Source organism: Stomoxys calcitrans, chromosome 5 (assembly GCF_963082655.1).
Source record: "Stomoxys calcitrans chromosome 5, idStoCalc2.1, whole genome shotgun sequence".
Taxonomy (NCBI): Eukaryota; Metazoa; Arthropoda; class Insecta; order Diptera; family Muscidae; genus Stomoxys; species Stomoxys calcitrans.
Window position 1 is genome coordinate 128,963,364 of NC_081556.1, and position 144,179 is coordinate 129,107,542.

Sequence of the window (144,179 nt, forward strand, 5' to 3'; positions counted from 1 at the left end):
AAACATGTCTTACGACATTTTTTCTATATAGAAAAACATGTCTCACGACATTTTTTCTATATAGAAAAACATGTCTCACGACATTTTTTCTATATAGAAAAACATGTCTCACGACATTTTTTCTATATAGAAAAACATGTCTCACGACATTTTTTCTATATAGAAAAACATGTCTCACGACATTTTTTCTATATAGAAAAACATGTCTCACGACATTTTTTCTATATAGAAAAACATGTCTCACGACATTTTTTCTATATAGAAAAACATGTCTCACGACATTTTTTCTATATAGAAAAACATGTCTCACGACATTTTTTCTATATAGAAAAACATGTCTCACGACATTTTTTCTATATAGAAAAACATGTCTCACGACATTTTTTCTATATAGAAAAACATGTCTCACGACATTTTTTCTATATAGAAAAACATGTCTCACGACATTTTTTCTATATAGAAAAACATGTCTCACGACATTTTTTCTATATAAAAAAACATGCCTCACGACATTGAAGTTTCGTTTTCCGCCTGAGTCTTCCTTTTAAATGTAGTTCCTTTAGGAGTAGGAGTTTCTTTTAAATGTACATCTACAAAAGTCAAACTGCACAAAAGCATTGCTCTCACACAGAAACACAAGCACTTTTTTCGAACTTTCCATTTCCATAGCATTTTGTTTGTGCACTTTTTTCAGAGTCAATTTTTGGATTCATTCAGTCATAATCAAATTGCTGCCATGCTGTGTGCTGACAATTATTAGTTTTGTGCTGGTAAAGGTGCTGTGTGAGGCTTCCAAAAGGAAGCAGAAGCTGAAGGACTACAACAATCCCAACAAAGCATCACAGGAGCAACAGTTGCAGAAACATTCAACAAGGTGCGTAAGACAAAAAAAAAAATACAAATCTAAGATGATTGGAGCACAAATTAGGCCAGTCAAAGTGAAAGCCAAGTCAAATTAATTACTAAACATTTACTCGTTGCCAATTTCATTTCAGAATTCCCAAATGCGATAGACGCACAGACCGCACCACAATGCTGCTGGTGGCTGTGCTTATTCTCTTTCTGCTTACCGAATTTCCTCAAGGTATTTTGGGCTTAATGTCCGGCATCATGGAGAAGTGCTTCTTTGATGTGTGCTATCAGGTATTCGGTGAAATGATGGATTTATTGGCCCTCATCAATGCCTCCATTGATTTTGTGCTCTACGGCTTAATGTCTAAGCAGTTCCGGACCACATTTAAGTCATTGTTCTTTAAGAGACGCCTGGGCAGCATTGAATTGACCAGGGTGACGCGCTTGACTACAACGTGTGTCTGATTCCATGAGCAGGAGGAGGATAATTATGAAACATCACTACCAGAGGCAGCGATCTCATATGTGACTACGAACAAACCAACAAGGACAACAACGACGTTGATGGTAACAAGGACAAGTGCAGAGGAGGGTGTGCTGGTCCTTGATAAACTGAATCAAGAGGAAGGTATCCCAATGCAAGTTGTTTCCCTGAATGGCGTGTGATATTTAGCAGAAAACCGCTAGCATCATACATTAGTGTTAATTAAAAAAAAAGAGAAATATTGAAAGCAAATGACAGAAAGCATTCACAAAGGACCACTATAATTGAGTTTAAATTATCATACATTTTATGGTAGCATGTAAATTTTCAGCAGCATTTTTGTTCTGGGTTATTTCTGCTACATATGAAACACCATTTCGGAAAAGAGATGTCCATGAAAATGTATGTACTAATCAACCAATAACCAAGTTTTTTAATAGCCCGAGAAATTTTTTGATTGCACAATTTATGGCTAATTGATTGAGAATTGATTGATAAAAGCCGGATTGAATTACAAAAAGAAAAAAAATTGTAAAATGAATTTTTTTACTTCCAACGCCAAATAAGAAACTTCGAAGGTGGGGTACGAGGTTTGCAGGCATGTCTCGAACTGCCGAATGAGAGCTGTAAAATGTACAAATGCAGCCGGTTGGCATCACATGCATGGTCTGGCAATGTCTACTGGTAACACCCTGAAAGCCATGGTCTTGGCAACTCTCCGAATTATTAGTGATCGCAGCAGCTTGCCCCTGTTCCTGAATGGAAAGTTCAGGGGTTAATTTGAATTTTTTACAGCATCTTGCCGAACATGAAATTTTGCACGTAGTATTTTGGTATCACTTCCAACAACTGTGTTAAATATGATTCAAATCGGTTCATAATCTGGTATAGCTGTCATATAAACCGATCGGGGATCTTGATTTCTTGAGCCAATAGAGCGCGCAATTCTCATCCGATTTGACTAAAATTTTGCATGAGGTGTTTTGTTATGTCATCCAATAACCGTGCTAAGTATAACGCAAATCGGTACATAACCAGATATAGCTGCCATATAAATCGATCTGGGATTTTGACTTCTTGAGCCTCTAGAGGGCGTAATTCTCATCCGATTTGGCAGAAATTTTGTACAACGGTTTCTCTCATGACCTTCAACATACGTGTCTAATATGGTCTGAATCGATCAATAGTTTGATACAGCTCCCATATAAACCGATCTCCTGATTTTGCTTCTTGAGCCCCTACAAGGCGCAATTCTTATCCAAATAAACTGAAATATTACACAATGACTTCTGCAATGTTCAGCAGAATCGGACTATAACTTGTTGTCATTCTGAGTAGGCGGTATACACTCCATACCATCATTAGGGATGGGTGCTGTGATATTCTCGTGGCCGCTTCTATCGGATACTAGGAAAAATGTTCTTTCCATATTCTACGTATACTATATGTTACCGTTACCAGATTTTGCATATGGAGGAGGAAGTTCCAGTATCAAAGCCATCGTTTCTACTCTCTCCTAATGTCTCGATACCTCTCCTTTGTCGGGCGCATTGCTAATGATTGCAATGATTGCTCTGTGTGATGCACACTTGGGTACAGTAGCATCGCCGTACTCCTTGGGGCAGGTTTCGTTATGCAAGTTAGGATTTTGGATTTTCCCTGGAGTGGGCAATGAGTTGCTATTGCGCCGTTATATCATCGATATTGTGTATTAATTCGCCCCATATGGTTTATATTGGTCTATATTCGGTAATAGCTGTCATATATACCGATCTCCTGAAATTTTGGGCCCATAGAAGGCACGTTTATTATCCGATTTAACTGAAATTTGACACAGTGAGCTATGTTAGGATTTTCGACATCCATGCCTTATATGATTCAGATTGGTCTATATTTAGATATAGCTGCACAAACGTATAGACCCATCTCCCCCTCATGTAAATATTTCGAGTACCCTCCTGTATAAATTTCTTTGTCACTGCCCAACAACATAAAATCCATCACCCCATACATACCTGATAATTATCAAAGTAATCGGCTGTGTATTGGTTGATACCCATATTGTTCCAATCGGTAATCAAGCCCGTTTGGTTGGGTTTTTGGGCTAGGGCGTCCCCCACTGTTATTTGAACCCAAAGTTTTATACCAATTTTGTGTTTTTTGGGTTACCATAAGAGGGAATACAAAATTTCGCTCAAATCGAGGCACACATCTACGGAGGCCACCATAGGACTATGACGCCGAAAGCCTGGGTTCATATCCTGGCAACAACATAGAAAAAAATATTCAGCGGTGGTTATCCCCTCCAAGTTCAGGCGACATTTGTGAAGAAGCCATGCAAAAATGTTCCTAAATAGGGGTGGCACTGCGACACGCCTTTCAGACTCGTCTTTAAAAAGGAAGCCCCTTTTCACTAGCTTAAAACTTGAATCCGATAGCATTCATTGATATATGAGAAGTTTACTTGCCCTGTTCCTTAACGGAATGTTAATGGGAAAATTGTATTTGTATTTCCGAAATCAAGCGTTTTTGAAAATTTAGGGTAGGGGGAGGGTCCGCCTTCTTCGCGGAAAACAAAAATTATGTACCCTTTTTTTTACTGGGGAGCCAAACTCTACCATCTGTAAACATTTCATGAAAATAAGATCAGCTATACCTGACGGGGCTGTTGGAACCCATAGAAAATCTTTACGTGCAAAATTTCAGACAAATTGGATAATAATTACGCCTTCTAGAGGCTCAAGAAGTACATCGGAAGGTCAGTTTATATGGCAGCTATATCAAGGATACTAAGCGATTTAGATCATACCACACACAGTTGTTGGATATCCAAACAAAAAAGCTTGTGGAAAATTTAAGCCAAATCCAAAAGAAGTGCCCTCTAAAGAAGTCAAGATCCGAGATCAGTTTTTCAGGCAGCTATATTAGGTTATGAACCGATTTAGACTATTCTTGGCACAGTTATTGAGAGTTAAAACAATAACTACTCATGCAAAATTTCAGCCTAGACGGAGATAAATTGCGCCCTCTGGAGGCTCAAGAAGTCAAGATCTGAGATCGATTTATATGGCAGCTATTGTATATGAGGTTATGAAACGATTTTGACCATTCTCGACACAGTCAGAGCAGAACACCTCATGCAAATTTTCGGCCAAATTAGCGCCCTCTAGAGGCCCAATAAGTCAAGATCCGAGATCGGTTTATGTGGCAGCTGTATCAAAACATGGATTGATATCAACTACTTACAATCCCAACCGACCTACACTGATAGCAAGTATTTGTGCAAAATTTTGAGCGCCTACCTTTACTACTGCGAAAGTTAGGGTGCTTTCGTCAGACGGACAGACGGATATGGATAAATCGACTCAAAATCTCAAGAGGATAAAGAAGAGGAAAACTTTGTTTGGTCTCAGATATTAATAACAAATACAAATAAAAAGTATTTATTTGACATTTTAAACAACAATAACAATAATACGCGCCTCAGCCTCTTCACCTGTTTAAAAATGCAGCCGAAACTACGACAATAACAACAATAAACCATCCGTCGCTACCTGCGCCGGGCAGCACTCGCGAATCGTTGTTTTTTTTTCCACCACACAAAGGGCTTTCATGTCTTTCTGTTTGTGGTGTATTCGTTGCCTCTTTCCTTTCCCGCTTCGTGTGCAGTGGTTGACGCTCTTGTTCACTTGTCGCTGTCACCCCGCTGTTTAAGGCATAACACTAAACAGTAGGGGTATTCACGGCGATAAAAGATCAGGTTTGAATACACTGTACACACTGATAACGTTTAATATTTCTGATTGGCATAATGTTTGGTGAGTTTAGAATACTTTTGGCCAACATAAGAGGGATACGTTCGAACTTTTTCGCGGTATACTCCCATGTTCATTATCATCGACCTGATGTCCTCGCTTTATCTAGGTTTCAGGTGGGTGAGGATTCTGATCCACAGGATTTTCACATTCCAGGGTATCACACTCTATCTCTTTTTATCCCCCAAAGAGGCCTTGTGCTATATGTACGCAATGATATAGTGTTCCATAGGCAGCAACACTTGGGCTCACAAGATCCGGAATTTAATTCCATTCGGGTTAAATTTAGGATTGAAACACACGTACTTTACTTAGGGTTTATATATAGAAGTCCAAACTAAGAAAGGGGGGTTTCCTTAAGCGGCTTTGACTCCCTTTCCGACTCAATTACTACAATCTTAGAGGATTCTCCGGACAGTGAAATCCTTATTGCTGGCGATTTCAATGTCCATAACTCCTCTTGGCTTTCCCATTCGGGACATACGACTGCGGAGGGTCAATACGTCGAGCTATTCGCCGCCCAGAATGGTTTGATGCAACTAGTGAATGAACCGACACACATTTCATGTGTCGAAGGGCACCAACATAACTCTCTTGACCTATTCTGAACTTCGTACTCTGAAAAGTATGAAGTTAATATCCTTGCGCCTCTTGGTAATTCCGATCACTGCACCATTTCAGCGTCCTTTTCGTATTCTGCTTTTCACGCCGCCTCTTTCCCAGCCTCGAAGCGATCAGTTTTTGTATACAACAGACAGACAGTATGGGTTCCGCAGAAATCGCTCTACGCGAGACCTAATGGCATTTTTGTCGCAACAATGGAGTCGCTCTATCTACCAGTTTGGTGAGTGTAAGGTCGTGGCTCTGGATATCTCCAAGGCATTTGGTAGGGTCTGGCACGCTGCACTTTTATCAAAGCTTGTCGGTAATAACTTCGTTCGAGCTTTCTCAGAGATCGCACTATACTAGTTGTTGTAGATGGGTTCTCATCAGATGAGTATACATTGACCGCAGGTGTGCCACAAGGCTCTGTCCGATCTATTGGGTCAGACTTCGAATCCAGTCTACTCATTTGCCGATGACAGTAGGCTGTGTCATTCATATTCATTCGACCATAGGCCCAGTCCTCAAGAAATTGTGGACAGGAGGCGCATTATGGATGAGATGCTCTCCCAGGATTTGTTGGTCATTTCCGAGTGCGGTAGAATGAACAGAGTAGACTTTAACGCACAGAAGACGCAGTGCTGTTTTTTGTCTCACAGCGATTCACTGACCCACTTCAATCGCCGATATCTATCGACGGTATAGATATTGAGCAGTCAAATGCTCTTGATGTTCTGGGCATGAAGATACAATTTGATGTCCGTTGGTTAAAACACGTATTCAAAGTGTCGAAAGAAGCATTCAAGTGTTTGGGGTATTTTAAGCGGTGCAAGAAATATTTCACCTCTTCTGATCTTCTCAATATCTATACTACCTACATCAGGTCGAGAATGGAATATAACTCTCATATATGGGCAGGAGCTCCGAAATCATCCTTGGAGCTACTTGACTGGGTTCAACGGAGAGCGATGGTGTTGATTGGGGATAGTAGGTTATCCAACTCTATTGCTTCCCTGGAACATCGTCGGAATGTGGGTAGCGTTGTTTTGCTCTATCGTTATTTTCATGGCGTGTGTTCCAGGGATATTCGTCTTCTTATCCCTGACGTTAGGATGTTCACCAGGAAGACAAGACATGCTAGGAACTCACACCCGTTTGCAATCGATTGGCCAGTCGACCGGACCATGCATTAACGAGAAAACTAATTTTTCGCCCGAACCATTCGTATGTAGAATCGACTACAAGCTAATGTCTTTCCCACTGACATCGACTTTCAGAAATTTAAAACTAATACCAATAAACACGACTCCCTCTTTCCCCCCTCCAACCCTTAAGTTTCCTAATTGCCAACGCAATGCACTGCATATATAGGGGACAATCCCTGAGTGTTGGTTACGTGAAAAGAAAAAAAAAGAAAAAAAAAAAACAAGTAAGAGCGTGCTAAGTCGGGTCGGGCGGAATCTTATATACCCTCCACCATGGATCGCATCTGTCGAGTTCTTTGCGCAGTATCTCTTTTTAGGCAAACAAAGAATAATGAATATGGACGAAGGAGGAGGTGAAGCTATATCAAGTTATAGTCCAATTCGGGGCTCAAGAAGCAAAATCGGGAGATCGGTTTATATGGGAGCTGTGTCATATTTCACATGTATGTTGAAGGCCATGGGAGAAGACGTTGTACAAAATCTGTGCCAAATTGGATGAGAATTGCGCTCTCTAGAGGCTCAAGAAGTCAAGACACAAGATCGGTTTATATAGCAGCTATATCAGGTTATGGACCGATTTGAACCATACTTCGCACAATTGTTGGAAGTGATATCAAAACACTATGTGCAAAATTTCAGTAAAATTGGATGAGAATTGCGCCCTCTAGAGGCTCAAGAAGTCAAGATCCAAGATCGGTTTATATGGTAGCTAAATCAGAGTATGGACCGATTTGGACCATACTTCGCACAGTTGTTGGAAGTGATATCAAAACACTATGTGCAAAATTTCAGTCAAATCGGATAAGAATTCCGCTTTCAAAAAATTCAAGAAGTCAAGACCCAAGATCGGTTTATATGGCAGCTATATCAGGTTATGAACCAATTTGAACCATACTTCGCACAGTTGTTGGAAGTGCGTCAGAACACTATGTGCAACTATAAAAAACACTATGTGTTTATTTCAGTCAAATCGGATGAGAATTGCGCCCTCAGAGGCTAAAGAAGTCAAGACCCAAGATCGGTTTATGTGGCAGCTATATCAGGTTATGGACCGATTTGGCCCATTTACAATCCCAACCGACCTACACTAATAAGAAGTATTTGTGCAAAATTTCAAGCGGCTAGCTCTACTCCTTCAAAAGTTTGCGTGCTTTCGACAGACAGACGGACGGACATGGCTAGTTCGACTTAAAATGTCACGACGATTAAGAATATATATACTTTATGGGGTCTTAGACGCATATTTCGAGGTGTTACAAATAGAATGACGAAATTAGTATACCCCCATCCTATGGTGGAGGGTATAAAAAAGGTTACAATAAACAATTTGCCGTCTAAAAACTGCAGAATATGTTAGCTGTGTTTGTAAAATATTACTGCTGCTCCATTTTTTGCCGACTTTTTCCTGTCATTTGAAAATGAGGCAGTCATCCAAAACGTGTTTTGCTGATTTTAATAATAAATTTCTCTGAGTGTATACGTTATAGGAATGAAAAGGAATATTTCGATGTGTTGCAAACGGCGTGTATGGATATAAAAAAATAATTCAACATATTTAAAACTTGACTTTTGACAATTTTGATAGTGTTTTCTCTTCATTGCAATGTTTTCTATAAATTTGTTTTCATGACACCTCATGCAACCAACGAATAACTAAGAAACAAAAACCCCAACTTTTTTTGATAACAAGACTTGTGCTATAGTATAAGTACAATAACAAAAAATTTGTAAAAATTTTAAATTATAAGATTTTGTAATCACACATTTATAATAAAAAATATCAAAGTTAGTTAAGAAGAAAAAACAAAAAAAAAATCTACATATTAAATTGTTAAGTTTTGCCATAATCAATAATAGCTTGTGTACATGTTTGGAATAAATTATGATCGGTAATCTAATGAACAAAGTGCCATTTTAATTATAAAAACATTATTTAAGTTAGTCTTAATTTAAGTAAAACCTGTATTCAGCAAAAGAAAAATAAACTAAAGAAAAAGAAATGTTTGTTTACCAAGTCTGTTTTAATAAAATTATTTATTAAGGGTATTAATACTATAGATATAAATATATATATGTACGTATGTATATTAAAAAAAAAATATTTGTAAGCCTTTTCTTAAACAATTACTTGTTATGTAACAGATAGATATCTACCTTCCAACCAATAGCCACAAAACAACTGAAGGTTCCTTTTTATGAGCCCCCAGAAAGGAACTTTTAAGTCCATAGCACTTTAACAACGCTCCACATCCAATGCTAAGTGTTTAAAAACAAACCCCCAAAATGTTCTAATTGGACACACCAGAACGAGCTCCGATTTTGTGTTACATAGCTTTAAGATAGAATACCCCATAAGATTTGGTTGCTTTGATATTTTTAATAGATTTATTTGTAAATATTCTATTACATGTACCTTTAAAAAACAAAATGCTTCAATTAAAAAAAAAAATTCAATAAATGTTTCTGTTTAATTGTAAAAGAATTGTATTTGATACTTTAATTTCTGTGTGATCGACAAAAGTTATAGGTGAGTAAGCTTGAGACACGTTCTAAGGGTGTTTAATGCAGGCACCTGCCGTGTTGGCTCAATCCTACAGGGCTCTTAATCCCGGGTGAATATAATGCGTCCAACAAGGCCCCCATACATAGCTTAGGCTATTATGCATGGGTACCAATTCGAATTCACGTTGTTAGTACGTGTTCTCTCCCTTGGTTAGCAGCGGAGCACTATCTAAAACTCCTTCCGACCTATAGGTCACGGCACCCGGTTGCAATGCAAATCCACATCGAGCTTACGCTCTATCCACGATACGGGTTCAAACCATAGCCACCACATTATTCCCCACTGGGGCCTCACCATAGTCGGGCTGGGATCGAAATCCCAGGGTCACCCGACTCCCGTAGTACCAGATGGTCAGACCTCGTAGCCGAAGCTACTACCAGTTGAACCCCAAACTGTTCACAGCCAAAGCCATTTCCCGGACCCTCCCCAAACCCCCCATCATCATCAAGATCAAAAACATGGTCGCCAACAAAGCGGACTAAAACCCAATACGGATCTAAACGACTCCGGTTCAGACCTCGGACTCCGGTCAGACCTCGTAGCCGAAGCTACTACCAGTTGAACCCCAAACTGATCATCTGAAGGGATAACAGCCAAAGCCATTTCCCCGACCCACATCAACACCCCACATCAACACCCCCCATCATTCCCAAGATCAAAAACATGGTCGCCAACAAAGCGGACTAAAACCCAATACGGATCTAAAACGGACGAAATATCCAACACGGATAAACAGAGATGAGAACCCCATACGTACAATTGCCTATACGGATATACTACTTACTTTAATTGGCTATGACAGAATATTTGTTCCACTAGCCGAACGTAGGATAGCGTTCCAAGCGCCTCGATCTTCTGCGCTCATTCTAAAATCTCTGACACCAAGTTTTGAGATGTCTCCCACAACTTGATCTTTCCATTGGGCTTTTGGTCTTCCAGGTTTGCGTATACCACCGTGTTTGCCTTCAAAAGACTTCTTTGCTGGAGCTTCTTTAGCTTCTATTTCGATTCTTTCAAAGGCTGCAGTTACTACTTCCGGTGACCGACCTATGATATCGATGTCGTCGGCATAGGCGTGTAGCATGTGTTCTCTTGTGATTAGTGTGCCATATCTATTCACATCTGCATCACGTATAATCTTCTCCAGCAGGATATTAAAGAGATCACACGATAGGCTGTCTCCTTGTCTGAAACCTCGTTTGGTATTAAATGGTTCGGAGAGATTCTTTGCTAATCTTACTGAGGAACGCGTATCAGCAATTGTCATTCCGCAGAGTCTTATTAATTTTGTAGGGATACCAAACTCAGGCATGGCTTGAAATACCTTTGAACGTAAAGGAGTATCGAAGGCGGCTTTGTAGTCAACAAAGAGATGGTAGGTGGTGATTCGTCCATCTCGGGTCTTTTCCAGGATTTGGCGCAGTGTGAATATCTGGTCTAGGGTGGATTTACCTGGTCTAAAGCCGCATAGGGTCCAATTATCTCATTGACTTTAGGTTTTAATCTTTCACACAGTATGCCCGAGAGTATCTTGTATGCGATGGGGAGGAGACTTATTCTTCTGTAGTTGGCACATTCCGTCTTGTCTCCTTTCTTGTGAACGGGACATAGTATGCTGAGGTTCCAATCATCGGGTATGCGTTCTTCTAGCAAGATTGCGCAGATAAGCTGATGCGTCGCCTGCGGTCTAAAATAGTTCAGCGGGTAACCCGTCGGCTCCTGCTGCCTTGTTGTTCTTTAGTCGGGTAACTGCTATTAGGACCCCATTCTGACTAGGAGGTAAACATTCTATACCATCATCAGGGATTGGTTCTGAGGTATCCTCTTCGCCGCCAACGTCGGACACTAGCAGTTTGGTTAAATGTTCTTTCCATATCCTCAGCATGTTATCTGTGTCAGTTGCCAGATTTCCTTCTTTGTCTCTGAAGGAGGATGTGCATGCACCAAAGCCATCGGTTTGATGTTTAATTCTTCGGGACGGACGGACAGACAAACGGACATGGCTAAATCGACTTAAAATGACATAACGATCAAGAATATATATACTCTATGGGGTCTCAGACGCATATTTCGAGGTGTTTCAAGCAGAATAACGGTGGAGGGTATAAAAACGGACCCTCCTAACGTTGACGACCCATGAAAACGAAAAAAAGGACCATGAATTGCTGATCTGCACTTGGAATGTCCGCACTCTTTATAGAGAAGGTGCAGTATACGCACTGGAGGATGTATTAGAGAAGTACCAGGCAGATATAACGACCTTACAGGAAGTGCGATGTACCGGAAATGGCGTCACAACAACATCAAATGGTGACGAACTATACTATAGCTGCCACAATACGAGGCATGAATTTGGCTGTGGATTGGTGGTTAGTCGGCGACTGAAACACCTTGTCTCCAGCTTTAATTCGGTGGATGAGAGGCTAGCCACAACCCGCATAAATGCCAAATTCTTCAACATCAGACTTATTTGTGCCCATGCCCCGACGAACAGACAAATGATATTTTCTATGAGCGCCGCTGCCCTGCCATTACATTAAAATCGTTCTGGGAGATTTTAATGCAATGATAGGGAAGGAAAATATCTTTGGTCCAACAATCGGCTAATTGTAGCCTACACGAAGAAACTCCCCATAATGGATTGAGGCTTACAGATGTCGCCGCGGAAAAGAACATGATAGTTAGCAGCATCGGATTTCAATATCGAAGGATTCACATGGTTGTCACCTGATCAAAACATAAGAAACCAAATCAATCCCATGGCAGACGGTTGTACGTACCGGATTGACCCGATGAAACCCTTCATCGGCAAGGGCTGCCGCCTCAGTGTACAGCACAGTGCTACAACAACAAGAAACTAAATTGATCATGTTGTAATACAATAGATGGAAGGCCTTCATCCAGCGTGTTAGAAGTACGATCGATCCGAGGAGCAACCATAGATTCGGATCATTACCTTGTTGCAGCAGTCACCGTAGCGCAGAGGTTAGAAGGTCCGCCTATGATGCTGAACGCCTGGGTTCGAATCTTGGCGAGACCATCATACAAAATTTTTCAGCGGTGGTTTTCCCCCCCTATTGCTGGCAACATTTGTGAGGTACTTAGCCATGTAAAACTTCTCTCCAAAGAGGTGGCGCACTGCGGCACGCCGTTCAATGATTGTGAGAAGTTTAACCCTGTTCCTTAGTGTAATGTTCATGGGCACAATCTGCAATTTTACCTTGTTGCAGCAAAGGTTCGCATCCGTCTGAGCATGGCGAGAAAAGTACTTGAGATGTATAGGAGGCAGAATGAAGTCAGGAAAGTCTACAAAAGAATCAAACATCTTCCTGCAGAGACAAAGAAGGAAATCTGGTAACTGATACAGATAATGTGCCAAGGATATGAAAAGAACATTTTATCAAGCTGCTCGTATCCGACGATGGTGGCGAAGAGGATACAGCAGAACCAATCCCTGACGATGGTATAGAATGGTTACCTCCTAGTAAGAATGAGGTCCAAGTAGCTCTGACCCGTCTGAAGAACAACAAGACAGCAGGAGCCGACGGGTTGTCGGCCGAACTATTTAAACCGGAAGCGACACGCAGAGAAGCTGAATGCATCAGCTTGTCTGCGCAATCTGGCTAGAAGAACGCATACCCGATGATTGGAACCTCAGCATACTATGTTCCGTACACATAGTAAGCTGAGGTTTATATGAAGTACCAATTACAGAGGAATTAGTCTCCTCCAAAATTTCAAGCTATATTCCATCGAAAGTTAGCATTCTTTTGACAGGCGGACGAACAGGGCCGAATCGACTTAGAATGTCAAGACGATCAAGAAAATACTTTGTTGGGTCTCAGATCATATTTCGAAGTGTTATGAAATTAGTATACCCCCATTTTATGGTGGAGGGTATAAAAAACTTTTACAAAAAGAAGTTTTTATTTAAAAGGTTAAAAAATTAAATATAATTAAATGTAGTTGTACAATTCTCCAGACTTAGGACGCATTTTTTCTGTCTATAAGAACGAAACCAACGCAATTCACAAACATTGTGAAATTCACAAATTCAAAAACATTGTTGCAAAATTGACTACATAAATAAAAAAAAAACAATTAATACCTTGGGGTCTCAATTATGAGAGCAATAAGCAATAAAATAATCTAAAATGGCAGTTAACCAAATTCTTCAAATACCAATTGAGAGGTCATCCATTTATGCGACAAAAATTCGTTCAAATGTTTTGATCGTCTTAGGCCAATTGCAATTTTAATGATCGTATTAAAGCGAATTTAGGTTTCTATTCTGATTTACTTTTAAATAAATTATCTGCTTAAGGAAATCCAACCAAATTTCATCAATACCAAGAAGGGGGCAGTCAGACATAAAGACTGCCGTATAAGTTGGAATTTTGTATTTTTTGCGTTGAGCAAAAAATTTAAACGTTTTGGTGACGGAAATTTTTCCAGTCTTTTTATGATGCAGTTTCGATGTAAACAAAGTCTTCTCTTGGAAAATCAATGCCAACCATTATTGGCGGCAAGGTAAACACATGTATGGGATATTCCATGCAATACTGTGGTGAGGGAACACTTATTGCCCCGATAGACTGAGGACCTGCATATTGCCATATTGATTGGTTTGATGGTGCCAAGCAATGCTTTTTGCACTAACTTATGCTTAGTAAAAGTTTAACAAGTAAAAACGTGGCCAAGCCGAAACTTGGGAACCCACCACCAGGAATTTTGCTAAAAATGTACACAAATTTAATTTTATTGAAGGAAATAATTTTACTTTGCAAATGCAAATTTTGCCCATGAACATTTCACTAAGGAACAGGGGCAAACTTCTTACATATCAATGAGAGCAGTCCTATACAAGTTTAAGCTCAATGATAAGGGGCCTCCTTTTTATAGCCGAGTCCGAACGGCGTGACGCAGTGCGACACCTCTTTGGAAAGAAGTTTTAGATGGCAAAGCACCTCACAAATGTTGCCAGCATTAGGAGGGGAAAACCACCGCTGAACATTTTTTCTGATGGTCTCGGCAGGATTTGAACCCAGGCGTTCAGCGTCATAGGCGGACATGCTAACTTCTGCGCTACTTTAGGAAGATAGGTTTATATGGAGCTATATCGATTGGAACCGAACTTGTCACGGTTGTTAGAAGTCGTAACAAACATGGCTGTACGTGCAAACTTCAGTCAAATCGCATAACAATTGCGACTTCCCGGGGCTCAAGACGTAAAATCTGGATATAGTTTTATGATATAGATTTAATATAGACCGATTTGGGCCATATAATCAACTATCAGTTTAGTTTACTAAGGACAGGACGGTTGAAGTGACATGTGGTCGGCTACATAAGAGAAAATGTCGGTATTGGCAACTTTACTTAATTGCATGAGTTTGGAGTTTATACATGATTTTTTGTCGGCCATGGATCCTACCTCCACTGGTGTATTGTGTAGATACAACCCAGCAGGCCGTCTTAAAAGAAGGGTGCATGACCATGGTAAATTATTGAAGACATACAGTCGACAGTCCATACAAATCTTTGATGACATTTTCATATAGCTGTCACGAAAGTCATCCATGACATTTTAAACGACGAACATGACATCTTGTCTTGTGACAATAAGACATCTTGACGATGCGGCCTGCTGGGATTTATGACGAAGGAAATGGTGAAGGCTGTTGCCTACGAGGAAAATGTCATCATTATGGGGGGTGACCGTTTTCTCCCCTTTGTTTTATTTTAAAAGGACCTGCCCCGTTCCCTTCTTTTCCATAGGCCATAAACTTAGAGAGAACGTCGAGAGGAGAGGTAAAAAGGGGACGAAATGCGTTAGACTCCTGTCGCAACTCGATATGTATGTCTAAGAGCTTAGGCCAGGGATGATGAAGTTAAAGTTTGCGGATCTAACATATGAATGTCAGATCTGGCATCAAGCTCCAAGCAGCTGTGTTGCAGAATGGTTGAAAATGTACAGGGTACCGTGGCGGTGCTGATTTTAAGGGCAGAGAGGAGGGAGTGCCCCGTTAAATATACAGAATGTCATGCTCGATATTTTGCTCTTCCATCTATATGTTGTGGGAGGGAGTCGGGAACTTGGTTGAAAGTCGGGAACTAGGCTTTCTTTGAACTAAGGACACTCTTCTGTTTGGAGGCTGGTGATGCACTGTGGGGATAGTGTTAATGCGTCGCGACGGGCCATGTACCATCGGGGTCCTACAGGCTACTGCAAGGGTGTTATGTCTTTTCGGCAGACATCATTGCGATTCTAAAGGCATGCGATACGATTTTGATTTAAGAGCAGCAGACGCTGAGGGCGCTAGCCTCAAGCCATTTGAGGTCCAAACTAGTTAAGAGATGAAAAGAGTTTCTTCGAAGCATGGGAAAACCTATTGGGCTTTAATTGGTACAGCTTCATCAAGTTGTGGCGAAATGGATCGCAGTTGTCTACTGATTATGCTACTGAATCAGTGAACCTTGCCTTGTGTGAACTCCCTAGTTATACCCTCCACCATAGAATGGGGGTATACTAATATCGTCATTCTGTTTGTAACACCTCGAAATATGCGTCTGAGACCCCATAAAATATATATATTCTCGATCGTCATGATAGCCATGTCCGTTCATCTGTCCGGTCGTCCGTCTATCTGTAGAAAGAACGCTAACTTTTGAAGGAGTCAAGCTAGCCGCTTGAAATTTTGAACAAATATTTTCTATAAGTGTACTCGGCTACCGGGGTGCAGCTTCATCAAGTTGTGGCGAAATGGATCGCAGTTGTCTACTGATTATGCTACTGAATCAGTGAACCTTGCCTTGTGTGAACTCCCTAGTTATACCCTCCACCATAGAATGGGGGTATACTAATATCGTCATTCTGTTTGTAACACCTCGAAATATGCGTCTGAGACCCCATAAAATATATATATTCTCGATCGTCATGATAGCCATGTCCGTTCATCTGTCCGGTCGTCCGTCTATCTGTAGAAAGAACGCTAACTTTTGAAGGAGTCAAGCTAGCCGCTTGAAATTTTGAACAAATATTTTCTATAAGTGTACTCGGCTACCGGGGTGCCCTAAGGTAAGATAAGTACCGGGGTATTTAAGGTAAGAGGGACTGAATTTTTTTTTATAAATATAATCCACTGTGAAATGGGGCCTGAATCCAAGGAAGGAGACCAATACTTACTAACGCCTCAGTAGTTTGGTGGACTGCGATGGAAAAACTGTGCGACATAAGAATAACACAACAGATTCAGAAAACTTGTAGTCTTGGCCTAGGCGGTGCGATGAGGACCACTTCCACTATGGAACTGGAGACTATTCTTGATATACGACCCATAGACATAGAGATTAATTGTAAGGCAGCCACTGCGGCTATGAGGCTTAAGGCGATAGAAGAATGTAATCGAGGCGACGATAAGAAACCTGGAAGAAGGAGGTCAGTATAGCTTTTGGTATCATAACGTAGTCCTATGTATCTACGAGCTCACTTATGCATTATCGGTGCGCCAAGTGATAGCTTGTTAAGGGCATTTGGGGAAGATGATGAGACGTTGGAGCATTTCCTATGCCATTGCCCAGCTTTCGCGGCTAAAAGATACCGGTACTTAGGAGGGGACACAAAACTAGACATGAACCAACTTAGGAAAACAATTAAGGATGTTGTAAGTAGCACCGAACTCCTAGCTGAGATTTTATTTTTCGAGGTTACTTTTGTAGTATTTAGAGCACACAACAAGCCGATTACTGGCTTAGGTGTATGTCCATAGTGGCATGGGGCCGATTATAATCCTCACCCTCTTTTCAACCTAACCTTACTTGGATCAAACATGTAGCCACGATTATTCGCACTAGGTGTACCCTGCATTGTTTGATTCAAATTTATATCTTGGATGTATATCATTCTTAATATACGTGCCTTCTAGAAGCTTTTCGTCGAACAGGTCGATAGCGTTAATGACGCCGCCAAGATGAAAAAGTACCTCTCAAAAACCCATGTTCACACTGAAACGTTAGTAGACGATTTGGGCCTAAGAGCAGAGACAACGGAGGACCTGCTGAGGCTTTTAATAAAAACACATTTCCACATGATACGACGGGACTCACGGAGATACCAAAATCTGGGAATAATGAAGTTGATCGAAGGCTTATCATTACAGAATTTATGGTAAAGGAAGCCTTGAGGAGCTTCAAACCATTTACATCACCTGGACCTGATAGAATATTTCCGGCGTTCCATCTGGCCACTATTTTCAAGACTGGCAGGAGGCAAGGATGGTATTTATACCCAAGCCCGGCATGGCAAGTAATGCCACACCAAAGTCCTACAGACCTATAAGCCTTTCGTCCCTTCAACTCAATGCCAATGTCATTCTCGAAACTATTGGCTCGATTTTGGCACAGGAATAATCTTTGTTGTTTTCCAGCTTGATGGGAAGGCAGACGTCATTATAATGTAATTGAATATATGTGTTACATATGGCAAAATTATATGCAATATCGGACTCACTCTGAGGTTTTTGAGGAGGATTTGATTTTCAGAATGACACCCAGTACATCATCTTGAAGGACACAAATAAAGCCAACGGAGTTATCATTGTGGCTGATGTCTACGACATCATATACATTGGACGTAACAACGGGCACATCTATGTTAGAGAATTTATTATTCAGAAATTCTATTTTAGGAATCTGTCTCCTTGTATTTTCTCCAACTTCAGTCTTTCTTAACTCTTGCCACTTTCTCTTACTATCAAGGGCCAAGTCGAAACTGTTTCTGTGGTATTTTAGTCTTTGCTAGGACTATTTCACATCTAAATTCATTTCTTAAACTGGGAATACTGCAGCGCTTCTCCTTGTTGTAGGCAATATCTCGAGTTTTTATGAAATCCTCAATTTCAGAGTTAAACCACGGTCTATTATTGGGGCAAATTGTTTTCGATCTACAATAATTGGCACATGTCTATCGTATAGATCGTTTATAAACATCTCCAATAGATATACCTTCTCATCCACGCTATTAAGACCAAAACCAGTAAGGAAGGGCAAAAGTCGAGCGGTGCCGGCTATATAATACCCTACACCTACCCCATAGGTTCAATGTGGGAGCTATATCTAATTCTGAACCAATTTTGATGGACCTCGGCGAGCAAATGTGTTCGAACTCTAATAACTACGGTTGACAAATGACAACATTACAGCAAATTACCCGAAGTCTGACGAAAATATATATGCGAGCTATATCTAATTCTGAACCGATTTCGAGCAAACTTCTCAGAAATGTGGTAGTCGTCGAGGAAAGCGTTGTGCAAAATTTTGGCAAGATTGGTCAAACAATGCGCTTGCATTGTCTCTTGGGGTGAAAATCTATATACATATATGACAGTTATATCTAAATCTGGGCCGATTTCTATGAAATTCACCAGTAATATCGAGAGTCATAAGAAATTCCTGCAAAAAAAGTAGCACTTTCTTGCAATATTTTTCAAAATCGGACGAACATATATATGGGAGCTATACCAAAATCTGAACATATTTCAGCAAACTTCTCAGATACTATGGCAGTCGTCGAGGAAAGCGTTTGGTAAAATTTTTGGCAAGATGGGTCAATAAATGCGCTTGCTGTGACTCTAGGAGTGAAAATCGGACTATATATATATATGGAGCTATATCTAAATCTGAACCGATATCCATGAAAATCACCAGGAATGTCGAGAGTCATTGGAAATTTCGAGAGAATCGGGTAACAAATGTCCATTTTATTGCATTATTACTGCAAATCGGACGAACATGTATATGGGAGCTATATCCAAATCTAAACCGATTTTAATGAAATTCACCTGTACTGTTGGGAGTCATAAGAATATCCTTCGTGCCAAATTTCGAGAAAATCGGTTAACAAATGACCATTTTATTGCAGTATTACTGCAAATCGGACAGACATATATATGAGAGCTATATCCAAATCTGGACCGATTTTTTCCAATTTCAATAGGCTTCGTCTCTAGGACGAAAAACACGCCCATACCAAAATTGAAGACGATCGGATAAAAATTTTGACATGTATTGGGTTGCCCAAAAAGTAATTGCGGATTTTTCATATAGTCGGCGTTGACAAATTTTTCACAGCTTGTGACTCTGTAATTGCATTCTTTCTTCTGTCTTGCTTGCTTTAGAAAAAAAGTGTGTAAAAAAAGTATATTTGATTAAAGTTCATTCTAAGATTTGTTAAAAATGCATTTACTTTCTTTTAAAAAATCCGCAATTACTTTTTGGGCAACCCAATAGTTTGTACACAAATTAACATGGACAGACAGACAGACAGACGGACATAGCTAAATCGAATCAGAAAGTAATTCTGGGTCGATCGGTATACTTCTCAATGGGTCTACACCTCTTACTTTTGGGTGTTACAAACTAATTCATTAAGTTATAATACCCTGTATCACAGAAGTGGTGTAGGGTATAAACATGGTGCCAAGGGATATCCAAGGCATCTGCTTCGAGTGCTTACTGACTAACATTTGTATATATAAATTGAATGTGACTCACCCACTACAATATTTTGTAGAATGTAAAATCTATTTTAAAATTATCTTCCATTGTTTCACTAAGCTTTAATTTATGATCACATTTAGTAAACACAGAAAAAAAACTTGCGACTATCTTATTTGGTCTTTAAATAATTCATCCACTTAAAAAACTATTTACTTAAAATGGCTTTATTTGAGTATGTTTGGTCGTCCAACTGGTGGCCACCAAATCGTTCAGCCAACCACATTCAGCCTATGACCAAAAACAACATCTTTAACCAATGTATCATTGTTTACATGCCGCCATTAGCCATCTCATTGTGGTCAATAAATGTGGGTAACTTAAACAAGACCCCCCCCCCCCCTTTTTTTCAAACTCCACACCCTTCCATAGACCCAAATCTCCATCGAATGTTCATACAATACAAATATACACTTTATTCAATAACAAAGCGTTAATTTATGTCATCTCTTTAGGGACTCCATGACCATTTCCGCATAATTGAGTACTTTGTTGTAACTCCTAAACCATATTGGAGGCGATTGAATTTGTTGATATGAAAAATAAAGGGAAACCCACTTAGTCAAACCAGGGCTGTGGAGTCGAGCAATTTTTACTCCACTCCGACTACGACTCTGGGAAGATTGCTCGACTTCGACCTAGTTTTTTGTGATCCAAGGATTGGATCAGTGTGACGGTCCGCACATGGCTAAAAGCCCCCTCAAAGCATTCCACCAATGTGCTCATCTTGGCATTGAAGGATTCTTATGCACAACCTTGATGGCCACCTTAGCGCAGAGGTTGGCATGTCCGCCAATGACGCTGAACGCCTGCGTTTCAAATAGTTATGTCTATCCGTTCTCAAATGGCATATTTTTTACTAGTTCGCATTTGGTGTAATCCCACTGTGCAACGTGCTCTGTTATAAAATCTGCGGAACTCTCCCAATGCTGCGAATCTCCCCGGGCATCCAGGGTTTTTCTTGGAATGATTTCATTTCTCAAAAAGCACAACTATCTTCGAAAGACCCCATTATTGCAGTCGCAATCCTGTTGACATAGTCGTCAACGTTTTCTATGCTAGGACATTTAGTAAAAACAAAATTTGCGACTTATTTGGCCTTTGAATTATTCATCCACTAAAAAATTTATTTGCTCAAAATGGCTTCATTTATGGCTGATCGTCCAACTGGTGGCCACCAAGGCGTTCAGCCATTCACATCTAGCCAATAAGCTAATGACCAAAAAACCCACATATTAACCAATGTATCATTGTTTACATGCCGCCATTAGCCATCTCATTATGGCCAATAAATGTCTGTATCTTAAACAAGACCGCCTCTACTCTACCCATAGTCCATATCTACAAACTTCCACCGAATGTATATATTGGGTTACCCAAAAAGTAATTGCGGATTTTTATATAGTCGGCGTTGACAAATTTTTTCACAGCTTGTGACTCTGTAATTGCATTCTTTCCTCCGTCAGTTATCAGCTGTTACTTTTAGCTTGCTTTAGGAAAAAAGTGTAACAAAAAGTATATTTGATTAAAGTTCATTCTAAGTTTTATTAAAAATGCATTTACTTTCTTTTAAAAAATCCGCAATTACTTTTTGGGCAACCCAATACAATGCAAATAAACACTTTATGCCACAATAAAGCGTTAATTTATATCGGCTCTTTGGGGACTTCGAGAGCATTTCTGTATAATGACAGCAATATTTTGACCGCATAATAGAGTACTTCATTGCAATTGCTAACCCATATTTGAGGCTATCGAATTCTTTGATGTGAATTTGAAAGAGAAAACCACAACCAAGCACAACTTCAGCCATAAATGAGAATAGATGACAATGAGAATAGAATTAATTAACAAAGGCACTTTTATGTTTAACTACCTCATTAGGATAAATAGAATACCTGAAACGATATTACATTCCGCAGCAACGAAAATTTCTTCGAAGTTGTATGTTGAGCTCCCCTAAAATATATTTTCAACGTTAAGCTTCTAGTTGCAAAAGAAAAAACAACTGGAAACTTAAAGGATTGCTCTTCTTATACCACAAAGGTTATTCAAATCTTAAATCATTTGGCAATGAAGTAAAAAGAAAAGTTTATGACAAAGATGCCACAAAAGAATGTGTCTTCTCCAAATTCTAGGAAGACAAACTTTTCAAGGATTTTATGATAAATCCTAGGATCCTTAACAATGGAAACGAAATCACTGCAATAATGTGGTTTCCAGAGTAAAACTAAGTACCAACTTTAAGAAAAAGGGAAAACTTGTTGTCCTTTTCCCCGTTTCTAGTGGACAATACACTTCCATGGCGATGCCATGGGCAGACTATGACTGGCATCGAACTACTTTACTAGAAATGGTGGTGACTTAAGACCACCTTTGGCATAATGGTGGTCTAGATTCCTTATAAAAGTCCTACTGTGAGTTGATGGTGGACATCTATTACCTTGCCACAAGACAAAAACAAAAAAGCAGAACATGGAAATTTCCTTTAGTTGTCATGGTCAGACAATCAACTGTTATAGGTTCACAATGACATTGGAGATATGAAGAAAATCGCAACGCTAATATAACAAGTCAAAATTTTAGTCTTAAGAAAGAGAAAAAAATAATAAATATTAAATTTAGATGTTTTAAAACCAAGTTGTAAATTTTAGAGAAAAATTCATTGAAAATTTTTCTTTTAGACCAAAATTCCATAAAAATTTAGTATTAAACAAAAATGTCATTGAAATTTTGTCTTTAGAACGAACACTACTGAAATTTTGGCTAAGTTATTGGAACTTCAGACTTTAGAGAACTTAGAGAACTTTTAGAACTTCAGACAGAAGAGAATATTTCATTTAATTTTTTTTTTCAACGAATGTTTGTCCTTAGGGATATTTTCGTTGTATTTAAAAAAGACGGTATAGAAATTTAGGAATTTAAAAAAAAAATTGGGCCGTAGGGAATTTTTTGTTTATATTTGGACCGTAGAGAAAATTTTCCTTAAGAAAAAATTTAATTGAAAATTTGTAAACAGAAACTACCATTTCCTCAAGAAAAGAATATATATAAGCTTCCCTTCCTTAAAAACGGTTACATAAACTACCCTTTCCCTTAGGAAATGGTACATAAACTGAACTCTCCTCACGAAAGGGTATTTAAATTGACCTTTCCCTTAGGAAAAGGTATATAAACTCCCCTTTCCCCCAAACACCATTTATTAAATGAAAGAGTTCTAATACTACCCTTTCCCGAAACAAATTGTACTATAACTACCCTTTCCTTAAGAAAAGGGTACTAAAACTAATCTTTCCATAAGGAAAAAGTATTAAAACTACCCTTTCCCTTAGGCAAGAGTACTAACTACTACCCCTTTCCCAAAGGAAATGCTAGATTTAGGGTAACCTCTCCCTGAGGAAAGAGTACTAAAACTACCCTTTCCCTGGGGAAAGAGTACTAAAACTACCCTTTCCCTGAAGAAAGAGTACAAAAACTACCCTTTCCTTGAGGAAAGAGTACTAACACAACCCTTTCCCTTAAGAAAGAGACCACTCTTTCCCTAAGAAAAGAGTACTAAAACTACCCTTTCGCATGGGGAAGGTTATTAAAAATACAATTTCCTTAAAGAAAGGGTACTAAAGTTACCTTTTCCCTATGGAAAGGGTACTAAAACTACCCTTTCTCCAAGGAAAGGGTATCAAAACTACCCTTTCCCAATGGAAGGTGTATTAAAGCTACCCTTTCCCTTAGGACTATACTTTCCCTCAGGAAAGGGTACGAAAAAAATTCTGTCCCTTGGTAAAGGGTAAGAAAACTATTCTCTTCCTTGGTAAAGAGTACTAAAACTACCTTTTCCCTTAGCAAAGGGTAGTAAAACTACCCTTTCCCTCAGGACAGGGTACTGCCCCATCCCTCAAGAAACGGTACTAAAACTAGCCTTACGGGAAGAAATTGTACTAGGAAAGGGTACTACTACTAAAACTACCCTTTCCCCTAGGAAAGGGTACTAAAACTACCTTTCCCCTAGGAAAGGGTACTAAAACTACCATTTTCTTTAGGAAAGAGTACCCTTTCCTTTAGGAAAGGGTACTAAAATTACCCTTTCCTTTAGGAAAGGGTACTAAAACTACCCTTTTCTTTTAGGAAAGGGTACTTAAACTACCCTTTCTCTTAGGGAAAGGTGCTAAAACTAACCTTTCCCTTAGGAAAGGGTACTAAAACTACCCTTTCCCTTAGGACAGGGTACAAAAACTATCCTTTCCCTTAGGAAAAGTTACTGAAACTATCTTCTCTCTAAGCAAATGTTACTAAAACTAATCTCTCCCTAAGAAAAGGGTACTAAAACTACACTTTCCCTTAGGAAAGGGTACTAAAACTACCCTTCCCTCAGGAAAGGGTACTAAAACTACCCTTTCCCTTGGGATAAGGTACTAAAACTACCCTTTCCCTTAAGAAAGGACACTAAAACTACCCTTTTCCCTTGGGATAGGGTACTAAAACTACCCTTTCCCTTAAGAAAGGACACTAAAACTATCCTTTCCCTTAGGAAAGGGTACTAAAACTACCCATTGCCTTAGGAAAGGGTACTAAAACTACCCTTTCCCTTAGGAAAGGGCACTAAAACTACCCGTTCCTGTAGGTAAATGTACTAGAACTACATTTTCCTGTAGGAAAGGGTACTAAAACTACCCGTTCCTTTGGAAAAGTGTACAAAACTAGCCTTTGCCTTGGGAAAGAATACAAAACTACCCTTCCCTTAGGAAAGGGTACTAAAACTACCCTTTCCCTTAGGAAAGGGTACTAAAACTACCCTTTCTCTTAGGAAAGGGTACTAAAACTAACCTTTCCCAAACAAAAATTTAGGAAAGGGCACTAAAACTATCCTTTCCCTTAGGAAACGGTACAAAAACTACCTTTTCTTTTAGGAAAGGGTACTAAAACCAAGCTTTCCCTTAGGAAAGGGTACTAAACTACCCTTTCCATTGGAAAAGTGAAAAAAAAATTCATTGAAATTTTGTCTTTAAAAATATTTCTTTGAAATTTTGTATTTAAATAAAATTTCTTTGAAATCTTATCTTGAATGAAACTTTTTTTTGAAATTTCATCTTGAATCTAAATTTTTTTTTTTGAAATGTTATCTCTAATGAAAATTTTTTGGAATTTTGTTTTAAGATATTGATATTTTGTCTTAAAAGGAAATTTTATTAAAATTTTTTGTTTTATAATTTAATTTTGGAAAGTACACTCCACCATAAGATGGTGGTATACTAACATCATCATTCCGTTTGTAACTCATGGAAATGATGATCTAAGACCTAACAAAGTATATATATTTTAGATCGGTTTGACATGCTAAGTCTAATTGGTCATGTCCGTCCGTCTGTCTATATGTCGAAAATGCGCTAACCATGAGCTTGCTGGTCGGTTGGAATTTTAAATGGGTCAAATCGGTCCATATTTTGATAAAGCTGTCATATAAATCGATCTCCCGATTTGATTTTAAGCCTCTAGAGGGTGCAATCTTCACTCGATATTGCTGAAATTTTGCACGAGGTGTTTTGTCTAAAAATTGTGCAAAATATGACCCAAATCGGGTTGTAACACACTTTCCATATAAACTTAAGGGGCGCAATTTTTATTCTGTTTGGCTAAAATGTTGCATGGTTTGTTTTTTTTAAGACTTCAAAAAACCCTTTTAAGTATGGTTGAATTCGGTTGATAACCTGATATAGCTCCAATATAAACCGATCTAACTATTTGACTTCTTAAGCCTCTAGAAGGCGCAATTGTTATTCGATTTGGCTGACATTTTGCACGAGGTGTTTTTTTATGACTACCAAATATCGTGCTAAGTATGATCCAAATCGGGATATACCTGATATAGCTCGCATATAAACAGACCTTCGCATTTGACTTTTTAAACCTCTAAAGGGCGGAATTTCTATACGATTTGGCTGAAATTTGTTGAATGTTTTGCTTATTTACGACTTTCAACAACTATAGATAGTATGGTGGAATTCGGTTGATAACCTGATGCAACTCCCATATAAATCGATCTCCCGATTTTACTTCTTGTGTCCCTATAGGGCGGAATTTTTTTTCGATTTATCTCAAATTTTGCAAAATGACTTCTAAGTATGGCCCCATTCGGTCCGTAACCTGTTATAGCTCCAACAGCATAGCAGTTCCTCTTCATTATCGTTTGTTAGAGGTCATAGAAATAGTCATTGTGCAAAATTTCAGCACAAACGGATAAGAATTGCACCCTCTAGAGGCTCAGGAGGTAAAATCGGGAGATGGGTTTATATGGGAGCTATATCAGGTATGATAAAAGTCATAAAAAAGTCACTGTACAAGATTTCAGCCAAATTCGATAAGAATTTTGTCCTCAAGAGGCTTAAGAATTATTATCGGACGATCGGTTTATATGGGAGCTATATCAAGCTTTGAACAAAATACTTCATGCAAACTTTCAAATTAATCGGATAAGTACTGCACCCTCTAGAAGCTCAAGAAGTCAAAATCCAAGATCGGTTTATATGACAATCAGGTTATGAACCTATACAGAACATACGTGGCACAGCATTTCATGCAAACTTTCAGCTAAATCGGATAAGAACTGCGCCCTCTAGATCAAGATCCAGGATCGGTTTATAAGGCAGCAATATCAAACCATGGCCCGATATAGTCAATTTACAATCCCAACTGAACTGCACTTATAAGAAATATTTGTCCAAGGTTCCAAGTGCCTAGCTTTACTCCTGCTAAAGTTAGCGTGCTTTCGACAAACAGACAGACGGACGGACATGTCTAAATCTAAGTTGATTTAGACATGTCCGTCCGTCTGTCAAGTCAAGTCGAACAAGAATATATATACTTTGTTGGGTCTCTGATCAATATTTCGATGTGTTACAAACGGAATGACTAAATTAGTATGCCCCCCATTCTATGGTGTAGGGCAAAAAAAATATAAAATTGTTTTTAAACATTTTCTTTGAAATTTGCAGTGTAGAAAAATGATTTACCATAATTTGAACTGTAAAAAAATATTTAACGAAATTTTAAATAGTTCTATGAAAATTGTACTGTAGAAAAATATTGAATTTCGGACTGTAGAGAAATTTTTATTATATTTTTCCCTTAGGAGAAAATTTCATTGACATTTTGTCATCAGAGAAAATTGTATTCAAATATGTACTGTATATAAAAAATTACATTTGTACTGTAGAGAACTATTTATTCAAATTTAAACTATAGAAAAAATGCTGTTTTTGCACTGAATTCAAATTTACTGTTAAAGGAAATATTTTGAAAATTTAATTAAAATTTTGTGTTTAGAGAAAACTTTGTTAAAATTTTGTGTTTAGATAAAATTTTGTGTTTAGACAAAATTTTATTGATATTTTGTGTTTAGAGAAAATTTTGTTGAAATTTTGTGCTAAGAGAAAATTTTGTTGAAATTTTGTGTTTAGAGAAAATTTAGAGAAATTTATATTAGAATTTTGTCTTCAAAAAAATTCAAACTTTGGACTGTTTAGTAAAAAGTTAATAGAATTTTGGACTGTAGAGTTTTTTCTTTCATCAAAATATTATTTTGAATTGAAATTTTACCTTTAGAGGAGTTTTATAGAAATTTTGTCTTAAAAAATGTCAATAAAATTTTATTTGTAGCGAAAATTTCATTGAACAATTTGGACTGTAGAAAAATATTATTGTAAACTGTTATTGTAAAATAAATTGCCTTAAATGGGTTTTCTTTGGGAATAATTTCTTTTAAATATTGTCTTTGGAGAAAATTTTATTGATATTTGGACTGTAGAGAAAATCTCTTAAAAAATTCGTTTGAAAAAATTATGTATTAAGAAAAAAATGCCTTTACATCCATAAAGGACACGTTGAAAGTGTTATAACCATGGCAACCACCATGCTAATGGCAACAGTAAAATAAAAGACACCCTCTCCCAATGTTCTCAACCGTGAATTGTTTCCGTTTTTAGTCAGTACTCCCAGTGAAAGGTTGCTTAGGTAACTCCAGGCATTGTAGAGTAAAACATTTTGGATTAGAGAAACATAGAAAAACTTCCTTCAACCCAAAAAAATAAAACACATAAAACAAAAGGAGAAAAAGTCAAAGAGGAGAGAGAAGCCTAAATTGCGAATTTAGCAAACAAACGTCAATGGCATATGAAAACGCGAACGAACAGCATGTTGTGTGTAATGGACGTTTATTATCTTTGCCCACCCTAGAAGTTGTAAGGGACAGTAAGTGTGACTTTGGAATGCTTTGAGTGCTCTTTCACATCTAAAAACGTTGTTTATTCATAAATTCTTATCCTTTATTTTTTTGTGCTCCATCACTACAACAAATCCTCCTTAAAACTCAGTACCCACAATGTCGGCTGGCACCAATGTCGATTGGCTGTTGCACATCTACTTTGCCCGCAGAGATTTTGCCCGCTGCAAAAGACTAATTGAACGAGAGCTCTATCGACACTTGAATCCCGAGTACCTGTACTTCGTTAAGGTAAGCCAAATTCAACACTTCACCACCTTTGGTGTGGCCTTTGGCATTTGATACTCTAGTCATAAGGAAAGGTGTCTTGTTAAGCATTTCATCTCTGCAGGGGTTAATGGAGCGCGAGGAAGGCAACAACATCGAAGCTTTGCGCAATCTGCAAAAAGCCATGGATTTGAATGGAAAAAATATTGAAATTTACAAAGAAATCGGAAAGACGCTGTAAGTGCTATGTCTGAGAATTTCCAGAAATTCATTGCTCTCCTCATTTTATGACTCCTCCTCTACCGCATACAGCTTCATAATGGGCCGCTATAATCAATCCCTTGCTATATTCCGTGACGCCGAAGAGCTATCAACACGTTTGGATCATGAAATTTTCCATTTCATCGGTGAATTGCTGTTGCGTTCAGCCGCATCGCGCAATCAACCGGAAATGGCACACAAAGAAGAACAGGAGGCCAAGGCATATTTCCAAAAAGCCGTACAAACTGGCAAAAAAATTGAAAGTTTTCAACGTTTGGCTGAAATTTTACGCAAAGAGAAGCAATACCACAAAGCCATCGAAGTCTTGGATTCCTGTCTGCTGTAAGTAAATTTTGTAAATAGAAGAAGGTGGCAATTATGAGTAAGGGAGAATTCACAGAAATCACACATGCCTACATACATACATACATATGTTAAACTGCTAATGAGGCATGCGACGTTAGTTGTGATAGTTACCACAAGATGCAAGATGACATTGGCATTGGATACGACTGAAAGTTCAATGAAAATTTATTTTCCAGACAGAATTTCTGCTGAAATCTTAAAAATAATTTGTGGTTGACATTTTGTTTAAGAAAACATGTATGAAATTTTTACGCAGACAAAGTAACGACACTTCAAAGAACTATCTATTTCCCCTTCCCTCCCCCCCTAAACAAAGAGCTCGACAAAACACAATGGGATAGGAAACAAAGTGGAATTAAGTCTGACATTTTGCCAGGTATGGATATGCAATGCAAATTTGCCCATGAACATTCATTCCGGCTATAAAAGGGAGGTCCCTTATCGTTGGGCTTAAACTTTAATCGGACAATAAAGTTTAAGCTCAATGATAAGGGACCACCTTTTTATAGCCGAGTTCGAACGGCATGGCGAGAAGTTTTTTTAGGAAAAATTTTACCCAATTGAGACTACACGGGAAGAAATTGCGAAATTGCAAATGCAAATTTGCCCATGAACATTCCAATAAGGAATAGGGGCAAACTTCTCACATATCAATGAGTGCAGTGCGATTCAAGTTTTAAGCTCAATGCTAAGGGGCCACCTTCTTATAGCCGAAACCGAATGGCGTGCCGCAGTGCGACACCTCTTTGGCATAGTACCTTACAAATGTCACCAGCATTGGGAGAGGATAAACACCGCTGAAAATTTTTCCTGATGATCTCGCCAGGATTCGAACCCAAGTGTCAGCGTCATAGATGAAAAAGTTATTGAAAACATGTTAATTAAAAATAAAAAAAAACTAGCATCGCGTTGGTCCGCTTCGCTGCCCCGGTTTTGTTAGCCCCTTTTTAGTGTAGGATTTCCAATCGACATTCCTCTTCAATTTGGCCAAGGTCAAGAATTGGATATAGCTGCCACATAAACCGATATCGCCGAAATTTGGAACAGTTAGTTGTGTTAGGCCTCCCGATCTTTCTGCAATTTTGCCCAGATCGGTCAAAATTTGGATATAGCTGCCATACAGTATACCGATCTCTCGATTTAAGGTCTTGGGCCCATAAAAGGCGCATTTATTGTCCGATATCGCCGAAATTTGGAACAGTGAGTTGTGTTAGCGCCTTCAATATCCCTTTTCAATTTGGTTCAGATCAGTCCAGATTTGGATATAGCTGCCATACAGACCGATCTCTCGATTTAGGGTCTTGGGCCCATAAAAGGCGCATTTGTTATCCGATTTCCATGAAATTTTACACAGTGACTTATGATAGGCTTTTCGACATCCGCGCCCTATATGGTTCAGATTGGTCTATATATAGCTACCAAAAGACCAATATTGAACCAAAATTGAAGAGTGATTTGTAATTATTAGACCACTCAATGTCAGTGTCGAGTTTGATCCAAATCGGGTCATATTTCAATATAGCTGCTATGGGTGCATAAATAATGCATTTCTCACCGGATTGAGGAAGAATGGTGGTTTACATACATGCTCGAGGTGGTGGGTATCCAAAGTTCGGCCCAGCCGAACTTAACGCCATTTTTCTTCTTTCTTAGGTATTGTCCAGATGATCTTCCATCTATCTGTCCGTCCGTCCATGTCGATTTGATTTTTTGAGCCTCTAGAGATGGCAAATGTTACACCATTTGGCTGAATATTTGCAAGTGGTGTTTTAATTTGACTTCCAACAATGCCAAGTACGATTCAAATGGGTCTATAACCTAATATGCTCCCATATAAACCGATATCCAGATTTGGGTGCAAGGGTGCAATTACTTCCCAATTTGGCTGAAATTTTCACGAAGTGTTTTGCTCAGACCTTCAACACCTATGACAAGTATGGTCTAAGTCAGTCTATTACCTGATATAGCTGTCATACAAACGATCTCCCGATTTAACTAATTGAGCCTCTTGAATTACTGCCCGATTTGGTTGAAATTTTAGACAAATTGTTTAGTTACGACTTTCAACGTTGAAACTAAGTACGATTCAAATCGGTCTATAACCTGATATAGCTCCCATGTAAACCGATCTTCCGTTTTGACTTCTTGATCCCCTAGAGGGCGCTTTTACCAAGCAATTTGGCTTATATTATCGACAAGGTGTTTCATTATTATTTCCAACATCCATGCCCAATATGATCCAAAATATGTGAATAAACTCATATAGCTCCCATATAATCCTATTTCGTGGTTGGGCTTCTTAAGCCTCTAAAGGGCGCAATAATTCGACGACTTGGCTGAACATTTGCACGTCGTGTTTTGTTACAACTTCCAACATCTATCGAAAATCAGTTTATATCCAGATATTACTGCCATATAAACCGATCTCTCGATTTGACTTCTTAAGCCTCACGCAGGAGAAATCAATACGCTAGCATTTTAAAGGTAGGAATTTTGCAGGGGGCTCGGGCATTAAAGCCCCCTCCCCATGGCTACGTCCCTGCTGTGTTGTCTTCTTTCTTGTAATGCTACGTCCCATTTGCTAAAGTTCCAATCTTTAGATAAGCGTCTTTATAGCCAGACTGCGCCGACGTGCTGATACATACATCTCATAGGAGTGGCGCTTCCGATTCTAGATAATTCAGCTGGCAATCCATCGGCCCCCGCTGCTTTATTGTTCTTCAGCCGGGTGCTGCTGCTCCAAGTATACTAATGCCAGAAATATTTGATAGGACCTAAAAGCTTAAATGGCAAACAGTTTTTTACAAATCTTCCTACAGGCGATGGTGTCTCTCTCCAGCCCTGCTCAAAAGAAAGAGCCTCATCACGTACTCTCTCTCAGCCTCATCATATCCTTCACTAATGTGCTGCTTATATATATGCACCATTAACGCTGCCAGAATAGCATCCAGAATCTACGTTACGCCGGTCTGACCCCAGCGTGTCATTTTATGAGCCAGTATAGTACCGATATCGAGCAGAGTGCTTTACTGCGCAAAGACAGCCGACTTCAGGGATTCTCTTGGGCTGATTTACTTTCGCAAAGCAAAGAACTGTCTTGGAATGACCTGACTTTTATTGTGTGTCAGGATGGAGGCCACCGTAGCGCAGAATTTAGACTATCCGCCGATGACACTGAACGCCTGGGTTCGAATCCTAGCAAGAACATCAGACAAAATTTTCAGCGAACGTTGTCCCCTTCTAATGTTGGCGAAAGTTGAGAGTCAGTACGCTATGTAAAAGAGGTGTCGCACTGCAGACGCCGTTCGGACTCGCCGTCGCTTATCATTGAGCTTAAACATGAATCGGACAGCACTCATTGATATGTGAGAAGTTTGCCCCCGTTCCTTAAAGAAAAGTTCATGAGCAAGTTTGAATTACAAGTTAAGAAATATGCTTTTCTCGAGTACGTCTCTCGTCGGTACCGGTTAAAAACTAACCCTATGTCACCCCGAAGGTTTAATTAAACATCGGAACAGTTTTCACATTACTTCAAGCGGGATTACATATATGGTGATATTCCATATCATCTTCGTTGTGTCTGCATCCAGACCTTCGCATTCATACTCTACGGCGCTGCGTCCAGGTTTATCTTCTTCTTACGCAATAATTGTTCGGGGTAGCTCATCACCGCATTCCAGTTCTTCTCACTTCTAAGAACCGTCATTCTCTGTACCGAGAACAGGGATTTTGCTCGGCTTTCTAAACATCCCATATTACGCTCCCAAAAGAGGAGGATGCTATTGCAGAGCCTATATTAACTGTCGGCGCCTGCTCGGAAGAGGCTCACCTTTTTCTGCTATTAGTCCAGTGAGTTGAGCCTTTATCCTCGCGGCATTTGTTGTCGCGTATCCTATTTGCTCTGCTTTGTATCCAGTCGGATCTCTAGATATTTGACCGATCTCTTGGCCTTTACCAGTACATCGTCTATGCGTTTATGCACTTCCACTGGGTTTTTTCACATTTGAAGTAGCAACTCCGTCTTCTGCATCGTAAGTTGCAAGCCGTGGGAGTCCAGTCAGTTCTTTGCCCTTAGCATCACCTGTTGTAATTTGCGATCTGCACCTTATATAAGGTTACCTTGTGTTTTAGTTACACAATGCCTTCAGAAATAATCCCTTCTCTAAAAAAGGGTTAAGAGCTTCATTAAAATTGGTCGAATCCTTATAATTTTTATGATGAATGTATCCTTGATGAACAATTATTTTCTTCCTCCTCTCTTTGTCAAACAGTTTAGCACCTGAAAACACTGATGTTTTAACGGAAATCGGAGTTTTACATTTAAAACTAAATGAGACACAAAAGGCATTCGATCGCCTGTTGGAAGTCATACAATTCGATAAAAACTGCTTGAGAGGTCTTATGGCATTTGCAGCCATTTTGCAGGTAAGCATGTTCGAGCACTAAACCAAAAACAGTTGAGGGGACAAGTTAATCGCCTAACCATTTGAAATGGAATCCTTATCAAGAAACCTTTTTCATTTGGAAATGAGAGAAAAACATTTTTTTGTTTTAATTATATATAGAATCAGTTCCCATAATCATGGGTATTTCAGGTAATTCTTATTGCAATTTTTATATAACACATCATGGCATTTAAACTTTGTATTTCTGTATTTCTTTTCAATTTGTACTTCTGCTGAAGTGTTTATATTTGTCTTTCCCTTTCAGTCACGCAATGATATCGATGCAGCATTGGGAAAATACAAGGAAATTGCTGCAATAGAGCCTGACATTGCAGAGTTATGGAATAACATTGGCTTGTGCTTCTTCAAGAAACAGAAACTTATAGTGGTAATTATGCTCTTACACATTGGAAAAAGGGATAATGCAAAAAAAAAAAACAAGTAATAAAAACAAGTAACAGCGTGCTAAGTTCGGCCGGGCCGAATCTTATATACCCTCCACCATGGATCGCATTTGTCGAGTTCTTTTCCCGGCATCTCTTCTTAGGCAAAAAAAGGATATAAGAAAAGATTTGCTCTGCTATTAGAGCGATATCAAGGTATGGTCCGATTCGGACCACAATTAAATTATATGTTGGAGACCTGTGTAAAATGTCAGCCAATTCGAATAAGAATTGCGCCCTTTGGGGGTTCAAGAAGTGAAATAGAGAGATCGATTTATATGGGAGCAGTATCAGGCTTTAGACCGATTCAGACCATAATAAACACGTATGTTAAGGGTCATGAGAGAATCCGTCGTACAAAATTTCAGGCAAATCGGATAATAATTGCGACCTCTAAAGGCTCAAGAAGTCAAGATCCCAGATCGGTTTATATGGCAGCTTTATCAGGTTATGAACCGATTTGAACCATATTTGGTACAGTTGTTGGATATCATAACAAAATACTACGTGCCAATTGGATAAGAATTCAAATTGGATAAGAATTGCGCCCTCTAGAGGCTCAAGAAGTCAAGACCCAAGATCGGTTTATATGACAGCTATATAAGGTTATGGTTATAACCATACTTAGCACAGTTATTGGATATCGTAACAAAACACGTCGTGCAAAATTTCATTCCAATCGGATAAGAATTGCGCACTCTAGAGGCTCAAGAAGTCAAAACCCCAGATCGGTGTATATGGCAGCTATATCAGGTTATGGACCGATTTGAACCATACTTGGCACAGTTGTTCGATAAAATAACAAAACACGTCGTGCAAAATTTCATTCCAATCGGATAAGAATTGCGCACTCTAGAGGCTCAAGAAGTCAAGACCCAAGATCGGTTTATATGGCAGCTATATCAGGTTATGGACCGATTTGAACCATACTTGGCACAGTTGTTGGATGTCATAACAAAACACGTCGTCGTTGCAGTTGTTCGATATAATAACAAAACACGTCGTCAAAATTTCATCCCAATCGGATAAGAATTGCGCACTCTAGAGGCTCAAGAAGTCAAGACCCAAGATCGGTTTATATGGCAGCTATATCAAAACATGGATCGATATGGCCCATTTACAATACCAACCGACCTACACTAATAAGAAGTATTTGTGCAAAATTTCAAGCGGCTAGCTTTACTCCTTCGGAAGTTAGCGTACTTTCGACAGACAGACGGACGGACAGACGGACGGACATGGCTAGATCGACATAAAATTTCACGACGATCAAGAATATATATACTTTATGGGGTCTCAGACGAATATTTCGAGTAGTTACAATCAGAATGACGAAATTAGTATACCCCCATCTTATGGTGGAGGGTATAAAAACAAGTAAGAGCGTGCTAAGTTCGGCCGGGCCGAATCTTATATACCCTCCACCATTGATCGCATTTGTTTAGTTCTATGCGCGGTATCACTTTTTAGACTAACATAGAATATTGAATAAGAACTGTTATGCTATTGGAGCTAAATCAAGTTATAGTCCGATTCGGACCATAAATGAATGCTGAACTTTGTAGAAGCCATTGTGTAATATTTCTGTTCATTCGGATAAGAGTTGCGCCTTGTAGGGGCTCAAGAAGCAAAATCGGGAGATAGGTTTATATGGGAGCTGTATCAAGCTATTGATCGTTTCAGACCATATTAGACACGTATGTTGAAGGTCATGAGAGAAGCCGTTGAACAAAATTTCTGAAGTCAAGATTCCAGATCGGTTTATATGGCAGCTATATCAGGTTATGTACCGATTTGCGCCATACTTAGCACAGCAAAAAACGCCTCCTGCAAAATTTCTACCAAATCGGATGAAAATTGCGCGCTCTATTGGCTCAAGATGTCAAGATCCACGATGGGTTTATATGGCAGCTATACCAGATTATGAGCCGATTTGAATCGTACTTAACACAGTTGTTGGAAGTGATACCAAAACACTACATGCAAAATTTCAGTTAAATCGGATGAGAATTGCGCCCTCTGGAGGCTCAAGAAGTCAAGACCCAAGATCGGTTTATATGGCAGCTATATCAAAACATGGACCGATTTAAACCATAGTTTGCATAGTTGTTGGAAGTACTACCAAAACACTACGTGCAAAATTTCAATAAAATCGGATAAGAATTGCGCCCTCTAGAGGCTCAAGAAGTCAAGACCCAAGATCGGTTTATATGGCAGCAGCTATATCAAATCATGGACCGATTTGGCCCATTTACAATACCAACCGACCTACACTAATAAAAAGTATTTGTGCAAAATTTCAAGCGGCTAGCTTTACTCCTTCGAAAGTAAGCGTGCTTTCTACAGACAGACGGACGAACAGACGGACGGACATGGCTAGATCAACTTAAAATGACGATCAAGAATATATATACTCTATGGGGTCTTAGACGCATATTTCGAGGTGTTACAAACAGAATGACGAAATTAGTATACCCCCATCCTATGGTGGAGGGTATAAAAATAATTAAGTTTGGCCGCACCGAACTTTGGATATCCCTACACCACTGATATAGTTAACATATATATATATTAGACTGTCCCACTTCGGAGAAGAAAACTTTAGTTTGCAAATAGGGGAAGCATACCCTGCATTTTATTCCTATCGATTAATGATAACCTGCGCCGTCATGACATTCGAACTCGCATGCAATACATTTTAAAGGATTTTAGGTTCTCGCATGAAATTCATTCACATTTATATGGCGTTTATGGTAAAACATTAACGTACCCTATGCTACTACTATGGATGTGATGTAGTGTACGCTTAGACTTAAATACATGTCCGTCTGTCAGCTCTTGCTTTCCATATCGTTTATCAGTCTGTCGTTTTTTTTTTAAGTCAAGCTGGGGACCGCATTTATTAGGTAATAATGAGTGATGAGACAGGGATACGGTGAAGCATAGATGGCTTCACCTTCACAGTCATGTACAAACTTCTCCACAAAGAGATGTCGCACTGCGGCACGCCGTTCGCATTCGGCAATAATATCAGACAGTACTGATTGGTATTTGAGAAATTTGCCCGTGTTCCTTAATGGAATGTTTATGGGCAAATTTGAATTTTACTACAGAAGGAGGGCGACTATCTGGCGCCCCATCTGGCCACTATTTCCACAGCGGGCCTAGAACTGGCATATACTCCGAAAGCCTGACTGAAAGCAAAGGTGATATTTATACTCAAGCCCGGCAAGGCTAGTTATGCGACACCATAGGCCTACAGACCTGTAAGCCTTACGTCCTTTCTACTCAAAACATGGAACGTATTGTGGATACCATGGTAAAGAGTAGGACAACCAGCGAACTGCTCAAATACAAACAGCATGCCTGCGCAAGGGGTGGTCGGTGAAAACTGCTCTGCATAAGGTTGTGCCTAAAATAGAAGAATCCTTCGATGCAAGACGTACTCATTGGTGGTATGCATTGATATCGAGGGGGCTTTAACAATTTGCGGACCAACACATAGATCCAATTCTTGGACCAGTACCAGGTGGAACGAGTACTTAGAGACTGGATAAACCACATGCAAAGGAACAGGTGGATAAATTGAGGGACGCCACAGGAGGGCATTTTATCGCTACATAGGACAGCCGTCAATAAAATTGATTGTGTGATCCACGAAATGGTCGGTAGGACGGCGAAAACCCTATGGGGAGATCCGGATCGTGAGAAGACGAGACTATTGCTGACAGCAAATAAGAAGGAGGTCAGTATAGCTTTCGGTATCACAACGGGACATATTGGACTACGAGCTCACTTACATAAAATAGGTGCAGCAAGTGATAGAATGTGCAGGCCATGTGGGGAAGATTATGAGACGTTGGAACATTTGCTATGTCATTGCCCGGCTTTTGTGGCCAACAGACCCGGGCGGGACACAATACCAAACATGAACCATCGTAGGGGCGTGGTATGGAAAACAATTAGAGATTTTGTAAGTAACACATTATTCCTGACTTAGATGTTCTTTTCGAGGTTACTTTTGTAGTATCTAGAGCGCACAACAAGCCGATTTTCTAGCTTTGGTGTATGTTCATTAGACCGTCCCATTCTAAAGGGCAGAACTTTTTTTTGCAAAAAGCATAACCACAATTTTTTTCCTTTTGATCCCCATAAGCAAAATACGAAATATTAGTGCGATCGGTTAACGATTAACCTCGCAGCAATGATGCACATTAGGAGAAAATTAAAATCAAAAAATTGGAGGAAAAAATTTTCTTAAAATACCAAAAATAAATTCTGCCCGATTTTTTTTTTACAAAAATGCCCAAAATACTTATTTCGGGCAAAAATGCTTTTAAATGCGATGCGATTGTAAGGTGCAAACATTTTTTTGCACGGGTTTAGAGGCTTTGGAATTTGAGAACTCAAGGGGTTTTTCCATTTTTTTTAATAAAAAATTGCCTATATGGAAGTATTGGGTTGCCCAAAAAGTAATTGCGGATTTTTCATATAGTCGGCGTTGACAAATTTTTTCACAGCTTGTGACTCTGTAATTGCATTCTTTCTTCTGTCAGTTATCAGCTGTTACTTTTAGCTTGCTTTAGAAAAAAAGTGTAAAAAAGTATATTTGATTAAAGTTCATTCTAAGTTTTATTAAAAATGCATTTACTTTCTTTTAAAAAATCCGCAATTACTTTTTGGGCAACCCAATACATATAGCACCCATTTAAGTTGACATATCTTATTAAAATTTCACTTAAAACGCATCTAAAATATGTCCCCTTCACAAAAAAATAAAGGTTTTTTTCAGCAAGTTATTTCGATAAAGACTAATCAATGGAAATACTTAACAGGAAAAAAATTATTCGATCATTGAGCTTGTCTCGAAGGAAAAATAGAAATGAAAATTATAAATTAAAATGATCTTCCGCTTAAGATGTAAAAAGCTTAAAAAAAAGCAAATACTTTTTTTCACCAAAAAATACAAAAAATACACGTTTCATATTTTTTGACTTCCGATCTATTGTATTGGGTTGCCCAAAAAGTAATTGCGGATTTTTCATATAGTCGGCGTTGACAAATTTTTTCACAGCTTGTGACTCTGTAATTGCATTCTTTTTTCTGTCAGTTATCAGCTGTTACTTTTAGCTTGCTTTAGAAAAAAGTGTAAAAAAAGTATATTTGATCAAAGTTCATTCTAAGCCTCATTAAAAATGCATTTACTTTCTTTTAAAAAATCCGCAATTACTTTTTGGGCAACCCAATATATAACTCTTTACTGAAAAATCAGATGTGGATATTTTTTTGTGGCAAAGTCGTTGTTAATTTTGTCACGAATCCAAATCGAACCACAAAAGCCTTCATAAATTGCGAAGTGCGAAGCAGGACTCGGTCAAAAATGCAAGGAAAAAAACTTTAAGTTATCTTACAAAAAGACGAGATATTGTAGATCTCATGCGGCTTTTTTTTAAATCGGACCACAAATGAAGATTTGGCAGCCCGAGCAATTTTTCGAAATACCGAAGTTCCCAAATTTAAGGGCCTGCCAAAAGGCGCCCTGACTTCCAAGGGGCTTGAAATTTTGCGCTTGGACTCTCAGCTCTAACCATTCCAAATTTCAAAGAGATATCTCTACCCGTTCTCATACGGCATATTTTTAATAGTTTTTTTAATTTTCTCCCACTGTGCGTTGGAACATTTCCCATGTTATTGACTAGCTTTTGCGGCTTACCGGCACTTAGGTGGGGACACAACACCAAATATGAACCAATTTTGGGGAAAACAATTAGGGAATTTGGAAGTAGCACGGAATTCTTGACATAGATGTTTTTCTTCGAGTTTACCTCCTAAATCTGACCGATTTTTACCAAAGTTGATAGCATTTGTCCTTGGTGCTAAAAAAAAGTGATGTATGCAAAATTTCGTGTTGATTGGCTAACAAATGCGCCGTAGTTCCAAAAAACGACAGATGGACTATGAGCACAGAAAGGATATGTGGACATACGCAAATGGCTAAGCCGAAGCAGCAGGAATTTCTTAGTCGAACTATACAGTTAATTACAACCACAATAGTGGTGCAGGGTACAGTTTGTGGTCTTGTAATAAATTCCATATAAATACATACTTGGATTACCAATTTCATGCTAGGACCTAAAATACTCAACTGGATTCCTTAGATATCAATACATCCAACTTTGAGCATCGTATGCTACTTATTTTGATCAAAAGGGAAAAAATTAAGGATATGAACTCTAAAAAAATACTTTTTGTTTTTTGGGACACTCTAATGTCTATAGTGGCATGGGCGGATTAACACCCGTAACATCTTTTCAACCTGACCTAACCTAACCTACCCAAAAATCATGAAATTTTCCACATATCACCTTTTTAGTCCAAAGAAAGCTTTTTGGTTTTAGGGACACCCTAATATTCATATACTTTATAGTGTCACAGATCACTGTTGCGAAATGCAACAGGCATCACAACTTGATTAGTATGAAACTTAGACAATAATTCGCTTTAAAATCAATTACCAACGACTTTATATACAGCCTTGATTTTAAAATGACTCAAGGACTCATTTTTATTTCAGGGAATTTCATCTCTAAGGAAGGCTATTTGGTTGTCACCGCTTAACTATAATGCTCTCTACAATTTAAGTCTCATCTATATAACAGGTAAGAACAACAAAAAGGAATGAACAGGAAATTCAAAGAACAAAGAACTTTGCATGAAACAAAAAATTGTGTAAAGCTTACCCACTATTGTGGTAGAAGTTGTTTTAGTACGTATTGTGTACTAAGTTGTATATCGTACTAGCTGGCCCATATGATCTTTATTGGCTATGAGTTCGCTTGGAGGATGTAGGGTCATTTAAGTTTGGATGTCGGATGTACCCCGTTCTAAAAGACTTTATTTGAGTCCGATATTCTCAAGAGGATTCTGGGAGAGGGAAGGTCCCCAGGGTTGTAGTTCATGGATTTAAGGTGTGGTGTGAATCCCCAGAAAAGTAGTCCCGGAAGTGGGTATCAATTCCGTGCTCTTTGTCCACTTACTTTTGCATTTGAGCTCCATATTGTCATGGTCGGTCAATATGTAGGTCCGATTTAGGGGTGTTTTTGGGGTGGGGTTGTCCCCCAGAGACTTAGCCCTGATAAAATATCAGCATTGTGCTCCACCCTCAAATACCATTTATTTAAACGTCATGTTACGATTGGTTTAGGGGGGGTTTATGGGATGAGACGAATTTTATATCCACAAAGTTGGATATCAAATTCGTTTTCTAATCTCAAATACCTTTAATTTGAGCCCCATATTGCCATGGTCGGTAAATTTGTCCTCTTTGGGGAAGAGGTGGACCCCTAGAAACTCGGACTCTTAAGTGGGTATCAATTTCGAGCTCTACTCCACAATACCTTTCATTTGAGCCCCATATTGCCATATTGGGTAAATATGTCCGATTTAGGGGTGTTTGGGGAGTGGGTTTGCCCTCAAAGAGTTAGCCCTGAAAACATATCAGCATCGTTCTCTACTTCTCTACTGTTATGGGAGTGAGATGGCCCCATAGACACCTTTTTCCGAATGTGGTTATCAGATTCGTGCTTTACCCAAATACCTTTCATTTGAGCCCCATATTGTTATTGTTGGTAAATTTGTCCTCTTTGTGGGTGTTTTGGGGAGGGGTGGCCCTCCAAACACCTGGTCCCACATTTGAATATTAGATTTGTATTCTACTCTCAAATACCTTTTATTTGAGTCCCATATTGCCATGATCGTTGAATAAGCACTGTTTGGGGGTGTTTTTGGGAAGGGGTTTACCTCCAGAATGGACTCAAAAACGGCTGAACCAATTTTCTTTAAATTTGCACAGATGGTTCACATTGATCTCGTGGTGAAAATAGGGTACTACATTTTTTGATATCAGAAGGGGGGGGGCGGACCCTCTCCCTAGCCATAATTTTCAGAAAAGCCTGATTTCGGAGATGGGTGCTGCGATTTAAGCGAAATTTTGTGTGCCCTCTTATAGTAATATAAAAACAAAAATTTGGTATCCAAATTTCGGGTGGGGTGCCTAGGGGGGTTGCCCCACCCCCAAAACCCACCAAGTAAATATATAGAACGTAAGAACGTAGAACGTAAAGAAGTATCGAAAGCAGCTTTGTAGTCAACAAAGAGATGTTAGGTGTTGATTTGTCCTTCTCGGACTACAGGATTCGGCGCAGTGTGAATATCTTGTGTATAGGGCATAGTATGCTGAGGTTAAAACAATCGGGTATGGTTTTTCTAGCCAGATTATGCAGACAAGCTGATGCGTACGCCTTACCAGCATGTCGCATACGGTCTTAAATAGTTCAGCGGGTAACCCGTCGGCTCCTGCTGCCTTGTTGTTCTTTAGTCGGGTCACTGCTTCTTGGACCTCATTCGGACTAGGAGGTAAACATTATACACCATCATCAGGGATTAGTTCTGCGGTATCCTCTTCGCCGCCTACGTCGGACACTAGCAGTTGGATAAAATGTCTTTCCCATATCCTCAGCATGCTATCTATGTCTGTTGCCATATTTTCTTCCAGTCAACAAAGAGATGGTAGGTGTTGATTTGTCCTTCTCGGGTCTTTATCAGGATTTGGCGCATTGGGAATATCTGGTCTAGGGTGGATTTACCAGGTCTAAAGCCGCATAGATAGGGCCCGATTTTCTCATTGCCTTCAGGTTTTAATCTTTCACACAGTACAGCCGAGAGTCTTTTCATTCCCTTTTTCTTTCTTCGAAATAGACGTTCCTCCTCGGTCCTTTTCTCCTGATACCTCTCCGCGTTTTTACTGAAAGCAGGGTTGCTCTATACGCCACATTTTTGGCTTCAGTAGCATCTCGACACTTTTGGTCATACCATGGGCTTCTTGAAGGAGGCTTCCGGTACCCAAGTACGGATTTCGCGGCATTTTCCAAAGAGTGGCCAATGATTTGCTACTTCGCCATTATATCATCGGAACAAGGAGTGTTTTCATCAAGCAGTTGGATTAGTCGAGTGAAGTATGCCGTTGCCATCTGTTGTGTTTGCAGCTTTCCAATGTCCAGCTTCCGTACTTTCCTCGCCATGTTCAAACGGGTGCGAACCTTTGCTGCAACAAGGTAATGATACGAACCTACATTCGCTCCATGGATCGATCGTACATCCAACACGCTGGGTGAATGCCTACCATCTATCACAACGTGATTAATTTGGTTCCTCCTGTTTTGATCGGGTGACAGCCATGTGGCTTTGTGAATATTTTTATGTTGAAATCTGGTGCCATGTTTTTTGCCGCGGCAAAATCTATCAGCCTCAACCAATTACCGGACGTTATGTCGTGGACAGTTGGACGTTTCGACTGTTGGACTAATGTTGTCTTCCTTCCCTATCTTCGCATTAAAATCTCTCAGAACGATTTTAGTTTCAGCGGTCATATTCTCTCTAGGCGCTAGTAGAAAATATCCTTGGCCTGCTCGTACTTGTCTTTCGTCGGGGCATGGACACAAATAAGGCTAATGTTGAAGAAATTTGGCATTTATGCGGATTGTAACTAGCCTCTCATTCACCGGAGGAAAGCTTGAGACAAAGCGTTTCAGTCTCCGACTAACCACAAATCCGCAGCCAAATTCAAACCTTGTATTATGGCAGGTGTAGTATAGTTCGTCACTGTTTGGTGTTGTTGTGACGCCATTCCCAGTCCATCGCACTACCTGTACGACGGTAATATCTGCCTTGTACTTCTCTAATACATCCGCCAGTGCGTATACTGCACCTTCTCTATAGAGAGTGCGGACATTCCAGGTGCAGATCAGCAAATCATGGTCCTTTTTTAGTTTTCATGGGTCGTCAACATTAGGAGGGTCCGTTTTTATACCCTCCACCATAGGATGGGGGTATACTAATTTCGTCATTCTGTTTGTAACTCCTCGAAATATTCCTCTGAGACCCCAAAAAGTACATATATTCTTGATCGTTATGTCATTCCGTCTGTACTTCTTGTACTTCTCTGATACATCCATCTAATACATCTTGTACTACTCTAATACATCCATCTAATACATCTTGTACTTCTCTAATACATCCACCAGTGCGTATACTGCACCTTCTCTATAGAGAGCATATTAATTACACCACAATGCTCCTAAAGGATTATCTTTCGCTTTATGGAAAATTTTGGGTTAAACTTAAATCGCAAAACTATCTTTGATATTGAATTTCTTAAATTTGTAATACTTTCCCACTTTGTCGATACCTCTTCTCCATATACATTTAACTGGGTTAAAAATATTTGGGGCAATCATGTTTTCTCAGATGTGGATAGATTGTAAATAAATAAAAGTCAAAATAACAAACACTGGGTGAGCAAGCAAGCAAAAAGGATTCTTTTTACCATAAACAAGTATCATTTATCATGTGATAAAATATAATGGCATTGTCCTGTCTCGTAAGCGGGGCACGAACGGCACCAATATCAACAACAAGAACAATAATAAATTTGTGGACAAATTGCAATGTAACATAAAGTTGTGTCTACGTTTGCGTTGGCCATACGTTGCTTTGTATTATTGCACTCGGTCTCTAAGAGCAACCATGATGAATGGACGATATGGTGAATCAAGACGAAAAAGGAGTAGCTGTTTTTGCAGCTTTTATTTACGCATTCAACTGGGATTTATTTGTTGTGCGGCATGAGGCCAATGATAAACTACATCACAATTTAGATTTATTTTTGATGTTGAGGGAACGGGGGAGCTGGTTTGGGGACAACTGTTCTCAAAATGTCAATCCATGAGAAGGCCATGAGAATTGCCATCACTATGACGACAATGGTATCGGTGGGCAAAGAACTAATTTATTGAAGCCTATTTATCTCGCTCACTTTCTCTCTTGTCCAAAATAAAGATGTTACTTAAAGGGCATTTAAGGATTTCAATATGGCTGGGGACATTGTGGAGCAACAAGGAAATATATTGTCCTCAAGGATATTTTATTAACTTCGGTTAACCACAATGAACCACAATGCTTGGCCACCGCAATATCGTCTTTAAGGTTCAACAGGGGCTTCCTATTTCACAGTGTTCGCTATACTGGAACCATACTGAACAATTATTCATGGTAATTACACACATACATATTATTAAACGGCCAAGGGTTCTATAAAGGCGATATTGTAGGACATATTACGGCCAAACGGCTGAATGGATTTTTATGAAATGGGCATCATTCTAAAGACATTTTTACAGAGAACCGACGAATATATACGAAAATTAAATTTTCATGAAGAAAAGCCATGAAAATAAGGAATAAATTTTAGAGGTCACAACGTTAACCCAGAGAAGACTGAAATCTGCCTGTTCACGAGCAAGACGAAGGTGGGCCTATTTAACACACCACGTTTCCTTAATAAAACAATTTCGATATCTGACAAGGTCAAATACTTAGGTGTGATCTTGGACAGAAATGGAATTGGAAGTGTCACATTCAGGAGCGTACCAAGAAGGTTCACAGATGTTGAGCACTATGTAGACGGGCCGTAGGCTCGAAATGGGGCCTGAGTGGGAGGATAGTCCACTGGCTCCACAGGAGCATGATTAGACCGATACTTTCTTACACCTCAGTAGTTTGGTGGACTGCGATGGAGAAAAAGTGCATCGTAAGGATAATACAACAAGTTGAGAGAGCCTACCATTGCGGTATAATCGAGGCGACGATAGGAAATCTGGAAGACGACAATTATCGATGAGTGCGAGGCACTGAAGCCAGCGACACAGTCTTGAATTGACGTAACCCGGGTATTGCCATGTAGATGGATGTAACAAATCTAGAGGATTGAGTGGGGCTGGGGGTCTAAATTGAGAACCCTGGAACTGAGATCTGTTTTAGACTGCCTGACCATAATACGGTCCTGCAGGCGGAGATCCGGGCGATCACGGAATGCGTGAGGTGGTTTGGTGTTAACACGAAAATGTCTAGTATGAACATCTTTACGGACAGTAAAATTGCCATAAAGGCAATAACAACCAGGACGGTAAGATCACGAATTGTCTTGGAATGTAAAAAGAATTTTAACGCCTTCTCTGAGGATGGAACGATCCGCAACGTTTGGGTGCCGGGCCATAGTGGCATAGTGGCAGTAAAGGCCAAAGAACTGCCTTCAATAAACTTGATGAACCCGAAGCCTTTCGGGTCGAAACAGTCCGACTTAAGGGCGTGGGCGACGAATGCGCATGTAGCCCTGTGCAACAGTGAAACTGTCGGTAGGAGGACAAAAAATTCTATGGGGAATCCAGATCGTTAGAAGACGAGGCTATTACTGAAAGGAAGTAATACGAGCCCACTTTTGCAAAATGGGTGCGGCAAGATGGTGAGACGTTGAAGCATTTCCTATGCTATTGCCTGGCTTTCGCTGCTAACAGATACCGAAACTTAGGTGGGGACATAATATCAGACATGAACCAACTTAGGGGCGTCGCATGGAAAACAATTAAGGATTTTGTATGTAGTACGGAATTCCTAACTTAGATTTTCTTTTTCGAGGTTACTGTTGTTTTAAGTATTTAGGGCGCACAATAAGCTTAGGTGTATGTCCCAAGGGCAGATTAATATACGCACCCTCTTTTCAACCTAACATTACTTGACCTTACCTTACCTAACCTAACCTAATTCAAGGTAGAAATTTTTCTTATTTATGGATATTTCGTACATAGAAAGAAGAGAGTGTGAAGACTCCAAACAGTCAAAATTTCAGGGCAAATTTTTCTTAGAGATAATTTCATCGATATTTTGTTTTTAGAGAAAATTTTTAATTATGTGTTGTCTGCAAAGAAATTTTCAATGACTTTTTCATAAAAATGTTAGTGAAATAAAAAAAATACAATAAAAAAATTTTGTCGTTAAAGAAGGTTATGGTGAAATTTCGTCTTTAGAAATAATTTTACCCAACTGCTAGTGTCCGACGTTGGCGGCGAAGAAGATACCGCAAAACCAGTCCCTGATGATGGTAGACAAAGTTTACCTCCTAGTCAGAATGAGGTCCAACTAGCAGTGACCCGACTAAAGAACAACAAAGCAGCAGGAGCCGACGGGTTACCCGCAGAACTATTTAAGACCGGAGGCGACTAGCTGATAAGGCGTATGCATCAGCTTATCTGCGCAATCTGGCTAGAAGAACGAATACCCGATAATTGCAACCTCAGCATACTGTGTCCCGTACACAAGAAAGGAGACAAGACGGAATGTGGCAACTACAGAGGAATAAGTCTCCTCCCCATCGCATACAAGATACTCTTGAGCGTACTGTGTAAAAGATTGAAACCTAAAGTAAATGAGATAATTGGACCCTATCAATGATCCACCCTGGATCAGATATTCACACTGTGCCAAATCCTGGAAAAGACCCGAGAATGACAAATCAACACCTACCATCTCTTTGTTGACTACAAAGCCGCCTTCGATACTCCTTTATGTTCAAACGTATTTGAAGCCATGTCTGAATTTGGTATCCCTGCAAAATTAATAAAACTCTGCAGGATGACACTTGCTGATACGCGTTCCTCAGTAAGAATAGGAAAGAATCTCTCCGAACCATTTAATACCAAACGAGGTTTCAGACAAGGAGAGAGCCTATCGTGTGATCTCTTTAATATCCTGTTGGAGAAGATTATACGAGATGCCGATGTGAATAGATATGGGACACTAATCACAAGAGAACACATGCTACTCGCCTATGTCGACGACATCGATATCATAGGTCGGTCACCGAAAGTATTGGTTGCCCAAAAAGTAATTGCGGATTTTTTAAAAGAAAGTAAATGCATTTTTAATAAAACTTAGAATGAACTTTAATCAAATATATAATTGCCGTTTTGTTCGATAACCTTTTGCCATCTTCCTGGCAAATTTAGTATTCCACGCTCATAGAACTTCTGGCCTTTATCTGCAAAAAACTGAACCAAGTGCGATTTTATAGCCTCATCATTGCCGAAAGTTTTACCATTTAAGGAGTTTTGCAAAGATCGAAATAAATGGTAGTCTGATGGTGCAAGGTCAGGGCTATATGGTGAATGCATCAAAAGTTCCCAGCCAAGCTCACTCAGTTTTTGGCGAGTGACCAAAGATGTGTGCGGTCCAGCGTTGTCCTGGTGGAATAGAACACCTTTACGATTGACCAATTCTGGTCGCTTCTCCTTGATGGCTGTATTAAATTTGTCCAATTGTTGACAGTAAACATCCGAATTAATCGTTTGGTTCCTTGGAAGCAGCTCAAAATATACCACACCCTTCCAATCCCACCAAACAGAGAGCATAACCTTCTTTTGGTGGATATCAGCCTTTGAAGTGGTTTGAGTTGGTTCACCATGCTTGGACCATGATCGTTTTCGACTAACGTTGTTGTAAACAATCCATTTTTCATCTCCAGTTATGATTCGTTTTAAAAACGGATCGAATTCATTGCGTTTAAGGTGCATATCACAAGCGTTGATTCGGTTTGTTAAATGAATTTCTTTCAATACATGTGGTACCCATATTAAAATTGACGCCAAACAAAATTTCGCACACAAAGCAAGCTAAAAGTAACAGCTGATAACTGACAGAAGAAAGAATGCAATTACAGAGTCACAAGCCGTTAAAAAAATTTGTCAACGCCGACTATATTACTACTATATTACCGACAATAACTTTTTGGGCAACCCAATACAAATCTGAACTGATCAGGGCCAAATTGAAGGAAGATGTCGACTCACTGCCCCAAATTTCAGTAAAATCGGATAATAAATGTGGCTTTTATGGGCCTAAAACCCTAAAGCGGAGGATCGATCTGTATGGCAGCTATATCCAAATCTGGACCGATCTGAGGCAAATTGACGAAGGATGTCGAGGTGCCTAACACAACTCACTATCCCAAATATCAGCAAAATCGGTTACTAAATGTGGCTTTTATGGGCCTAAGACCCTAAATCGGCCGATCGGTCTATATGGGGGCTATATTAAGATAAGGTCCGATATAGCCCATCTTTGAACTTAACCTGCTTATGGGCAAACAAAGAGTCTGTTCAAAGTTTCAGCTCAATATCTCTATTTTTAAAGACTGTAGCGAGATTTCAACAGACAGACGGACGGACATGTCTAGATCGTCTTAGATTTTTACGCTGATCAAGAATATATATACCCAATAGGGTCGGAAATGGATATTTCGATGTGTTGCAAACGGAATGACAAAATGAATACACCCCCATTCTTCGGTTGTGGGTATAAAAAGGCCTGGCTCCATTTTTTATTACTTTACAGGAGTAGAAAAACTTGACATAGATCTCTTATAAAAATCATTATAGCTCTTTTGTTTGCAATTGTATTCGTCCAAATTGCGGCCTTAGGGTGAATCCTAGCAAGACGGAACTGGTCTTGTTCAAAAGGAAGAGAACGATTCCGCAGTTCGAACTACACACGACGAAAAGGGTAACTTTGGAGTTGGCTAATTGACGAATTTTTCATATAGTCGGCGTTGACAAATTTTTTCACAGCTTGTGACTCTGTAATTGCATTCTTTCTTCTGTCAGTTATCAGCTGTTACTTTTAGCTTGCTTTGGAAAAAAGGTGTAAAAGAAGTATATTTGATTAAAGTTCATTCTAAGTTTTATTAAAAATGCATTTACTTTCTTTTAAAAAATCCGCAATTACTTTTTGGGCAACCCAATAGTATACCGACTCTGACGGAATGGCTAAAGGGTCGAATTAGGTGTACGGACATTAATATATTTAAAGATGGATCATAGATGGAGAATGGGACAGGTTGTGGCATATATTGCAGTAAACTTGACATCAACGTCTCTTTGCGAATGCGTATTCACTGTAACATTTTCTAGGCAGAGGTCTTTGCGAGAATTAGAGCAGCAGAGATTGTACTATCCTGAGGTATAGATCGATCTACCATTTGTATTTACAGCGATAGTCATGAAGCATTGAAGGTTTTAGTTGGCACGAGTATAAGATTCAAGGTTTTGGGTCGCTGTCGAGATATTTTAAATTGTCTTTATAAGGATATCATAGGAAATGGACATGCTTGCGAGATTGAAAATTTTCCATGGAATTAAGAACCGTTATAAGGATACATGGTTAAATAGCTGGAATTAAACAGCTGGATGTGAACAAACAAAGCTTTTGTGGGATGAACGCTCGAAATCGAACATAGATGTTGTCAATGGAAAAGGCACTGAGTATATTTATCGGCATTATAATAAGTAATGTAAACATATGTCTCGTATTACAATAGCATCAGGAATGATGAAATCTGTCGGTGGTATCAAGAGATCGACGCCTCGGAAGACGTTATTTGTAATTGTAACCACCTGAAATTTTGAGCGCAGGTGCATCCGACATTTGTCTTCGAGAATAAACGGAACAAGTTATAGTCCGATTTGGACCAGATATGAATGCTGAACATTGTAGAAGTCATTGTGTAATATTTCAGTTCATTCGGATAAGAATTGCGCCTTGTAGGGGCTCAAGAAGCAAAATCGGGAGATAGGTTTATATGGGAGCTGTATCAAGCTTTTGGTCGATTCAGACCATATTAAACACGTATATTGAAGGTCATGAGAGAAGCTGTTGTACAAAATTTCAGCCAAATCGGATGAGAATTGTGCCCTCTAGAGGATCAAAAAGTCAAGATCCCAGATCGGTTTATATGGTAGCTATATCAGGTTCTTTATCGATTTACGCCATACTAAGCACAGTTATTGGAAGTCATAACAAAACACCTTATGCAAAATTTCAGCCAAATCGGATGAGAATTGCGCGTTCAATTGGCTCAAGAAGTCAAGATCCAAGATTGGTTTATATAACAGCTATACCAGATTATGAACGGATTAGAATCATACTTGCTTGTTGAAAGTAATACCAAAACACTACGTGCAAAATTTCAGTTAAATCGGATAAGAATTGCGCCCTCTAGAGGCTCAAGAAGTCAAGATCCAAGATCGGTTTATATGACAGCTATGCCAGATTATAAACCGATTTGAACCATACTTGGCACAGTTATTGGATATCATAACAATATGAACGGATTAGATCATACTTACTTGTTGAAAGTAATACCAAAACACTACGTGCAAAATTTCAGTTAAATCGGATAAGAATTGGGCACTCTAGAGGCTCAAGAAGTCAAGACCCAAGATCGGTTTATATGGCAGCTATATCAGGTTATGGACCGATTTGAATCATACTTGGCACAGTTGTTGGATATCATAACAAAACACGTCGTGCAAAATTTCATTCCAATCGGATGAGAATTGCGCACTCTAGAGGCTCAAGAAGTCAAGACCCAAGATCGGTTTATATGGCAGCTATATCAAAACATGGACCGATATGGCCCATTTACAATACCAACCGACCTGCACTAATAAGAAGTATTTGTGCAAAATTTCAAGCGGCTAGCTTTACTCCTTCGGAAGTTAGCGTGCTTTCGACAGACAGACGGACAGACGCACGGACATGGCTAGATCGACATAAAATGTCGCGACGATCAAGAATATATATACTTTGTGGGGTCTCAGACGAATATTTCGAGTAGTTACAAACAGAATGACGAAATTAGTATACCCCCCCATCCTATGGTGGAGGGTATAAAAAACGCCAATTTGGACTATATTGATTTGGGTCATTTTATTATTAAGCCGATATATACTTTATACGGTTTAAAATGGTGGATATAAAAACATATACCGCATTCTTGGTTTGTAGAACATTTGGTAGGTTTTGATCGCGTCTGGTAGGATTTTTCTTAAATTTTGGTAGGAAATAATTTTTTCTATTGGCAACACTGGTTACAAATGGAATGACGAAATAAATACAACTGTCATACTTAAATATAATATAATAAACACTTACCTTGAATGTGTCTCGCGGTTAAAAATCGCTAAAACGGAAATAAAAAAACAAATTATAAAAAAGTTTATATTTAATCTTAAAAATTTTTTGAGCCAGAAATTTAAAAATATTTCTAAATATACAATAGATGGTTTGTGACAAAGTTATTGCTGTGGATTCAAATTAAAGCCTTATCGAAAACCACATTTATTTTCTCCGCACAATTGAAATATACCAACCAAATACTGTGACTTCACACAATGCTCTTCAGAAATTTCACTATTAAGATGTTGCCACTACTGTGTGAATGAATGCTCACACTTATCTGTGTGAATGATAAGTTAAGTAAACAAAAAATTTGCAACAAAGGACGAACAATTTATGCAAGAGACAATAATAAATATACTTAGTGAAGTTTATTGGGATGTATCGTTTTGATACATCCGATCTGTAAATCCGAGTTCATACCAAGAATTTTGCAATACAAGACAGTTCTTATCAGACCCAGAAGCAATTAAAATATACATTTAAGAGACAGTCAATTTAGTCTTTGGACACCAGAAATAATTCAGATTTGTATAAAAACTAGTTGAACCAGGCCCGCGCAGCTCCAAGTACTGTAACAATACAAGGAATGGCATTTTGATATGAGCGGCTTCCCCAACAATTTGCCAAAAAACTGAATCAGATTTGTTTTCTTCTCTCAGATCAGGCTTGTTTTTTACTCCGCTCATACACTAGATCCATATTTGCATACATTTTAGTTTCTAGATTATTATTAGAGAGCAAACAAAATTTGGCTTATCTCAGAGTCTGGCTCTCTTGAAAATTTGGAAAAGACTAAGGGTCCGTTTAACCCCCAGCTTCATCAACCTTAACAAAATGTGGATGTATATTTCGTGCTTAGGTCTCAAAGTGCTTACTTTTGTCCCATATTGACAGGTCTGTTTTTGGGGCATTTGGAGCACATGTGCCCAAATTCAGATTAACCTAAAACTCCTATTATTTGAGTCTCTTATTGTCTCGGCCGTCCTGTATGTTTGTTTTAGGCCCCACAGATACCTGGAACTTAATATAAATATTAGATTCGTACTATACATCCAAAGACTCGTTTAACCAATAGACAGATTTTGGATTTTTTCTAGGTCTGACGGTTTCCCTCATCCTTGATGCCTCATATTAATAAATGATTCGTACTCTTCTTCCAATGATTTTTTCCATGAGGGAGGTATATTGGATGCGGTGCGGCCCCACACACTTTGTGCCGAATTCGGATAATAAATGTTTTATCCATTCTCGAATACTTTTTAATTAATCCGCATATCACGCCGATCTGGCAACATGTCCAGTTGGGGTTACTTTTTGTGATGGGGCGGTCTACTTGTGTTAAGTAAAGGGTGATTTTTTTGAGGTTAGGATTTTCATGCATTAGTATTTGACAGATCACGTGGGATTTCAGACATGGTGTCAAAGAGAAAGATGCTCAGTATGCTTTGACATTTCATCATGAATAGACTTACTAACGAGCAACGCTTGCAAATCATTGAATTTTATTACCAAAATCAGTGTTCGGTTCGAAATGTGTTCATTCACCGTAACGTTGCGTCCAACAGCATCTTTGAAAAAATACGGTCCAATGATTCCACCAGCGTACAAACCACACCAAACAGTGCATTTTTCGGGATGCATGGGCAGTTCTTGAACGGCTTCTGGTTGCTCTTCACTCCAAATGCGGCAATTTTGCTTATTTACGTAGCCATTCAACCAGAAATGAGCCTAATCGCTGAACAAAATTTGTCAAAATTTGAACACATTTCGAACCGAACACTGATTTTGGTAATAAAATTCAATGATTTGCAAGCGTTGCTCGTTAGTAAGTCTATTCATGATGAAATGTCAAAGCATACTGAGCATCTTTCTCTTTGACACCATGTCTGAAATCCCACGTGATCTGTCAAATACTAATGCATGAAAATCCTAACCTCAAAAAAATCGCCCTTTATATGTATGACATCGTGGCGAATATTGAGTAGGTTATCGCCTTCGGCTCTTGCTAAGGAGCGTTCAGTTATAACAGCATTTCTTGGATGATGGTTGAGTTTGAGGGTATCAATGTGGGTTAAACTGGGGTAGGGTCGACGGCAAGGCTCTCGCAAGTTCAAGGCCCCCTTGTTTGGTCAGTGCGGCTGCCGACGACAGTCGATTTACAGTTGATCGGAAACTTTCGGTGGGCGTTGATGGAAGGCGTCAAGTCCCGCTGCGGGCAATAAAAGGTGTTTGGGAAAGATAGCGGGCGATTTGTTGTCGGACGCTCCTTATGTAATCTGAGAGCTGGCCTAGTTGACCTCCAGATCATCGTTTTCGGTTGTGGGTTCGGGTCTGGCGTATGCGGTGACGGCGGATGCGAGCAAAGCGCGGATGCGAGCAAAGCGCGGATGCGAGCAAAGCGCGGATGCGAGCAAAGCGCGGATGCGAGCAAAGCGCGGATGCGAGCAAAGCGCGGATGCGAGCAAAGCGCGGATGCGAGCAAAGCGCGGATGCGAGCAAAGCGCGGATGCGAGCAAAGCGCGGATGCGAGCAAAGCGCGGATGCGAGCAAAGCGCGGATGCGAGCAAAGCGCGGATGCGAGCAAAGCGCGGATGCGAGCAAAGCGCGGATGCGAGCAAAGCGCGGATGCGAGCAAAGCGCGGATGCGAGCAAAGCGCGGATGCGAGCAAAGCGCGGATGCGAGCAAAGCGCGGATGCGAGCAAAGCGCGGATGCGAGCAAAGCGCGGATGCGAGCAAAGCGCGGATGCGAGCAAAGCGCGGATGCGAGCAAAGCGCGGATGCGAGCAAAGCGCGGATGCGAGCAAAGCGCGGATGCGAGCAAAGCGCGGATGCGAGCAAAGCGCGGATGCGAGCAAAGCGCGGATGCGAGCAAAGCGCGGATGCGAGCAAAACGCGGATGCGAGCAAAGCGCGGATGCGAGCAAAGCGCGGATGCGAGCAAAGCGCGGATGCGAGCAAAGCGCGGATGCGAGCAAAGCGCGGATGCGAGCAAAGCGCGGATGCGAGCAAAGCGCGGATGCGAGCAAAGCGCGGATGCGAGCAAAGCGCGGATGCGAGCAAAGCGCGGATGCGAGCAAAGCGCGGATGCGAGCAAAGCGCTGATGCGAGCAAAGCGCGGATGCGAGCAAAGCGCAGATGCAAGCTAAGTGTCTTTGTTAGCACCAGGGACTTTAAAAGAACTAACGAAAACCGTTTGATTGAGAATTATGTCTAGTATTGGAAAACAAAACAAACAATGAAATAAACACCCAATGTCTTACCAACACTCAATGGTCTCCACATTGATTGTTTGCAGAACTCATTAGCGGAGTTGTTATGGCTATACCAGCAAAGACAAGCCGTGTATGTGTGTGTGTGTGTCTGATCGAATCAGGAGTAGGTATTCGGGGAGTAGTCACAAGCCCATACAAAGCAGGTTCGTATGATGGTATGAAGTAGCCGAGAAATCAACAAAACGTATGTATCGGCAACACAAATCGTAGGTGGGAAAAGAGTATGCACAAAGAATGCACGATTGATAGAAAGGGAGATAGCGCGGGGGATAGCGCGGAATGAAGAGTAACTATGTACTGGCATATGTAATTTGAAACGTTACAGTATTCTACTCTTAAATACGTTTAATTTGAGTCCCGTATTGTCCCGATCAGTGTACGTGTAACATTTGGGGTGGCTCTTTGATGTGTACATGTTACTTTGGGGTTGGAGGTGCCAACCTGAGGGGAGGGTCAGCCCCCCTCCCGACATTTCAAACTTATATAGCACATAACTTCTTTCTGGGTTCTTTTGTCACCCTTAACATCCGTAACGTATATGGTCTAGATAGGACGATATAGCCCCCGTATAAACAGATCTGCCGATTTGAGGTCTAAGGCCCATAGAAGCCGCATTTATTATCCGATTTCACTGAAATTTGACACAGTTAGTTGTCTTAGGACCCACGACACTTAAATCGAATATAAATAGTATCTAACGATGAATATCATGATTATAACCTCTATAAAGAACAATCCCCGATTTAAAGGCTAAGGCCAATAGAAAAAACGCATTTATTAACGAATCGCGATGAAATTTGGCACCGTAAATTGACTCAAGATTCTCGGATTTCGTATCGAGGTCGAAGGCCCGATTTGAGGTCGAAGGCCCATAAAAGGCACAATTAGGTATTAATTTCGTTGAAATTTGGCACAGCGAGTTGTCGCAGGACATACGACACTCGTATCGAATTTGGTCTAGATAGGAGAATATTTTGATAAAGCCTCCATAAAGATCCTTCAACCGATTTGAGGTCTAAGGCCCATAGAAGCCGCATTTATTATCCGATTTCGCCGAAATTTGGCACAGTAAGATGTCTTAGGACCCTTGGAATTCGTATCGAGTATGGTCTAATTCGGACGCTATCTTGATACAAGGCCCATAAAATCCGCACTTATTACACGATTTCGTTGAAGTTTGACACAATATGGTCTAGATTTGAGAATTTTTTAATATACCCCCCATAAAGACGGATCTCCCGATTTGAGGTCTAAGGCCCATAAAAGCCGCATTTATTATCCGATTTCGCTGAAATTTGGCACAGTGAGTTATCTTAAGACCCTCGGAATCCGTATTGAATATGGTCTAGATCGATATCTAGACCATATTCAATACGATCTCCCATTTAGTTAGATCTCCCTATTTGAGGTCTAAGGTCCATAAAAGCCACATTTATTACCCGAATTCGCTGAAATTGCTTTAGGATTCTTGACACTCGTTTCGAATATAGTATAAATCAGACAATATCTTGATATAAACCCTACATAGACCGATCTCCCGATTTAAGGTCTAAAGCCCATAGAAGCCGCAGCATTTATTACCTAGTTTCGATGAAATTTGTCACAGTGAATTATCTTGTGATCCTCAACATCCGTATCGAATATTACCCGATTTCGTTGAAATTTGGTAAATCTTGATATAGTCTCCACATTGACCGATCTCCCGATTTAATGTGTAAGGCCAATAGAAGCCGCATTTATTATCCGATTTCGCTGAAATTTGGTACTGTGTGGTGTGAAGGCCTTTTGCCATCCATGTGGAGTATGGTTCAGATCCACACTTACCGATCTTTAAAGCCTTTGCACCATAGGATGGCGATATACTAATTTCGTGATTCTGTTTGTAACTCCTCGAAATATTCGTCTAAGACGCCGCAAAGTATATAATTCTTGATCGCCATGACATTTCAAGTCGATTTAGCCAAGTCCGTCCGTCTGCCGAGAGCACGCTAACTTTCGAAGGAAGAAAAGTGATCCAAATCGGTTGATAACTTGATATTACTGCCATATAAATCGATCTCCTAATTTGACTTTCTGTGCCTCCGAAGGGCGTAATTCTTTTCCGATTTGGATAAAATTTTGGGGATGGAGTTTTTCTATGACTTCTTACAGTCACGACGAGTACGGTCCATATCGGTATACAAATTGATATAACTCATATATATTTGAAAAAGTCATTCAAAGAACTTGACAACAACGTTCAATGGTAGAGGGTATATTAGACTCGGCCTTCCCGAACTTAGCACGCTTTTACTTGTTTATTACTCAATTTCGCTGAATTTTGGATAGGGAGTTGCATATGAACATCGATGATCGGTCCATTTTTTGATAGAGCTGCAACGGATTTATAAAGTGTGGTTAATAAATACACCTGAGGTGGGGGGTATATAAAGTTTAGATCTTAATGCCTTTTTTCTTGTTGAAAATAGATTATTTTTTAAGTATTTTTAAGCAGATGCCTAGATTGTCAAGATTATTAAGTCCCTATCAGATTTACAACAAATACAAATTTGACCATGAACATTCCATTAAGAAAGGAAGGGGCAAACTTCTCACATATCAATGAGTGCTGTGGGAATTAAGTTTAAGCTCAATGATAACTTACTTTGCTTTAATTAGCTATGACAGAATATATGTTCCACTAGCCGAACGAAAAATAGCGTTCCAAGCGCCTCGATCTTCTGCGCTTACCAAGTTTCGAGGTGTCTCCCACCACTTGATCTTTCCATCGGTCTTTCTCAATCATATCGGACATCCGAGTCCGAATGGCATGCCGCAATGCGACACCTCTTTGGGGAAAACTTTTTACATGGCTTAGTACCCCACAAATGTCGCCACCATAAGGGGGGGATAACCACCACAGAAAATTTTTTTCGGATTTTCTCGACAGGAACCGATTCCAGACGTTCAGCGTCATATGCGGACATGTTAATACTCTATTTTTAAATAAGGAAGTATCCATATTAGCCCAATCCGTAGCCATGTCATGTTTGAGGGTATTTTTGTGCTGGGGCTACCCTCAGTACCTAAGGGCGAAATTTTGAAATCAAATTCATTCACTTTTCATAAATAACTTTTATATGACACCCATATTATACCAATAGGTAAAAATTTCCGTTTGGGTGGGTTTTTAGGTGGGACTTTCCCCAGGTAATTTGACACCCAAGTTTTTTAACAATTTTGTGGATTACCATAAGGTTGTACACTCCAAGATCTGGAGTTTTAGAAAATTGTGGTAAGGAGGAAGGTCCTACCCGCTTCCCGCCCCCTTTTCCCTCCTTCACGTGTTGACCAACTATACCATCTGTGAAATTTCAGGAAAATCGGTTCAGCCGATAAAACAAATAAAACGCAACGCTTTCTTTTCTAAGATGAGATAAGAAGAAGATTGTCTCATTTTTCTTTTTCCTGAGTTTAGTTTTTACTTAATTCTCTAGAAATTTTCCCATTTCAATCAAAATTAGATTTTCATAGCAAATGACTAGCTGCCTTCCTTATTAAATTTGCTGGTGCTTAAATCCCACAAGTTTTCTATCTCTCCCTACCCCAGCTATAAAGTATTGCACACTGACACAATAAATGGCTTAATTAAAAATGTGAATTACAAGCCACAAGAGAGAATAATTTCTATACTCGAGCATCGTAAATAGAGCGAGCAATAAATATGGGAGGCAACACAAGCATTGTAACCATAGCAGCGCAACAGCAAAGAGTAGAGCAGAGGACCTTTATATGTATTATTCAACTGACCGTTTTATAAGGGTATTTTAATCTATGCTTTTAATAACGTAGAAAACCATTAATTATGAAAAACAAAAACAAAAACAAAAAATATATGAACGATGGTTTGAGACTAAATAGCAACCGCAGTTACACTCTCTTGGGTTTAGACTCGATTTTTTTCTGATTTGTTGCACTTTTTGATATTAAAGCGGTTTTGTTTTTTGTTTTTTTTTTATAGCCCAGCAATATGCGAGTGCTTTTCATACTTTAGCGGCAGCCATTAACTTACGCAAGGACAATGCAGACTGTTATATGCTGTTGGGCAGTAAGTATAATTAATCCCACCCACATGTGCACACAAATCGCACGTATACACGAACAACTAATATCAGCTAAGCTTACATACACACTCTTAAATACAATTGCATGGAAAATCCTTACCTTTCTTTGCTAAGATTAAATTATGCCTGATTGCGTTGATCCTTGCCTGGAATGTAGGATTCATAAATGACAACAATTTCATATAAAGCACATAATCTTGGTTAACATACTATGTGTCTATAAGAGATAATAGAAAAGGATGTGATAAGTACTCCTATTAAACCTTCAAATGTGTAAACTTCAGCTCAACAACACAAAATTGCACTAAATTACTTTAAACTTCTAAATGCCCAAAGAAACAAAATCTTCACAAAATTTCCGAGATAAGTAAAATGTTGAGGAAATTTATTAGAGAAACTAAATATTGAAAACTTTAGTTAAAATTTAGGAAATTTGAAATTGGACTTCGAATGCATGTTCTATTCTCAAATACCTTCCATTTGAGTCACACATTGACATGATCGTCCAATATGTCTGTTTGGGGTAGTTTTGGGGTAGGGGCGCCCCTCTGTGTACTTCGATTCGATTTATAATACCACATTCGTAGAGATGGGCTTCCAACGGGTAAATACCCAACGGTTGGGTATTTATTTGGTAAATACCCAATACATTTAAAAAAAAAAAATTTGATGATTTCGTATTCTTTGTATCTAAACCTGATCTTCTGGTCTCATAAAATCGGATTTTAGTTATATATAACCGCTATATAGACCGATTTCCAGACTTAAAGTCTTTAGGCAATAAATTGGTTATTTTTCATCCGATTTCGATGAAATTTGGCACAGTGAGTTCTGGTAAACCCCTACCCATTCCTGTCAAATGTGGTCCAGATCATCGAAATATGATGAAAAATGCTCCTTGCCCAATACTCTATATTGGGCGATCAGTCTATATGGCAGCTATATCCAAATATAGTCCAATCTGAACCAAATTTGACAGGAATGGGTAGCGGTCTACCAGAACTCATTGTGCCAAATTTCATCGAAATCGGATGAAAAATTACCAATTTATTGACTCAAGACTTTAAGTTTGGAAATCGGTCTATATAGCGGCTATATATAACTAAAATCCGATTTTATGACATCAGAAGATCAGGCTTACATACAAAGAATACGAAATCATCAAAATTGTTTGGAAAATGTTTTTATACATAAGATATCTGGAAAATTATAAATACCCAGCTTTTGGGTATAAATGGGTAAATACCCGGGTATTTACCCAATTTACCGGGTAAATACCTCTTGGGTATTTATCCATCGCCCATCTCTACACATTCGAATTCTACTCTCCAATAGCGATCATTTGATACCCATATTGTCCCGATCGGTTCACTTTTGATTTGGGGTAGTGTTCATGGGGAAAGGGGGATACCCTATTATCACCCCCGGACCATTCTGCGCTCTATATAAAAACTTCAAGAAAATCGGTTCAGTCATTGTTGCGCCTATATGGAACACCTTAGAATGGGGTATACTAATTTCATCATTCCATTTGTAACACCTCGAAATATTGTTCCATATTTGCTCCGAGATGATGATTGATTCATCCCATTGGCGACCCATTAGGTTAAACTCCAAACAGTCAGTGCGGTGACTGTTTGGAGTTTAACTGTAAGTAGTTGGAATACGTAGTCGGATCAAAGTTCTTAATCTGGTACCACGGGAGTCAGGAGCCCCTGGAACTTCCAGTTCCAGCCTGACTATGATGAGGCCCCAGTGTGATTTACACCTAAAATCCCAGGAAGGCCATTTTAATGATAGCTATTGAGTTGCATGTAATCAAACGAGTGCCCTGACCCATAGATTGGAAGGAGTTTTAGATGGTCCTCCACTCCTAACCAAGGAGGAGATCACGTCCAAACAACGTGGGATCGAATTGGTACTCAAGCTAGCTTTGGTCATGTATGGGGGCGTTTGTAGACGCACTATATTCACACGGGGTTATGAGCTCTGCAAGATTAAGCCAACACAGCAGATGTTTGCGCAAAACACCACCAGGATTTGTTTACTTAGGAGGAGAGAAGGTTCTATTAACTGAAAACGCCAAATACCTGGGTCTTTTGTATTTTATGTTTCCTGTTTAGTTGAAAGCAAATTGAACTTCAAATCAAAAATGTTGATAGGGGCAAGAAAGGCAACTCTTGTCCTACACACCTGCAAGAGAGCCATTGGGGGTTTAAACCGCGTGCCATTCACTGGGTATATACATACTGCAGTTGTCAGACCTATAACATTATATGGTGTTGTGGTCTGGTGGACAGCGCTTCAAAATCCACCTACTGTTCAATACTCAACCGGAGCCAAGGGATGGCTTGTTTGTGCATCACAGCTGTACTGAGGACTACGTCATCTGATGCACTGAATTTAATGCCTTCGGGACATTGTGGCTAGACAAGTTGCTGTGAGGCTTAAGAAGCTTTCGCTTTGATCATGCGGCGGCTGCGAACACTGTGTCATCCTTGATACAGTGCCCGATTTTACGTTTCCTGTCCAGTTGTCCTATACATCTGCAAGAGAGCTATTGGGGGTTTAAACAGCGTGTCATGCACTTGGTATATATACTGCAGATGTTAGACCTATAACATTATATGGTGTTGTGGTCTGGTGGACGGCGCTTCAAAAAATCCACCTACTGGCTTGTTTGTGCATCACAGCCGCACTGAGGTCTATGCCATCTGATGCACTGAATTTAATGCTACACCTAATGCCTCGGGACACTGTGGCTAGACTAGTTGCTGTGAGGCTTAAGTAGCTTTCGCTTTGATCATGCGGCGGCTACGGACACTGTGCCATCCTTGATACAATGCCCAATGTTCCAGGCAGTATGGATTGTAAAATGCCTGATACGCTATTTGATAAAAAGTATTGTTCCATTATTCCTAATAGAACCAATTGGAACTACAACATCCCTGTTAAGAGAAGTTACTAGACGACCAGATGGTCTTTGGGTTGTAATCTGAAGAAGTTGGGCTGGTCATTGCTAATGCAGGCATTATTCCTAATAGAAAAGATTGGAACTACAATATCCCTGTTAAGAGAAGTTACTAGACGACCAGATGGACTTTGGGTTGTACTCTGAAGAAGAAGGTTACTCGACCACTGTATTAGGTATCACGTGGAGATCCCTGCAATTCTGAGGTCACCGTAGAGCAAAGTGCCTGGGTTCGAATACTGGCGAGACCATCAGGAAACATTTCCGTCGATGGTTTTTCCCTTCCTAATGCTGGCGACATTTGTAAGGTACTATGCCATGTTAAAACTTCTGCCCAAAGAGGTAGCGCACTGCGGCACGCCATTCGAACACGGCTATAAAAAGGAGGCAGCTTGTCATTGAGCTTAAAATTGAATCAGACAGCACTAACTGGAATCTGTGGGTATGCCTTCAACGACATGTAAGCTAAGTCTTCAGGGCAACGAATGATGGCACAAAGGTCACAAAGGGGGTCTAATTTGAAGATCTACCACTTTGCTGTCGCTGGCTAGAAAAGACGTCTCAGTCATTGTGTCCGTTATGGAAGATCACTGTCTGATCGCAAAACATGCTGACAGACTCAAGGCTGGAAATGACAACTTGTGCAGAAGCTGTGAAGAATTCGAAAAAGAAGATAATACAGAACTTTTGCTGTGTGTGTGTCCCGCAATGACGGGCAGAAGGAATTTCACTTTAGGTTTTCATATCAATGATAACTTGTCTGCGGATTTAGCGGATGTGAACATTCGCAAGTTGTTGGACTTTTTAAAGCAATTTAAATTGCAGAAACTAGAAGGCAAGTTCCTTCTCCTCTTCTTACATCTGAGTGAGTGTGATGGCAGACTATCACTTAAACCTAACCTAATTTAATCTAACAATTTTACCCATTTAGTTTTTTTTGACATCAAAAAACCTTTAAGCGTAACTTTTTACGTTGTTCAACGGAAATGATTTTCATGTTTACTAAAGTTAATGAGCATGTGTCTAGAAAACAACTTCCAATTTTACAGATACTTTCTTGAATCAGTTCCACGAAGTTCTGCTTGGACAAATTTATCAAATTGTCAACAGGCAGACTGTACGCCCACTCTCTAAATAATTTTCCACTTAGGTTGAAACAATCAAGGACTTTTAAAACTTTTCTGTTGATGAACTATTTCCTTAACTAGAAAAATGGAAAAGTTGTTTACTGCAAAAGCATTGCAAACAAGAAAACACTTTCAATGGCCTTAAGTCATAATGGCGAAAAAATCTATTTTTGTTCGCCGTCATAATATTTTGCTGATGAACAGAATGTTATGATTGTAAGGGACAGACGTCAAAATAATAAACCAAAAACAATACAGGACACTTGTTACAAACGAATGTCATCAAATGTGGCTGACGCATCAAAACAAAATGAAGATGAAAATGAAAATCAAGATGAAGAGCAGATAAATGATTGCTCTACTTAAATCCTGAGGATTTAATATTTTTCCGCACTTATACTCAATTTAAGAGATCTATCTATCTATCGAGGAGGAGGCAATATTCGCTAAAGCTTCCATACTAACCACCAACTGGGTTGTAAATTTCATTATCACATCATTATCTCTATTGCAACACACAGTTCGAAATTGTTAAGTGGCAGGGTACAATAGTTTCCTGCGTCCAGCAAACACACGTTAAGGCAAGCCGAGAATCAGTAATAGTGCCCCACTTCCATATGGACATTGAAAATGGATGTGTGCCGGAACAATAATAAAGTCCGGTAAAACAGTATGTGGTTAATGGTTTGTGACAAACCTAATAAGGAAGCCAGTGCTTGGCAACAATTGGAAGAAGGAAAATTTAATGCCAAAAGAAAATATCAGAATTTAATAATAAAAATGTTGAGCAAACATAAAGCACTTTTGGCGAGGAGGAAGTTTGGAGGAAGTGCATACCAAACTCAAAACTTTTGCAGTGTTAAAGTTTCCCCAAAGACAAAATTTCATAGAATATTCTCAAAAGACAAAATTTCCATAACATTTTCTCTAAGGACAAAAATTTTTAAATTGCCTGAAATTTTCTCCAAGGACAAAATTTTTTTATGCATTTCATTCAGTCCCATGACGCCACCAACATGGAAAAGTTTCTCTCAAAAACCCATGTCCAAACTGAAACGTTAGTAGACGACATTTAATGAAAACGCATTTTCGCCTGGATACGAAGGGACTCACGGAGACACCGGAATCTGGGAATAATGAGGTTGATCAAAGGCTTATCATAACGGCCAAGGAAGCCTTGAGAAGCTTCAAACCATTTAAGTCACTCGGACCAGAGGCAAGGGTGGTATTTATACCCAAGCCCGGCAAGGCAAGTTATGTGACACTAAAGGCCTACAACCCTATAAGCCTTGCATCCTTTCTACTCAAAACCATGAAACGCATTGTGGATACCATGAAAAAGAGTAGATCATCCAGCGAACTGCTCAACTATAAACAGCATGCCTATATCTTGGGATGGTCGGTGGAGACTACCCTGCTTGAGGTTGTGCATAAAATAGAAGAATCCTTCGATGACAAGACGTACACATTGGCGGTTTGCATTGACATCGAGAGGGCTTTTAACAATAGGCGGACCGACACATTTGTTCCAATCCTTAGACCAGTACCGGGTGGACCCAGTCCTTAATAAAATAGAAGAATCCTTCGATGACAAGACGTACACATTGGCGGTTTGCATTGACATCGAGGGGGGTTTTAACAATAGGCGGACCGACACATTTGTTCCAATCCTTAGACCAGTACCGGGTGGACCCGGTCCTTAGAGACTGGTTAAACCATATGCTAAGGAACAAATGGATAAGTTGTAGGTTTCATGACGCAAATATAAGGAGAAAGTGGCACAGGGCACGCCACAGGGGGGGCATTTTATCGCCACTCCTTTGGGTGACCACCATAAATCACCTATTACGGATGCTGACTGAGGAGGGATTTGAACCCGTCCGCTATGCAGACGATGTTATAATACTTCTAAGGGGTAAGGATCCAAACCAGCTATGCAGAAGGGCCGAAAGGGTCTTGCATATGACTGGGCTAGACCCTATTACGGATGCTGACTGAGGAGGGATTTGAGCCCGTCCGCTATGCAGACGATGTTATAATACTTCTAAGGGGCAAGGTTCCAAACCAGCTATGCAGAAGGGCCGAAAGGATCTTGTATATGACTGGGCTATGACAAGGGGAGACGGAAAGATGCTTGTTTACGAGGAAGACGAAGATGACCAATTCGACGCACCACGTTTCCTCAACAAAATGATTTCGATATATGACCAGGACAAATACTTAGGAGTGATCTTGGATAGGAAACTTCATTGGAAGTGTCACATTCAGGAACGAACTGAGAAGGCTCACAGATGTTGGGCACTATGTAGACGGGCCGCAGGCTCGAAATGGGGCCTGAATCGGAGCAAAGTCCACTGGCTCTACAGGAGCGTGATCAGAACAATACTTACTTACGCCTTAGTAGTTTGGTGGACTGCTATGGAGAAAATGTGCAATTCAAGGATTATACAATAGGTTCAGAAAACATGTTGTCTTGCCATAGGCGGTGCTAAGAGGACCATGCCCATTAGGGCACTGGAGACTATTCTAGATATCCGACCCATTGACATTCAGATTAAGTGTGAGCCAGCCCCATCCGTGATGACTGTGGCCTCAGTTTGAAAGTCACAGTCCTCCATGAAGACTCAGAAGCCGTGCGTGCTTCCTTCGTTCCTGTTCCGACTTTGTCCACCTCCGCAGGACACTGTCTGGAGTCTCCATTGCGGGAAGGCTGGCTTGGTTTTCCCAGAGTATTTGAAGGCGGGGAGCTTCTTTTCTTCTTCAGCATTTGAGCAGTGTTATGCTCTTCGGGAGATTTGATTATTTTTCCAGCTTCCGTGGAAGTGCTTGGAATGTCAGTTCTTTCCCTTCCAGCATCCTGCACTTTTGCCCGATTCCCCTGCCGCACGACACCGTCTGGAGTCTCCATTAAAGGATGGATGGCTGGCTTCCCAGAGTACTTGAAAGCGTGGAGCTCTTTTTCTTCTTCAGCGTTTTAGCAGTGTTATGCTCTTCGGGAGATTTGATTATTTTTCCAACTTCCGTAGAAGTGCTTGGAATGTCAGTTCTATCCCTTCCAGCATCCTGCACTTTTGCCCGATTCCCCTGCCGCACGACACCGTCTGGAGTCTCCATTAAAGGATGGATGGCTGGCTTCCCAGAGTACTTGAAAGCGTGGAGCTCTTTTTCTTCTTCAGCGTTTTAGCAGTGTTATGTTCTTCGGGAGATCTGATTCTTTTTCCAGCTTCCCCAGAAGTGCTTGGAATGTCAGATCTGTCCCTTCCAGTATTCTGCACTTTCGCCCGATTGCGCTGATGGTACATACTCCTCTGATTCCATCGTCGTGATCCGAATCGCTTTCTCGGTTGCTTGTGAGCTTAGCAAAGCCATCGCTCACTTCTGCCGTCATCCAGGTGACCACATCTCTCGATTCGGCTGCGATGACTGTTTAATTGATACCGTAAAGGCTAGGGACGAACTGCGCATACCTCTGGTTTATCCGTCTCTTCCTCATAATTTAGTCTGTCGACTAGTTGGAGCATTACTCTCGACTACAGGTGCCAAGGAAACCTGGAAGGAAGGGAAAAAGTTTCCGATCGGATACCTGAGACTAACCTTGAGGTCGAGAGCGGGCACTACTTCCAGCGGCACAGTCATCGGTTGACGGGACCATAGTATTACCGTCTGGAAGATCATGTTACACGGATGGAATGCTAGAGAACAAAGTGAGCCTGGGGGTCTACATTGAGAACCCAGGGACTGAGATCTATTTTAGACTGCCTCACCATAATACGGTCCTGCAGACGAAAATCCGAGCGATCACGGAATGCGTGAGGTGGTGTGGTGCTAACGCGAGGACATCGAGTGTAAACTTCTTTACGGACAATAAAATGGTCATAAGGGCAATAACAACCAGGACTGTAAGGTCAAGAACAGTCTTGCAGTGTAAGAAGGAGATTAACCCCTTCTCTGAGTATGGCACAATACGCATCGTTTGGGTTCCGATTTGGCTGTGAAGGCCAGACGATTGCCGTCAACAAACTTGGTTAACCCGTTACTTTTTAGTTTTTGGATCGCACAACAAGCCGATTACTGACTTAGGTGTATGTCCATAGTGGCATGGGGCAGATTAATATCCACACCCTCTTTTCAACCTAACCTTACCTATTCTACGCCATTAAATTATATCATTTTGCTAAGTGACTTCAAAAACCCAATCCCCAACATAAGAAAATCAATTCATAAAATATTCCATTTCAGATGAACATCTAAAAGAACTGGCAAGTTTTAAGTTTTCACTTGCCTCCAAATCCGCCATGGGGCAAACAAGTTTACACTATTACCTCTCAAAATGAAAACTTTTATCATTTACGTCCCTTGGGATGTCTTGCAACCCTTTTTACCACTGATGTAGCAGAAAAACTTGATGATATGTTTAACAAAGCCCTTAAACATTTTAAGTCTGGGCATAAATTTGTTGCGTTATCAACATGCCTTTAAGCAAGGACATTAGATGAGCTAGCAAACAACCAACTAGAAAAGTCAATGCTAAATTAAAAGAAACAAGTAAAAGCGTGCTAAGTTCGGCCGGGCCGAATCTTATATACCCTCCACCAGGGATCGCATTTGTCGAGTTCTTTTCCCGTTATCTCTTTTTAGGCAAACAAAGGATAAACGATAAGAATTGCTATGCTATTGGAGATAAATCAAGATATGGTCCGATTCGGACCATAATTGAGTTGAATGTTAGAGGCCATTGTAGAAGTCATTGTGTAAAATTTCAGCCAATTCGAATAAGAATTGGGCCCTTTAGGGGCTCAAGAAGTAGAATAGGGAGATCGGTTTATACGGGAGCTGTATCAGGCTCTAGACCGATTCAGACCATATTTGACAAGTATGTTGAAGGTCGTTGTACAAAATTTCAGCCAAATCTGATACGAATTGCGCCCTCTAGAGGGTCAAGAAGTCAAGATCCCAGATCGGTTTATATGACAGCTATATCAGGTTATGAAACGATTTGAACCACACTTAGCACAGTTGTTGGAAGTCATAACAGAACACCTCACGATAAATATAAGCTCAAGAAGTCAAGACCCCAGATCGGTATATTGACAGCTATATCAGGTTTTGGACCGATTTGAACCATACTTATCACAGTTGTTGGAAGCCATAACGAAACACGTCATGCCAAATTTCAACGAAATCGGATAGGAATTGCGGCCTCTAGAGGCTAAAGAAGTCAAGATTCAAAATCAGTTTATATGACAGCTAGGGTTGCCCAAAAAGTAATTGCGGATTTTTTAGAAGAAAGTAAATGCATTTTTAATAAAACTTAGAATGAACTTTAATCAAATATACTTTTTTACACTTTTTTCTAAAGCAAGCTAAAAGTAACAGCTGATAACTGACAGAAGAAAGAATGCAATTACAGAGTCATAAGCTGTGAAAAAATTTGTCAACGCCGACTATATGAAAAATCCGCAATTACTTTTTGGGCAACCCAATATATCAGGTTATGGACTGATTTGAATCATACTTAGCACAGTGTTTGGAAGTCATAACAAAACACCTCATGCCGAATTTCAGCCAAATCGGATAGGAATTGCGCCCTCTAGGGGATCAAGAACTCAAGACCACAGATCGGTATGACAGCTAGGTTATAGACCGATTTGAATCATACTTAGCACAGTTGTTAGAAATCATAACAGATCGATATGACAGCTAGGTCATAGACCGATTTGAACCATACTTAGCAAAGTTTTTGGAAAACATAAAAAAACACCACATGCAGAGTTTTAGCCAAAACGGATGAGAATTGCGCCCTCTAGGGGCTCAAGAAGTCAAGATCGGCTTATATGACAGCAATATCAAAACATGGACCGATATGGCCCATTTACCATCTCAACCTACCTACACTAATAAGAAGTGTTAGTGCAAAATTTCTAGGGGGGCTAACTTTACTACTTCGAAAGTTCACCTGCTTTCGACAGACAGATGGACGGACAGAAGGGCGGATGGATGGACATGACTAGTTGGACTTAAAATGTCATGTCGGTCAAGAATATATATACTTTATGGGGTCTTAGGCGAATATTTCGAGGAGTTACAAACAAAATGACGAAATTATTATACCCCCATCCTATGATGGAGGGTATAAAAATATATGCTGCGGAACAACTTGGAAAATAAAAATATATGTGCATTTTAGACTATAACCTTGCAGCTAGAAGTTTATGTTATTGTACAGGATTGTATAACCAAATACCGTTAACCTATTTAATTTGATTTTAAAAATTTTTATAAAAAAAATCTAGCTTTCCTTTAGAAAAGCGATAATCCAAACTTATTGCAGAAAAGTAAGGCAACATGTTATGTGACTTACAGCAATCAATGGCTAGCTGTCGATGCCATAATTTCGATGGAACTTTCAACGTCATTTGTCGACTTTCCAAATGGATCAATATGGTCATCCTAGCCATTTACAGTCAGTAATGCAAAGGCGTAATAAAATTTTTAAAAGAACGAGGCTCCAACGTTTGCCCTAAGACCTCCGTTGATAATGAAGACCCACATTGCAAAATTTTCCCTTTAATTCGACTGGAGTAGAAAACAAATTTATAAAAAAAGACACGTTTCTAGCACAAGGACAAAGATAGTTCAATATGTTGGTGCTTGATCAACGTGAGATAGGTTATTTACTTTAAATACCCGCCAGTGTGCAGCAATATAATAAAAAACAATTTGCACAAGAGGCGTTGAAATCAAACGAAGCTCAAACCGTGAAAACAAAAGGATGCAACCAGTCTTCCATGCATATCTGATGAAACTATGTCTTAATTTAAATGTAAGATTCATTTAAATTTTCTTTCGGAAATAATTTCGTTGAAATTGTGTCTTTAGAGAAAATTTCGTTAATATTTTGTCTTAAGAAAAAATTTCATTAAAATTTTACCTTTAGAAAAAAGTTCACTAAAATTTGGTCTTTAGAGAGAATTTCGTAGAAAATTCAAAATTCTGTTTTTAAAGAAAATTTTTTTTATTAAAATTTTGTCTTTAGAGAAAATTTCCAAAAATAATTTTTTCTTCTGAGAAAATTTCCAAAAAAAATTTCTTCAGAGAAAATTTCATTAAAGTTTAGAGAAAAATTTATCATGAAGAGAAATTGATCCAATGGCTGCTGGAACCGGCTTGTGGAAGCCAAACTTTAAAAATCCAATGTGCCATTTGCAATTAAGTTTGTCGCAGCAAATTGTCAAACTATTAACCTTAGGCCTGACAGAGGTAGATTAGAGAGCAACTCAACGATACGGTATAATGATCCCGGCACGGGATAGCTGTCAGCACCACACAGGCCGGAACATTGAGATCCGATCTGTGTGGTGTTCATTGCTACCACGAAAAGCTTAGCTGCTAGCTACCGGGCGCATCCACAGGTTGCGGAAAGTGGAATGCTCCATACGCGCACAATCAGCGGTATCGAGCGGTGAGTCTCAGTGAGAGGTCGGATGGCACCGACTCTTGCACAAATACTGAGTGCCTATGATGCTTGATATGGCGAGTTATTGGCGCCTTTAAATAACCAATGGCCACCCTGTTCCTGCGGCGATCGGTACTTTGGACCGGAACTAGCTTGCCCCTCAACAGGAGCTTGACGAGGATCGCTACCTCGACATGAAAATGTGGCTAAAACAACAACAAAAACGGTGAGATGATAGCATTAACCACGCTAGAAGCGTATGCCGAAAGCGAGTTATCCTTGATCAAATCTATCTATTGTCTGGCAATTTCTTTTCAGTAATCAATTAAATCCTTCAATTTCTGACGATATTCATTCTCATACGCTCATTAGCTCGAATCACACCCCTTTGGGAGAAAAAACATAAACAAAATATTTTTAAAGAAATTCAATAGAATTTTGTTTTGTTTTTAGAAAAACTTCCATCAAAATTTTTGCATCCAGAAAAATTGAGTCATGTGAAAAGTGAAAAGTACCCTGTAAGGTGAAATTGACCTTGTTAGAAATGCGAATGAAACTCATAATAGCTGGAATGGACTGCGTAAGATATAGAATGAACGTAGAATGAATCTCCTAAAAAGTAAATGAACTCCACAGGATGTGGAATGAACCTCGTAAGAAGTGTAATGAACCTTGTAAGAGGTAAGAACCTCTCCAAATGTGAATAAATCTCGTTAGAAGCAGAATGAACATCTTTAAAGTTGGGATGAACCTCGCTAGAGATGGAATAAATCTATTTAGAGGTGGAATGAACCTTGTAAGAGGTGGAACGCAACTCCCAAGAGGTGGAATGAACCTCCCAAGAGTTGGAATGAACCTAGCAAGAGGTAAAATGAACCTTGTAAGAGGTAAGAACCTCTACAAATGTCAATAAACATCGCAAGGTGGAATGAAACTCGTAAGATGTGAGTCAACCTTTTAAGAGTTGGAATGAACCTCGTAAGTGGCGGAATGAACCTCGTAAGAGGAGGAACAAACCTTGTAAGATGTAGAATGAATCTTTCAAAAGTTGAAGTGCACCTCGTAGGAGGCAGAAGGGACCATGCACAAGCTGAATGGCCCTCATTTGAGGTGGATTGAATCTCGTTCCAATTGGAATGTATCTAGTTAGAACCAAGATGAACCTCTTAAGAGATGGGATGAACCTCCCTCGAGTTGGAATGAATCTATTAAAAGGTGGAATGGACCTTGTAAGAGGTGGAATGAACCTCCCAAGAGTTGGAATTAACCTCGCAAGAGGTGGAATGAACCTCGCAAGTGGTGGAATGAACCTTGTAAGAGGTAAGAATCTCTCGAAATGTGAATAAACATCGCAAGGTAGAATGAAACACGTAAGATGTGAACCAGAGTAGAAGCAGGATGAACCACGCTCGAGTTTGATTGAATCTCCGAAGAAGCAGGATGAACCTCTTTAGAGTTGGGATTAACTTCGCTAGAGGTGGAATGTATCCATTAAGAGGTGGAATGAACCTTGTAGGAGATGGAATGAACCTCGTAAAAAGTGAAATGAACCTTGTAAGAGGTGGAATGAAACTCCCAAGATGAGGAATGAACCTCCCAAGAGTTGGAATGAATCTCGCAAGAGGTGGAATGAACCTTGTATGAGGTGAATTAACATAGCAAGGAGGAATGGAACTCGTAAGATGTGAATCAACCTTTTAAGAAGTGAAATGAATCTCTTAAGTGGCGGAATGAACCTCGTAAGAGGAGGAACAAACCTTGGAAGATGTAGAATAAGTCTTTCAAAAGGTGAAATGAACCTCGTAAGAGGCAGAAGGGACTACGTAAAAGCTGAATGAACATCGTATGAGGTGGATTGAATCTCGTTCGAGTTGCAATGAATCTCGTTAGAAGTAGTTGGGATGAACCTCGCTGGAGATGGAATGAATCTATTGAGAGGTGGGATGAACCTTGTAAAAGGCGGAATAAACCTCGTAAGAGGTGAGAACCTCTCTAAATGTGAACAAACATTGCAAAGTGGAATGTACCTTGTACGATTTGAATGAATCTGGTAAGAAGTGGAATAAACCTCGTAAGAGGAACAAAGCTCGTAAGAGGAGGAACGAATATCTTAAGAGGAGGAACAAATCTCGTAAGATTTGGATCAAATCTCGAAAGAGGTGCAATGAACCTCGTAAGTGGTATGAATGAACTTCGTAAATGGACCTCGTTAGAGTTGGCAAGAATCTCGTAAAAGGTGGAATCAGCCCGGCAAGAGGTTGAATCAACCTCATAAGTGGTGCAATTTAACTCGACGCCGAGTTGGTGGCTTGGTCAGAAAACTAGTGCTGGGTCCATTTCCACCAGATGGTCCGTCGCTACTGTGTGGACTAAAGCAGTTTGCATCCGTTTATAAAATAGACTGTCAAACATTGCCTACTCTAAAGACAACAGTCCATGAAATTTTCTCCAAGACAAAATATAAATTCAGGTTTCTCTAAGACAACATTTCATCGAGATTTTCTATTAGACAAAATTTCAACCAAATTTTCTCTAAGACAAAATTTTCATGAAACTTTCCATAACGATAAATTTTAACGAATCTTTTTTTATTAAATTTCAATGTAATTTTAACCTTGAAGATTAAGTTTCAACGAAATTTACTAAAATCACAAATTTTCAACAAAATTTCAATGAAACTTTCTATTAAAGCAAAATTTTAATAAAAATTTCTCTGATGACAAATTGCCAATGATATTTTCCCTATTCCAAGGTTCTGGACTGCAGTTCCTGGGCTACCACACCCTTCATCATCTTAATAGCTTGAATAGAATGTACTCAAATGCGAAATTTGGTCTTAAAACCACAAAAAAAATTGTCCATTGTAACACCTCAGCAGAAAGAAGATACCTTCTAGTTCCTACCGTTAAACCATATAGACCGCTTCACATAGACCAACAGCTTGCGAATGTTCATATCCGCTAAATCAGGCAAGTTCTCAAGGAAATGGCAACTTAAAGTGGAACTCTTTCTGACTGTCAGTGCGGGACACACATGCATTAGTTGTTCTGCAGTCTTCTCCTTCCACGATGTCCACACAGCTTTTGCAGAAGTCGTTACTGGCAACCTTCGTCTGTAAGCGTGTCTTCCGATTAGACAGTGACCTGTTATGACGGTCACAATGACTGAGGCAATGTCTGTTCTAGCCAACAACAGCAATGAGTTAGACCTTTTCAAGTCTAGATTAGGCCACATAGTTTTGGAGCGTTCACAACCCTCACTTTGTGACCATCTATGATTTGTTGGCCTGATCCTGAAAACTTAGCTAACATGTCGCTGAGGCATACCCACAGTTTTCAGTTTCCCTGGAATGTGTAAGATAGTTTCGCAAGCTCGTCCGCTTTATATCACTGTGGCTCGGCATCAAGACCAGGTGAATTATGAACTGTTCAGCCAGCTAGTTGAAAGATCTGCGACAGTCGGGGCGTTTTTTGTGTTTAGAAATACGTTCTCCAGGGATTAAATGGCTGCCAGGCTGTCTGAGAAGATATTTATGTCGTTATGACATTATATCTAGTCATTCCACCACTTCCTTAATTGCAGCAATTTGTATAGCCCCAATGTCCAGGGGCATAAGATGTAGCTCTAAATTCAGTGCTTCAGATGGTGTCGTCCTCAGAGCGGCTGTGATGCACAAACAAGCCCTCCTTTTGGATCCGATTGACTATTGAACAGTAGATGGACTTTTGAAGCGCCGTCCACCAGACCACAACACCATACGGCATTAAAGGTATGTCAACTGCAGTTGTTGTTGTTGTTGTAGTCACACTTGCATGTGCAGTTGGCGATCCTCTTCAAGCTCTTATAGACGAGCAAGCTCGTTCCGGTCTATACGACCGAACGCCGCGGTAACATGATGACCATTGTTTATTTAAAGGCGCCAATAACTCGCCTTGTCGTATCGAGCATCATAGGCACTCAGTATTTACGCAAGAGCAGGTGCCACCGGGCCTCTCTCTGAGGCTCTCCACTCGATACCGCTGATTGTCCGCGACTGCAGTTGCAGTTATGGAGTATAGAGCATTTCACTGTCCGCAACCTGTGGACTGGCCCGGTAGCTCCGAGCTAAGCTTCTCGTGATAACAAAGAACACCACAGGACACAAGAGCAGGTACCACTCGGCCTCCCACTGAGACTCTCCACTCGATACTGCTGATTGTCCGCGACTGCAGTTGCAGTTACGGAGTATAGAGCATTTCACTGTCCGCAACCTGTGGACGCGCCCGGTAGCTCCCAGCTAAGAATACCACACAGATTAAAGTTCAAAGATCCAGCCTGTGTGATGCTCATAGTTATCCCGTGCCGGGAAACAACTGTAGTATATACCCAATGCATGACGCGCGGTCTAAACCCCCAACTTTTGCCAATGGCTCTCTTGCTGGTGTATAGGGCAAGAGTTCCCTTTCGTGCCTTTTCCAAAATGTTGGGGTTAAAGTTCAATTTTCTGTCCAGTAAAACGCCCAGATATTTTGCGCTTTCTGTAAATGGAACATTCTCTCCTCCCAAGGAGACATGGTAGTAACTTGTACCTCCTGATGAAAAGAACTATTTTTGTATTGCACGGATTTACGCCTAGACTACTTCGGTAGCCCACTTCGCTGTTGCATGTAGAGCCTCCTGGAGTATGTTTCTTAGAGTGCTAAAAAACTCTCCCTTAAACGCAATGGCCACGTCATATATTGTAAATGACTACATTCTGTAGTAGAGGAGACAGTACACCTCCTTGAGGTGTTTCTCTGCTGGCCCATCTCTTAAGATCCATAGATTCAAAGCCTACCATAATGCATCTTTTAGTAAGTAAGTTATTAATAAACTTTCTTACGGTAGAGTTGATGCCTAGAAACTTCAACTCCTTAATGATTGACGTCGGTTTTACATTACTGAAAGCACCTTCAATGGCAAAAAATACTATCATTGTATATTCCTTGATAGCGAGAGAACCCTCTATGTAGCCTCTCTATGGGGATAACCCCCGCTGAAAATTGATACGGATATTCTCGCCAGGATTCGAACCCAGGCGTTCAGCGTCATAGGAGGACATGGTAACCTCTGCGCTGCGGAGGCCTCCACAAAAAAAGAGTAAACATTTTAGATTATTTCCTTTTGTTCACTTAGTTCACTTTAGCTCTCAATGCATTTCCTATGTATGCATATGCAAACATCCAGTATCAGCAATATCAGCACATCAGCATGTGACAAAGTGAAAACTGGTTACATCGGCTAATATTTGCATAAGCAAGTCAAGCATAAGACTGCCACAAAAGAGAGAAAAAAAAAAGAATCAACAATGGCTTTCTAGACAAATACATTGTCTACGACGTTCATGCGGGTGCGGCATTTGCCTTATAAAAGGATTTTATATAATGCGTAGAAATATTTTTATGAACTCATGTGTGTGTGTAGGTTTCTTGTTTGCCTATGTGTTTATGTACATAGTTCTCATATCTTATTAACAGATATGATCTGCTATTATGTATCCCTATTTTCATCGTTTTTTATGCCTTTTCTTTCTCTCTTTTTCCGCTAACCCCCTACAAAATGCTACGCTGTTGGTGGTCTGTTTGAATTTTTGCACACTTTAAAATCTTGCAGTTTGTCTGCGTAAATTGGAGGATTTTGATAATGCCTATACAGCATTTGAACGGGCCAGTGCCATATCCCTGAATGGAGGCAGCAGCAGCAGCAGCGTCAGCAATAACAGCAGGACCACTGCCAGCAATAGTCAGAACACCAAAGGCCTAACTACAGCTACAATGACTAATGAAAATCATGGAGGAGGAGCAGCAGCCACTGGCGTTGGCGAGGCAACTGTTGCATCACCTCGCAATCCTTTGATACATTTGAATTTTGCCTTATTTTGCTATGAAACTGGACGCCTGGCATTGGCCCATGAACAATACAATCGCTTTGTCAGCTCGGCCCAGGATTTAATGTTGCTGCCTACCGAAGTAAGTTTGTCACAATTAAGAGATTTACAATGGATTTACTCGGTAGGCCAATGGCCTTGACATTGACATTGATTAAAAATGAAAAATTACAAAAAAAAATCTTAACTAAAACCACACACAAAAGCCTTCAAGTGGAGGCCATAAAACAAAAGAATCAAAATATATTTAACAAAAAATAAAATACGCTATACAATAGAGAGGGAGGAAATTGTAAAACACTATCATAGAACACCCGCCTGCCTTACAATGTAAAACAATTGCTCAAAGGCAAATTAAAGCTATGCTTCTTCCTACTTTTGTTTTAATTGCCATTGTTGTCATTTTTATGGTTTTTGTATATTAAAAAGCATAATTGAGCCATTATTCAAGCTGGTCCTCATTATAATTATCTGTAATGCTTTGTAATGACCTTTCGGCTTCCACATTTTTTTTTTTTTCACCGGATGCACTAGCAGCCATATGGATTTCAAGGAAATTAATAATTAAGGTAGCGCTTCCGCAAAGAGTACTTAGAAAAAAACAAGTAAAAGCTTGTTAAGTTCAGCCGGGCCGAATCTTATATACCCTCCACCATGGATCGCTTTTGCCAAGTACTTTGCATGGTATCTCTTTTAGGTAAACGAAGGATAATGGATAAGAATTGCTATGCTATTTGATTTATACTATTTTATGAACCGATTGGGTTTAGCTGTTTGCGACCAAAGTTGAATTCATTGTGCAAAGTTTCAGCCAAATCGGATAAGAATTGCGCCCTTTGGCGGCTCAAGAAATAAAATCGGTAAATCTGTTTGTATGGGAGCTATATCAGATTTAGACCATACTTGGCAAAGTTGTTGATGGTCAAACTACAACACTTCATGCAAAATTTTAGCCAAATCGGATAACAATTGCGCCATCTAGCGGCTCAAGAAGTCAAAATCCGAAATCGGTAGCTATGGGAGCTATATTAGGTTATGAACCGATTTGAACCATACTTGGCGCAGTTTTTAGAAGAAGGAACAAAACACTTCATGCTAAATTTCAGCCAAATCGGATAGCAATTGCGCCATCTAGCGGCTCAAGAAGTCAAAATCCGAAATCGGTAGCTATGGAAGCTAAATAAGGTTATGAACCGATTTGAACCATAATTAACGCAGTTGTCAAAAGTTAAAACAAAACACTTCATGCAAAATTTCAGCCAAATAGAATTATAATTGCTCCCTCTAGTGGCTCACGAAGTTAGGATTTGAAATCGGTTTATATGGGAGCAATATAAGGTTAGAAACCGATTAGGACCATACTTGGCACAGTTGTTGACACCTTATGGAAAATTTCAGCAAAATCGGATGATAACTGTGCCCTCTAGCGACCCAAGAAATCAAGATCCGAGATTGGTTTACATGAGAGTTATCAGGGCATGAACCGATTTGAACCATACTTAGCGCAGTTGTTGATGGTCAAACCAAAAAACCACATACAAAATTTCAGCCAAATTGGATAATAATTGCGCCCTATAAAGTCTCAAGAAGTCAAGATCCGAGATCGGTTTATATGGGAGCCATATCAGGTTATGAACCGATTATGACCATACCTGGTATATTTGTTGGAAGTCTAAATTAAACACCACATGCAAAATTTCAGCCAAATCGGATAATAATTGCGCCCTCTAGCGGCCCAAGAAGTCAAGATGCGAAATCGGTTTATATGGGAGCCATATCAGGTTATGAACCGATTTAGACAATACGTGACGCAGTTTTCGATGGTCAAACCAAAACACCACATGCAAAATTTCAGTCAAATCGGATAATAATTGCGCCCTCTAGCGGCCCAAGAAGTCAAGATGCGAAATCGGTTTATATGGGAGCTATATCTGGTTATGAACCGATTTAGACCATACTTGGTACATTTGTTGAAAGTCAAAATAAAACACGACATGCAAAATTTCAGCCAAATCGGATAATCATTGCGCCCTCCAGCGGCTCAAGAAGTCAAGATCCGAGATTGAATTATATGGGAGCTATTAGGTTATGTTGTTCCTTAGTGGAGTGTTCATGGGCTAAATTTTTGTATACCTACCACCATCGGATGGGAGGTATTCTAATTTAGTCATTCCGTTTGTAACACCTCGCACTATTGATCTGCGACCCAATAGAGATTTATATTGTGGATCGTCTCGACATTCTGAATCTATCTAGCCATGTCCGTCCGTCTCTCCGTCGAACGCGTAAATCTAGCCAAAATTTTGCACAGATACTTCTTATTGATGTACAGCAAATGGACCATATTGGGGACTGCAAAGGGACCATATCGGTTCAGATATCACTATATAGCCCCCATATAAACCGATCCCTGGTTTTGACTTCTTGAGCACCTGGAAGCCTCCGATTTGGATAAAATTTCCGAAGAACTTCTGTTATGACTTCCAACATCTGAGCCTAGTATGATCTAAATCGGTCTACAAACTGATATTGCTCCCATATATAACCATGACTTCTTTAGCTTTTGAAGCTTCAATTTTCATCCGATTGGCACAGGGACTTCTGTTCTCTCTTTCAACATCGTGGAAAGTATGATTAAAATCAGTCAATAATCTGATATAGGCCCCATATAAACCGATAGATTTGATTTCTTGAGCTCCCAGAAGCCTCAATTTTCTCCAATTTTGGCCAAAATTTGGCACAAAACCTTGTGTTATGACTTCGAATATCCATTCCAAGTATAATTTGAATTGGTCTAAAAACTTATATAGCCTCCCAACCCATATAAACCGATCCCTGCTTTTAATTTCCTGAGCCCCGGCAATGAAAGTTTGCCCATGAACATTCCGTTCAGGAACAGGGGCAAACTTCTTACATATCAAAGAGGGCAGCACGATTCAAGCGGCCTTCTTTTTATATCCGAATCCGAACGGCGTGCCGCAGTGCGACACCCCTTTGGGGGAAGTTTTTATATGGGTTTCATTTTTATACCCTACACCACTACAGTGGTACAGGGTATTATAACTTTGTGCATTTGTTTGTAACACCCAGAAGGAACAGAGCTAGACCCATTGATAAGTATACCAATCGACTCAATCATTTCCTGATTCGATTTAGCTATGTGCGTATGTCTGTCCGTCCGCTGTTTGTCCATCCTTCTGTCTGTCCGTCTGTCTTTCTATCGATGTTGATTTGTGTGCACAGTTCAGTTCGCAATTTTCATCCGATCGTCTTCATGGTCATTCTTCCCAAAACTTTGCATAACGCTTTCCCCCACGACTGCCACAACATCTAAGGAATTTGGTCGAAATCTGCTCAGATTTAGATATAGCTCCCATATATATGTTCGTTCAATTTTAAGTAATATTGCAATAATGGCGTCATTAGTTAACCAATTCTTTCGAATTTTGGCTGAAAGGAGTTTCTTATGACTCTCGATATTACTGATGAATTTTATATAAATCAGTTCAGATTAAGATATTCACCAATCTTCCCAAAAATTTTGCGCAACGCTTTTCTCGACGACAACAACAATACCTAAAGTGTTTGTCCGAAAATCGGTTCACATTTAGATATATTTCAATAATGGGGTCATTTGTCTACCGATTGTCACGAAAGTTGGCATATATAAATCTTTAATGACAATACACATTTTTGTTAAATTTTATCCAAATCAGTTAAGATTTTTATTAAGCTTTTACTCTTTTAACTTTTCGCCCTATTTGCACATATAGAATCGTAGTTATTACCCATTAGCTCGAAATTTGATACGCATTGTTTTACAATCCATCTGAAAACCTTCACCGAAGTCTACTAAATTCGGTTTAGAATAAGATATAGGTCCCAAATTCCACTTATAGCGCAGATGTAGGGTATTATATAGTCGGCTCCACCCAACTTTTGCCTTTCCTTACTTCTTTCAAATGGCATAGTTCCTAACAAATGTCACCAGCACTAGGAGGGGACAACTAACGCTGAAAATGTTTTCTGATTTTCTCGCTATGATTTGAACCCCGGGCGTTCAGCGTCATAGGCGGACATGCTAATCCCTGCGCTACGATGGCCTTCTACTTAAGCCCCTAGAAGCCTCAATTTTCACCTGATTTGATTGATAAGAAAATAATTCACATACAAACGGAGTTAATAAGGGTAAATTTTTAGCGGAATCCAATGGTGGTGGGTACCCTAGATTCGGCCTGGCCGTACTTAGCACGTTTTTATACCCACCACCATAGGATGGGGGTATACTAATCTAGTCATTCCGTTTGTAACACCTCAAAATATTCGTCTAAGACCCCATAAAGTATTGATGTTCTTGATCGTCTCGACGCTCTGAGTCGATCCATGTCCGTCCGTCTGTCAAAATCACGATAGCGGTCGGACGCGTAAAGCTAGGCGCTTGAAATTTTGTTACAGATACTTAATATAGATGTAGGTCGTTGGGGATTGCAAAGCCGCAATTTTTGTAGTGTTCTGTTAAGACTTCCAACAACTGCGCCAAGTACGGTTCAAATCAGTCTATAACCTGATATAGCTCCCATATAAACCGATTGTCGATTTGACTTCTTGAGCCCTTACAAGCCGCTATGTTTGTCCGATTTGGCTGAAATTTTGCATGTAGTGTTCTGTCATGACTTTCAATAACTGCGCCAAGAATGGTCCAAATCGGGCTATAACCTGGCATAGCTCCCATATAAACCGATCTCCCAATTTGACTTCTTGAGCCCTTACATGCCGCAATTTTTGACCAATTTCCCTAAAATTTTGCATATAGTGTTCTGTTATGACTTCCAACAACTATACCTAGTACGGTTCAAATCGGTCTATTACCTGATATAGCTCCCATATAAACCGACCTCTCGATTTGACTTCTTGAGCCCTTACAAGCCGCAACTTTTTTCCAAATTAGCTGAAATTTTGCATATGGTGTTCCGTTATGACTTTAAACAACTGTGCCAAATACACTCCAAATCAGTCTATAACCTGATATAGCTGCCATGTAAACCGGTCTCTCGATCATCCTTGTTCGATTCTTAGAAGCTTTAATTTTGCTTGTTTGACAGAAGTTTGATATGTAGAATAAAATTATGCCCTGGAACTAAATTTATTTTGTATAAATTTTCAGCAGAATCCATGGTGGTGGGTTTCCGAGATTCGGCCCCGCCGAATTTAGCACGCTTTTACTTGTTGCTTGTTTATTTTTACTGAATCAATTTGAATTTAAATTTATTCAATATTTATATGATTCCAGTTGAATTATTTTAATTAAGTACAACAAGTAAAAGCGCGTTAAGCTCGGCCGCTGCGAATCTGGTATACCCTCCACCAAAGATCGTAAGTGACCAGTTCCTTAATTTTTTTTTTTTCAAATATCAAGTATCAAGTTATCGATCGAGACGGACCTTCCTTGCCACGGCTGTTATAAATCACACAAAAATACCAAGTTTAAAATTTCAGTCAAATCGGATAGCAACTGCGCCCTCTAGAGGCTCAAGAAGTCAAATCGCGAGATCGATTTATGTGGCAGCTATCTCAGATAATGGACAGATTTGAACCATATTCGGCACAATTGTGGAAAGTCGTAACAAAAAGTCTCTTGCCAAGTTTCTACCAAATTGGATAGTAATTGCGCCCTCTATAGGTTCGAGGAATCAAATCGAGAGATCGGTTTATATGGCAGCTATATTAACTTATGGGCCGATTACAACCATACTTGATACAATTGTTAGAATTCAAAACAAAACGCCACATGGAAAATTTCAGCCAAATCGGATAAGAATTGCGCCCTCTAGAGACTCATGAAATCAAGATCCGAGATCGCTTTATATGGCAGCTATATCAAAACATGGCCCGATATGAAGCATTTACAATCCCAATTGAATTATTTTAATTAAGTACAACAAGTAAAAGCGCGTTAAGTCGGCCGCTTCGAATCTGATATATCCTCCACCAAAGATCGTAAGCGACCAGTTCCTTGAATGTTTTTTTTTTCAAATATATAAGAGCTATAACAAGTTATCGACCGATATGGGCCTTCCTTGCCATGGCTGTCAGAAATGACACAAAAATACCACGTTTATAATTTCTGCAAAATTGAATAGCAACTGCGCCCTCTAGAGGCTCAAGAAGTCAAATCGCGAGATCGATTTATGTGGCAGTTATCTCAGGTTATGGACCGATTTGAACCATACTCGGCACAGTAGTGGAAATCGCCATAGTAATTGCGCCCTCTAGACTCTAGAGGTTCAAAAAGTTTTATCGGCAGATCGGTTTACATGGCAGCTATATTAAGTTAAGGGCCGAATTGGACCATACAGTTGTTAGGAGTCAAAATAAAACGTGCAAAATTTCAGCCAAATCAGATAAGAATTGCGCACTCTGGAGATTAAGAATTGCGCCCTCTAGAGGCCCAAGAAGTCAAGACCGGTTTATATGGGAACTATATCAGTTTATAGACCGATTTCAAACTACAACCTACTAATAATCGCAGTTGTTGGAAATCGTAATAAAACACATCATGCGAAATTTCAGCCAAATCGCATACAAATTGCGCCCTCTAGGGGCTTAAGAAGTCAAATTTGGAGTTCGGTTTATATGGGAGCCATATCAGGTTATGGACTAAACCATACTAAGAACAGTTGTTGGAAGTCATAACAAAACACCTCATGCGAAATTTCAATCAAATTGGATAAGATTTGCGCCCTCTAGTGGCTCAAAAAGTCAAGATCCAAGATCGGTTTATATGGCACCTATATCGAAACATGGCCCGATATGAACCATTTACAATCCCAGCCGACCTACACTGACAAGAAGTAATTGTGCAAAATTTTAAGCGCCTACATTTACCCCTTTGAAAGTTAGCGTACTTTTGACAGGCAGACAGACAAACATGGCTATATCGACTTAGAGTGTCAAGCCGATCAAGAATATATTTGTTGTTACAAACGGAATAACAATATTAGTATACCCCCATCCTATGGTGGAGGGTATAAAAACGCATGTTCACCAGCGCAATGTATGAATATTGCACTGGCATGCTCAGCCACAGTAACAGCAGCGATAACATCATCCAATTTCAGATTTTACAAAAGACTCAATAATATTCGGAGTATGTAGTACAAAATTGGTTGGGTGGTTGCATATGTGGCATGTGTGGATGACCATTTATTTTTATAGCAAAGGATATCTGTGTTATTATTGTAATTTAATAAAAATATCCTGTTGTGTTGATATTTTATGCATAAATATCATATTAATCATAAAATCATGCAAATAAGCAAATATTGTATTTCATAGGCAAATTGTTTATATTCAATATCCATATAAATTTTGAAATTAGACAACACTCTTAATTTTGCTGAAATTAGTTGCAATGCCATCCAATTGTTATTCATTTTGCAAATAACGTAGTCCTATCTGAGGGAGCAGGGAAATTCAAAATTTAAAGTATTTCAATGATATGTGTCTACAATGACAGGTATTTTACTATTGTAGTTTTATTTTTAATCCGTTTCAATTTGTGTCAGGAGCCCCTCATTCTCCCCGACCGACGAATTTGTATTTTTTTTAATACAATACTTGACACAGTTGTTAGAATTAAACAGGTAAAAGAGTGCTAATTTCGGCAGGGGCGAATAGTTGAGGGCACAGTTTTACGTTACTCATTGAATTTCTGTCAACCCAAGGAAAAATTGGAGCTTCTAGGGGCCTTAGAAGGAAGGCTAATCGGGAGATCGGCTTATAAGTTTTTAGACCGACTTTGACAGTACTTATGATGGATGTTGGAAGTTATTACAAAACACTGCATGCAAAATTTGAACCAAATCAGACAACGATTGCGATTTTTAGAGGCCCAAGACCTCAACTCGAGAGACAGTCCATAGACCGATTTGGACCGTACATGTCACATATGTTGGAAGTCGTAGCAAAACACTGTGTGCAAAATGTCAAACCAATCGGATAAAAACTGCGGCTTCTAGAGGTTTAAGATGACAAATCGGGATATCAGGATATCGGCATATATGAGCGTTATCAGATTATACACCGATTTGGACCATACTTGGCAAGATCACGATATCCTATTAGAAAACCACAAGGACCTGCATTAATAAGAAGTGTTTGTGCAAAATTTCAAATATATGTCCTTATTCCTTAGACTACTATCCTTATATACGGACGGAGGACATAAAGACGGCCATGGCTAGATCGAATGAATATAAGAATATATAGAGATGGGCTTCTAACGGGTGAATACCCAACGCTTGGGTATTTATTGGGTAAATGCCCAATAAATACCTTTTTTGGGTATTTATAACTTTGCAGATATCTTGGGTATTAAAACATTTTTAAAAAAATTTTTGATGATTTCGTATTCTTTGTATATAAACCTGATCTTCCGATCTCATAACCGACCATAATCTCATAATGACCGACCACCAGACTTAAAATCTTGAGGCAATAAATTGGTCATTTTTCATCCGATTTCGATGAAATTTAGCACAGTGAGTTCTGGTAGACCCCTATTCATTATTGTGAAGTTCGGTTCTGATCAACAACTCGATCTCCCGATATAGGGTAGTGAGGCCATAAAAGATCCATTTAATATCCGAATTCGATGAAATTTAGCACAGTGTGTTCTGGTAGACCCCTACCCATTTCTGTCAAATGTTTTAAAGATCGAACTAAATTTGGATATAGCTGCCATATATACCGATCACCCGTTATTGTGTAATGAGACTATAAAAGTAGCAAGACAAAAAACCATCTAATGAGACTATAAAAGGAGAATTTTTCATCCTATTTCGATGAAATTTGGCACAGCGAGGTCCAGTACCCCTCATAACCTTTTTGTTGAATATCGTCCAGAACGAACTATATTTGGATGAAGCTGCCATATAGACCGATCTCCCGATATAGAGTATTGAGCCCATAAAAGGAGCATTTTTCATCGGATTTGGATGAAATTTCGAATAGTGCGATTTGATAGAACTCTACACTTGTTTGTTGAATGTCGTATAGCTCTCCATATGGTGGTGGTTATAAAAACAAGTAAAAAACGTAATAAGTTTGGTCGGACCGAATCTTGGGAACCAACCACCATGGATTGTGCAAAAAATTTCCGCAAATAAACTTTGTTGAAGCGCATATGCACTGATGAAAATAATTTTGAAAAACAACAACTTTGGTTGAAAAAACAACTACGAAAGTTGTTAATTTTCCTGCAACAATTTATTTTGAATCTAAACGACCTAAAGTACAAATTTGTTGCTGAAAGGCACTCCATAAGCAAGACAAAAAACCATCTACCAGCCCGCCGCATGTGCTTTGTTTCGGCTGGTGGTGTTTTTATTTTCTTCGTTCGGCTCGCGCTGCTTTGTCTCGTTCGTATTACTGCTACTCTCGGGGTTTTCTATGGCACTCTCTCTGTTATTTTCTTTGTTCGGCTCGCGCTGCTTTGCCTCGTTCGTATTACTACTGCTCTCGGGGTTTTCACTGTCACTCTCTCTACCATTACCCATAGAAACAAATTTTAATAATTTTGGTGCCGCAGAGGATTGAACTCTGATCATCTTCTTTATGATGAAATAACTCAATAAGTACTGCTGCACAGTAATAAGTGTCTCAATTAATTAAATTAAAATAAAAAAACGGTAAAAACCATTCTAAAAAATTTTTTTCTGAATACGATACTCACATTTTTTATGCCGAATTTTCCAAAACAAATTTATTGAAAAAAAAAATTATAAAATTTGTTTTGGCAGAATGGAGGACTCGAACCTGTGTTTGTTGGAAGTCATGAGAGAAATTATTGTAAAACCAGTAAGGAAAGGCAAAAGTGGGGCGATGCCGACTTTATAATACCCTACACCTATTCTAAAAGTACAAAGTAGGAGCAATGTCTAATTCCAAACCAATATTTATGGATTATGGAAATAAGCACTCTATTCCAAATAAGTAATTTATTCCAATATTTCGCAAAATCGAACGAATATATATATGGGAGTATATATGGGAGCTATGTCTTAAACTGAACCGATTTAGAGCAAACTTCTTAGATATTGTTAAAGTCGTCGAGAAAAGCGTTGTACAAAATGTTAGCAAGATTAGTCAATAAATGCGCTTGCAGTGGCTCTAGGAACCGATTTCTATGAAATTCACCAGTAATGACGAAATTCAAGAGATAATCCTTTCTATCAAATTTCAAGAGAAACAGTTAATAAATTACAATTTTATTGCATTATTACTGCAAATCAGATTCCTTTAGACCCTGAAGCGATACTTGGAAGACTAAGGGAATGTAATCCTAATCTTTCAACCACCGACTGGAAGAATGGTAGATTGGATGAGGCTGATGGTGACCGGACACATGCAGTATTCGTACTAAGCTCTCAAAATGTCTGAAGGGGTTGTATCCTACGGATTCAACAAGTTGAAACTGAAGGTATATAGAAGCGTTGGGGTTGGGGAATCAGGAGACGAATCAGTAGTTGCTGCTGAACACTTGCCTGAGGAACTATTGACCACATCGCTAAAGTCTGACGGATTGCAGGAGGCTGAAAATCCCCCTGCCACAATGGAGACAGGAGAGGATGGCATCGAAACGGGACCCGACAAGCCCTGTGTGGGTGGTTCACAGAGTTGGTCTGGAAGCACGGAACTCAGAAAGTACTTCGACAGCAGCAGTTAGTGAAGCATCTAAGGAGAAATCGTCCACACCGCAAGTACCCAGTGTCCTGAGGAAGAGTGGTTCCACAGCTTTCTGACCTGCCCCTGGATGCGTACGGAAGCTCATCATCATGACAAGTTCTAACGAATCTTGTGAGGATGAACTTCTGGTGGAGTCAGAAGACGAGACTAACACAACAGTGGTGGAAGTTCTGAATCCTGACTATGGTCCGGATTGGTCGCTTCGGCGGCACTAAAAGTCCTCCTGATGGCTGGGGGATTTGACGTGGTTCTTATCCAGGAACCATGGGTGTGTGGAGGAATGGTACGTGGACTAAGAATTCCGGGATTTTAACTTCTAAAGGGCACGGGGAATGGAAGACACAGAGCCTGCATTCTTGCAAAGGGTAGTCTACATTTTTTTCTTCTTTCGTCGCTAAGCACTGGGGATTTAGTAGTAGCCAGCCTTGAAATAAACAAGTCTCATTACTGGCTGGCTTCCCTATATATGGCACACGATTCAGAGATGCCGCCTTCAAACCTTAAGTTGCTGGTTGAAGCTGCTTCTGTAGGGAAGAAAAGCCTCATTGTAGAAAGTGATACTAATGCACATCACCAGATATGGGGAAGTTCGGATGTCAACGAAATGGGTGAGCGATAGCGATGTCTTATAAAAGGGATAAACCGACCTTTATTACCAGGAACAGGCAGGAGGTACTAGATATTAACTTTGTATCGGAAGATATATGTGGAAAAATATGCGACTGGATGTGAAGTGTTGGATGACCACAGCTTCTCTGATCATCGTTATATTAGTTTCAGCCTTGAAGAAAATACTGCAGTAGTGATCCCTCGGCTAAACAGAAGAAAGGCGGATTGGGATCAATTTCGGCACATGTTATTCATGTCCATGCCTTTTAGACCAGAAAAGGAAGTGGAAACTACGCAGGATATATACATAGTGGTCAAGCGGATCACGAAGGCCCCGAATGACTCGCTTGTCGCAGCATGTCCTAGTGCCAAGCCAAGGGACAAACAGCGTTGGTGAACCCCAGAGGTATTTGGTCTAAGGAAGGACAGCAGAAAACTCTTCACCAGAGCAAAAGCCACAAGAGCACCACACGATTGGAACATCTATAAGGCTGAGGTAAGAAAACACAAGGGCGAGCTGAGAAAGACTCAGAACAAATCCTGGGTAGAATTCTGCAGCTCCGTGTAAGATACATCTGAGGCCTCTAGGCTAAGGAAGATTCTGTCCTCGAGACCTTTTACGGTGGGGTATATTCAGAAGTCAGAGAAGGTATGGACAATGTCTAGTGAGGAAACACTAGAACTACTCGTTGATACACATTTCCCGGGAAATTCTTCAACGGACAATGTGGCGCCAGAAGAGGTTGTCACTGATATGCATTCGTCGGAGGCCATTAGGGAAATTGTGTCTGAGCCGAAAATCCTTTTGGCGATAAGAAGTTTCGACTCCTTTAAGTCGCCAGGCCCTGATGATGTATCACCGGTTGAATTACAAGCTGTGTGTAATAGACTGGTTCCCTGGCTTAGGAACCTGCTTGCATCAGAATGTCATATATACCTATGGGATGGAGGGACACGAAGATCACTTTCACTCTGAAAGCAGGAAAATCCTACCTATAATCCTATAAGTCTGTCATCCTTTATGCTGATGACTCTTGAAAGGTTGATAGAAACATTTCTTAGGGCAAAGATCCCTGGAGTAGGCTTGTCGCAGCAGCAGCATGCATATAGTAAAGGCTAATCCACTAAAACAGCCTTTCACGACCTAGTAGGCTACATACAGGGTTCTCCCGCTGTCAAGGAATATACAATGGTAGCATTTCTAGACATTGAAGGTGCTTTCAATAATGTAAAACCGACGTCAATCATGACGGAGTTGGAGTTTCTAGGCATCAACTCTACCGTAAGAAAGTTTATCAATAACTTTCTTACTAAAAGATGCATTAGAGCAGGCTAGGGGTCTGTGGATTAAAAAAAGATGAGTCAGCAGAGGAACACCTTAAGGTGGTTTACTGTCTCCTCTACTTTGGAATATAGCCACAGTAGTGGTGTAAGGTATAAAAATTTTGCCCAACCAGTTGAAAATTGCGACCTCTATAGACGTGTCTATTCAGTGTCGCATCGCTAATTTTTTTTTAATTTTGCAAAAAAAATTTAACTTTTCCGATAGTATCGATGGGAAAAATATCAATCGATATTCAGACAAAAAATAAAATATCGATAGTGTCATCGATATTTTGCTAGCCCTAAACTGGGCGCCGTAATGGTTAGCCGATTTGATTACAATTTTGCACATAGCCTCTTAATATGACTTCAATATCCATGGTAAGCCTTGTCCAAATTGATCTATAAACTGATATAGCTCTAATATACATACATCGACTGTCCCGATTAGTCTTCTACGGTACCTAGAAGCTTTAATTTTTGCCAGATTTGACAGATACTTGTGCATAAAGTAAACATATGAAGGACATATGTCCTTCAACTAAGTTCATATGTGTAAATTTTAAGCAGAATCCATGGTGGTGGCTACCAAGAATTGGCCCGGCCGAATTCAGAACTTGTTTTGTTTAATTACATTTTTTTCTAGTTTTTTGGTTTTTATGAAATCGAAAACAAAAAAAGTAAAGTCCCGATTAGTCTTCTACGGTACCTAGAAGCTTTAATTTTTGCCAGATTTGACAGATACTTGTGCATAAAGTAAACATATGAAGGACATATGTCCTTCAACTAAGTTCATATGTGTAAATTTTAAGCAGAATTCATGGTGGTGGCTTACCAAGAATTGGCCCGACCGAATTCAGAACTTGTTTTGTTTAATTACATTTTTTTTCTAGTTTTTTGGTTTTTATGAAATCGAAAACAAAAAAAAAAACACTTCCACAAAATCTGATTTAAATAAAATTTCATTTCACACTTTAAGCCACAAGCAATGTCTATAATCCTATATTTGGTAACAAAAAAGCACAAATACATGTATGTAGATAAATGATATCGTAGTTTGAGATACATGCCAATTATTTTCTTTTAATTGAACATCAATTCAAATACTAATTTTTTCTAGAGTTTTCCTAGAATCACAAAAACACAAAGGAAAAAAAAACACTTTTTCATTTCTTAAAAAATAAAAATTATAATTACATATGCTGGTAGTATGTGATGGCAAACTCATTTCATTGTAATAAAAATGCACATTGAATTTTCTAAAAAAAAAAATAAAATTGTTCCTCGAAAAACTGTTTCCATCAACTGGTATTCTTTTTCATAAAATGCAAAACACTTACACATGCATACATGTTTCTCTGTAAGTAAATGGTGGTGCTCTATCAAGGCCCAAACAACCATAGAGTCGCTTGGTTCAACACAACACTAATTCAAGAATAATAATTTTTATACTTCCGCCATAGAAGGGGTATCATTCCATTTGCAACACTTTGAAATATTGGTCAAAGATCCCATAAAGTATTAATTAATTTATTTATTAATGAAATTTAACTTATAGTAAACTAGCCAAACCGGGCCCGCTCCGTTGCGCCTTCTTTAACTGCCTAATATCTTTTAAGGGTGGGGACACTTCGCCCTGAATGCGAATATCGAATTCGTGCCATTGTAGCCTATGACGCTGAACGCGACTCCTGGAGAGAACATCGGACAAAGCGGTGTTTATGCCCTCCTTATGTTGGCGACATTTGCGAGGTACAATGCCATGCATGGTCTTTTAAAAAATTTACACCAAAGAGGTGTCGCACTGCGCGACGCCATTCGGACTCGGCCATAAAAAATGATTCCTTATCAATGAGTTTAAACTTGAATCGGAAAACACTCATTGATGTGTGAAAATTTGCCCATTCTCGGTTCCTGGTGGAAATGTTCTTCCTTAGGGTAATCTTCTGATTAGCGTTCTGATCAAATTCGTGCTGCACTTCCAAGTCCCTTTAATTTGAGCCCCATATTGCGATGGTAAATATAAACCGTTTGGAGGGAGTTTTGGGGCTGGGGCTGCCACCGGCACCTTGCACTGAAAATAGATATCAAATTCGTTCTTTATTCCCAACGGAAATGAAGTTCAGTTGAGGGGGTGCTTTAGGGCGTACCCCAAAACATTTGGCTCCAAAATTGTATATCAAATTAGTTTTCTACTCTCAAATACCTTTCATTTGAGTCCCATACTGTCATATTGGGTCAAATAACCCATTTGATGTTTCTTTAGGAGGAAAAGCGCCACCCAGACTTGAACGCAAATTTTAATGTCATATTCGTAATCTACTCCTTAATACCTTTCATTTGAGTCCCATATAGTCATGATCGGCTAATATGCCCATTTGGGGGTGTTTGGGAGTGGGCGACCTCCCATTACTTTGACCTAATGTTTTATGCTATATTTGTAATCTAGTGTTAATACTTTTCTTTTGAGTCATATATTGACATGAACTTCGAATATATCTGTGTAGAGGAGTTTTGGGGTTGGGGGACCCGCTGGGTACTTGGACCCAAATTTAAATACCATATTCGTATTTTACTCTCCAATACCTTTCATTTGATACCCTTATTGTGCCCATCGTACCACTTTCGGATATGGGTGGCGTTTTTGGGGTAAGGGGGAGGGTCCGCCTCCACCCGATATCTAAAAATTATATTGCCTATGTTTCCCTCCAGACAAACGTACACAATCTAAAGGGTGATTTTTTTGAGGTTAGGATTTTCATGCATTAGTATTTGACAGATCACGTGGGATTTCAGACATGGTGTCAAAGAGAAAGATGCTCAGTATGCTTTGACATTTCATCATGAATAGACTTACTAACGAGCAACGCTTGCAAATCATTGAATTTTATTACCAAAATCAGTGTTCGGTTCGAAATGTGTTCATTCACCGTAACGTTGCGTCCAACAGCATCTTTGAAAAAATACGGTCCAATGATTCCACCAGCATACAAACCACACCAAACAGTGCATTTTTCGGGATGCATGGGCAGTTCTTGAACGGCTTCTGGTTGCTCTTCACTCCAAATGCGGCAATTTTGCTTATTTACGTAGCCATTCAACCAGAAATGAGCCTCATCGCTGAACGGTGAATGAACACATTTCGAACCGAACACTGATTTTGGTAATAAAATTCAATGATTTGCAAGCGTTGCTCGTTAGTAAGTCTATTCATGATGAAATGTCAAAGCATACTGAGCATCTTTCTCTTTGACACCATGTCTGAAATCCCACGTGATCTGTCAAATACTAATGAATGAAAATCCTAACCTCAAAAAAATCACCCTTTATGAAAATTTTAAGAAAATCGGTTCAGCCAAGTATCATATATTCATAATGGGTCTAATGGTGTTTTTGAGGGGTGGCATGACCCCCTATAATTGATATGATTTTGTATGCCAGAATCAAAATCTACTCCAGAATACCTTTCATTTGAGCCCCATATTGAAATGAACGTCGAATATGTCGGTTAGGGGGAATTTTGGGGTTGGGCGGCCCGATTTTAACACCATATTCGTATTCTACTCTCCAATACCTTTCATTTGAAACCAATATTGTCCCGATCGGTTCACTTTTGATTTTGGGTTGTGTTTTTTGGCATAAGGGGAGGGTCCGTCCCCCTTCCGAAACCGAAAAATTATATAGCCTATGTTTCCTTTCAGACCAACCTACACAATACGTGGGGTGAACAACTATACTTCGACATGAATTTGTATGCCAGATTCATTATCTATTCTCGCATATTTTTCATTTGAGACCCATATTGTCCTTATCGGTCTACTTTTGATTTTGGGTGGTGTTTTTGGGATAATCGTGAAGGGTCCGTCCCCTTCCGTTATCAATAAATTATAAAGCCTATTCCTACTTCCCGACCATATTCGTAATCTACTCCCGAATACCTTTCATTTGAGTCCCATACTGTCATGATCGTCAAATAATCCTATTTTAAGGGGTTTTGGGGCTGGGGCGGCCCCCCAGTTACTTGGACCCAACTTTTATTACGAAATTCCTACTCTACTCTTGAATACCTTTAAATTGAATCCCATATTGTACCGATCGGTCCACTTTAATATTTGGGGTAACCGATATCCAAAAATTATATAGCTTATGTTTCCTTCCAGACCAACCTACACAATCTGTGAAAATTTCAAGGTAATCGGTTCAGCCGTTTTTGAGTCTATACGGAACAAACAAACAAACCGACAAACACAACTTAAACTTTATATATTTATAAGAATTGTCGTGAAATTTTATTTGGTAGTAGGTTGAGATTGTAAATGGGCCAAATAGGTCGATCTTCATACTTCTCGAAACCATGGAGGGTCCAATTACTATTCGGTTTGGGTGAAATGACTATGAAATTTCCACAGGTGGTGGAATTTGAGCCCGTGGTGAAAACAGGGTACTAAATTTTTGATATTCGAAGGGGGGCGACCGGCCCACTTACCCTCATTTTTCAAAACACCAGATTTTGGAGATGGTTGCACCAATTGAAGCGAACTTTGTGTATATGGTAGCCCAAAAACACGAAATTGTTGCCAAAACCCACCCGAACACCTAGGGCGTTGCCCCAAGAGTACTGCCCAAAATAAAAAGTGAACCGATCAGGACAATATAGGACTCCAATGAGTATCAAGTATCTAGGGAGCATTCGAGTATCTAGGGAGCCGTCCCAAGCTCAAAACCCCACCAAAAGTACCGCCGAAAATCGAAAATGAACCGATCGGAACAGTATACGACTGAAAAGTTTTCGGGAAAAGAGAATGAATATGGTATTAAAAATTTGATCCATGTATCTGGGAAGCCGTCCCACAGCATGAATTGGCTTTGGATTTGTGGTTACTTGGAAACACCTTGATTTCAGCTTTATTTCGGTGGATGAGAGGCACAATCCCAGCCATGATACTAAAAGCGCTTTAATGCGAAGATAGGGCAGGGAAATAGGAAAATTTGGGCTTTATGAGATAACATACGATAATGGGTTGAAGCTAATGGACTTCGCCGTGGCAAAAAACATGAGTTAGCATTATCAGGACGAGCAAGATTCCGATGGCAAGAACCTTGGTGTCAGAAATGTTAGAAGTACGTAAATAAGCCGAATAGTCGGTTTTGGAGTGAAGATTAGCCAGAAGTATTGCAAGAGCTATCAATGCACCCAGAAAAAGAAACAGTTTGTTGCGGTTTATGGGCTGGTGGCATCATTGGAACGTACTTCTTCAAAGATGATGCGAATCGTAATGTAACTGTGAATGGTAAGCGGTATCATGAGATGATATCTAACTTTTTTTTGCTCAAAATGCAAGAGCTTGGCTTGCATGACATGTGGTTTCAACAAGACGATGCCACATGCCACAAAGTACGCGAAACAATAGACTTAATGAGAGGCGAGTTCGGTGAACATTATATTTCACGTTCGGGACCGGTCAATTGGCCGCATAGATCGTGCGATTTAACGCTTTTAGACTATTTTTTGTGAGATACCGGCCGAGATGTTGGAAAGAGTATGCCAAAATTGTACTAAGCGAATGCGTGAGTGAAATCATGCTCACGATGTGAGTGAAATCAAGCTCACGATAAGAGTGAAATCATGCTCACGGCACTAATCACGACTCACGAGAAAATCACGACTCACAAGAAACTCACGAAACATCTACTACACGCTCACGACTCACGAAATCAAACCAAAACAACGAAAAACAAAATATTTCGCATGCTCTCCAAGCCATACGGTATTTTAAAGTACGAATCTTTCTACAGATGGAAAAAAAAGGAAAAGAGCAAATAAGTGGTTATGGAGGGCTGATACATTTTATACATTAATATACGTACGTTCAAATGGAAAAAATATTATTCGCTTGATGGAAAAATATTTGTTCAACCGTGACTCGTGAGTGCCTCGTGTGTCGTGATTATCTCGTGAGTCGTGATTGTCTCGTGAGTGTCTCGTGAATGTAAGTCGACATAAAAAAGTCGCCTCCTGAGTCATAATTTCTCGTGAGTCATCGGTGCCTCGTGGGTCGTGCCAAATCCAAAAATTTGTCCAGTTTGAGGGGTATGAACGGTGGGGTGGGTGCTTGATCACGATTTTGTTTGAGCCCCATAATATAAAGTATTTTGAAGGTAGCTATCAAGATATTCGGCGCTAAGGGTCTCGTTCAGATTCACACTAATTACCTTTTTTGTATTGTTTATCTACATTCATTCCTGATCGGCCTTCATATATTATTTTTAAGTCCTTTTTTGGTAAGGTTAGGGGGAAGGGAGTTGCCCTCTGACGCATCCTTTCATTTGAGTACAATATATTCTCGGTCGTCCTACATCAGTTTGGTTTTTTTTTCTTTATTGGGACGGTAAGACCCAAAACACAATTTATTTCAGTCATTTATTGTCGCGATATGCATGTCCTGCTGAATGGCTGGACGTGACCCAAATTCTTGAATCCTTATATCAAAATTAGATTCAAACTCTACTGACATGGACCTTACTTTAAATTCACATATTATCCCGATCGAACTACACGTCCTATTGAAGGATATTTAGTGGGGTGGTCCCAGACTCTGTGCAAAATGTGTATACCATATACGTAGTCAACTCCCAAAGACCTTTCACTTGATACCCATTTTGTGACATTGGACATTCATGCCCGTTTAAGGGGTTTTGGGGTTGGGGAGGCTCCATAGACATCTTGGACCAAATTCATATAACAGATGTGTACTCAACTTCCAAACACCTTTCATTTGATATCCATATTGTCCCGATTGGTAAATATGGCCTTTTGAGGCGTTGTGGGTGGTGGGGAGCCCCTTAGACACCAAGGAATACATTTTTATATCAGATTTGTACTCTGCTTTTAAATACCTTTCATTTGAGACACATAATGCCCAAAGCGGTGAAAGAGTCCTGTTGGAGGGGTTTTTGGGGGTGGGGGACCCACCGAACACTTTGGGCAAAATTTGTATACCAAGTTCGTACTCTACTCTTAAATACCTTTCGTTTGATACCCATATTGTCCCAATCGGTAAACATGTCTGTGCGGGGGGGTTTTGGGGGGTGGGGAGGCTCCTCAAACTCCAAGAAATAATTTTTTTTTTAGATTTGTACTCAGCTTTTATTTACCTTTCATTTGATACCCATATTGCCCAAAGCGGTGAAAGTGCCCTCTTGGGACTCTTTTGGGGGTAGGGGACCCCCCGAAAATTAAGAGTGAAATTTGTTTACCAAATTCGTACTCTACTCTTAAATACCTTTCATTTGATACCCATATTGTCCCAATCGGTAAACATGTCCGTCCGGGTGGGTTTTGGAATGGGGCGTCCTCCCAGGTTATTTAATCCAAAAATTTTATACCCATTTCGTGTTTTTGGAGTACCATAAGGTGGCATACACAATTTCGCTTAAATTGGTGCAGGCATCTCTGAGATCAGGCGTTTCTGAAAATTGTGGTATGGGGAAGTGTCAGCTCAACCAATAACATGTGTTCCAGACAAGTGTGGCAATATTGAAAAAAAAAAACAAATCATAGAACGATGCAAATGCAAATTTTACCCATGAACATTCCACTAAGGAACAGGGGCAAACTTCTCACATATCACTGAGTGCAGTCCATTTCAAGTTTAAGCTCAATGATAAGGGGCCTCCTTTTTATAGCCGAGTCCGAACGGCGTGGCGCAGTGCGACACCTCTTTGGAGAGAAGTTTTACATGGGATAGTACCTCACAAATGTTGCCAGCATTAGGAGGGGAAAATCACCGCTGAATTTTTTTTCTTATGGTCTCGCCAGAATTCGAACCCAGGCGTTCAGCGTCATAGGCGGACATGCTAACCTCTGCGCTACGGTGGCCTCCAATCATAGAACGATACATTTTCAAATTCACGTCTTTTGCTTAACGGCACTCTTATTTAGCATGAGATCAAACATTGTCTTGCATTCTGCTTAAATTTGCCTGCTCTTTACATAACCACGAATGTAATTGGTTTGGTCTTTGTCAGGCTGAAACACTCATTTTCTCACCTTTTGCGTATTGAATTTCCATGAAACGCACAAAAAAAACGTACCTGGGGCAACTTTTTGACCTCATTTTTGTATCCACTACCATAGGATGGGCGGTATACTAATCTAGTCATTCCACTTGTAACATCTCGAAATATTGATCTGCGATCCTATAAAGATCCTACAAATATTCTTGATCGTCTTGACATTCTTAGTCGCTCTAGCCATGTCCGTCCGTTGATCCTTCTGTTGAAATGACCATAGCGCTCGAACGCGTAAAGCTAAGAGCTTGCAATTTTGCGTAGATACTTCTTATTAATGTAGGTCGTTGGGGATTGCATATGGGCCATATCGGTTCAGATTTGGATAAAGCTCCCATATAAACCGATCTCCTCATTTGACTTCTTGAACCCCTAGAAGCCCCAATCGTTATTCGATTTGGCTGAAATTTTGCAAGTAGTGTTCTGTTACGACTTTCAATAATTGTGCCAAGTATGGTACCAATCGATTTATAGGATACAAAAGCTACCATATAAACCGATCCCCGAGTTGACTTCTCGAGCCGCTAGAAGCCCCAATTGTTGTTCGATTTGGCTGAAATTTTGCACAACTTTAAACAATTGTGCCAAGTATGGACCGAATTGGTGTTTAATCCGATATAGGTTCCATATAAACCTATCTCCCGAGTTGATTTCTAGAGCTCCTAGAAGCCCCAATTATGTTATGACTTCCAACATCCATGCCAAGTATGGTACAAATTGGTCGATAGGCTGAAAGAGCTGACATATAAATCGATGTCCCGAGTTGACTTCTTAAACCCCTAGAAGCCCCAATTGTTTTCCGATTAAGCTAACATTTTGCATATAGTGTTCTGTTATAACCTCCAACATCCGGGCCAAGTATGGTCAGAATTGGTCATATAAGCTGATATAGGTCCCATATAAATCGACCTCCCGATTTGATATCTTGAGGCAATTATGATTCGAAAGGGCTGAAATTTTGCACATAGTGTTTCGTTACGACTTACATCGATCGTCCCAAGTATGATAAAAATCGGTTTATATTTTCATTTTTTGCCTGATTTGGTACGAATTTGGTATGTATAAATTTTTAGCAGAATCCATGGTGGTGGGTTCTCAAGATTCGGCCCGGCCGAACTTAGCACGTATTTACTTGTTTTTAATTGGTAGAACAATTATTATCATGCGGATACCACCATAATGGCTTCAAGGGAAAATACCGCAGCAACACACGTGTATATTATGGCAGGGTTTAAAGGGAAATGTTTTTAATTGGAAAAAAAGCCTCAATTGAATGGGCTGATATCTTGCACGTAGTGTTTTGTTACGACTTTCAACAATCGTGCAAAGTATGGACTAAATCGGTTTATAATTTCAATTTTTGTATGTAGACATTTTTAGCAGAATCTCCATGGAGGTGGGTTCCCAAAATTCGGCCTGGCCGAACTTAACACGTATTTACTTGTTTTTAATTGGTTGAAAATTTATTATCATGCGGATACCACCAGCAACATAATGGCTACAAGGCAAATTAACACAGCAACACAACACACGAGTATATGATGGTATTTTTGGTAGCAGGGTTTTGAGGGAAATGTATTTAATTGGAAAAAAGCCTTAATTTAAATATTTTTTCCGCAATGATTTTTGCCTTGCGATAAATAGAGCCATGTATAAAGCAAAAAGCATGACAGCAAAAAAAAAAATAATCCATTAATAGGACTCTTATTGAGCATTGTATAATGGCTTTGTGTGCACAATAAAAGAGAAGAAAGGAAATACAAAAATTCCTAGGCTACAAGAATCCTCTTATGCTTCACACCCCTAGTGTTGCATTAAAGCTTATTTAACATTATTCTCCCTATCCCTATCCCTAGCTCCCTCTTTATCTTTCTTGCTATAGCCAATGCTAGGCTATGGTTATCTCACCACAAAAAGATTTTTTATTTTGATTATTCTTTTTCTTCTTTTCTTTTTCCGTTTCCTTTTCCGGTTTGTTTTGTGCCTGTTGCTTGTCGCAGTACAAATATCATGGCACTAAATTGAAATCGCTCCTGAAAATCTCCTCCTCCGCTGGCAGCCACATTCTAAGTCCAAATGCCAATCCAGCTGTGGCAGGCAATATAATCAGCTCAAGCCATGGGGAATTTGCTGCAAATGCCAATGCATCAATTCAACATTCTGGCGGGCGCAATGATGTACTTCACAATTATGCAAATGATGCAATAAACAACGATGCAAACCATCCCACCACCACCAACAACAACAACAACACCTTGCATCACCCAGGAATGATTTCTTCAAGAGGCGACATCCGTAATGAGAGTAACTTTGGCAACGATATCTATGCTGTGGGAGAGGAAAGTCCACAAAACGAATTGGGTCAAAATGAATTGCCACTAGAAGTGAATGCAGTGGTCAACAACTGAAAAACAAATTGAAAAAGTTTGTATGCTTTATTTATATGAATTAATTCCCTATTGCCAAGATATTGGGGTGGAGTAGAGATTGTTCTTCTAATCTAATCATTCCCTTTGTAACACCTCGAAATATTGATCTAAGACCCCATAAAGTATATACATTCTTGATCGTCTCGATATTCTGAGTCTGTCTCCGTCCTTCCATCCGTCTGTCGAAATCACGAAAGCTAGCCGCTTGATATTTTGCATAGATACTTAATGCAAAACTGTAGGTCCTTGGGAATTGCAAATGGGCCATAACGATTCAGATTTGAATATAGCTCCCTTATAAACCGATCTCCTCATTTGACTTATTGAGCCCCTAGAAGCTCCAATTGTTGTTCGATTTGCACGTAGTGTTCTATTACGGCTTTCAACAATTGTGCCAATTACGGTCCGAATTGGTCCATAAGCTGATATGGGTCCCATATGAACCGATCTCCCAGTTTGACTTCTAGAGCCCTTACAAGCCGCGAGTTTAGTCCGATTTGGCTGAAATTTAGCATGAAGAGTTCTGTTAAGACTTTCAACAATTGTGCCAAGCACGGTCCAAATCGGTCTATTAACTGATATAGCTCCCATATAAACCGATCTCCCGGTTAGACTTCTTGGTCCCTAACAAGCTGCAATTTTTGCCCGATTTGACTGAAGTTTCGCACATAGTGTTCTGTTATGACCTTTAACAACTGTGCTAAGTATGGTCCGAATCGGTCTATAACCTGATATAGCTCCCATATAAACCGATCTCCTAATTTGACTTCTTGACTCCTTACAAGCCGCAATGTTTGTCCGATTTGGCTAAAATTTTGCACGTAGTGTTCTGTTATGACTTACAACAGCCATGGTCCAAATCGGTCTCTAACCCGATCTCTCCCATATAAACCGATATCCCGGCTTGACTTCTTGAGCCCTTACAAACCCCAAATTTTTTTCGATGTGACTAAAATTTCGCACGAAGTGTTCTGTTATCACTCCCATATAAACCGATCTTCCGATTTGACTTTTTAAGCCCCTGGAAACCACAATTTTTGCCCGATTTGGCTGTAATTTTGCATGTAGTTTGATTTCTTGAGCCCTTCTTGGCCGAAATTTTTCAAATAGTGTCCTATTACAACTTCCAATAACTGTGCCAAGTACGGTCCAAATCGGTCACAAACCTGATATAACTCCCATATAAACAACTTCCAATAACTGTGCCAAGTACGGTTCAAATCGGTCTATAACCCGATATAGGCCCCATATGAACCGATCTCCCGATTTGACTTCTTGAGCCGTTACAAGCCGCAATTTTTGTCCGATTTGGCTGAAATTTTGCAGATAGTGTCCTATTACGACTTCCAACAAGTGTGCCAAATACGATTCAAATCGGTCTATAACCTGATATAGCTCCCATATAAACCGATCTCACCGGTTTGAATTATTGAGCATTTACAAGACGCAATTTTTGTCCAATTTGGCTGAAATTTTGCATGTGGTGATCTGTTTTGACTTCCAACAACTGTGCCAAGTACGATCCAAATCGGGTTATTACCTGATATAGCTCTCATTTCAACCGATCTCCCGGTTAGAATTATTGAGCCTTTACAAGACGCAATTTTTGTCCAATTTGGCTGAAATTTTCCATGGGGTGATCTGTTTTGACTTCCAACAACCGTGCCAAGTACGGTCCAAATCGTACTTGATATAGCTCCCACATAAACCGATCTCCCGATTTGACTTCTTGAGCCCTTACAAGCCGCAATTTTTGTCCGATTTGGCTGAAATTTTGCGTGTAGTTTTCTGTTATGACTTCCAATAACTTTGTCAAGCACGGTCCAAATCGGTCTATAACCTGATATAGCTCCCATATAAACCAATCTCGCGATTTGACTTCTTGAGCACCTGGAAGCCACTTCGCCATTTTCGTCCGATTTGGCTTAAATTTTGCAGATAGTGTTCTGTTACGACTTATAATAACTGTGTCAAGTACGATCCAAAGCGGTCTATAACCTGATAAAGCTCCCATATAAACCGATCTCCCGATTTGACTTCTTGAGCCTTTACAAGCCGCAACTTTTGTCCGATTTGGCGAAAATTTTGCACATAGTGTTCTGTTATGACTTCCAACAACTGTGCCAAGTACGATCTAAGTCGGGTTATAACCTGATATAGCTCTCATATCAACCAATCTCCCGATTTGACTTCTTGAGTTCCTACAAGCCGCAATTTTTGCCCGATTTAGCTGGAATTTTGCAGATAGTGTCCTATTAGGACTTCCAATAACTGTGCTAAGTACGGTCCAAATCGGTCTATAACCTGATATAGGTCCCAAATAAACCGATCTCCCGGCAATTTTCTGTGATGACTTGCAGTATTCTGTTATGACTCCCATATAAACCGATCTCTCGAATATCCTTGTTCGGTTCCTTGAAGCTTTAATTTTTGCAGTTTTGACTGCTGAGTTTGGCATGCTGAATAAAATAATGCACTTCAACTAAATTTATTTTGTATACATTTTTAGCAAAATCCATGGTAGTGGGTTCCCAAGATTCGGCACGGCCGAACTTAGCGCTCTTTTGCTTGTTTAAAGCACAACAAATCAAACAAAAAGCTTTTTCAAAAATTCTTAGGCGTAAGATTTCTGAAAACCGTTTAAGTGTCTTGTTGCGTTTCTATTTTGAAAAAATAATTTTAAGCCTACTAATTTCCACAGCAGGTGCAATTTTAATGTTTAAGCTATTTCATGTTTAAGCCGATTCATGTTTAAGCTAAATGATAAGGGGCCTCTTTTTTTATAGCCGTGTCCAAACGGCGTGCCACAGAGCGACACCTCTTTGGGGAGAAGTTTTTACATGGCAAAGTACCTCACAAATGTCACCAGCTTTAGGAGGGGATAACCACCGCTGAAAAAATTGTTTCTGATGTTTAAGCCAGGATTCGAACCCAGGAGGATATGCTAACCTTTGCGCTTTGTGGCCGCCTCCACCTCTTCATTTTAGTTACAAAAAGGACATGCGGACAGACGGATATGGCAAAGAAGTTTCTACATGGTAAAGTACAATACCTCACAAATGTCGCCAGCTTTAGGAGGAGATAACCACCGCTTAAAAATTATTTTCTGATGTTTTAGCCAGGATTCTAACCCTGGCGTCATAGGTGGACATACCAACCTTCGCGCTATGGTGGCCGCCTCCACCTCTCCGCTTTAGTTACAAAAACGAAAACAACAGACGGACTATCAGCACAGAAAGGATATGCGGACAGACGGACATGGCTAAGCCGAATCAGCAGAAATTTCTGAGTTGAACTACACAGCTGCACTCAGTAGTGGTGCAGAACACAATGTGTGGTTTTGTAGTAAATTCCATTGAAAAGCATACTTAGTTTACCATTTCCATGCTAGGACCTAAAATTCTCAACTGGATTCCTTGGAAAGCATTACATCAACTTTGGACGTCATGGCGGCACGGGTTATCGTTAACCGAACGGCATAACATTTTGTATTTTGCTTATTGGGATCAAAAGAAAAATTTAGATGGTAGGCGTTTCCAAAAAATACTTTTTTTTGGGATACTCTTGTATATGTATGCGTGGTATGTTCTAAAAAAAATGCTCAAGAAGAAAAAAGAAACTAGGGCAACTTTCTCCACCCCAATACATAAACCTAGCTACTTCTTTTATTGATGCACGACATGTAATTAAATTTTTCTCCCCACATATTTTTCCCCAACAGATAATATCGAGATGGTCACTTGGATAACGTTCGGTGCCACCCCCAACACACAGAAACCACCCTCATGCTCGTGATTGAATGTTTTAAAACGATATTTCCCTGAAGGTTACCGATGGTAGATAACACGAATTTGAAATGCTGTTACAATTTTAAATTTAATATTTTTTTTGTGCAAACTTTGCAATGCGGTAGATATGCAAGCATGACTTGTGACATCCAAGGCCAATTTTGTCAATTAAGATAGATGAACAAAAAAATTTAAGCTACAATAGAAAAAAATAAACCTCAACTTACAAATTTATATTGTCGTTATTGCAAGGAATTTTTGAAAAACGGTATCCAATTACTCATAAAAAGGACTACCAAAAATAAAATTGTTTTTGTACCAAACAACAGCTCGGTTAAAAAAAGTGAGTAGATGAAGTTGTGATATTATGATGTTGTATTTGGTGCTTTAAAAGCCATTTAAAGGGTGATTTTTTAGCAATTATCTTCTTGGCAACACTGGTTTTAACAGCTCACGCACATTTCGTGTTTTGTTTCACTGTCAAACATCTTCAGTTTGGTATATAATTTAATTTTATTATCAAAATGCGTGCTCTGTTATGAAAGTTAATCGCGCGCTTCTTTTGTTCAGCGACGAAGCTCAGTTTTGGCCCAATGGGTAAGTAAATAAACAGAATTGTCGATATTGGAGTGAAAATCAGCCAGAAGCATTGCAAGAGCTATCAATGCATCCAGAAAAATTCACAGTTTGGTGCGGTTTATGGGCTGGTGCCATTATTGGACCGTACTTCTTTAAAGATGATGCGAATCATAACATAACTGTGAATGGTGAGGGCTACCGTGACATCATATACAACTTTTTTTGCCCAAAATGCAAGAGATTGGCTTGAATGACATGTGCTTTCAACAAGACGGTGCCACATGCCACACAGTACGCGTAACAATGGACTTATTGAGAGGCGAGTTCGGTGAACATTTTATTTCACATTCGGGACCGGTCAATTGGCTGCCTAGATCGTGCGATTTAACGCCTTTAGACTAGTTTTTGTGGTGCTATGTTAAAGCTCATGTTTATACATACAAGTCCGCTTTAATTGACGCATTGGAAGACAATATTGAGGCATTTATTGGTGAGAAACGGGGCGAAATGTTGGAAAGAGTATGCCAAAATTGGACTAAGGGAATGGACAATTTGAGGTCCATTATATAGACCGTACATTTACATTATATAGACCGTACTATCTATTCAAATAAAGATTTCATGAATTTTTCTGAATTTTATGTGTTTTGTTTTTGAAAAATTTTCTTATAGCTCTTAAAAAATCACCCTTTATTTCCATATTTGTGAGATTTTACTTTTCTTTTTTTGTGTTCGCCTTTCGATCGGTAAATCTTCCTTCGAGTCCGTGCTGCTGTAATCGTATGCTTGCCTTTCAGCGCTCGACACACTGACTGTGATGGAGCTCCTACTAGAGCTGCCAAACTATCGATAATCGCAACGAAAATGCGAAGTAAAAATCAGTAGATTGATTTATATAGAAGCTATATCAATGCACAGACCGATTAAAACCAAATTTAATCAAGTCAGCTAAAAGTCATGAGAAAAATCATTGTACATGAAAATTGGCGCAATGTGTTTTAAGGGATACATTCAGTCAGTGTCTTGGCTAGAGCTGGCAAACTATCGATAATCGCAACATTCGATATTTACGATAGTTTTAATAATAAATATCGATATCGTTAATTTCCCATCACCTATTGGGTTGCCCAAAAAGTAATTGCGGATTTTTCATATAGTCGGCGTTGACAAATTTTTTCACAGCTTGTGACTCTGTAATTGCATTCTTTCTTCTGTCAGTTATCAGCTGTTACTTTTAGCTTGCTTTAGAAAAAAAGTGTAAAAAAAGTATATTTGATTAAAGTTCATTCTAAGTTTTATTAAAAATGCATTTAGTTTCTTTTAAAAAATCCGCAATTACTTTTTGGGCAAAATATATGTCAAACGAAAATGGGAAGTAAAAATCAGGAGATTGATTTATATAGAAGCAATACCAATGCACAGACCTAATAAAATCAAATTTAATCAAGTCATGAGAAAAATCATTGTACAAAATTTTAGCTCAATCGGATGAAAATTGCGCCCTCTATATGCGCAATGTTTTTAAAGGATACATTCAGTGCCGGATCGCTTACTTTTGTTCAATTTTGCAAAAAATTTAACGTTGCCGATAGTATCGAGACGAAAAATATCAATCGATATTCAGACAAAAAATAAAATATCGATAGTGCTATCGATATTTTGCCGGCTCTAGCTCCTACTTTAACCTTAAATTCAACACATAGTCCAAATACTTCATTTCTACTTTAAAAGTAAACATTATACCTTTTCGAAGAAAGCGATCCATTTCTCTTTATACCTTTTTTCTTTGTATAACTCTTTTAATCAATTTTTTTACAATATTTTTTTAGCTGGACCCACAAATTAACGCGCAAATATAACTTGGTGAAGTGAAAACCAAACTATCGACGATAGTATCGATGGGCATTATCAATAGTGTCTTGGCTAGAGCTAGGAAACTATCGATAATCGCAACATTCGATATTTTCGATAGCTTTTATAATAAATATCGATAGTAACGATACTATCGTTTATTTCCCCATCACCTTTATTTCAAACGAAAACGACAAGTAATAATCAGGAGATCGATATATATTGAAGCAATATCAATTCACAGACCAAATAAAACCAGGGTTAATAAAGTCAGTTGGAAATCGTGAGAGAAATCATTGTACAAAATGTTGGTCTAATCGGATGAAAATTGCACCGTCTATAGATGCAATGTATCTTGAAGGATACATTCAGTGTCAGATCGCTTATTATACCGACCACCATAGGATGGGAGTATACTAATCTTGTCATACCATTTGTAACACCTTGAAATATTGATCTAGGACCCCATAAAGTATATATATTCTTGATCGTCTCGACGTTCTGAGTCGAACTAGTCATGTTCGTCCCTCCGTCTTTCGAAATCACGATAGCGGTCAAACGCGTAAAACTAGCCGCTTAAAATTTTGCACAGATACTTAATATTGACGTGGATCGTTGGAGATTGCAAATGGGACATATCGGTTCAGATTTGGATTTAGCTTCCATATAAACCGATCTCCAGATTTTACTTCTTGAGCCACTGGAAGGCTCAATTTTTGTTCGATTTGGCTGAAATTTTGCACATAGTGTTCTGTTATGACTTCCGGTTCAAACCGGTCAAGAACCTGATATAGCTCCCATATAAACCGATCTCCCGATTTGACTTCTTGAGCCTCTGGAAGCCTCAATTTTTATCCAAATTGACTAAAATTTTGCACATAGTGTTCATTTTATGACTTCCAACAACTTTATCAAGCACGGTTCAAATTAGTCTATAACCTGATATAGCTCCCATATAAACCTATCTCCCGATTTGGCTTCTTAAGTCCCTGAAAGACGCAATTTTTGTCTGATTTAGCTAAAATTTTGCAAATAATGTTCTGTTATGACTTCCAATAACTGTGTCAAGTACGGTCCAAGGCGGTCTATAACCTGATATAGCTCCCACATAAACCGATCTCTCGATTATCCTGGTTCAGTTCCTAGAAGCTTTAGTTATTGCTTTGACAAAAGTTTGGTATATAGAATAAAATTATGCCCTTCAACTAAATTAAGTTTGTACACATTTTTAGCAGAATCCATGATGGTGGGTTTCCGAGATTGGGCCCGGCTGAACTTACTGCATTTTAAACTTTTTCCAAAATTTTCCAATTTTCTAATTTTTAACATTTTAAAATTTTATTATTTTTCCAAATTTTGCAATTGTTATTAATTTTTCTAAATTTTCAATTTTTTCCGAAATCTTCCATTTTTTATTTAATTTTTATCTTATTTTACAATTCTTGTAATTATTTTAAATTATGTGTGTGTTTTTAATTTGCAAGAATTATTAAGTTTTTTTTATATTTAATGGTTTGGCAAGTATTTTTATAATACGGAACAGGGCAGGTCAATATAAGCGTATGAGGGGAAATTTAAATCTGTACATTAAGTTTAGTTAAAAAGGCCGATAATCCTTAAATCTTTTTTTTTAATTCATTTAAATAAATAAATAAATAATTTTTTTTAAATAAATTTTTTTCTTTAATTTATTTTTTTTTATTCATTAAATTTTTATAATTATATTTTTTCTTAATTCATTATATTATAATAAAATGAAACTGCCATAAAAAATATTGTTTTATATTGCGTTTTTTTTTTTTTTTTTTTTTGATTTCACTTAAATCAAGTTTAAGTAAATTCATATCAAGAATTGTACTAATGATACTTCAGCAAAGTACAAATAAAGTGGAAGTGGAATGATCAATGATGATACTTGCATCAACCCTATACATGATTAAAGTAAATACTAATGAGGCTTAAATCAAGTGCAAATGGGATCAAATCAAATACTGATAATACTTGCATCATGCCTATGTATGCTTAAAGTTAGTACTAATGAAGCTAAAACAAAGGGTAAGTGGGATAGATCGGATCAAATGGAGTATATCGGATCAAATCAAGTACTAATGATATTTGAAGCCTATATAAGCCTGAATGAAATAATACTGAGGCTTCAATGTGTAAATAGGTTAGAATTGAAATCTTCATTGGGATCAAATCAAGTACAAATCGGCTTAAATCAAGTGTGTTCAGATTATATTCAAGTATGTGTATAGCTTGAAACTGTCCAGAACGTATTTAAATGAAGCTGGAGATTACTTAAATCAACGTTCTTTAAAAACTCCAAAATCGAAAATTTTTCACTTGATTCTTCATGCTTGAATCTAGAATTTTGCGCTTGATTTTAGAAAACGCAGTGTTACTGTTCTTCTGACACCGCTGAGGCTTGATTCAAGTGAACATTTCTTTTTGTTTTTTTCTCTATTCACAGAATACGAAAATGCAGCTCACCCTTCTGTTAATGTTTGAAGATTATTTCATGCAAATGTTGACCGTAACTGCGCCTCAAATGGTCCATCCACTTAGTCCAATTTTGGCGTACTCTTTCCAACATTGCGGTCGATATCTCACGAATAAATGCTTCAATATTGTCTCCCAATGCGTCAATAGAAGCGGGCTTGTCTGTATAGGCATGAGCTTTAACATAGCCCCACATAAAATAGTCTTAAAAACAACAACATTGACAAAGGGTTGATTGCTGCCCATTTCGTGAGCATTTGACGCAGCGACATGTCGCTAATATATTACTCACCGAACTCAGTACCACTTCTACGGAATGTATAAGCATTTTCTTTGACATTTGTTCGCCCGAAAAGTCGAAGTCCGTCTAGGTCTTACCTATGAAAATATACAAAATTTAGAACTTAACCGTCATCAAAAGCTCGTTTGTTTATCTGATCAAAGCAACCATGGTGATATGAGCGGCCGTCATGAGAAAACCGTTATGTGTGTTAGCATTGCCAACCTGATGATAATGTGTTGACGCATAAGGCCAACTTCATTCATATCCCATATGATTGCCAGTGACGTTGTACAACTCATTCTCCGTTTACTTTCGTAAAAGTATCGCTCAATCTTTATCTCTTGTCTTTTGCGGAGATGAACAAACGAGAGACGAAATATGTTGGCAGTATTATAAAAATTCGTAAAAAAAAATATAAATATGTTTGTATGTGCCAGTATGTTCGGAGAGCAAATTTATTATTAGGTCAACATCACTGCACAGTGAGTCGAATAAACAAAAAAAGTCGAATAAACAAAAAGAGAGATAAGAGATTTTATCCAAAGTGGTTACTTATTTTTGTAATAAATAATATTTCAAAATTTAATATATGTAGAAAATTTTTTCGATATTTGCTATTTGTAGAAAATTTTGTAAAAATTTGCTTTTGTAAAAAATTTTGTAAAAATTTTCCGTTTATAGAAAAATTTTATTATAGAATTTATAGAAAACTAGCCGAACCAGGCCCGCTTAGCTGCGCCTTCATTAACTCTTGAATATCTTTTTAGGGTGGGGACACTTCGCCCTGAGTGTGAAGTTTGACCCTGATCGGTTCCTAGGCAATTTTTTACTCTACCCCCAAATGCCTTTCTTTGGAGTCCTATATTACCGTATTGGTAAATATTTCCGGTTTCGGGGGAATTTCGGGGGTGGTCATTTGGCCATTAAAGTAAATATATGCTCTACAGTCAAAATTATTTCATATGAGCCCCTTAATGGCAAAGTCGATAAATAAGTTGTGTTTGAGGGTGAGGTGGACCCCTGGGTCTTTGTCCCGAAAATAAATATCAATTTCCCGAAAATCAATTAATTTCCACCCCAAATAGCTTTTATATAAAAGAGAGGTATTTTGGGGTGGGGCGTCTCCCCAAACACATGGCTTTTTTATATCCATTTGGGGGTGTTTTGGGCGGCTCCCGACCCCAACAATAGAAACCATGTTCTGTTTTTGGTGTCTGTGTGAGTGCAAAAAAAAATTCGAAAGAAACACATTACCAATCTCCGAGATCTGGTATTTTTGAAAATTAGGGTAAGGGGAAGTGCTTTTTCGTGGAGACATTTCTACTGAAATATGGATATCAAATTTGTGGCGACCACCGGCACCGGCACTGAAATAAATATCAAATTCGTTCTTTACTCCCAAATACCGTTGATTTGCACTCCATATTGCTATAGACGGAAATGAAGTTCAGTTTAAGGAGTGATTTAGGGCGTACCCTCAAACAATTGGCTCCAAAATTGTATATGATATTCGTTTTCTACTCTCAAATACCTTTCATTTGAGTCCCATATTGCCATAATGGGTCAATTAACCTATACGGCGTATTTTTAGGAGGAAAAGCACCACGCAAATTTTAATGTCATATTCGAAATCTGCACCCAAATACCCCGTTTGGCTCGCTATTTTGGAGTAAAGAACGAATTTAATTACTATTTTGCGGGCAGAGCGCCGGTGGCCGCCCCAGCTTCAAAACACCCTGCAAATCGTTCATACTTACCGACCGTGGCAAAATGGGGCTCAAATTAAAGGGATTTGGGAGTGGAGCACGAATTTGATATCCATATCAAAACAAATTAAAAATTTTAAATTCAATATATTCAACCCGTAATTTTGACCCATTGGTCTTTCTGGTGTTAAATAATTCGTTTGACCATCCTTAACCACTGTGCGTTGTTTATTTGTAGTCCAGAGAGAACTAGTAAGCAAAAGAGCTATCTAAATAACATTTTGTTTGGGGAAATTAGTCTAAACTTGACCATTCAATGGTTCACAACGCTAACACTGCCACAGTGAAAACCGACAAACTTGTTTGGCCCAGAGAGTCATAAACATTCAATAAAAAGCACAACAACAATGCTAAGGTATAATAGAAAATTGTTAACTCATCATGAGAATATTTCTAAACAAACAGCCCTAATTAAACAACAAGTGAGTAACAACAACAAGAAACAAATGCATTCCAATCATAATATATTCCATAAAAAAAACAGTTCCAAAATTATTTGTGTTCGATTCCAGTTACGTTTGTTATGCACCGCCAAAACAAACTCCACCGCCAACGAAGACAATCACTATGACTTCCAAAAAGAATGGGCCCAAGCAAAACCTTTCGAGGAAATACCCTTCGACAGTCCGCTATCGATGTTGAAAAAATTTATGCCCGGTGGAAGATATGCCAATTTGGATGCCACCAAATTAATGTTTGCCATGAAAGAAGACTTGGGCAGCATAACCCTACTCAAAGGCATGTTGGGTAAAAAATCTTTTGTGGTCACCCATAATCCTCAGGATTTTGAGATGGTATTACGCAACGAAGGTGTTTGGCCCATACGACCAGGTCTAGAGGTCTTGGCCCATTATCGTAGCGTTGTGAAAAAAGATTTCTATCAGGGAACAGAGGGTTTATTGTCAACGTAAGCTGGAATGATTTAACTCACTTAATGTGATCATTTCTATTCTATATGAATTTTATGCCATTTTAGGTCTGGTGAGAAATGGGGCAACTTTCGATCAGCAGTCAATCCAGTGATGATGCAGCCCAAGAATGTTCGCTTGTATATGCACAAAATGTCCAGTGTTAATAGGAAATTTTTAAATAGGTAGGCAGTGATTTTTAAGTCAGTTAAGAATGTACCATGTTTCAGAAAATATTGTGGGAAATTTTCTCTAAGAAAATTCTAAGGGAAATTTTTCCAAAGAAAACTCCACTTTGGAGAAAAAACAACTAAAGAAACATTTTATGAAAAAATTTTATAATGAAAAATTTCGTATAAAATTTTCTCAGAGAAAATTTTCTATTAAATTGATAGAAAATTGATTGAGAAAGTTTCCTATAAAATTTTCTCAGAGAAAATTTCCTATAGAATTTTCTCAGAGAAAATTTCCTATAAAATTTTCTCTGAAAAAATTTCCTATAAAATTTTCTCTGAAAAAAATTCCTATAAAATTTTCTCTGAAAAAAATTCCTATAAAATTTTCTCTGAAAAAAATTCCTATAAAATTTTCTCTGAAAAAATTTCCTATAAAATTTTCTCTGAAAAAATTTCCTATAAAATTTTCTCTGAAAAAATTTCCTATAAAATTTTCTCTGAAAAAATTTCCTATAAAATTTTCTCTGAAGTTTCCTATAAAATTTTCTATTAAATTGATAGAAAATTAATTGAGAAATTTTCCTGTAAAATTTTCGCTGAGAAAATTTCCTATAAAATTTTCTCTAAGGATTCTACAGGAAATTTTCTCCGAGAAATTTCTATAGGAAATTTTCTCTGAGAAATTTCTATAGGAAATTTTCTCTGAGAAATTTCTATAGGAAATTTTCTCTGAGAAATTTCTATAGGAAATTTTCTCTGAGAAATTTCTATAGGAAATTTTCTCTGAGAAATTTCTATAGGAAATTTTCTCTGAGAAATTTCTATAGGAAATTTTCTCTGAGAAATTTCTATAGGAAATTTTCTCTGAGAAATTTCCTATAGAAATTTCTATAGGAAATTTTCTCTGAGAAATTTCTATAGGAAATTTTCTCTGAGAAATTTCTATAGGAAATTTTCTCTGAGAAATTTCTATAGGAAATTTTCTCTGAGAAATTTCTATAGGAAATTTTCTCTGAGAAATTTCTATAGGAAATTTTCTCTGAGAAATTTCTATAGGAAATTTTCTCTGAGAAATTTCTATAGGAAATTTTCTCTGAGAAATTTCTATAGGAAATTTTCTCTGAGAAATTTTTATAGGAAATTTTCTCTGAGAAATTTCTATAGGAAATTTTCTCTGAGAAATTTCTATAGGAAATTTTCTCTGAGAAATTTCTATAGGAAATTTTCTCTGAGAAATTTCTATAGGAAATTTTCTCTGAGAAATTTCTATAGGAAATTTTCTCTGAGAAATTTCTATAGGAAATTTTCTCTGAGAAATTTCTATAGGAAATTTTCTCTGAGAAATTTCTATAGGAAATTTTCTCTGAGAAATTTCTATAGGAAATTTTCTCTGAGAAATTTCTATAGGAAATTTTCTCTGAGAAATTTCTATAGGAAATTTTCTCTGAGAAATTTCTATAGGAAATTTTCTCTGAGAAATTTCTATAGGAAATTTTCTCTGAGAAATTTCTATAGGAAATTTTCTCTGATAAATTTCTATAGGAAATTTTCTCTGAGAAATTTTTTTTCTTAAAAAATTTTATAGAAAATTCGATAGAAATTTTTCTATGAGAAAATTCGATAGAAAATTTTCTCTGAGAAAATTCGATAGAAAATTTTCTCTGAGAAAATTCGACCTGTTTTTTTTCTCTTCAAGAATCCGTACCATTCGCGACCCACAAACTCTCGAGGTACCCGCTTCGTTTAAGGAAGAAATGAACCGTTGGACCTTGGAATCAGTCTCAGTTGTGGCTTTGGACAAGCAATTGGGTTTGCTCTCAGAAAATCGCAATGATCCCAAGGCACGACAAATATTTGATTGTCTCACCGACTTCTTTGCTCTAGGCTATGAGATTGAGTTCAAACCTTCAATATGGAAATATTTTGCCACACCCTCTTATAAAAAACTTATTAAGGCATTGGATACAATGCAGGAAATAACTTCGGGATATATACAGGAGGCCATAGATCGGTTGGAGGCCGAGAAGAAGGCAGGTGTACCAGAAAAGCCAGAGAGCGAGAAAAGTGTTTTGGAGAAGCTGTTAAAAATTGATCCCAAGATAGCAAAAGTTATGGCCATAGATATGCTAATGGCAGGGGTGGATACGGTCGGTTGTTTTTTTTTTTTTTTTTTTTGCTTGAGATAAACGGAATTTTTTATAATTTTTGTTTTTGCTACATTTGCAGACTTCCACCACCTTTACAGCTTTGCTTTTGTGTTTGAGTAAAAATCCAGAAAAACAAGCCAAACTACGGGAGGAAATCATGAGGGTTTTGCCCCAAAAAGATTCAGAATTCACCGAAGAGGCAATCAAAAATATGCCCTATCTAAGGGCTTGCATTAAAGAATCCCAGCGCATCTATCCCTTGGCGGTGGGCAATGTAAGGGTGGCTGCCAAAGATGTGGTGCTTAGCGGCTATCGTATTCCAGCTGGTCAACAGGTTTTCATGGTCTCCGCTTCGCTAAACATGGATGAGAAATATTATCCACGAGCCAAGGAATTTTTACCCGAGCGCTGGCTGAGGCAAGAAAAAGGCACTTCCGAAGAGGGAAGTCAAGCCTTAAAGCCCAGCAGTCCTTTTGTTTTCCTGCCTTTCGGCTTTGGTCCACGCAGCTGTATTGGACGGCGCATTGTGGAAATGGAAATTGAATTGGGCATAGCCCGTTTGATACGCAACTTCCAGGTGGAGTTTAACCATCCCACCGAAAATGCTTTTAGGTCTTTGCAAATTAATGTTCCCAATATACCACTGACATTTAAATTTATCGATATTGAAAATTGATCACAATTGTGCAACGATTGTAGATAACAAGTATGAGAGAGTTTACATCACAAAGGATTACCACACAACTTTGCTTTATCAAAAAAAAAGTATTTTTTTTATCAACTATTTAATAAATCTTAAGATATATAGGAATAATAAAAGAAACTAGTAACCATTCAAGTTTTATAACACTAGTCAACCCCTTAAACAAAATTAAAAATAAAAAAAAATTATTATAAAATTAAAAAGAAAATATTGCAATGCTTTCGTGCAAATCATGTTATGTCGGTTATTATTATCTGTTATCGCATAATATCGATAATTATGCAGTTCAACTTTGCACTGAAATTATATACAGTACATTCAAGTTGCACAGGATAGAACTACAATACCATGGGCAAACATCAACGTGTCCCACATGTTTAAAAACAAAACTTAAATAAAAGTTTAGCAAAGACATACACCAAATGCGGGCGATTTTGAGTGGCCAAGCCTAGTCAAAAACCTAATAAACGCCGTATTATAAGCTAAGGAGCCTTTACACTGGGTGAAAATATTTTGCTCGTACATAGTTCATATACAATAGAAGGTATAAGGCATATTGATTTTAAGGTAGCCACACGCGAACAACTAACAATCACAATACTAAAGGCTCTATTACACGGCATGTAGTTGTCTTATGACTTGTCAATTAGCACATGTTGAGTTGTACATGTCGTGTGATACAAACGAAACTAACATATGAAAATCACTTTTCAAAATAGCACATGCCATTTTTTTCGATTAGAGCGTGCTCTATTCCTTCTGACAAAAACATAAAGAAATCAGCTGTTTTTGTTTCTGTCAGTCGAATGAAAGCAACTCCAAATTAAATTGTTTTCACAAATTAATGATTTAACCAGCTTTTTCACAACTTTAACAATTATTACGCATAAAAAAACAGATTTTGCTCAGTTTTTAGGTTAGGAAAATTACATACAGGTGTTATAGCAGAAATTAAGAATCGTATGTAAATTGACAATTTTAAAATTAAATGTGAATACAAAAAGTGTCAAGTCATAAGGCATTTACGTGCCGTGTAATAGCGCCTTAAAATTATTTTGGTACGTTCAATTCTAGAAAGCCCTTAATACACTGTACAGAACTTAACCTAGAATGTTTCTATTTTTACAAAGCTCACATGCTTCATGTGTGGCGACATACACCTACACTCTATAGTGGTACATATACATATTGCATTTGCAGGTAATACCCAGAAGACCCATTTGTAAGCGTACAGATTGAGTCAGATTCACTTTCTGATTCGATTTAGCTATGTCCGTCTGTCTGAACATGTTAATCTGTGTATAAAGTACAGGCCGCTTCCGATCGTCTTCAATTTAAGTAGAGGCATATTTTTGGCCTATAGAAGAAGTCTATCCAAATTGGAAGAAATCGGTTCAGATTTAGATGTAGCTCCCATATATGTATGTTAGTCCGATTTAGATGACTGACCTCGCCCGGTGGTTATGTGACACGCAGTAGAATAATATTGAGATCTGTCAAAATGCCGTTCTTCGAACTGCGACGGCCTGTCTCCTCAGTTCTCATGTGGACCACCTTCATCTGGAGACAAAGATCCTACCCTTGCGAAGCCTCAACTACACGCTGTCTATGCAATACTGTCTGGGCTATTATCGCAGGGATAGGTATCTACCACCCAGCGCTGCAAGAGATCATGCGCCATACCAAGCGGGTGTGAAAAACATTCTTGCAGACACGGTAGCAGGTGTGGTGAATAACTGGCAATTGAATTTTGTCCTTGGAGAACGATCGCCACCCATCTCACCTGTGGAAATTGCCCTCCCCCGGCAAACCAGAGTAGTTCACCTCAATTACGATCCGTCAGATGCAGCAGCCTCAACTCCCACAGAGCAAGGACAGATGCCAAGGTATAGGATGTGTTTCCTAATTGTGACCAAGGACAACACGACACACGTCACATGTTTAACAGACCAGCCAGACCCACACGAGTCCGATCAAGATACTTCTGGACATCCATAACTTAGTCGCAGAGTTTCTAGATCTGGATATGCAACAGAACCAAGCAGACGAAAGATAGGAAACAAAATATTGCTACAACAACAACAGTCCCGGCACGGGATAGCTGTGAGCACCACACCGGCTGGAACATTGAGCTTCAATTTGCATGGTGTTCATTGCTGTCACGATAATCTTAGCTGCGAGCTATCGGGCGCGTCCACAGGTTGCGGAGAGTGGAATACTCCATACGGAGTAGTTGCAACAGCAGTCTCGAACAATCAGAGGTATCGAGCGAAGAGTCTTAATTGAGAGGCCGGGCGGTACCAGCTCTTGCACAAATACTGAGTACCTAGGTTAGGTTAGGTAAGAGTGGCAGTCCTTTACAGACTCACTTATACAATTTTAAGTTCATTGTGATACCACAGTAGCCACAGACCAAGGCTTCTGGCGGGAATCGAACCCACTACCCCTGCACTGGTAATCCAAGCACGTTACCAACTCAGCTGCCGGGGCGCCTACTGAGTGCCTATGATGTTCGATATGATAAGGCGAATTTTTGGCGAATAACCAATGGCCACCCTTTTCACGCGGCGATCGGTCCTTTGGACCGTATCGAGCTTGCTCAACTAACTACGGGAGCTTTACGAGGATCGCCACCTCCATACTTCCATACGGAGTAGCTGCAATTGCAGTCGCGGACAATCAGCGGTATCGAGTCTTAATGAAAGGCCTGTCGCCACCGAGTCTTGCATAAATACTGCGTGTCTATGATGTTCGATATGACAAGGCGATCGGTTCTTTGGTCCAGAACGAGCTTGCTCACTTATACAAGCTAGACGAGCATCGCCCCCTTCACATATAGACATGTGGCTACAACAACTATTTTCAATGAGTCCGCTTATCTTTGTACAAGTAAACATCTTGCAGATTTGTCCATACATGTAAAGCCGCCTTAGCATAGTCATGCCTTATCTCATGTGCTGTCAGTTGTGCGCTTTTAACTTAGTTTCACCCCAATGATTGTCACTGTGAGAAAGTTCCAATTGTCAAATGAAAAAAATAACACAATTTGACAGTAAAGATTTTTCTTCGTCGGGAAAGATGTTTGCCTTTCGATAGTAAAATAATAAAAAAAAAATATCCACGGAAGATAAAAAATTCTGTATAAATAATAACAACCAAATAATTCGGTAAACAAAATTCTCACAAACTAGCAATGATTTGAATATAAATGTATAGAAAAAGAGTTTTGTTAGCACATCTAAACGGTTCTGTTTATCATACATAAAGAGAAAAAATTATATATGTGTAATAAATATACCTACCGAAAATTCCTACGTGCGCCATATAATACAGCCAGCTGGTTTAAATTTCTTTGAAAACTGCAAAACAAGAATTAGATAAAAAGGTAATTATTAGTTCTCTCTGTTTATCATAAGGAAATTTAGCAATTAGGTTGTCTGTGTCCCCACATTGCCCCCTCTCATGCTCGCTCACGAATGGTTATTAGCAGTGCAGCGCAATCAAGATCATAATATTGTAGTTATTGACAGGTTGTTGAGAGAATAGTATGCATTTTAAACCCACCGACTACCGACCTACTCACTAGCCCCATTCTATCGTCTGTTTGTATATATGGGCGCAAAGTTTTTTGCCATTTACTATTACGAGGCCTTGGAGTTCAGTTGGGGAAAATAAAGTGAATTTTTTGATGAGCACGTAAGTTGTGTTTATTTGCACCATCCCCCATAAATGGCACAGAAATGTAAAATTTTATTAATAAAAAAGGGCTGAATACGCGTTCATATCTATACCATATGTTTCTTTATGGAAGGGCATTGGAGGGTAGATTTCAAGTATAAGAGAAACCGGGAAGATGATAAGATTGTAAAGATGGTGGAATTTTAAAAAATTAGTCAAATTAGATTTTATTTTTATTGTGCGTCCTTCGGACAACATGCTGATTGAATTGTTAGTGAAAATTTGTTTGGTAAAGGCTTGATCAGCTTATTTGGCTGGTAATTATCGTGTCCTACCTCCAACTTGACTGACACTCTCCTTGATCTAGAGGCTCTCTGGGTTCCTTTGCAAAAAATAAAATGATCACCCCAAACGGAACATAAAAGTTTTCTTTTTCATCCTCCCCAGTGTTGCCATTAATCTAATTGTAAACTCTCCAGCATATGATGCGGGCATACATTTTGTCATTCCATTTGTGGATAAAATATAGTTAGTAGCACGCACCTCCCATTTCACCGAAATTTTGCATGTAGATGTGGGTTGACTCCAGGAGCACGAATCTCCAGTCCATTTTTAGGGCAAAGGCCCGTCGACCTCCCCAGGAGCCATATACCCCCCTCAATGGGAAGCGCTGAAACCTAGGGAATAGATATAGGTGCATATAAAAGTAGGATAGGTAGAGATTAAACAGTGCCTGAGATATCACACCACCTTAGGGAACTCCCTAAATCGAAACACCGTAGAGTGAAACACTACGGAGTTCCGATTTCTTATCTCAAAATTCCACAAATACTGGCGACCACACAGATAATTCACGACACAGCGTTTCAGGTCCGGCTGGGGGGACGTGTTGGCGATGTCCTCTAATAGTTTGGCATGGCTGACCGTGTCGAATGCCTTTAATTGGTCCAGAGCAACGAGGGTCGTCCTATCACATGGCCTAGGCTGATTGAAAAATATGTGCGGTGATGGCATGTAAAGCAGTTGTTGTGCTATGCGGTTTTCGAAATCCATGCTGATTCTCGGCGAACGAAAATTCTCCTACAAGGCTCGGGAGGAGTAGTCCCTCAAGCGTCTACTGTACGACACCCCTTTACTCGGGACCTTTCCAGGCTTCAATAGCTTGACCTCTCTGCCCATCTTCTAGACATCGGGTTCTAAAAGAGTAGTCAAAGACAGGCTGAGGGCAGTTGTAAGGTATTCGACTCCAGTTAGGTCCGGATTTTTCAGCATCAACATAGAGATTCCGTTGTGGCTCAATGCCTTGATGACTTGGCGCCACGGATGACATTCGTAGCAGTGTGTTATGTTCTATATTCGTCTGCTTGATTCTGCTGAATATCCTAATCCAGGAAATCTGCGAATAAAGTGGGGTACGTCTGGGAAGTTAATCAGGACACATCTCGTACGGTGGCATCAATCCTAACTCTGTACGAGCTGAAGAGGCTGCATCTGCCAGAAAGCCATCCCCCTCTTGCCATTGCCTAGGAGAGAATGCCATAACTGGTGATGAGCTTTGAAATATCCTAGCACCAAGCAATTATAGCCGGGCAGCAATAGCACAACTACCAATGGGCGATATATGCACGTTGTAAAGCTATAACCCAGCAAATCGGACTAGGTTGCTACACCGTAGTGGCAGCCGGGTGTACGTGCCGGATTGACCCGATGATGTCCTTTATCGGTAAGGGCTACCGCCTAAATGTACAACACACTGCTACAAGAACAACCCATGCTTTCAAGGTATGGCCCACTAACGGCAAGCGTAGGCGATCTAAGCATATACACTGTCTAACATAAGTGTAACAAACTGCTACAACAACAACAACTTATACGTAATCCTTACGGTGCATATCGCACAGAAAAAAACAAAAATCGGTTTCAATAACGAAATTTTTTAATCCAATTATTTTTTTAATTGAAACTGCTTTAAGCGCGAAAATGAAAATATCAATCAATTTTGAGAAAAAATTATTGAAAATTTTTTAATTAAAAAAATTGTATATTGAATTAAAAAATGATTAAAAATATTTGAAGTTTCCAATTATTTTTTAATTGATCCAATTAAAAATTTGATTGAAATTTTGCATTAATTTTTTAATTGAAAATTTCCGAAATATTGAATTAATTTTTTAATTGAATCGATTAAAATATATAAAAAAATTATTGAATCCATTAATTTTTTGATTGAAAATGACAAAAATTTCAATCACAGTCGTAATTGAAAAGCTGTTCAGATTCATGTAAAAAAAAGATTGATTCAATTATTTGTTTAATTGACAATTTTCTTAATTTCAATCGCAATCAAAGAATGATTGATTCAATTAATTTTTTAATGGAAAACATTTATATTTTCAATTAAATTTTTTATTGAAAAAAATTTGCTGATATTTTTTTCTGTGTTGCAAATGCATTTTTAAGATCAATGATAAGGTAAATTTTTTTTAGTCGAGATCGATAGAAGTTCCGCATTGCGACACATCTTTGGGAAGAAATTTTGACATGGCATAGTACCCCACAAATTTCTCAAGCATTAGGAGGGGATAACCGTCGCTGACAAATTTTTTGATGTTCTCGCCAGGATTACAATGCAGGCGTTAATGTCATAGGCAATCATGCTAACGTCTACGGTATGGTAGACAACTGCCACGCTGCATATTGGAACTGGGTAAGCTGCAGGTGTTGATCATGATTTCGCAGACCGTGCCTTACAAACCGTTGCAAATGGGCACGAACCATGCATTTCTCAGATCTGGTTCTGATATTCAAGACATTAGGTGCGCAGCTGCTGTCCATATTGCAGCGTGGGAGATGTCGAAGGGGTCATATAGTCCGACACACTGCTCGTACCGCACTCTGAAAAGTACTCAATATGACTATGCTCCCATAAATACGTGCCATAATAAGTGAATACGGAAATGCACCCACTACATGCATCGGTTACACCTCTCTAACACCAACCAATAATGTATAGGGTACCATTAAACAGAACAGGACCAGGGTCCGTGTTTCTTTTCAGTCCCGACTCAAAGCAGCAGTATAAGGAACAGGCACTCCATGTGTTCCTCTCAAGAAAAAACAGATAAAATACTTATACCCAGGCGTCATGCCCTGGGCAAAAAGGATTATATAGGGCCAATCCGGTGTATTATACCATCTGCCATTCGATTTCCCATTGATTGGCCCATATAATCATTGGTTCAACAACAATTTTGAGAGTTATATGGACATAGGGAAGCTTAATTATTATTGTTTTCCAAACATTTACATTGCTCAAGTAGTTAAAATACACTTCAAATTACGTTCTCTTGGGCAAGTAGTTTTTGAATTGCTACAAATAGTACGCCCAACAATCAGTAGTCCACGGAAAAAAACAAAAAAGATTAATATAAAATCTCTATAAACATTGTACTAATAACTGTACATTAGACCGTCCCATCCTATATAAGAGAAACATTGTTTTTGAAATAGAGAAACGCATACTCGTACGCATCATTATCTTTCCTTTTATCCCAATTAGCAAAATACGAAATATTATGGCTATCGGTTAACGATAACCCGTGCCGCCACAACGTCCAAACTAGGATGTAATGTTTTCTAAGAAGTCCAGTTGAATTTTTGAGGTCCTAGCATGAAATCGGTAAACTATGGACACATTTATAGGGAGTTTATTACAAAATCATGAACTGTATTCTGCACCACTAGTGTGGCTGTGATAAAATATGTAGTTCGACACAGAACTTCCTGCTGATTCGGCTTAGCCATGTCCGTCTGTTCGCATATCCTTTGATATGCTGATAGTGAAATGATTAGAGCTGAGGTTTTAGGGAGATTGTGTGCAAAATTGACAGTCCCTAGGTTGTCCGGGCGTCATTTGGCAGGTCCCTTAAGTTGATCACCTCAGTATTTCGAAAAATTATTCGGGCTGTCAAGTCTTTATTTGTGGTCTGATTTTCAAAATTTTTTGCTGGATAGTGCTTAAAAATTCCTACAAAAAAAAGGCGCTTGAGATCTATAAAATCTTCACTGGCTTTTGGGGATATACGAGTTTTAATTTTTATTTGTTGATATTTTGGCCGAGATTGGCTTTGTATTTTTTTGTGGCTTGATTTTTATTTTTATAACAATTGCCGCAAAATGTGACCACATCTAATCATTCAGTTAAAAGTTATACAGCTTGGAAATCAGAAAATGTGAAAAAGTTTATTTTTTGGTCAAAAAAAGTATTTTCATTGATTAGTCTTTATTAAAAAACTTGCTTAAATACCTTGATTTCTTCTTTTTTGTTTGTAAACAGGACATATTGTAGTTGCTTTTTAAATTAAAGTTATAAAAGATGTATCAACCTAAACGGGTGCTATATGTACATCCAAATAAGCAATGTCCTATTAAAAAATTGGAAAACACCTCGAGTTCAAAAATTACAAAGCTCAGATCGCCCAATTGGACACCATCATAGGATGGGGGGTATACTAATTTCGTCATCCTGTTTGTAACTCCTCGAAATATCCGTCTAAGACCCGATAAAGTATATATATTCTTGATCTTCATGACATTTTAAGTCGATCTAGCCATGTCCGTCCGTCTGTCTGTCGAAAACATGCTTACTTTTGAAGGAGTAGCCGATTGAATTTTTGCACAAATACTTCATATTAGTATAGGTCGGTTGGGATTGTAAATGGGCTATACCGGTCCACGTTTTGATATAGCTGCCATATAAACCGATCTTGGATCATGAATTCTTGAGCCACTAGACGGCACAATTCTTATCCGATTTGGCTGCAATTTGCCAGGAGGTGTTTTATTATGACTTCCAACAACTGCGCTGAGTATGGTTGAAATCGGCCGATAGCCTGATATAGCTGTCATATAAACCTATCTGGGGTCTTGATTTCTTGAGCGTCTAAAGGGCGCAATTCCTTTCCGATTTGGCTGAAATTTTGAACGACGTGTTATGTTGTGACTTCTAACAAATGTGCTTAGTATGATTTAAATCGGTCTATAACCTGATACATCTGCCATATAAATCGACCTCGAATTTTGACTTCTAGAGCCACTAGAGAGCGCAATCCTTATCCGATTTGGCACGACGAATTTCGCATGACGTTTTATGTCATGACTTCTAACAACTGTGCAAAATATGGTTTAAATAGATCCATAGCCTGATATATCTGCCATATAAAACGATCAGGGATCTTGACTTCTAGAGCCTCCAGAAGGCGTAATTATTATCCGATTTGGCTGAAATTCTACGGCTTCTCCTATGACCTTCAACATATGTGTCAAGTATGGTACAAATTGGTTTATAGACTGATACAGCTCCCATATAAACCGATCTCTCTATTTTACTTTTTGAGACCCTAAAGGACGCACTTCTTAATCGAATTGGCTGAAATTTTACACAATAATTTCTACTATGGTGTCCAACATTCAATTTAATTATGGTCAGAATCGGAACATAACTCGTTTTTCACTGCATATGTCCCCTAAACCCATGAAAAAAAAATTTTGCACCTAACATATTTGTAGCCTCCACAGCAAATTACTAAAAAAAATGCCAATTTTGAAACCATATTTGCCCAAAAGGGGTATTTTGGGGATTTTTGTAAAAAAGTTCGGGCAACATTTATTGTTGGTGTTTTAAGGACACTATTATCTGCACAATTACCAAGATATTACCATTCGTTTTTTTCTTAGAATTTTGAAAATTGGACTACGAATGAAAATTTGACAGCCGGAATAATTTTTCGAAATACCGATGTAACCAAGTTAAAGGGTCTGCCAAAAGGCGCCAAGACAACCTAGGGCCTTGGAATTTTGAACACAATCTCGCTAACACCAGCTCTAACCATTTCAAATTTCAAAGAAATATCTGTAGCCGTTCTCACACGGTATACTTTTTACTAGTTTTTTCGATTTGCTTCCACTGTGCGTCATGGTTATCTTTAACCGATCACCTAAAAAAATACCGATTTTGAAACCATATTTGCCCAAAAGGGGTTTTTGGGGATTTTTGTAAAAAAGTTTGGGCAACATTTATTGTTGGTGTTTTAAGGAAACTATTATCTGCACAATTGTCAAGATATTACCATTCGTTTTTTTTTTTTTTTTGTTAGAATTTTGAAAATTGGACTACGAATGAAAATTTGACAGACCGAACAATTTTTCGAAATACCGATGTGACCAACTTAAAGGGTCTGACAACCTAAGGCCTTGAAATTTTGAACACAATCTCGCTAACACCAGCTCTAACCATTTCAAATTTCAAAGAGATATCTCTAGCCGTTCTCACACGGCATATTTTTTACTTTTTTATCTTCTCCCACTGTGCGTTGCGGCGGCATGGGTTATCCTTAAACGGTCGCCATAAAATTTCGTATTTCGCTTATTGGGTGCAAAAGGATTGGGTTCAAATGGAGGGTATGCGTTCAAAAAAAGAAATACTTTTAGTTTTTTGGGACACTCTACTGTACATATTTTTTTTCTTATCATATTTGTAAAGAAATGATGTAATTTTTAAATTCGAACAATGACAAAGTAGTCTATTGACATGCATTCACGCAGTGTTTAAACGTAAAGGTTTCTTTTGTTTGGGTTCCAGAGTATCGCCTTTTCTGCCATAAGTGAATATGTTGTCTAGTCGCATAGAGTTTTTCTTTTTAATAAAAATAGGGTCATTCTTTTCCACAATTAATACACTAAGAAACTATTGCCTCCATGTGTGCCGTTCTAATCTCAATGATAAGGAACCTTCTTTTTTGCTGACACTATTTAGTGCAGACATTTTACACACCTGAGTTGTTGTTGTAACCACATTTTCATGTGGAGGTGGCGAACCTCGTCAAGCTCCTGTAGGTGAGCAAGCTCGTTCCGGTCCGATCGCCACGGGAACCTGGTGGCCATTGGCTATTTAATGGCGCCAATAACTCGCCTTGTCATATCGAGCATCATAGGCACCAGTCCCTTACAAATGTCGCCAGAAGTAGTGAGAGAACAACCCTCGCCGAATTTTTCTAATATTCTTGCCAAGATGAGCTATGTATATCAATTTGTACCATGACGGAACATTTCGTCGGTTAGCAACTACCATCTAAGAGACATTTGTTACATGTTATACTGCTAGGCATGGCTATATCTAGCCAAAAACAAGTAAAAAGGCATTTAGTTCGGCCGGGCCGAACTTTGGATACCCACCACCTATGGTATATGTGTAAACCTCCTTTCGTCACAATCTGGTGAAGACCGGATAACTTATGCACTCAAATTCAGCACGGACATTAAGTGGCCTAATAAATATAAGTCACTGTTCATTTTTGTAGAACAAAATATTAGTCTTTTTGACAGATATATCCAAATATAAACCGATCTGATCCATATAGGTCATGGATGCCGAAAAGCCTAACATAAGTCACTGCGTCAAATTTCAACGAAATCGATTGATAAATACGCTTTTTAATGGGGCTAACATTTTAAATCGAGAGATCGTTCTATATGGTATAGGTGCCATAACTGAACCGATCTGGACCAAATTAAACAATGATATAGTAATCATCCTATTTTATTATAACTCCGCTACTATATTCGTAGTTATATCTTAATAGGGGCTGGTCTCGATCATATTTTATTCAGGTCTCGAGGACTCATATAGAAGTCACATTTTCAGCCAATAAATCTGCTTTTTATGGGATTAAAACCCTAAATTGCCAGATCGGTCTATACTACAGCTATATCTAGATATTGGGTTACCCAAAAAGTAATTGCGGATTTTTCATATAGTCGGCGTTGACAAATTTTTTCACAGCTTGTGACTCTGTAATTGCATTCTTTCTTCTGTCAGTTATCAGCTGTTACTTTTAGCTTGCTTTAGAAAAAAAGTGTAAAAAAAGTGTATTTGATTAAAGTTCATTCTAAGTTTCATTAAAAATGCATTTACTTTCTTTTAAAAAATCCGCAATTACTTTTTGGGCAACCCAATAGTCTGATCTGACTCATATTTGGGTCGGATGTCGGGAGGCTTAAAACAACTCAAAACTGCAAATTTTGCCCATTAACATTCCACCAAGGAACAGGGGCAAACTTCTCACATATCAATGAGTGCAGCCCGATTCAAGTTTAAGCTCAATGATAAGTGGCCTCCTTTTTATAGCCGAGTCCGAACGGCGTGCCGCAGTGCGACACCTCTTTGGAGAGAAATTATACATGGCATAGTACCTCACAAATGTTGCCAGCATTAGGAGGGGAAAACCACCGCTGAAAATTTTTTTCTGATGGTCTCGCCAGGATTCGAACGCAGGCGTTCAGCGTCATAGGCGGACATGCTAACCGCTGCGCTACGGTAGCCTCCAGCTTAACATAAGTCACTGTTTCAAATTTCAGCGAAATCGGGTAATAAAGAAGCTTTTATGGGTTCCAGACCCTTAAACTGCAGGTCGGTCTATATGGCAGCTATATCTAAATATAGTCCCATTTCAACCATATTTGTGTCCGATATCGGGATGCTTAAAATAACTCACTGTTTCAAATTTTAGCGAAATCGGGTAATAAATAAAGATTTTATGGGCTTCAGACCCTTTATCGGCAGAGCGGTTTATATGACAGCTATATCTAAATATAGTCCGATCTAAACCATATTTGTGTCCGATGTCGGGAGGCTTTAAATAACTCACTGTTTCAAATTTTATCGAAATCGGGTAATAAATAAAGATTTTATGGGCTTCAGACCCTTTATCGGCAGAGCGGTCTATATGGCAGCTATATCTAAATATAGTCCGATCTGAACCATATTTGTGTCCGATGTCGGGAGGCTTAAAAAAACTCACTGTTTCAAATTTTATCGAAATCGGGTAATAAATAAAGATTTTATGGGCTTCAGACCCTTTATCGGCAGTGCGGTCTATATGGCGACTATATCTAAATATAGTCCAATCTGAACCATAGTTAGGTCGGATTTAAAGATTTTATGGGCTTCAGACCCCTTATCGGCACATCGGTCTATATGGCAGCTATATCTAAATATAGTCCGATATGAACCATATTAAGGTCGGATGTCGAGAGGCCTAAAACTACTCACTGTTCCAAATTTCACCGAAATCGGGTAATAAATAAAGATTTTGTGGGCTTCAGACCCTATATGGCAGCTATATCTAAAAATTGTCCGATTTGAACCATACTTAAGAAACATCGGGTAATAAATAAAGCTTTTATGGGCTTCAGACCCATTATCGGCAGATCGGTCTATATGGCAGATATATCTAAATACAGTCCGATCTAAACCATATTTAGGTCGGATGTCGAGAGGCCTAAAACTACTCACTGTTCCAAATTTCACCGGCAGATCGGTCTATATAGCAGCTATATCCAAATATGGTCCAATTTAGTCCGTTCAAGAACTTTACCAACGTGCATCAAAAAGACGTATCTGTGCCAAATTTCAGCTCAATATCTCAATGTTTAAAAGCTGTAGAGTGATTACAACAGACGGACGGACAGACACACGGACATCGGGTAATCGTCTTAGAATTTTTCGACGATCCGAAATATATATACTTTGTAGGGTCGGAAATTGATATTTCGATGTGTTGCAAACGAAATGGTGGGGGTATAAAAAAACATTAAACCGATCAAAATCATATCTATTGGGTTGCCCAAAAAGTAATTGCGGATTTTTCATATAGTCGGCGTTGACAAATTTTTTCACAGCTTGTGACTCTGTAATTGCATTCTTTCTTCTGTCAGTTATCAGCTGTCATTTTTAGCTTGCTTTAGAAAAAAAGTGTAAAAAAAGTATATTTGATTAAAGTTCATTCTAAGTTTTATTAAAAATGCATTTACTTTCTTTTAAAAAATCCGCAATTACTTTTTGGGCAACCCAATATATTCCATAGAGTCTAAGATCAATTTTCTAAAACGCTAAAACTAATGTAGTATATCCCCCTATACTATGGTGCTAAGTCGAAAAGAATTGCTGTGCTATTTTCAATCGCTCTAATTAAAAGCAATTTAGATAAACTTTAACTTTAATTTTCAACGTCATTAATCAAAAATATGTATGGGCATTCCTCTATGTATTGGCTCTTCATAAGCATTTTTATTTGCTATTCTTTGGACTAAAATATACCAACTGAACAAGCCGCGGCGTCGATGTTGAGTGTGCGGTTCGCCTCTTCTTGATTGATAAGAACAATTATTTATGCCTATTTCTTTGATCGAGACCATTATTTGATTATGAACTGCTTGTATTTCCTTTCCAACCTACGAAAGTACTCATAGATTGATAAATTAATTAAATGCTAACAGGAACACAGATAAATATTTGCGGCATACAGTGTAAGCAATTTATTCAAAATCAGTTGGGAATCTTACATTTTTGGAAAATCTTGATTAGTTCCATATTTATGTAAATATTGCATGAGGTGTGTGAGGAGGCCACCATGGCGCATAGGTTAGCATGTCTGCCTATGACACCAAACCCTGGCATGAACATAGAAAAAACTTTCAGCGGTGGTTATCCCCGAGGTATCATGCCATGTTAAAACTTCTCTACAAAGTGGTGTCGCTGTGCGGCACGCCATTCGGACTCGGCCTAAAGAGGGAGGCCCCTTATCATTGAGCTTAAACTTTAATCGGACTGCACTCATTGATATGAGAGAAGTATCCCCTGTTCCCTTATGGAATGTTCAAGGGAAATTTAGTTAGTATTGCATGAGATGTTCACATTTTTGCAGAAAATCTTTTTTTTAAGTGCATAAAGAAATCCATATTTGTCTTGTCTTTTTATCTACGGCAATACCACTCTGGATGCTAAGAAGGAGCAGAGAGCTTCCAGGAGGAAGCCATAATTTTGAGGAAAATATAGTTTTGAAGAAAACTGCGCTCTGAGTAAGAGATGACAGTCTGTTAATGGCAGTCTCCTTTAACCCGCAGCTGCAGCAGGGTCATGGTATGTGAGTTTTAGACGCTTTCCTGAGTACTATTAGGCCTATGGTCGTTAGCCCAGCTCTAGCTACAAGTCTCTTATGACGGAGATCCAACAGAGAACGGCGGCCAGCAATTTTTTCTTTGCTTTCTTTCCTCGATCTCGAAGAAGGCTGTCCTCAAAATATTCCTTTTGAGTTGGCAAAATATTCTTTTGCGTTTGGAGACCACAGTAGCGCAGAGGTTAGCATGTCTGCCTATGACTCTGAACGCCTGGATTCCCCCCCTAATGCTGGAGACATTTGTGAGGTACTGTACCATTTGGTATGGCAGCCATATAAAAACTTCTCCACAAAGAAGTGTCGCCTTGTGGCGCGACGTTACGACTCGGCTCTAAAAAGGAGACCCCTTATCATTGAGCATAGATTTGAATCGGACAGTACTCATTGATATGTGTCGGCAAAATGGCTTTTGAGTTGGATGTTTGATGAAGCTTCCGCTATGGCCAGTATACCTGCCTAAAATACTATGAAACTTTCGCGGCGATCGACCCATTGCCCGGAAAAATCTTGTTCGCCTATAGCTGCTTGACGAAGATAAGTACCTCCACATATAGATATGTGGCAACAACAAGAACAATTAGGGAGCTTTACTGCGTTTTTTAGATTTGCTTCCTCTGACCTTCCTGTGGTATTACAATGGACGAAAACGTCTGAGTCTGATGGCAGACTGCCACTTTAACCTAACTTTTCTCTGACAAAACACTCGATCCGATTTCGCAACTAATTTTAGGTCCTCCGTATGGACCTTTGCGTCATATTCCAACAATGTGATTTCATTGTTCCAATCCCTTCTACAAAAATTGACCACAAAGGACTGATCAAAGGTCTTCGCGGAGATTAAGTAGCCAGCAGTTGCTTTATTAAATCTCAAAAGATTCTGAAGTATACGCAATAGGGCGGGTTGTTTTGTATGCATGAAAAAAAAGGTAATCTACATACAATTCTAAGAAAATTCTCCGAGGACACCATTGATCAAAATAAAATCATGCCTCTCGATTTGGAAAATGCTATTATTTCTTGTATTTATTTTTTTTTTGCAAAAGCAAACTTTCTACATATCAATTTTAAGGGGCTCCTTTTTATAGCCTAGTTTGAACGCCGTGCCGCATTGCGATACTTCTTTGGGGAGAAGTTTTTACATGGCATAGTACCTTCTAAATACCGCCAGCAATATGAGAGGATAACCATCGCTGAACAATTTTTATTCTGATGTTCTCGCCAGGATTCGAACCCAGTCTTTAAAAAACCCAATTTTGTCTTTAAAAACCGGAAGCTCGACCTTGATTTTTGACCCATGATAAAATTGAAGTTTGTCATCCAAACGGCCAAAGTGCAGTTTACGGAAAAAATCGAATTTTTTGGATACCCTCTTAAATGAAATGAACCAAATTTCAGCAAAACCAGGTAAAAATTTAAGCTGTTGGAAGCCGTAACACAACACCGTATGCAAAATTGTTGCCAAATCGCACAAAATTGTGACTTCCACAGGCTCAAGACTTGAAATCGGGAGGTCGGTTTATATGGCAGCCATATCAGGTTATAGACTGATTTTAACCGTACATGGCTCAGTTGTTGGAAGTCGTTACAAAACACTGCGTGCAAAATTTTAGCCAAATCGGACGAAATTGTGGCTTCCAGGGGCTCAAGACGTAAAATCAGGAGATCGCTTTATATGGGAACTACAGCGGTCAAAAAAAGTATTCATCATTCAATGTTTTTTTTTTTAATAAGTCTACAAAAGACAATTGGAATAAAAACATATTAAACTAATGATGCAGTAGTGCTTGTGTGATATATATGTACACAATTTCATTGTTTTTAAAGAAAAAAATAGTATTTATTGGAACAAAAAGGGCCATTTTACAGCTGAACACAAAAAATTAAACAAAAAAAGTATTCATCATTGCAAAAAAACAAAAAAATAAATAACATAATTTAAAAAAATTAATACTTTGTTATTCGACCACCGCGTCTTATAACTTCTTTTAAACGGTTTGACATCGATTGGACTAATTTAGCGGTTATATTTTGGTCTATATTAGTCCATTCCTCCATTATCACCTGTTGCATTTGACTCTTGCTCGAAAAATTGCGCGTTCTCAATTTGCGTTCGAGATGTTCCCAAAGATGTTCAATTGGGTTCAAGTCGGGACTTTGAGGAGGAGTTTTAATGACTTTGGGGCAGTTATACAGCATCCACATCTTGGTATTTAAAGCAGAATGTTTGGGGTCATTATCTTGATAATATTGAAAGTTATTACCAAGCCCAAGTTTTACAGCACTATCTTTTAAATTCCTCTTTAAAATGTCAATGTAATACTTATGATCCATTACTCCATTAATAATTTCAAGATTTCCCGCTCCTGAAGCCGCCATACACCCCAAACCATTAAACCACCTCCACCATGTTTTACAGTAGCAACTGTGTTTCGTTCTTCAAGCTCTGTATTTGGTTTTCTGCACACTATGACCTTTCCATCGCACCCAAAAAGATTAAACTTGCTCTCGTCTGCAAAAATGACTGTTTTCCAAAATGATTCGGGCTGTTTTACATACATTTTTGCGAAGTTTAGCCTTTTCACTCGGTTTATTTTATTTATAAAGGGCTTCTTACGTGCAGTTCTTCCTCTGTAACTATGCCTTTTGAGTGTATTTCGAATTGTTTGTGTAGTAACTTCCTTCCCTAAATATTCCATAGTGTTTTTACGAAGAATGGTCGCATTTGTCTTCGGAGTTTTCTGAACTTGCCGCACTAGCCAACGCACATCTCCAACTGAAAGTGCTTTTGGTCGACCAGATCTTGGTTTATTGTCAACAGTTTTCGTTTCTGTCCACTTTCTGATGATGGATTGTATAGTAGATCGTGGTCTATTTAATATTTCACTGATAGTTTTTTGAGTTAAACCATTCCTGTGGTGTTTTATTATCAAAACTTTTACCTCATCAGAAACCTCGTTTTGCTTACGACCCATTTTGACAAAAACTATATTTTCAATGAAATTAAATATTTGCTGTCAAGGGCAAAGCCTCCTTTACTAAATAAAACAGAAAAGGGGGATTCCCAAATAATATTTGAATTTGACTTTGATGATAGCACATCAATGATGAATACTATTTTTGTTCTGTTTTTGGTGTTATTATATAAAAATTGCATTTTTTGCGCTAATTAAATTTATTTTTTGAATTTATTTTAAAACATATTACGAAAAATAAACTATTGCATAAAACTGCATTATTTGTTTACTTTAAATTTTCTTCAATTACCCAAAATAAGTGAATTTATTATCAATTTTGCTAATGATTAATACTTTTTTTGACCGCTGTACATCAGGTAGAGTAGTGGTTCTGAACTCAATTACGTTCCGGCAGATGCAGCCACCTCAACTCCTACAGAGCAAGGATTGATACCGACGTGCGAGATGTATCTCCCGATTATAAACAGGGACAGCACGATAAAAGTCACCTGTTTAACTGCCCAGCCAGACCCACTCGACTCGGACCCCTTCTTAGTTGCAGAGTTCCTGGGTAACTCAACAGAATCAAGCAGAAGAAAGAAGAACATAACAAAGTGCTACAACAACAACAACTAAATCAGGTTATAGACCGATTTTAGCCATACTTTGCACTAGAGATGGATGTCGTAATAGAAAATCGGTTAACAATTGCGGCTTGTAGGGATCAATAAATCAATTCGAAGAACCACTTTATATGGCACTATATACAAATCATAACCGATAAGGTCCGTTTGCATTCCTCAACGACTTACCTTAGTATCTGTGCAGGGCATGCGGGGAAGATGATGAGACGTTGGAGCATTTCCTTTATCATAGCCCGGCTTTTGCGTCAAACAGATACCGATACTTAGGTGGAGCCGCAATATCAGACATGAATCAACTTAGGGGAGTGGCATTGAAAACAATTAAGGATTTTGTAAGTAGTACGGAATTCCCAACTTAAAATTTTCTTTTTAGAGGTTACTTTATAGTTTTTTAGAGCGCACAACAAGCCGATTACTGGCTTAGGTATATGTCCATAGTGGCATGGGGCGGATTAATATCTACACCCTCTTTTCAACCTAACCTAGTATCTGTGCAAAATTTCAAGCGACTAGCTTTACGCCTTCGACCGCTATGTGATTTCGACAGACGCGTGGACGGACAAGGCTAGATCGGCTCAGAATGTCGAGAATATCAAGAATATATATACTGTATGGGGTCGCAAATAAATATTTCGAAGTTTTACAAACGGAATGACTAGATTAGTTTATGCCCCATTCTATGGTGGTGAGTGTCAAAAAACACAAATGTCCTCCCTCTATGTTTTGAAATGGGAAGCCTTTAAAAAAGTTTCTATAAATAGCAATAAAATTAGCAAGATTTGCCGAAAACAATGAAAGTTTTAAAATTCTGAGGGGGATGGAGGCCTAAAATTTAACTGGGGGGTGCTATTGAAGCCATCAATACAACTTCCAATAGATGCACAGAATCATGTGCACCATGGAAGAAGTGCAATTGTCGCAGGAAAAAAGTCTGTGAGTACACGAAAACACATGCATTGGGAAAAAATACAACTAATAGACAGGGTTGTCGGGCGTGGTTAATGTGGTAATTGTTTCATAGAGGCGCTTTCGCAATAAATTCGATTCAAATATAAAAAAATCTTCTAATTTAAGACGAAACGCGTCCCATAGTGGTTGGTGTGATGTTGCGATCTTGGGCTTTCCTTTTCCACTTGCAAAGAAATTCACCTATCATTGAGCTCGTCTCGAAAAAAAACAAACAAAAATTGTGAAATTTAATGATCTTTGCCCTAACAGGCAAAAAACTTGAAAATGAAAAAATTCGGCGGAGTCCGGCCTGGATTTGAACTTGGGCACACGGTGTAATAGCGAGAGCCGTTGCTGTTGTCTAGCGTTCGAAGTCATCAATACAACTTCCAAGAGATGCACAGAATCATGTGCACCATGGAGGTAGTGTAATTGTCGCAAAAAAGGTCTGTCATTACACGAAAACACATGCATTGGGAAAAAGTACAACGTAAAGACAAGGCTGTCGGGCGTGGTTAATGTGGTAATTCTATCATAGAGGCGTTTTCCCAATAAATACGATTTAAATACAACATACCAACGCACGGCTCTTGAACCCATCACACCTAATATTGTTGAAAGGTTTTCTAACCAAAGACAAAACGCGTCCCATAGTGGTTGGTGTGTTGCGATCTTGGGCTTTCCTTTTCCATTTGCAAAGAAAATCGCCGATCATTAAGCTCGTCTCGAAAGAGAAACAAAAAAAAAACTTAAAAAATTTTTGAAAGAAATTAAAAACAAATTGTTTTTGCCTAAACCACTATGTTTTTATAACCCAAAAATTATTTTCCTAAAATTTATGGACATTTAGCGAAGAAAAGTGGGTTTTAATGACTTTGACATAAAATTGCTCCTGCTGTTAAAAGTAATAGGCATATCGACATAAATTTATTTTTATACCCTCCACCATGGGATGGGGGTATACTAATTTCGTCATTCTGTTTGTAACACCTCGAAATATGCGTCTGAGACCCCAGAAAGTATATATATTCTCGATCGTCATGCCATTTCAAGTCGATCTAGCCTTGTCCTTCCGTACGTCTGTCTGTCGAAAGCACTCTAACTTTCGAAGGAGTTAAGCTAGCCACTTGAAATTTTACACAAATACTTTTTATTGGTGTAGGTCGGTTGAGATTGTAAATGGGCCAAATCGGTCCATGTTTTGATGTAGCTGCCATATAAACCGATCTTGGGTCTTGACTTCTTGAGCCTCTAGAGAGGGCAATTCTTCTCCGATTAGACTGAAATTTTGCACGTGGTGTTTTGGTATCACTTCCAACAACTGAGATAAGTATGGTTCAAATCGGTCCATGTTTTGATGCCATATAAAGTGCGCAATTTTTGTCCGATTTGATTGAAATTTAGCACGAAGTGTTTTGGTATATTTTTCAATAACTGTGTCAAGTATGATTCAAATCGGTTCATAATCTGGTATAGCTGTCATATATTGGGTTGCCCAAAAAGTAATTGCGGATTTTTTAAAAGAAAGTAAATGCATTTTTAATAAGACTTAGAATGAAATTTAATCAAATATACTTTTTTCAACGCCGACTATATGAAAAATCCGCAATTACTATTTGGGCAACCCAATAAATCGATCTTGGATCTTGACTTATTGAGCCAATAGAGCGCGCAATTCTCATCCGATTTGGCTGAAATTTTGCATTAGGTGTTTTGTTATGACTTCCAATAACTGTGCTAGGTATAGCGCAAATCGGTACATAACCTGATATAGCTGACATATAAACCGATGTGGGATCTTGACTTCTTGACCTTCAACATACGTGTCTTATATGGTCTGAATCGATCAATAGCTTGATACAGTTCTCATATAAACCGATCTCCCGATTTTGCTTCTTGAGCCCCTATAAGGCTCAATTCTTATCCGAATGAACTGAAATATTACACAATAGCATATTCTTATTCAAAATTCTTTGTTTGCCTAAAAAGAGATACTGCGCATAGAACTTGACAAATACAATCCATGGTGGAGGGTATATAAGATTCGGCCCGGCCGAATTTAGCACGCTCTTAATTGTTTAATGTAGAAACCATTAAATGCAAGAAGCCACTATCCAGAAATCTCAGGAATATACTCTTCCTCTTATATTAAGAGTATAATAAATCACCGACTTTCGACAAGACAATTCTTTCCCAAAACATGAACTTATATGACGCGAAACATTTTTTTTAACTAGTTTCATGTGTCCACTTTACGCCAATACTTTGGATGGACCGTAGACAGAAAACATGATCGTATGCGGCTTTAAATTCAAATTTCCATTAAGGAACAGTAGACAAACTTCTCACATATCAATGCTTGCTATCCAATTCAAGTTTTAAGCTCAATGATAAGGAATCTCCTTTTTAAAGCCGAGCCCGAACCGCATGACTCAGTGCGATAACAATTTAGGGAAAAGTTTTTACATGTGTGGCATACTAACTCACAAATTTCGCCAGGATTAGGAGAGCAAAACCACGGCTGACATTTTTTTTAGGGTTTTGCCAGGATTCGAACCTATGCATTCTGGGTTCATAGCCTGACATGCTATAATTTGCGCCACGATGTCCTACACAATAAAGACCAACTCAGAATAAATGTGACTACACTTCTAAAAAACACCCTTTATAAACCTTTACAAAATTCTTTCGTTTAAATTTGCGGTTAGAACCTTCACATATTAGTTACCAGGTGTAAATAAATATTGAAAAATAATTTAAATTTTACCCCATTTGAATACCTTCCACTGTATTCAACGTGTATTGTTGTTTTTGTTTTCTCTTAAATCACATGCATGTTAGCTTAAGGAAATTAAATGATTATCTCTCCTATACTTGTACAGACTTGCTAAATATTGATTGTTTGAAAACAATTCTTTAGACACAAAAGGCTTTTATTTGATTAAGTTAAAAAAAAACATAATTCTTTGTATACTTTATATGGATTTGTTTCTATTTGATGCAATTGTCAATGTAGATATTTACGAATATTTGCGATTATTAGCTTAGGCGGCAAAAGGGTAGAGAGCAAAGAATCATATCCATATAAATAAAAGTAGGTTAAAATTAGTCAAATTGCCCGTTTGAATCACATTTTTCAAGATAATTAAGACACAGGGTCTGGTTAATAAAACAAGTTAAATTTTAAGATTTCTTGTCACTTTTCTATTGAATATTAGTATTAAAGGGTAATTTTTTAGCTATTATCTTTTTGGCAACACTGGTTTAAACAGCCCACACACGCTTCGTGTTTTGTTTCACTCTCAAACATCTTCAGTTTGGTCTATAATTTAACCATGAATCGTCTTACAAATGAGCAACATTTGCAATTTATTGAATTTTTTATCAAAATGCGTGCTCTGTTAAGAAAGTTCATCGCGCTCATTTTTCATTTCATTTCGAAGAAGGGTTTTTTGTACTTTTATTTGTAATAGAAACAGATAACTTTACGGTCTGCAGCCGGACAATAGGAATTATTTGAAGACCTAATAAATTTAGAGCAAAACGTGTGAAAAAAATTCGATTAAATTTTCTAAAAAAATTAATTTCGGTACGATTTTCTCTATAAACAAATTTCTATGAAAATTCCATGAAATTAAAATTTTTACGAAATTTTCTATAAAAAATAAATGTTGATGAACTATTGTAGGTTGCCCAAAAAGTAATTGCGGATTTTTTAAAAGAAAGTAAATGCATTTTTAATAAAACTTAGAATGAACTTTAATCAAATATGCTTTTATTACACTTTTTTCTAAAGCAAGCTAAAAGAAACAGCTGATAACTGACAGAAGAAAGAATGCAATTACAGAGTCACATGCTGTGAAAAAATTTGTCAACGCCAACTATATGAAAAATCCGCAATTACTTTTTGGGCAACCCAATATATAAACCTTATTTCGATGAAAAATGCTATACAAATTAAATATCCACATTTTTTTAAATCAGATTTCTATGAAATCTTATATATAACAAGTAAGAACGTGCTAAGTTCGACCGGGCCGAATCTTATATACCCTCCACCATGGATCGCATTTGTCCAGTTCTATGCGCGGTATCTCTTTTAAGGCAAACAAAGTATATTGAATAAGAACTGTTATGCTATTGGAGCTATATCAAGTTATAGTCCTATTCGCACCATAAATGAATGCTGAACATTGTAGAAGTCATTGTGTAATAGTTCAGTTCATTCGGATAAGAATTGCGCGGCTCAAGAAAAAAAATCGGTAGATAGGTTTATATGGGAGCTGTATCAAGCTGTTGATCGATTCAGACCATATTAGACTCGTATGTTGAAGGTCATGAGAGAAGCAGTTATACAAAATTTCTGCAAAATCGGATGAGAATTGCGCCCTCTAGAGGCTCAAGAAATCAAGACCCACGATCGGTTTATATGGCAGCTATATCAGGTTATGTACCGATTTGCGCCATACTTAGCACAGTTATTGGAAGTCATAACAAAACACCTCATGGAAAATTTCAGCCAAATCGGATAAGAATTGCGCCCTCTAGTGCCTGAAGAAATAAAGATTCAAGATCGGTTTATATGGCAGCTATATCAAATCGGACGAGAATTGCGCCCTCTAGAGGATCAATAAGTCAAGACCCAAGATCGGTTTACATGGCAGCTATATCAAAACATACACCGAACCATACCATACTTACACCGAACCATACTTAGCAAAATTGTTAGAAGTGATACTAAGACACTATGTGCAAAATTTCAGTGAAATCGGATGAGAATTGCGCCCTCTAGAGGCTCAAGAAATCAAGACCCACGATCGGTTTATATGGCAGCTATATCAACACATGGACCGATATGGTCCATCTACAATACCAACCGACCTACACCAATAAGAAGTATTTGTGCAAAATTTCAAGGGGCTAGCTTTACTCCTTCGGAAGTTAGGGTGCTTCTGCTACATCGACATAAAATGTCGCGACGATCAAGATTATATATACTTCATGGGATCTCCGACGAATATTTCGAGTAGTTACAAACAGAATGACGAAATTAGTATACTCCCCATCCTATGGTGGAGGGTATAAAAATAAAGGTTGATGAAATAAATATTTGTAAAGTTCTGTTAATAAATTATTGTATATAAACCTAATTTCAACGAAAAATTCTATAAAAATCGAAGTTCGACGAAAAATTTTGTTTTAAATCAGGTTTCTTGAAAATTTCTATAAAAAAAAAAATTTAACGAAATTTTCGATAAAAGTCGAATTTCAACCAAATTTTTATACAAAACAAAAATTCGTATATAATCAATTTTAGAGGAAATTTAAAAAAAAATTATTGCGGCCCGCCGCACATTGGGATAGAATCGAAAACAAGTAAAAGCGTGCTAAGTTCTTCCGGGCCGAATCTTGGGAGCCCACCACCATGGATTCTGCTAAAAATGTATGCAAAATAAATTTAGTTAAAGGGCATAATTTCTTCTACGTACCAAACTTCTGTCAAACCAGCACAAATTAAAGCTCCTAGGAAGCGAAATAGAATGATCGAGAGACCGGCTTACATGGGAGCTATATCATAGACTGATTTGGACCGTATTTGGCACGTTTGTTAAAAGTCGTAACAGAACACCGCAAATCGGACAAAAATTGCGGCTTGTAAGGATTCATGAAATCAAATCGGGAGATCGGTTTATATGGAAGCTTTATTAACTTATAGACCGATTTGGACCGTACTTGGCACTGTTGTTGGAAGTAATAACACAAAACATCATGCAAAATTTCAGGCTCAAGAGAAAAAGTCAAATCGGGAGATCGGTTTATATGAGAGCTATATCATGGTATAGACTGATTTTGACCGTACTTGGCACAGTTGTTGGAAAACATAGCAGAACACTACATGCAAAATTTAATTCAAATCGAACAAAAATAGCGGCTTCCAGGGGCTCAAGAATTCGAATCGGTAGATCAGTTTATATGGGAGCTATATCGGGTTATAAACCGATTCGAACCGTACCGATTCGAACACTACATGCCAAATTTCATCCAAATGCAACAAGAATTACGGCTTCCAGGGCTCAAGAAATCAAATCGGGAGATCGGTTTATATGAGAGCTATATCAGGTTATAGACCTATTTGGACCGTACTTGGCACAGTTGTTGGAAGTGGTAGCAGAACACTACGTGCAAAGTGTCATCCAAATCGAACAAAAATTGCGGCTTTCAGGAGCTTAAAAAATTCAAGTCGGAAGATCGGTTTCCATGGGAGCTATATCTAAATCTGAACCCCAACGACCAACATCAATACCAAGTATCTGTGCAAAATTTCAAGCGGCTAGTTTTACGTTTTCGACGTCTATCGTGTTTTCGACATGGCTAGATCGACTCAGAACATCGAGACGTTCAAGAATATATATATACTATATGGGGTCTTAGAGGAATATTTTGAGGTGTTACAAACGGAATGACTAGATTACTATACCCCCATATGGAAGGGATAGCGATAACGCTTTGGATGGAGCTGAGCTGTTTTCAATATCATGTGCAAAATTTCAAGTCCTAGGTGGTCCGGGAGCCTCTTGCCAGGGCCCTAAAGTTGGTCACCTCGGCATTTCGAAAAATAGTTTGGGCTATGAAATTTTTATTTGTGTTTCGACTTGCAAAACTCTTTTTTTTTGGCTGAATAAAACTCAAAAATGCCTACAAAAAAAAAACGAATGAAGACATCGTATTTCAAGGAGTTCTGAAGAGGCATATTTTTAATAATTTTTTCTATTCTATTTCACCGTACGCTGTTCAGATTAAGCTATAACAAATAAAATCGTGCAAGTTTGGCCGGGCAGAATCTTATATACCCTCCACCAGGGATGGCATTTGTCAAGTTCTTTGCCCAATATATCTTATAATGGATAAAAATTGCTATGCTATTTCAGCTATACCAAGTTATGAACCGATTGGGGTCGTACTTTTGGAGACCAAAGTAGAATTCATTGTGCAAAATTTCATTCAAATCGGATAAATCCTGTGGGTAACCACCATAAATGACCTATTACGAATGCTGACATGCTAACCCGTCTGCTACGCAGACGATGTTATAATACTTCTAAGGGGTAAGGATCCGAACGAGCTATGCAGAAGGGCCGAAAAAGTCTTGCATATGTCATATGACTTGGTTAGACCCAGAGGTCTCAATGTTATCCCAGAGAAGACTGAAATATGCCTGTTCACGAGGAAGACGAAGTTGGGCTAATTTAACGCACCATGTTTCCTCAATAAGACGATATCGATATCTGATAAGGTCAAATAATTAGGTGTGATCTTGGAGTCAAGTGCGAGGCACTGCTACCTTCGGCACAGTTACACAAATGGATCTAAGAGGACAGAGGGGGCCTGGGGGTCTACATTGAGAACCCAGGGGCTGAGATCTATTTTAGACTACCTGGCCATAATACGGTCCTGCTGGCAGAGATCCTGGCGATCACGGAATGGGTGACGTGGTGTGGTGCTAACGCAAAGATGTCGAGTGTGAACACCTTTACGGACAGTAAAGTTGACATAAGCGCAATAATAACCAGGACTGTAGGGTCACGAACAGTCTTGCAGTGTATGAAGGAAATTAAAGCCTTCTCTGGGGATGGCAAAATCCGCATCGTTTGGGTGCCGGGCCATAACGGAATAAGGGGGAATTAAACTACAGACAACTACAGGCAGTGAAGGCCAGAGGACTGCCGTCAATAAACTTGATTAACCCCGAGCCTTTCGGGTCGACGCAGTCCGAGTTAAGGGAGTGGGCAACGAATGCGAATGCAACATTTTGGAACAGCGAAACTGTCGGTAGGACGGCGAAAATCCTATGGGGGGATCCAGATCGTGAGAAGACGAGGCTATTACTAAAAGGAAGCAAGAAGGAGGTCAGTATAGCTATTGGTATCATAGCGGGACACGTAGGACTACGAGCTCACTTATGTAAAATCGGTGCGGCAAGTGATAGCATGTGTAGGGCATGCGGGGTAGATGATGAGACGTTGGATCATTTCCCTTGTCATTGCCCGGCTTTCGCGTCTAACAGATACCGGCACTTAGGTGGAGACACAATACCAGACATGAACCAACTTAGTGGAGTGGTATTGAAAACAATTAAGGATTTTGTAAGTAGCACGGAATTCCTTACTTAAAATTTTCTTTTTAAAGGTTACTTTATAGTTTTTAGAGCGCACAACAAGCCGATTACTGGCTTAGGTGTATGTCTATAGTGGCATGAGGCGGATTAATATCTGCACCCTCTTTTCAACGTAACCTAACCTAACCATTTAAGCCAAATCGGATATTAATTGCGCCCTCGGATTATATGGGAACTATATAAGGTTATGAACCATACTTGACGCAGTTGTTAGAAGTTAGAACAAAACACTTCATGCAAAATTTCAGCCAATTCGGATAATAATAGCGCCCTCTAGCGGCTCAAGAAGTCAAGATTCGAAATCGGTTTATATAGGAGCTTTATCAAGTTATGTTGATTATCAAACCCAAACGCCTCATGCAAAATTTCAGCTAATCGGATAATAATTGCGCCATCTAGGGGCATAAGTAGTCAAGATCCGAGATTGGTTTATATGGGAGCTATATCAGGTTATGAAACTATTTGGACTATACTTGGCAGATTTGTTGATGGCACACCGAAACACCCCATGCAAAATTTCAGCCAAATCGGATAATAATTGCGCCCTCTTGCGGCTGAAGAATTCAATATCCGAAATTGGTTTATATGGGAGCTATATCAGGGTATGTTGATGATCAAACCAAACCACCTCATGCTAAATTTCAGCCAAATCGGATAATAATTGCGCCCTCTACCGGCTTAAAAATTTAAGGTCTGAGATCGGTTTATATATGAGCTATATCAGATTGTGAACCGATTTCAGCCATACTTGGCACAGTTGTTGATGGTCAAACCAAAACACCTCGAGCACAGTTTCAGCTTAATCGGAAAATAATTGCGCCCTCTAGCGGTTCAAGAAGCCAAGACCCAAGATCGGTTCATATGGCAGTTATATCAACGTGGACTGATTTGACCCATTTACAATCCAAACCGACCTGCAATAACAAGAAGTATTTATGCGAAATTTCAAACACCTATCTTTACTCCTTCGAAAGTTAGCTTGCTTTGGATAAACAGACGGACGGACATGGCTAAATTGTCTAAGAATATCAAGGTGATTAAAAATATATACTTTGTTGGGACTCAGATCAATAGTCCAATATGTTACAAACGGAATGACGAAATTAGTATACCCCCATCCTATTGTGGAGGTTATAATAAGGAGGTCCCTTATGACTGAGCTTAAACTTCCTTCATTGATATGAAGAAAGTGTCTCTGCTGCGACTTATTGAAATATTCGTGAGGAAATTTTGAAGGATTGTATTAGCAAGTCCTTAAAGCCATCACTAACGTTGTATCTGTAGTCAATAGTCAAACGCCGCAAAAACTGACGATAAGTGAGTGCCTTCTTGCTATTTGGTCACTGCCCATCAATAACAATTCATGTCAATGCCATCATCACACTTCGGTTAGAGAACTATTGCAACTAAAGGGTGATTTTTTTGAGGTTAGGATTTTCATGCATTAGTATTTGACAGATCACGTGGGATTTCAGACATGGTGTCAAAGAGAAAGATGCTCAGTATGCTTTGACATTTCATCATGAATAGACTTACTAACGAGCAACGCTTGCAAATCATTGAATTTTATTACCAAAATCAGTGTTCGGTTCGAAATGTGTTCATTCACCGTTCAGCGATGAGGCTCATTTCTGGTTGAATGGCTACGTAAATAAGCAAAATTGCCGCATTTGGAGTGAAGAGCAACCAGAAGCCGTTCAAGAACTGCCCATGCATCCCGAAAAATGCACTGTTTGCTGTGGTTTGTACGCTGGTGGAATCATTGGACCGTATTTTTTCAAAGATGCTGTTGGACGCAACGTTACGGTGAATGAACACATTTCGAACCGAACACTGATTTTGGTAATAAAATTCAATGATTTGCAAGCGTTGCTCGTTAGTAAGTCTATTCATGATGAAATGTCAAAGCATACTGAGCATCTATCCCTTTGACACCATGTCTGAAATCCCACGTGATCTGTCAAATACTAATGCATGAAAATCCTAACCTCAAAAAAATCACCCTTTACTAAATCAATAAGATCTTACTACTTAAAGGACAAGGGAAAATACCTTTGATGGCCCAGTGTT

General features: G+C 38.9%; 3 protein-coding genes across 5 annotated transcripts in view; all 3 read left to right on the plus strand.

Moving 5' to 3' along the window:
• Window positions 1-1,735, plus strand: part of LOC106080963 (G-protein coupled receptor dmsr-1) — a 269,442-nt gene extending 267,707 nt beyond the window's left edge. For both annotated transcript variants that reach the window (XM_059369113.1, XM_013242600.2), the window contains 2 exons: window positions 695-874; window positions 996-1,735. In XM_059369113.1, coding sequence (XP_059225096.1) covers window positions 695-874; window positions 996-1,317 — 502 coding nt within the window. In that variant the 3' untranslated portion in view covers window positions 1,318-1,735. The remainder of the gene's footprint in view (window positions 1-694; window positions 875-995) is intronic.
• A 26,318-nt stretch (window positions 1,736-28,053) lies between these two features.
• LOC106080962 (Bardet-Biedl syndrome 4 protein homolog) lies at window positions 28,054-104,013 on the plus strand. Its single transcript, XM_013242597.2, has 11 exons — window positions 28,054-28,320; window positions 28,443-28,582; window positions 28,683-28,795; window positions 28,871-29,161; window positions 33,457-33,610; window positions 33,896-34,018; window positions 40,648-40,732; window positions 59,253-59,339; window positions 76,541-76,896; window positions 99,563-99,986; window positions 103,713-104,013. Exons 1-10 carry the CDS (start codon window positions 28,236-28,238, stop codon window positions 99,968-99,970), a joined length of 1,842 nt encoding a protein of 613 aa, XP_013098051.2. The 5' UTR covers window positions 28,054-28,235; the 3' UTR covers window positions 99,971-99,986; window positions 103,713-104,013.
• Window positions 104,014-111,021: 7,008 nt separating this feature from the next.
• Window positions 111,022-114,794, plus strand: LOC106080966 (cytochrome P450 CYP12A2). 2 transcript variants are annotated; one of them, XM_013242603.2, is made up of 5 exons: window positions 111,022-111,182; window positions 111,273-111,667; window positions 111,737-111,853; window positions 113,541-113,991; window positions 114,071-114,794. In XM_013242603.2, exons 1-5 carry the CDS (start codon window positions 111,108-111,110, stop codon window positions 114,665-114,667), a joined length of 1,635 nt encoding a protein of 544 aa, XP_013098057.2. In that variant the 5' UTR covers window positions 111,022-111,107; the 3' UTR covers window positions 114,668-114,794. The 2 variants fall into 2 exon arrangements, with proteins under 2 accessions (XP_013098057.2, XP_059224404.1); XM_059368421.1 differs by having other exon boundaries at window positions 111,103-111,182; window positions 111,245-111,667.
• The last annotated feature ends 29,385 nt before the right edge of the window (window positions 114,795-144,179 follow it).

Coding starts and splice junctions, on each gene's coding strand:
- LOC106080962 (XM_013242597.2), top strand. CDS start 28,236: ATGGCATATGAAAACGCGAACGAACAGCATGTTGTGTGTAATGGACGT. Junction 34,019..40,647: donor AGAAACAGAAACTTATAGTG/GTAATTATGCTC, acceptor TTTTTATTTCAG/GGAATTTCATCTCTAAGGAA. Junction 76,897..99,562: donor TAATGTTGCTGCCTACCGAA/GTAAGTTTGTCA, acceptor TGCTTGTCGCAG/TACAAATATCATGGCACTAA.
- LOC106080966 (XM_013242603.2), top strand. CDS start 111,108: ATGCTAAGGTATAATAGAAAATTGTTAACTCATCATGAGAATATTTCT. Junction 111,183..111,272: donor CAGCCCTAATTAAACAACAA/GTGAGTAACAAC, acceptor GTTCGATTCCAG/TTACGTTTGTTATGCACCGC. Junction 111,854..113,540: donor AATAGGAAATTTTTAAATAG/GTAGGCAGTGAT, acceptor TTTCTCTTCAAG/AATCCGTACCATTCGCGACC.